The sequence below is a fragment of the Marmota flaviventris genome, chromosome 4, assembly GCF_047511675.1.
Source record: "Marmota flaviventris isolate mMarFla1 chromosome 4, mMarFla1.hap1, whole genome shotgun sequence".
NCBI classification, from domain to species: domain Eukaryota; kingdom Metazoa; phylum Chordata; class Mammalia; order Rodentia; family Sciuridae; genus Marmota; species Marmota flaviventris.
Window position 1 is genome coordinate 125,814,860 of NC_092501.1, and position 103,202 is coordinate 125,918,061.

The window sequence follows — 103,202 nt, forward strand, 5'->3', positions numbered from 1 at the left end:
TAAAGAGCATTCTTTTCATAGTACGGTTCTTTCCATTTTTCGGTCGGCTCGTAGATTTTTAAACTAAAAAACTGGGGTATAAAAATAAATGCAAATTTACTTCCTTCCAACAGTGGAGGTTCCCGCAGACCGGAAACTACCCCTGAGAAGGCTTCCTTTCCGCGGATCTAGCGGCTTCCCGGTTTCTCTTTCCCTGCGAAATCGAGATGTGAGAGTGAACGTGAGCTGTCCTCGCTTCTGGGGCAGCTTGCTGCGGAGCCGGCAGGGGGAGATCGGGGTGCAACTCGGCCCCGGCCCCGGCCCCGCCCCCGCCCCTCCACACCCGGCTCCCGGGCAGCCTGCGTCCTGGGCGGGGCTGGTGCCGGCAGCGACCAATGGGAGCCAGAGGCGGGGGCGTGGCCGGGGCGGGGCTGTGCGCTGGCTCCTAGACCAGCCCCAGGGCTCCGCAGCCTTTTCTTCACCTTCTGCGGCACCGCCCTATCTGGCCGCGTGCGAGCCTACGTTGGAGGTGGTGGGAGGCCTTGGTCCTCTGGTTAAGTTCTTGGGCAGCTTCTCTTCGCCCACGTCCTCTTTACAGCGTGGTGCCCAGGAACCGAGGACTGGAGGTATCCTTGGGGCCCTGATCTCCTGAGAGCTGACGCAGCTGGGCGTGCTCAGGTCTGCGGGTGTTCTAGGGTTCGCAGGCAGGATTGGGCTCCGTGGTGCGCGAGGTTCCGGGGACAGGATCCGCTGCCCGGCTACTGCTGCCGTGGATCGGGAGGGTTGTGTTGTTGGTGTGGAGTGATTCCTGTTCTCCAGTCATTGGGATGCAAGCGTGAAACCAATTCTGGCATTTCAGCGTTTGCGCCATTGGTGGAGCAGTTAGCTCCTCCTGCCGGTGCGTCTCTTCCCCTCTTGGACTCCTTTAGACTGTAGAGCCCCAGCCCGGCCGGCTTCGTGGGCTGAGAAAGAACACTCTACTCTTTGACTTGCTCCTGGAATCAGCCAGGTTGGTTCATACTTGCAAAAACCGGTCGAATGAATTTGATCAGAAAGTTAAGGTAGCTCTGGGTTTTAAAGTCTTTCCAGGTGTAATTTTATATAAAGCAATCGCAATGGTCAGTAGTATTGTTCTGCCCAAGAAGAGCAAAACAGTGTTGAAACTGTTCTGTGGATTCTACATTCGTCTCTACTTGTGCAGTAAGAAAGTTGACAGGCATGAATTTTAGTCCTGGCTTTGCTACTGCCAATCTTTGTGACCTTGGGCTTAGTTAATTCATGGGAAATGAGATGGAATTTCCAAGATTCCTTTTAACTCCACGTTTGGTAAACTGTGTTGAGCTTATTTTTCGTTTTGCACTTTTAAAAAGAATAGGAAAAGGGAAAAGTTCATGAAAAGGCAGTCCAGCAGGGAACAAAGATCTTTGAGAGCCCAAAAGTTTAGAAACTGATTACAGCTTAAAACTACAGATGGAAAAGGAAACACAAGTGAAATTGAAAGGATTTATCAAGAATTAATTAGAGAAACTTGAAAAGCATTTCAGAAGTACAGCTATATTTAATTACCACTCCTTACACCTATACAAATAAGGTCAGGGGAAAATAAATATTAAGTAGTCATGTAAGAGAAAATATCGTCAGAGAGGATGGATAACTTAGCATGTATCTTAAGTGTAGGAAGAATCTTTGGAATTTTTAAATTTGTATGGCCATTTCCATTCAGCAAACACTTTTTTAAAAAATCAGAGGTTTTCTATCTTCCGTGCAGAAAAATCCTACATTTATTCTGAATGTGTAGAATTCTCTCCCCTCCCACCAAGATGTATATAAACACACACACACACACACACACACACACACACACGGCAGTGTGTGTGTGTGTGTGTGTATTGGTGAGTGCTGGGGATTGAATCCCGGGTTTTGTACATACTAGGCAAGTGCTTTACGGCTGAGCCATACCCTCAGACCCCAGTATTTTAAAACAGCCTTTGGAAGTTAGTGTTTTGCTGCAAAGTAGTACATGGCAGAAAGATCACACTATCTTCAGAGGCACATATAGTTTGAATACCCTGTATCCCTGAGTGAGGAAAGTTACTTTTCTTTTCAGAGGTTGTGTTGCTTCAGTTGTGAAATGTGAATAATGATACCCCTGTTTCATGGGGTTGTGAGGATTCAGTTAAATCCTTTGTGTGAACAATGTGTAGCAATGCCTGACATCAAGTGTTTAATAATGACAGCTGTTGTTAGTATTGAGTTCATAATGCAACATAATGGGTTTTAGTCTGTCCTTGAGAGTATGACCCAAAGGGAGCATAATGGGAAGTGATCTACAAACACTGCCTAACCCTAGATTTCTGCAAAGTTGTAATCCCTTCCCAGGGTCTTGGGCTGAGATGCTGCTAAGGACACATCCATCTCTGACTGTTTTGACTGGATTCAAAGATCTGACTATCAGATGTTTTAGTAGATACAGTTGGAATTTTTTTCAAACTTATTGGAAGTTAAGGATCTCCAAAGAGTGCTCATGAACAAAGAAATGAGTTAGTTTACTGAACAGAGATCCAGCTCAAAATAACTGCTATGGCCAGTACAGGTTATCAGACACAGGTGACTAATTCTAACCTTAACGGGGACCTATTTTGTTTGGATGTTTGTCGACCTCCTGAGGCTTTCTGGTTCTTAAGCCAAATTATTCTTTCTTTTCAGCAAACATTAACTTGGGACGTCCCAGTGGTCTTAACTGCTTAGATTAAATCCTTTAATCTTAAGGATTTAATCTTCTTTTCCTTAGGAAAAAAAAAGAGCCACAAAGTTGTTTTTAACCTCTTACTAGATAGCTTTGAAACACAATGTAATTGAATAGAAAGAACTTTCTCATAATTTAACCAGGGATGCTGACACAGGAGTGGACACCCATTTTGGAAGATGTTTTATTTTGGCAGTACTTCTGAAAACTAATGAGATGTGATCCATCCCTAGTGATTCAAAATGGCAAAGAGGCAATTGCACAATGACTTTAGTTGAGTATTTGCATGAGTATTAACCCAGACCCTTTGGGTTATAATCTAACTAAAAACTTAATATCAAAACTGACAGAGGAGGGGCTGGGGCTATAGCTCAGTGGTAGAGCGCTTGCCTAGCACGAATGAGGCACTGGGTTCGATCCTCAGCACCACATAAAATAAAATAAAAGATGTCGTGTCCTCCGAAAAAAAATTTAAAAATTCTCTCTCTCTCTCTCTTTAAAAAAAAAAAGTAGTGGCAGAAATTAGAAATTAATTAGTGAGATGGTATGAAGTTATATGGTAAATTTTTTAAAGTTAAAGATCGGTTATAATCTCACTTCCCATAAATTTTTGGAGGATGTAGTGTGTGTGTGTGTGTGTGTGTGTGTATTCATGTGGAAAAAATTCATTTGTAAACAAGGTGAGTGAAAATGACAATCAGCTATAATGTCTTCATTGAAAAATTAATTCCTTAAAACAGGATTGCCATGTCCCATGGTATAATTGGCCACCATTTATTTAGTTTGCTGATTTTTCAGTAGCAACACAGATCCTTGGGCTGTGTTCCTGTGATCCTCATTCAGTAGGTGAGGCCTAGGTGGCTGTCCTATTAAGAAACTCTGCAGGCAGGTTCAGAACTACCAAGGAATCCCATGTTCCACAGAGGTGCTTGATGTGTATATGGTGTCTCATCCCCCGAAATACAAATCATTTAGGAGGGTAGGAGTAGAGGGGAAGGGGAGCAACTGCTTAATGGTTTCCTGGTGAGATGATGAAAACATTTTGGGACTAGATAGAGTGGTAGTTGCACAATCCTGAAGTGCCACTCAGTGTGAGTTCACCTCAAAGAGGTTTGTTCATGTTATATGAATTTCATCTCAGTAAAAAACTTGCTGAAAAAAATCACATGAATACCATCTTCGTATACTGTTTGTTGAAAAAAAAATAATTTCTTTTTAGAATGATTATCTTCTGAGTATTTTGATTTTTTTCTCCGAAATGAAGCACATTTTATTGTTTATAAGATATATCCTGTTTATACGATGTATTCTGCTTAGCGATATTTCTGCCCTCATTAAAATTAAGAGAATATCTTTACCCATCACAACCTTCTTATGGGTTCTTTATTTTTAAGATGTTCTCACTCCTTTATGACTGTAGAGCCTCAGGCTGTAGCAGAAAGAATGCTGCATCTGGAGTCTGGACACTGGGTTGTCAGGCCAATTCCGCCCCCACCTGCTGTGTGGATTAGGCTGAGAGCAACTTGGTCCAACTGGGTTTTATAGCCTGTGTGTTTTCCTACCCCAAGCTCTTTGGGGTGATTCACTGAAATCATTTACATAACCATTTTGTTAGTTATGGTATTTCACATGCCAGTGTTATGTAATCCATGTTTTGCTTTTTAACTTGGCAATTAGCAAAACCCAAAAATGGGTTGAAGATAAAAAATGAATCATTAGATTTATTATTAATGTGTTCTTAGAGTCTATAACTTATAATGTTAGTCATTATATTAGTGAAGCTAAGAATAAGTTAAGTGCAGGTATTAAGTGTTTTCAAGGATAATAGGGAGATTAGAGGAATTCGGTGGGGCAGAGCTCGCTCTTTAACATGAAAATACATAAAAGCATGATGACCTTCAGGTTCTATGCTTAGGAGCCTTCTACCTTACTCATTTGTAACTATGATTTTTTTAATATTCCTAAATGAGGAATTACTATTATTAGATTTACATAGGCTCCTCTTTGTAAATCAGGTGTGTGACCCTGATCTTGGCTCTGCTGAGAACTGACATTCTAGATAGTAGTGACTTGGGGTAGGCTTCTGGGACATGTGGATTTGGGAAATTCCTAAACACATGCAAAATAAAAACTTTGGACATATTACCACCAGTAATGACTGTAATAAATTAGAAATTTTACTTTAAACTGATAAAAGTTATAGTTGATATTACATGCACTCCTATGTATTAACTTGTGTTTCCTGTTAATGGGCACAAGGAGGCCTTTGTTTCCAACTCAGATCACATAACAACTGTTGAACATACCACAGATGTGCAGGAGCTGGGCTGTGGCATGTGAGTGTATACCACATTGAGTGGGGACATATAAAGGGAAGAAAGTTATTGAGTATCTTTCACATATATATAATATTTAATCTCAAAGTTGGCCTATAGCTGGTATATAATTCATCTTGGTGAATAAATGTATATGCTCTACTCTTAATTGTTGTTTTGGCTATTGTGATGGTGGTGGTTGCTAAAGAAAATACCTAGACTGAGAGGTTAACAGGAACTTCCCTACAAATAGGAATGTGGCCCTGACCCAGGTCTGCCTCTTTCCTTCATGCCAAGCTGCCTCCCAGCTAGTAACATCATGTGGCCAAGAGAACTGAGTTGGCATTTACTGAGTATACATTTGAAGTAGGTGGTGGTGGGCTGGGCTTGTGGCTCAGTGGTAGAGCACTTGCCTAGCATGTGTGAGGCATTGGGTTCAATTCTCAGCACCACATACAAATAAATGAATAAAATAAATGTCCATCATCAACCAAAAATATGTATATAATTTTCTTTTAAAAAAAGAAGTATATAGTGGTGATTTTTAAGTAATTATCATTTTACCATATGACACAGGTTTGCAACACTTTTCTGCTCCAGGGCACCTGAGGGTTGTGATGCCTCCCTTTAGGGACTGGCTAAGATAGTGGCAGGTGAATAGCAAATATTTATTGCATGAAGATAAAATAGACTACTCAGAAAACAGTCTCCCCTGCCTTGCACTGGATGTATAAGCACACATTGAGATATTAGCCTGGCAGATGACTTCTTGAGGCTGGAGTAATAATTAAGGCCACTTGGGCTGGGGATATAGCTCAATTGGTAGGCCCTGGATTCGATCCCCCCCAACCAAAAAAAAAAAAAAAAAATTAAGACCACTGATGAAGTGAGATTAGAAATTGCTGATTTGGGGCTTAGGACACAGGGTGCTTTGCTTTATTAAGGTGAGGCTCGCCCTGGGATTGTTGGGGGGGTGGGTAATAGCCCTGATAGTTCCAAATAAAACCCAGGAAAGAAAAGAAGTTGTCTGTGAGAGAAGTTACTACATTGCATCCTCTTTCTTTTGTGCCCAGGAAAAACCCAGTTTGTGTAAGTCAAAGGAGAAGGGACAGCAAGAATGTCAGCCCTTAACTGGAAGCCATTTGTCTACGGAGGTCTGGCCTCCATCACAGCTGAATGTGGTAAGGAGCGCAGGTCCCCAAGTCACCTTGCCTACTGTGTTGGGATAGAGTTTTAATTGCCATGTGTTGTTTGATGTGAATGTTGCTCAAGGGCAGAACGTGAACTTAGGAAACATTAATCCCAGAATTTAAAAATGCCTCCTTTTAATTAATTTTAAAGACAGATAAGTCATTTTGGCTACTTATTAGCAGTTTAGGGTTCAGAGTTCAGTGGGGACAAAGTTGAGCCTGCCAGCCAGACAGAAGTTTTACGAATCCTGTTTGGATTGCGTTTGTTTCTGTTTTCCTCGCCCTTTCCACTACTTTTTCAGTTAACCCATTTGGCAGAAAAGAGGTTTGGGAAGTTCAAGGGACTTCTCTGATCCTGAGGAGATTGATTTATTAGATGGACTTCATTCAGTCACTTCTTAGTTGTGTATTGTCTGTATCCTATCAATCAATGACTTCATCATTTGGGTTCCACATCTGATTCTGTTGTTTTTTTCTCTGGAATCAGTCATTCAGCACATGGATTGAGGCCTTTTGTGTGACTAGTGCTGGCCTGGACGCTTCATTTACTCAGTTGCCTTAGAAGACATGTTAACCCCCAACCCAGTTTCCTAGGTCTCTTTGCTGGGGGGCTTTCAATGAATTAATTGATGAATTTCAGTGAATGTTTCATTATACTGAATGAATTAATCTTGATTCAGTGAGTCAAAGTTACTGTTTGAAGAATGGGTTTTATATGTTTGGATTAGCTGTTAGATACTATGTGAAACATCTTTACCTGTGTTATTAGATTTAATTTTAGACTATAAAACACTGCTTCTTCCTAAGTAAAGATTCCTTTAGAAAATGAACTTTTTTTGAACCTCTTTTCAGTCACATTGTACCCAATTTTAGTTTTTTACATACATACAGAATAGTCACTTTGATTTTTTTTTTTAAAGAGAGAGTGAGAGAGAGAGAGAATTTTTTAATATTTATTTTTTAGTTTTCGGCGGACACAACATCTTTGTTTTTTGTATGTGATGCTGAGGATCGAACCCGGGCCGCACGCATGCCAGGCGAGTGCGCTACCGCTTGAGCCACATCCCCAGCCCAGTCACTTTGATTTTTAAGTGCATTTCTTGTTTGTAATAGTAATTCTATTTATCTACTTTCTATAGCAATGCAATCTCCTCAGACCCTTTGTAGAGTAAGATGAGGTGTGAATAAAAATGTGAAGAAAAAAAATACATTTGTGTATTTTTTGTGTAATTGTTTTCTTTTTTAGTTGTAAATGGACAAATACCTTTAATTTATTTATTTGTTTATTTTTTTATGTGATGCTGAGGATTGAACCCAGAGCCTCATAAGTGCAAGGCAAGTGCTCTGCCACTGAGCCACAACCCCAGCCCCATTTGTGTATTTTTTGGTTATGCTAATCTTTTGGTTTCTTATTTTTTTTTAAATAGAAGATTACACAATATCTCCCATTTCTTAATATTTCTGACTTCATATTATAGTCTGAATGCTTCCTTAGTAATATATCACCATGGATACTTTATTTAGTGGAATTTCTTTTTATTAAGTGAACTATTTCTTTAACATTTCAAGGCACATTCCCCATTGATTTAACCAAGACACGGCTTCAGATTCAAGGCCAGACAAATGACGCCAACTTTAAAGAAATTAGGTATCGAGGAATGTTGCATGCATTGGTGAGAATAGGCAGAGAAGAAGGGCTGAAGGCTCTGTATTCAGGGTGAGTGAATTTTTGAGTGTTTATTTTTCACTGTTGACCATTTCAAACAGATAGACCTAAGACTAGCGTTCATCAAGAAAAAGTAAAGATTCAAGGTATATTTGAAGATCAATTAGCATGGTAGACTTTTCAGTTTTAATTTCAATGGTGTTTTCTAAATACATATTTTATGTAGTATATGTTTTGGTGAAATTGTGTTTTTCCTGTATTCAATAGCCTCTTGGTATTCTTTTTCACACTTTGAAAGAACAGTCCTTTTCCTTAGCTATTCTGAATTATCTAGTTTTTTTTTTTTTTGCCATCATGAAAATGATACAGTATGGCTGAGTTGCATTGAACTAATTTTCACTATTTAAACACTGTTCAGTATTTAATAAACAGTGTTCTGTAAGGTGCTGGGTGAGAGAGTGAATGAGCCAAGGTCCTACTCAGTCAGTTCTTGCATGAAACAGAATTTACTTGGATAGTTTAAATGAAGAAAAAGGAAAGCCCTTGCATTTTCATACAAATGGGCAAATGATCTCCACTTACATTTTCATTGAGGTTAAATATGAGGGGCCAAGCTTCCACTTGATGAACTTACTGGTAATTGGCACAAATTTTACTGAGCCAACTTGTATTTTTGTTGGATCTTGACTTTTAAGAAATCCATTTTGGTGTAGTTTGAGTGTGTCTCTGCATGTTTCTCCCCGAGGATATCAAGTGACCCCTTGCCTGTTGGTTTGGCAGGATTGCCCCCGCCATGCTACGCCAGGCTTCCTATGGCACCATCAAGATAGGCACTTACCAGAGCTTGAAGAGATTGTTTGTTGAACGCCCAGAAGGTGAGTGGGGAATCTGTTTTCCACCTGGGGTCCACCAGCAGATGGGGTTTTTGATCTTTTTATTCAAGTGGTTTTGGAAAGAATTTTTCTTTGTGACTTTACTATGACTAAGGAGAAGTCTGAGTGTAAAGTCTAAAAGAATTGTGCTATGTCAAGTCAGGCACCAGCTGAATTGAGAGGAGCAATACTTACAAAGAACCATCTCTATAAACGTTTTAATTAGTTGTCCTCATTTCCAAAATGCCTAGACCTACGGTATGTTGTTACCATTTAATCTAGCTTAAAATTTTAAAAAACATATGAATTATCACCCATTTTTTCAGGACAGCATTGAATACAGTTCTTAGCATTAAGAGCTCTTGAGTTCCAATACTCCATGTCTGATTGGTTCCATGACTTTGTTTTAATCCACAGAATTCTCTCTTTTCTCTCTCTCTCTTCCCATCCCCCCCCCCCCCAATGGAATGAGCACCAGTCACTTGTATGAGAGTGGTGAAACACTTTGAAAATACTTTGGCATATTTCAAACTAAATACACATGATGTGCTTTTAAAACTGTCTGTGCCAAACAAAGCTCCATGTTACCTCATAGGAATGTGTCTTTTTTTTGTTCTTCTAACAGATACAGCTCATCTTAATTATGATGGTCTGACTTTACACACAAAATTGAATTGGTAGATGGTAGCTCACTTTGCATGATCATTCAAACTTATTTTTCAGATACTAAGAGTTAGCTAGCAGAATTCCTTTGAAAATGAGTTGATTCATAAAGGATAAATTTATCTTAAGGTGAATAAGTCACTTATTTGGGTTATGGACAGGAAGAATTCTGTATATATGGAAAGTCAAATACTATGTCTTTGTTTACAGATGAAACCCTACTGATCAATGTCATATGTGGAATTCTCTCTGGTGTCATATCCTCAGCCATTGCTAATCCAACGGATGTTTTGAAAGTAAGCAGTGCTAGTTACATCTGAGAGGAACTTTCTATATTTTCTTACTGAGAACAACAGATTTTTTTTTTTTTAATTTTTTATTGTTGGTTGTTCAAAACATTACATAGTTCTTGATATATCATATTTCACACTTTGATTCAAGTGGGTTATGAACTCCCATTTTTACCCCGTATACAGATTGCAGAATCACATCAGTTACACATCCATTGATTTACATATTGCCATATGAACAACAGATTTTAGATAATGAAAATCTGTCAATATAAAATTCTGTGTATATGCAAATCTATTTATACTGTAAAGGTTATAAAGACTAAATATCCACTAAGTGCATTTCCCACTGATAGAGATGTGCTCAAAAATAGAGCTCATTTTGGAGAAAAGGATCTTGGTGACTGAGCAAGAAAAAATTTTAAGCTTGAATAGATGCATTTGATTTCTTTTTTCATAGAAAAATCTTCATTGTCTTAATGGTTTATTAACAATAGATAGGCTAACCTGGTGTGGTGGCACAGGCCTGTAATCCCAGCGACTGGGGAGAGTGAGACAGGAGGATCACAAGTTCCAGGCCAGCCTCAGCAACTAAATGAGACCCTATCTCAAAATAAAAAAATAAAAAGGGCTTGGGACTTAGCTCAGTGGAGCATCCCTGGGTTCAATCCCCAGTACAAAAAAAAAAAAAAGGAAAGGGTTACAAATGCAAGCTGCTCATTAATAACTATTTCTAAATGCATTTTCTTACCTTTTAATTTGTTTTAAGAAATACAAGATATTTACTTATTGTAATTAGATGTAACGTATTAGATAACCTTATTGAGAAACTAGTATTTTAGTCAGTTTTTTTGTCAGTGTGACCCAAATACCTGACAAGAACAACATAGGAAAGTTAATTTGGGGTTCACAGATTCAGAGGTCTCAATCAGTAGACAGCTGACTCTGTAGCTCTGGGCTCAAACTGAGGCAGAAAATCATGGCAGAAGAGTATGGCAGAAGAAAGCAGCTCAGGACATGGCAACAGAAAGCAAAAAGAGTTCTGCTTATCAAGAACAAAATATAAGCCTCAAAGGCATTAGCTCCTCCTTCCCCCCCCCCCAGTGTCCCTCCTCTTCTAGCCACACCCTTCCTATCTACAGTTATCATCCAGTTAATCCATCACTTGGATTAATGCACTGATTAGGTCAAGACTTTCATAACCCAGTTATTTTACCTATGAACTTTCTTTCATTGTCTCACATGAGCTTTTGGGGAACACCTCATATCTAAACCATAACAACTAGAGACACAGCACCTGCCAGGTTTCTCTTCTTGCGACTAAAAGGCTCAGGGGTCGCTCCATTGAACTGGGCTAACTGGGCTGCGCAAAATAACCACACAAGAGACACAAATATCTTTTTCTTTGGGGCTGTAACGGCTCCTCTGACCTTAAGGGTCTGTAGGGAGAGAGAGAGAGCACACGTGCTGACCCCTTTTATTGAGGAGAAGCTATTCAAAAGAGGCAAGGGGTCAGGTTTCAGGGGGCTGAGTCTATCTTCATGATGTCCAGTGTCAGCAGGTTGACTGACACCTGGGTAGGCCAAACCCAATGGCACAGTAAGAGGAGGGGACACACACAAGGCACTTCCAAGGAACATTCTGTCCTAAACAGGGTAAGGAGTTATATTACAAAGGAACAGGTGAGCATAGCTCCACCCATGGGGCTGTAGGAAGACACAGTCACTCGAACCCTCGAAGAGCGGGGCAGTCTAGCAGCATGGGTGCCTGATGCCACATTGCCCAGCAGGGGAATTAACTCAGTCACGTGCGAGGTTGGTCTCCCACAAGCACCCTTAAATCCTTTTTGGAATAAGCAAGGGCATAAGTAATTAAATAAAAACCAGGGGGTCTGGGGCTGTAACTCAGTGGTAGAGTGCTTACCTTGCATGTGTGAGGAAAGGCAGTTCCAGGGTTTGATCCTCAGCACCACATAGAAAGAAAGAAAGGAAGGAAGGAAGGAAGGAAGGGAGGGAGGGAGGGAGGGAGGGAGGAAGGAAATTGTGTCCATCTGCAACTAAAAAAAATATTTTAAAAAGGGGGGGGGGCTGGGGTTGTGGCTCAATGGTAGAGCGTTCTAGCATGCATGAGGCACTGGGTTCAATCCTCAGCACCACATAAAATAAAATAAAGATATTGTGTCCACCTATAACTAAAAAATAAATATTAAAAAAAAAACAGGCATGCATCATTTTCTGAACCCCCTTGAGTTATTCTTTCTCCTATCCCCACATTTAATAAGTATTCTATTTAACAAAGACTACATGCTTAGCATCTCAAATGACTAAGAAAAGGTTCCTGCTCTCAGAGACTTCAATCTAATAGAAGATTCTAAGAAGCATCAAAGCTATATGCAGCTTGTTGAGCATACCACATGTTAGGTACATGTGCTATAGTGAAGGTATAGCATGTATGAAGAAAAAATACAAGGCTCTTTTACCTTCTGTTTGAGGTAAGAGAGCTAGAGCAGGATATCTTTATTTTTTAAACATACCCCAGGGCTTAGGAGAAAGGCAGTTCCTATATTTTGGTTTATTTTGCCATGTTAGTGTGGCAGTTAACCATTTCTTTTAGAAGCTGGTGGTAATGTGTTTGCTCCCTAAACAAATATGAGTAACCACTTTTTTAGTTGAAATCCTTTTCATTTTAAAGAAGGCAAAGAGCTACATCAAACATGATATTTTGGTGGAATCTTGGTCATGTGGATCACATGGCCTTTTGAAGTTCACTAGTAAGTTCAAGTGTAACAGAGTCTAACAGTATCATGTGGTCGTCATGTGGCCAGCTTGCCTGCATACCTTTTCATTCAGCGGGTTGGAAATAGTAGTGACTTGGAGCATTTTAAGACCCATGCTTGCCTGTGTTTCATGCAGCTAAGTGTACTGGATAACTCTTATTAATTATATTAGAATTGCCATCACTTTCTTTCCTGCTTAGTCACCTACAGGGAAATATGCTATTTTCTGTCCTTCCCAAAGACTTTTAAAAATTTAATTTATTGAGACTTAATGAAATACTGTATATAGGACCTCCTGGACTCTCCTTGGTGCCTTTTGGAGATTCCAGAGTTCCCAAGAACCAATCATTGTATGTTTTTAGTCTACTGAGAACTTTTAAGCAGCATTACAGTAATAATTTATATTACAGTTTTTTCTAAGGTTATCAAGTTGATTGATTTTCAGAGGCATACAAGGGTGGTGGTGGGGAGAATGTGCAATTTTCCTTCACTTATTGGTCTTTAAAATCATCTCTAGATACGAATGCAAGCACAAAACAGTAATATTCAAGGTGGAATGATAGGCAACTTCATTAACATTTACCAGCAGGAAGGGACGAGAGGACTGTGGAAGGTAAGCTTAAAGAACAGATCCAGCTGACTTAGTTCTTACCATTTTTCCTTTTTAAAATTTGTCCTATTTCCATCATTTTATTTTAACCCAAGTGGCATAAAGGAATAACGGAAGAGTGGTGTCTTCTGCCCTCGAAGATATGATCTTCCTTATTTATTTCCTTATCTGTAAAATGGAAATGTAAAGAATATATCATGATTTTAAAATACCTTTTGAATAATTCATGTGTAAGAAATTTTGTGAAAGTTGAGCATGTGTTTTCTTTTTGTTGTTTAAATCCTTATGGAGAAGGTATCTGGGTTTGAGTTCTACTGGCGCAACATAGTTTCAAGGCCCTGAAGTGAAATCTGGATATTAGGCAAGTGCTGGTGTGGAGTGCTATTTGCTAGAATTCTAATGACTTGTCTGTTCATAGAAGAGACCCTAAATATCATGTAGTATGATCTCTCAGTATGACAAGGAGACTTCAGGCTCTGAGAGGTGACTTGTCCTGGCCAAGGTCTGGCCCAAAATTGTGCAGATGGTGCCAGAGTCAGAATTAGACCTTAGAGCTTTGGAGTGCTTTCTCTGTGGTCTTTTCAGTCTGTCGGTCCACAGGAGGAACACATGAAAAGTGGTTATAGTGTGTGGAATAGAACTTTGCACGTTTGCATTCTATGGAGGGCTATCCAAATCATCTTATTATTATTTTTACACAGGGTGTGTCCCTTACGGCTCAAAGGGCTGCTATTGTTGTTGGTGTGGAGCTGCCAGTCTATGACATCACCAAGAAGCATCTGATTCTTTCAGGCCTGATGGGAGACACTGTGTATACCCACTTCCTGTATGTTTATGGGTTTTTTTAAAAATTAATATTTTAGGTATGCAATTTAGGGTGACAATTTAATATAAATTTATAGACACCTTAGAGAAAGTTTATTATAAAAGTATTATATTTTCACATTTGAAAATGTGTAGCACAGAAGTCAAACAGGACAGAGTATAAGTTCTTATCCCTATACATAGGCAGCTATTGTTAACAGTTTCATATGTACCTGTGTGTATATAAATGTGCATATAAATGTCTACAAAAGTATGTTACATGTACTTCATTACTGGGATCAAACCCAGGGCCTTGAGTGTGCCAGGCAAGTGCTCTACCACTGAACTTTACCTCCAGCCATTTGTATATGCTTTTTAAAACTTAACAATAAATTGCACACATCTTTCCATGTCAGTTCTTTCAGACTTAATTTATTTTTAATAGCTTCAGATTATCATGTTATATAAACATATTATAGATTATTTAATACTTAAAGTAGCAGGGGTGACTGCCCTGACAGGGACTTTTGGCAAAGCATGGAGACTGATCTGACTGTGACCACTAGGGAGAGCACTGCTGACCTCTGGTGGATAAGAGCTTCCCCAGGCAGCCAACTGACAGCCTCCATAACAAAGAATGACCTCATCCAAAGTGTGATTAGTGCTGAGGTTTAGAAACCTTCTGTGAGTAATTGATTCTCTTGAAAGAAACACCTCGGACAAGTAAACCTTTAGCATAGTTCTTGAGCAGGAAAAAGATTCATGAACCAGGTATCACACTCATGACCAAAAGTGGTTCAGAAAGCTCTGATTCACAAAGTGTGCAGGCAACATTTATAGTAAGAGAAATGGAAATGGGATACAAATGGTTTCATTTAGTCTTTTTCAACTTCACAATGGGAAGAAAGTGTTCCCATACATCCATTCTGTTTTTCACTTTGAGTACAGAATTCAGTAAATTATATGAGATATTCAACCCTTTATTATAGAGTAGGCTTTTAATTAGACAGTTTTTCCCAAGTGCAGGTTAATATAAGTATTCTGAACATGTTTAAAGTAGGCTAGGCTAAGTTATGATGTTCAGCAGGTTAGGTATATTAAATGCATTTTTTACTTATAATTTATATTTCCAATTAATGATGGGTTTATTGGAACACAACACCATCATAAATTGAGAAATGGCCTGATTGACTGCAGTTCTGCATTGACCCTATTTGGACATGTTTTGGCAGCTTTCAGCTTATGATTGACTGAATGTTTGGCTGAGACTTGGCTACTTGTTACTAGTAGACTGTCACATTAGTTTGCACGTTTGTTTGCAGGTAGATTTCAGTTAGTCATGTACAGATGATGCTTTAGGTTAAACACAGTTCAATCGAATAATACCTAATGTGGTCTGTGGTAGTCTTTTGAGAGTGGAAGTCTAGGAGAACCTAAGACCCCTGGTAGTTATTCCACTAGGGAGAGCTTGTTTTTTGATCTTCATGAATAATATGAATATAATATGGCTAGAATTACTCTGATGCCACTTACAGGTAAATAGATGAAATAGTTCATCCTTGGAGTATGTTCCTTCATGTTTCTATGATTCTTTGACTTTGCAGAACCTCAGAGTACTCTTAGCTGTGGCTGGAATTTAAAAGCCAATAAAATCATTGCTGGTATTTAAAGAAGTTTATCTAGCTTTCTAGATATGGACCTTTTATTTGATATATTTCATGTCATTACATGTCTCTTCACTTTTGGGAGGAGGTTGTTTCCTTCTTTGATGTGTGCTGAGTGGTGACTAACTTTTGGGGCCTTTTTTTTCCAATTAAATCTTCATAGCTCAAGCTTCACCTGTGGTCTGGTGGGGGCCCTGGCCTCAAACCCTGTTGATGTTGTAAGAACCCGTATGATGAATCAGAGAGTTATTAGAGATGGCGGATGCTCTGGCTACAGGGGTACCCTGGATTGCTTGTTACAGGTGAGAATGGATGAATGTCTGTGCAGGGTTGAGAATTTTTTTTGTGCTACATGGGGGTAAACTATTATAAATATAAAATCTAAACAGATATTGAAATGAAAAGCTCATTTTCTACATGCTTCCACTCTGATATTTGGGGCTCACAGTTTTAGAGGTTTTGATCCATTTAGTTATTTCATATATATATTTGTGTGTGTGTGTGTGTGTGTGTGTGTGTGTGTGTGTGTGTGTTGGATGGCTGCAAACACTATTAATGCATTTGACATAATTGGAAAGTTGGAAGTTAACTCCATTTTTCTTTTCTTTTGTTTTTAACAGACATGGAAGAATGAAGGTTTTTTTGCTCTATATAAAGGGTTTTGGCCAAATTGGTTGAGACTTGGTCCTTGGAATATCATTGTATCCTTTTATGTCATAATAGATCTGAAAAAAGATAGAGCCAAAGAATATTGCTTATGTAAACTGTCATTATCAATTATAATTTGGAAGTGGTTTCTTACCCTTTTTGAGTTCCTCTCATTGTAAGAAATAACTACTCAGTTTCTTTTTTAGAGTTAGTTTCTACTCAAGTCTCTGCTAGATACTATGATCTTAGTTTAATAATGGTGTTATTGAAAGGTAATTAGATTAGTGAAATTTCTCATCAGATTTTATGATTTCAGAGAGAGACAAGGATTGAGTTTATATCTAACTGCTCTGGAGAAGGATACGGTTGGCAACAGGGTCTAAAAATGCTTATTGCTGAGGCTACCTGGAGAAAACAGGAAATCAACTCTGGAATTGTTTGGCTGGTCTACACTATTCCTTTTTTCCAAAATAGGAGGCAGAAAAGAAGTGTGTTTTATTTGACTTTCTTATCACTATGACCAAAAGACCTGACAGGAACAACATAGTGGAAAGAAAGCTTATTTGGGGCTCACAGTTTTAGAGGTTTTGGTCCATAGATGGCTGACTCCATCGCTCTGGGCACAAGAGGAGGCAGAAGGCCATGGCGGAGTCAAGCAACTTAGGACGGGGCAACAAGGAAACAGCGAGAGAGCTCTACTTACCAGGGACAAAATATAAACCCCAAGGGCATGCCCCTATTGACCTATCTCCTCCAGCTACACCCTATCTGCCTACAGTTACTGCCCAGTTAATTTGTATCAGTGGATCAATCCATCAATTAGATTGCAACCCTCATAATCTAAACATTTCACCTCTGAGTTTTCTTCATTGTCTCACACATGAGATTATTGGGGATATCACTTGTCTAAACGTGAATATAGGTGAAAAGGCAGAATGAAGAAGCAGAAGGGTTGGATTTTGCCCTTCTCTTAATTCTCTTTATCTGCTCCTTCCTCACAAGAAAGGGTGCCTAGAAGAAACCCAGAGGAGAGCTTCCCAGGGATTGCTAACTGTCTCCATCTTTCACAAAGAAGTTTACTGTTCCAGAAAGCCTTCATACTAATCAAAATCACATTATCACATACAAAATGACAAAAGATAATCAGTGTGGGTGTCTTTCCAGAAGAGGCTGAGACCAGGGATTTGCAGATCTCAGTCCTCAGCAGTGACTTTCTGTTCCATGCTGACCTTCTGGGCAGGCTTTTGGGGAGATGGTTAAGGCTGTAGCTCCTCATATTTAATTGTGCCTGGGCATATTTATTAGCAGGTGTGCGAGTTGTAAGTCTGTTTATACTAATTGAAGTTGGTAAGATGACATTTTTTTGGCAGCCTTAACCCATCACTGCAGTTCTTTGTGACATATGAACAGCTGAAGAAATTGGACTTGTGACAAGTGAGGGCTACACAAGACATCTGTCTGAAAATGCTAACTTCTGCAATGGTAGAGCTTCCTGTGTTTCACTCTGCTTCTCACTGCTCAGCTCATCACAGATTCTGGGATGGCAGCAACAGATGAAGAAGGCTGGGGTGGTTCAGACTGCTGCTGTTGGCATCGGACGCTCTTCATCCGTGTTTAATGGCCTAAATTGTAACATCCAAACACTAGTCCTTACCATTGAAGTGCCCTTCAACTTCAAAGATAATACACAAAGAAATTTTGCAAGAAAATCAGGTACCATGTGCTGTTTTCTTCAGCTTATAGCTGCAGATGTCTGCTGCTTTAAAACAGCTCATGGAAATGATGCAGTGGAGCCTCCAAGACAGTGTTATTGTTCCTGAAGTGCTGGGATCTTTTGCTTCTTGGCAGCTGAAGACATTTCATGCATGGAGACCTGGACTTGTTAACCCCAGGAATAGACAGTGCAGGAAATAGATCCTTGGGATATTGCACTGCTCTATACTCTCCTATCTTTTCTGGATCTTTCACTTATAATAAGTGATTTTAAACCATTGAAGACTTGACCTTTGTGAGGAATTGTTACAGTGTATTAATACCAGTGCTGTGTTGGCTTCCAAGGTTACAAGGTCTGTGGGTGGGAGATGTTTTCAAGTGCTTGCCTCCTGTTTTAGGTAATGTGAGTAATTTGCTCTGTGATTTTGGGCAAAATTTATGACTTCCCAATCTAGAAAATGGGAATAATTATATCTAATGATGTTGGGGTCAAATGAAGAAAAAAGAGCAGGTGTTGCTATGTGGCCTGAAGTGAAGTATGTTTACATCATGTTGAAGCTCTAATCTCTAAACAGTCTGCGGATGCGAAGAAAGTCATATTACCATGGGCTTCTCACAGTAATAATGAGTGAAGCCCTTTGTTAAAAAAGAAGAACATATAAATGAAGGTTTATCTTAACAGAATGTTGCTAGTGAACTGAGTTGATTTTTCCAATTTCTAGCTTTTACTTTTAGTTCGTGTCATGTTTGTTAAAATGTTTCCTGCCTTAGACTTCCTAGTTAGTGTGGATGGAAAATACTTGCTTGAAATTTTTTAGATTTTTTTTTTTTTTTTTTTTTTGGTGATGCTGGGGATTGAACCCAGGACCTCAAAGACAGCTGAAGAAGACATTTCATGCATGGAGAATCCATATCCCCAGCCCAAAATAGTTTCTTTAGTGTACCTGTTTATCTCATTTCCAATAAAAGGTACATGACATTTTCCTTTTTTTAGTGCTATAGTAAATCATTCTCCTTCCTTCTCGTCTTCACTGTATTTTCAAAACAAAAGTGTCCCTCAGAGCCCCAAGAATTTTCTGTTTCTAGAAGATAGCCTAAGAAAGGGGGTTGGATCCTTTCTGGTTCAACCTTTAAGAACCATATTAAATACTAACTTGGGCTCCAGGGCAGGCCATTTCTACAGAATGTGCCAGAGAGATTTCCAGTTTGTCTAGCCCCATGACTCCTTCCTCCTTGGAAGAGAGGGAATATGAGTTTTCTTGAAGGATCAGGCAATTTTCCTCCAAGCCATTTTTACCTTGTCGTCTTTATTAGAAAACATTTTGGAAACAGAAATTGGAAAACATTTTGTGAAACAGAATTTTATCTTCAAAAATAAAAGTCATTAAAAAAAAAAAACACAAAAAACAAGGAAAGAAAAAAGGTCATTGATGGTTTGTAGGTATTGACTACCTAGACCAAGATGAAAGGCCACATGCCCCTGGCTTCACTAGATGGCAGCAGAGGACCCTGAACTGTCTGCAGGCACTGAATGTATCTTATAGGAGATTTTTTTCTCCTTAGCGGACATTCCATTAATGTGTGAGACTTCTGTAGAGAGACTTTCACCTTTGAGTTGAAAAGATTGCTTTTCTCAAACCACTCTTTGTTTAATGTTGAAAAAATTTTATTTTTTAAAGCACGTAAAATTTCTAAAATGGAAACAAGTTGTTTTGAAAACCATATAGAGTGAATGTCGGACAATCTGTCATTATTATACATTTATTCAAATTATATGTGTCCCTACCAGGTGAAAGGAAATCAAAACCTCATGTATAAGACACAAATGTAGCATAGGTTTATTAAGTGCCTTATAGAACAGGATCCTAACCTGCTTTTTTTTTTTCAGTCTTCTCTTTCTTAATTATGAAAGTTAATGCAATTGTGGAAGCGTCTAACCACGAAACAACTTAAGGAACTGGGAGGCTTGATCCCCTTATTTTCAGGGGATGATCACTAGTCCCCACCCCTTGGATGTTGCTTACGAATGGCAAAAGAATTTCTAGTTTTTATAACCAAGTTGAAGAAAATGTTTTTGTAAGCTTATGGATTTGTGTAATTTGATGCTAAATGTTGCTGATCTGTCATATAAAAAATGGCTCCTGTTCTTCATATTTATTCATGTGCTAGAAATAGTATTCATTATTCAAAGAGTATACACATCACAAGTATCTATATCTCAAGCTCTTTATTTAAATGTTGTTGGAATATGTAGTGTAAATCTTTTGTTTCATTTATTTAATAAATTAGAGTAATATATAATAACAAAACAGTTTGTGATTATTTCAGATAATTAGAAACATTTAAACAAAGGTAATACAGAGTCTAAAAGGCTGGGGAAGATACCGTGTCTAAGGACATTTCTCTCTGCTGGAGAAGTTGAGGGATCATCTTGCTTAATGCCTGGTACCTGCGTGGAACATCCCTGCCCCCACCATTGTATGAAATGTCCTGCAGCTCAGTAGAGGCCAGTGAACTTGATCCTGCGGCTGGTTTGGCAAGTCAGCAGCCTGGACATTTAAAACACTAATATGACTGAGGTCACCATTGTGAATTATCAAGTCCCCTCAACCTGTCTTCCAACATTGGGTGTTGCTAGAAGCAAGACTGGGCTCCTTGATCCACTGTGGACCAGGCAAGGATACCCAGTTGGCAGAAAATAACCAGTGAATGAATGTGAACTTGGTTCATTAATTTTTTTACTTAAAAATATTCTCTAGGTGCCTGTCTTAATATTTGGATTAAACAGTGGTTTATGGAAACACCAGAATGGGTAAAATGGGGAAATTTTTTTCTTATTAGACTTCATTTTTTAGATCCATAGCAAAACTGAGTAGAAGGTACAGAAATTCTCTTTTGTCCTCTGCATCCCCCATTATCAGCATCCCACACTAGAGGGGTATATTTGTCAGAACTGATGAACCTACATTGACACATCATTAGTACCTAAAGTCCATAGCTGACATTAGGGTTCACTCTTGGTTTTGTACATTCTGTGGGTTTGGACATAGGTATCCATCACTGTTATATTATCAGAATAGTCTCATTGCCCTAAAAAAGGGAGGTGTTTACAGTGCTGATAATCAAACCCTGGGCCTCGTGAATGCTAGGCAAGCACTCCGCCATTGAATCATATTTCCAGTTTAAAACCTTGTCCTTGTTCTATTTAAGCAATTGGATGATATAGCCTTACATGGTTGACTACATATGAAGGTCAGTGGGAACAGCTGGCTGCTGGTGTGTCTCAAATGCCTGTGGACAGAGGGACTCTCACTTGCATGATGGCACCTGTTGGACACATTTAGCTTTCAAGCCAGGGTATGAATTTTTAAAACTGGCAGCTGGGAAAATGTGACAGGGTAAATTTTTGGCACATTATAAGGAGATCCATTCTAGAGCAAAGCAGGGGAATGCAAGGCAAAGCTGGTGTAGTAATCTGTCTCACAAACTAGATGCAAATAATGGAATTGAGAACACCAAGAGCAAAAACTTGGAAACCAAAGCAGGAGTATGAAGTTTAAGTGATAGCACACTGCATGCTTTATGCTTAAGTTATATCGTAAAAAGGCGTTCCCAACTACATACATTGGTTAAAATACATAACAACAAAATCAAACAGATACAGGGAGATATTACCACCATCCCTTCATCAAAGTAGCTGGAAACCCTCATTGAAACACATTTTCAAGTTAAAAGATATGCCCAGGGCAGGAGATTTAACCAAAATTTTATTTATTTATTTACTTGACATTATGCATACAAGGAATATAACTTATTCTAATTAGGATCCCATTCTTATGGTTGAACATTATACGGAGTTTCACTGGTTGTGTATTCACATATGAACATAGTAAAGTTATGTCTTGATTTGTTCTACTGTCTTGCCTATTCGCATGCCCCCTCCCTTCCCTTCATTCCTCTTTGTCTAATCCAGTCAACTTCTATCTCCCCTCCCCCACATTGTGTGTTAGCATCCACATATCAGAGAACATTCAGCATATTATTTTTTGAGATTGGCTTATTTCGTTTAGCATGATAGTCTCTAGTTCCATTCATTTACTGGCAAATATTATAATTTCATCCTTTATTATGACTAATATTCCATTTATGTATATATATGTATACATACATATACATATTGGTATAGATGTGGATATATGTGTATATATATACATGTGATATATATGTGTGTGCATATATATATATATCAATTTTCTTTATTTTTTTAATTTTTATTTTTTTTTTAAAGAGAGAGAGAATTTTTGATATTTATTTTTTAGTTTTCGGTGGACACACCATCCCTGTGGTGCTGAGGATCGAACCCGGGCCGCATGCATGCCAGGCGAGCGTGCTACCACTTGAGCCACATCCCCAGCCCCAATATATCCATTTTCTTTATCCATTCATCTGTTGAAGGGCACCTAGGTTGGTTCCATAGCTTTTACTATTGTGAACTGAGCCACTATAAACATTGATGTGGCTGTGTCACCATAGTACGCTGATTTTAAGTCCTTTGGGTGTATGCCAAGGAGTGGGATAGCTGGGTCAAATGGTGGTTCCATTTCAAGTTTTCTGAGGAATCTCATACTGCTTTCCAGAGTGGTTGCACCAATTTGCAGTCCCATTAGCAATGTATGAGTGTACCTTTTCCCCAAAATGCTCACCAACATTTATTGTTTTTTGTATTCTTGATAATTACCATTTCAACTGGAGTGAGATGGAATCTCAAGTGTAGTTTTAATTTGCATTTCCCTAATTGCTAGTGATGTCGAACATTTTTTCAAATATTTGTTGACATTTTTTCATATATTTGTTCTTCAGTTCTTTTGCCCATTTATTGATTGGGTTATTTGTGATTTTTTTGGTGTTAAGTTTTTTGATTTCTTTGTATATTCTGGAGACTAATGCACCTGAGGTGAAGGTGGCAAAGATTTTCTCCCATTCTATAGGCTCTCTCTTCACATTCTTGATTGTTTCCTTTTCTGTGAAGAAGCTTTTTAGTTTGGTACCATCATATTTATTGATTCTTGATTTTAGTTCTTGCACTTTTGGATCTTATTGAGGAATTTGATTCCTAAGCTGACATGGAGATTTGGGCCTAGTTTTTCTTCTATTAGGTGCAGGGTCTCTGGTCTAATGTGATCCACCATGAGTTGAGTTTTGTGCAGAGTAAGAGATAGGAGTCAATCTCATTTTGTTACATATGGATTTCCAGTTTTATCAGCACCATTTGTTGAAGAGGCTATCTTTTCTCCAAAGTGAGTTTTTGGCAACTTTGTTTAGTATGAAATAACCGTATTTGTGTGGGTTTGGTCTCTGTGTCTTCTATTTTTTTAAAATTATTTTTTAGTTGTAGTTGGACACAATACCTTTATTTTATTTATTTATTTATTTTTATGTGGTGCTGAGGATCAAACTCAGGACCTCACACATGTGAGGCAAGTGCTCTACCACTGAGCCACATGTGTCTTCTATTTTATGCCATTGCTCTACAAGTCTGTTCTGATGCCAATACCATGCTGTTTTTGTTACTATAGCTCTATAGTATAATTTAAGGTCCGGTATTGTGATGCCTCCTGCTTCACTTTTCTCAGTGAGGATTGCTTTGGCTACTCTAGACCTCTTATTTTTCCAAATGAATTTCATGACTGCTTTTTCTATTTCTATGAAGAATGTCATTGGACTTTTAGTAGGAATTGCATTAAATCTATATAGCGCTTTTAGTAGTATGGCCATTTTGACAATATTAATTCTGCCTATCCAAGAACATGGGTGATCTTTCCATCTTGTAATGTCTTCTTTCTCTAGAGTTTTGTAGTTTTCATCATAGAGATCTCTCACCTTTTTTGTTAGATTGATTCCAAATATAAATATTTTTGAGACTATTGTGAATGGGATAGTTTTCCTAATTTCTCTTTCAGTTGATTCATCACTAACATATAGGAACACAATTGATTTATGGATGTTAATTTTATATGCTGTTATTTTGATGAATTCATTTATGAGTTCTAGAAGTTTTTTATTGGAGTTTTTTGGGTCTTCTAAATTTAAATATAGAATTATGTCATCAGCAAATAGGGATACTTTGAGTTTTGCTTTTCCTATTCAGATCCCTTTAATTTCTTTCTTCTGTCTAATTGCTCTGTCTAGAGTTTCTAGGACTATGTTGAATAGAAATGGTGAAAGAGGGCATCCCTGTCTTGTTCCAGTGTTTAAAGGGAATGCTTTCTATTTTTTTCCATTTAGAATGATGTTGATCTTGAGTTTAGCATATATAGCTTTTACAATGTTGAATATGTCCTACTATCCCTAGTTTTTCTACTGTTTTGAGTATGAATAGATGCTGAATTTTGTCAAATGCTTTTTCTGCATCTATTGAGATAATCATGTGATTATTATCTTTTAAGTCTATTGATGTGATGAATTTCATTTATTGATTTCCATGTTGAACCAACCTTGCACCCCTGAGATAAACCTCACTTGATTATAGTGCACTGTCTTATTAATTTTCATTGGCTTTAATTCACCAAAATACTCATGTGCAGGAAGCCATCCGTGATTTACATGAGGGTCTTCTCTGAGTATGGTAGCCAGGGAGACTTAGGTTTGGAATTGCAAACTATCTGTGGCTCTCCCCAGAACAGATTGCCCAGTGCACGTGACCTTATTCTCAGCTCTACTAGGAAGATTCCCTCATAGTAGATGGGCGTAATCCTTTGGGAACTAGACTGCCCACCTTTAACCTTTTTTGGTGAAGAACATGCTATGGAAGGCCTTTGATGTTTTCCAATATAAATAAAGCAGGTGCGGGCTCCATTTTGCCATAGTATAGAAGCTGGATCCGTATGGTGGACATGCCCATCCTGCCCCTGCTTTTGAAATATTATCTGTGACCTGTGGTTTTTTCGTTGTTCTGTTTTTCCTGGCTTTTATTTCTCAGCCAGCTCATTCCACTGAAGGGAACCCCATTTCCACCGCCTGTGCAGGACACGGACTGGACTCGTGGTTCACTTAGTGTCAAGACTAAAGCCATCCCGAGGTTTTTTTATTCCATTCCAAGCTTCTTTGCTAATATCCGTAAACACTCAAGTCACACATCTAACTTCACACAATGATTTGTGTCACAGAAAAGCTAAGAAAGTTAAGTTTTCAAAAGAAGTGAAAGCAAAGGCAGGGGACTGATCCAGATGCAAAGTCACTGCAGGTGGTCAGATAAAGTTAAGAAAACCAGACAGCTGGCCTAGGAGAACAGGACAGCAGGGCAAAGAACTTGTTCAAGTCAAAGATGTCGAACGCTGGCAATTTTGAAGTGGGCTACGTCAAGCAGGGAGATCAAGCTGAACTGAAGACCCCGGGGACAGTCAAAAGTTCGTCACTGAGGACCTCAGGACGTGTTCACTGAATGGTCTGATAAGATGATGGGTCAGTGTGTCGCCATGCCACTGTCTCAGGTAGCCCTTCCTTTTATGTGTTTGAGGGGACTGTATCATTTGGTGGTCTGGGTTCCTTGATTTGGGTTTCATACCCTCATACATCCATGTGATTCTGATTCAATTCGGTAAGTTTACACGTCATTTTTTATTAGCATGATTAACTTATCGGTTTGTGATTTTGCTGCGCAACTGGGGATTATTCTTTTCAATAAATTTTGTTGGGGCTGGGGATGTGGCTCAAGCGGTAGCGCGCTCGCCTGGCATGCGTGCGGCCCGGGTTTGATCCTCAGCACCACATACAAACAAAGATGTTGTGTCCGCCGAAAACTAAAAAATAAATATTAAAAAATTCTCTCTCTCTCAAAATAAATAAATAAATAAATAAATTTTGTTATGTCCAAAATCTGGTGTTTATCTGTTTGTTTGCCCAGATGAGTCACCACATCATTCTGCTTTAGAACTTGCACTCAAAATGGAGCAGCTCATGGCAAACTGCTCCTTTATAAAAATGAAGTAGTAACTCAGGCACTCCTTGTTCTTACACCATGGAGTAACTCAGGGTACAACCACTCTCCTCACCATCAGCTAGTGTTCAGCTTAGTCTGAGATGAAGTTTAACAATTTTTTTTTTTTGCTGAATTAGTAAACATTACCAACTAGCACAGTGGCACATGCCTGTAATCCCAGCAGCTCAGGAGGCTGAGGCAGAAGGATTGCAAGTTCAAAGCCAACCTCAGCAACTAAGCAAGACCCTATCTCAAATTTTTTTTTAAAAAAGGGCTGGGGTTGTATTTCAGTGGTTGAATGCCCCTGGGTTCAATCCCTGGTACCAAAAAAATAAAAATAAAAATAACCATTTTTAAGTTTGGTGTCATTAAGTACCTTCACATCGTCATGCAACTGTCACCACCACCCATCTTCAGAACTTTGAGATAAATGGTTTTGGGGGGATCTAGTTCCTCAATTCATCGAGCAGTGTGCATCCTTGTGATCTTGGTAGAGGCCCATGCTCAAACTTACATCTGAATACTTAAGAATTTTTCATACTTGTGAGAGGTTCCCACAATTCCCCAAACTGATCTAGAAAAAGAAACTACCATATGTCAGGCCAATGGTTTTCATTCACCCAGGCTCTTTCCTGTGCTTCTTAATTCTTACTATAAGGAATAAAGCCAAGTACTAGCAATTAGTGATTACCATTAGATCTTCCCTAAAGTGCTGCCCAAGTATTTCTATGTCTATCAAGAAGATTTCACTGAACATAAGACAGCGATTCAATTCATTGTTCCTTTTGAGTTTTCGAATATTGATGGCTGTAGCCAAGAACCTCAGGGAGTCTGCCCACCATGCTTCAGCTATAACTATCTTTGCTGAGCAGCAGGGAGAATTGGATGGGGGCACAAATCCCACAATTGGGGCAGGGACAATGGAGTGCTGGACCTGATTCACAGCATGTGTTGCTATGAGAGCTGATTGTCAAATTTCCAGGAATTTTGTGAACTGGTGGTGACAAACTATTAAAAATTAAGTTATGTAGACTTATAGTTAAATACATTATATGAAAAGCAAAGGTAATAAATGCTTGAAGTTTACCATTTCCTGATTTTCTGGTATCTGTGCCATTGAAATGATTCCCATCTATTGTGGCTGTACGGTAGAAATACCATCTCCTGACATGCTGTTGTGCATCTTCTTGCAACTCCATTTTGGGCGATGTCTTGTTGGTAGCTTGATATTGACCACAACAGGAGGACTTACACTGCAGATACTAATAATGCTGCAGATCAAGGCTTTGTCTTGTTTTTGCTGCTGTTAAACATTTACCATCACACCTCTTCACTACGGAGTAGGAGGGAAAACAGACCACCTAGAATACTCAGTCACCCATGCCTGGTAGAAGCATGCTTACACAGTCATTTTTATTGTGCACCCTATATTTACCTCCACACTAAGATTATCAAAATAATCCTTTCCCCGTGTCCTCCAAGAGGGCCCAGAGGATATTCCCTTCAATGAGTTAACTTTAATGTGCTGAGGGAAGCCCCATTTCCTTTAGACACTTTGTAGTAAGTGTCCTCTGCCTGATTGACTGATGATGAGAAATGCGGCCATTTCAAGGTGCTTTCTGATTTTAGAGACCAAGTCACACTAGCAGTCAGCATGGCCACATTGGTGAAGGGAATGCTTTGAATTGTGAAAGTCTTTGGTGGTGTCCCTAGGATGGATAGTCAGCCTACTAAAATATAATTTGTTCTGAATAATTGGGAATTCTCAGGTGGCCAGAGATCTAATTTGGGTCACCATAATAGAGTCCTGGTCACTCACCCAGTTCCAAGATCTGAGCAAGTTCACAGACCTGGAGCCCTTTGGCATTGCTGAAATATATATGAAAAATCTTTCCTCAAGCCCTTGGAGCTCCATGCCATGGGGAAAGAAAACACTTGGGACTATTTAGGAATTACTGAATGTTGGCTGATGCTAATCTCTGGGAACCTTATGTAGTTGTTAGGCCAAGTTTCTTCGGTAACAACCCAAATGGTGTACAATAATGAAAGTTAATTTCTTGCTCATACTATATGCCCGCTCACTGTAGTTTAATTGCAGCTGTTTTTCATGTTGTGTTCTAAGATCCTGGCTCGTGAGTAACCTCTATGTGGAACATTGCTAGTCTTATAGTACAGGGAAAATTCGTCACAGCAAAGAATACATCAGTCTTCAAAGCTTCTGGCCAGAAGTGACCCATGTCTCTTCTGTTCACATTTAATTTTCTCAAGCAAGTCACATGACAAGATCTAATGGGGTTTGGGAAGTATATGTTTCTTCCATATGGAGGAAATCAGACTATTTGGCATACAATGATACATTTTACCACACAGGTGATTTCTCTTCATTTAACTTGCTTATTTGGCCTGTGCAAGAGCAAATAGGTCTTAAAGAATGAGATCCATTTAGAGAGTATAGAAAATTTGATTGATTGCTGCTGCTCTTCTAAAAATATTATGCTTATCAGAGTAAATCAAGATGGTTCTTGGCATTTGTGATGCAGTTATTGATCTAGAAAAGGCTTTTCTCCTTTACAGTGGTTAGCAGGCCCCTCTGGAAACTGCTTTCATGGGTCAGGAATGGCTTAAGCCTATGACAAATCTCCTACTTTGTCATAACCAAGGTTTTGGTGGTCTTAATAATCACATATCCCACAAAACGTAGAACTGGTTTACTATGTAGATAACATGATGAGCATGTGACATTTGTAGGAGTCTGGTGGCCTGAGGCTGGTATCCCCTATCAAAGTAAAGCCAAGTTGCTGCACTACACACATCCTACACTTGAGTTAAAATGCTTGATGGTCATGTTTGGACATAACATACAGCACAGTTGAGCATGCTGCCTTCACCCATTCATGAAGCAGTTTGTACGCTTGCTGATTTTGAGTGGGTCCCAGAAAAAGAAAGAGAGAAAGAGAAAGGTTGCAGTAAGTCCAGGCTGTTGTACAAGATGATCTATCACATGATCACATGGGACATTTGCCTAAACTGGTTAACAGAGGTAGAAATGCTATCAGCAAGCCCTGGGGATAGGAGACTCACAGTGCAGACCTCCAGGGGTGTGGAACAAAACCATGTCTTCCTTTGCAAGTAACTTTTTCCTTTGAGAAACAGCTCTTGACTCATTACTGGGCCCTGGTAGAAACCAACATCTGATCACATGACCTGAGCTGTCTGCCATGAACTGGGTGCTATTGAATCCCCCAAGCCATGAAGTTGGGTGTGCACAACAGCACTTTGTCAGCAAATGGGGCCTTGAGAGCTTGTTTGGAGGTTCTAGCAGGGGAGTCCAGCTACTCGTATACCCTTGACAGAAGAAAGGTCCTCCTATATCAGGGAATGTCGTCCTCTTCCACCGAGCACACAGCTTCAGGAGGGAAGCACGCGGAGAGGTGAGGGAGGAAGCAGTCTCCTGCCTAGCCAGCCAGATCAGCCGAATCAACCCTGGCCATCAATGCGGTGACAGATGTCACAGGCAGATCACTCTTACATCCCTTTGTCAGCAAATGGAAGTTGTATGGTATACAAAGTAGTAAGATTGAGCACTCCCTGAGGCTTGAGTAGGTGGCTCAGACCTCACAGCACACAGTTCCGCTGATGGCTGTCTTTCTCTCAGATCACCCCTGTGGCATCACGGGGATTTCCCTATGGTCAGTTCACAGAGGAATTAAAAATGAAGGCCCAATTTATAGATGGTTCTGAACAATATACAAGATATAAATGGCCTCCTGTATTGTGACAGCCTCAATCAGATGTGTCACTGAAAAAATAGTTGGAAAGAAAATTCTTCCAAGTGTTCAGAACTTTAACAGCACACGAGTACTTCCAGGACTGGAACTTTGAATCCATTATTAAGGACAAGGTGATTGATCTCTATTTTCACTCAGATCCAGATCCAGTACATCTCTGCTCGGTGCTTTTGGATGCTGATTCCTGGGTGTAGACTGTATCACTCGGTCTCCCTTACTCTCTAGCTTCTGGTTAAGTTTAGCTGATGAAAAATTACCAGTAGGAAATTTGAGGGGGAGGGAAAAGAGGGCATTTTGTTTTCATTTTCTTCCATCTTCATTGCTGAGTCCCTGGCAATAGATGTGTTCCTCCACTGCCTCCCTGTCAGCAGCTGTAACTTTCACAGGGCTCTGGTAACACTATTTTCTCTTCAGCCCTACAGGTAGTAATTTTTCCCACTGTTGCTCTTCGCTAACATTCATTACTCTGAGTCTCTTTAACTCTGTGATTACTTCTTTCATTAAAGTCTCTATTGGAATCATCTCAGGTAAATTCTGTTTCTTGATGGGGTCCTGGTTAAATGTAACCTTTCCATTCTTTCCTCCAGAGGATTCAACCTCTCATATTTTCTATCCTCTTGTCTTGTCTTGTGTTTGGGGAAATTTCTCTACATCTGTCTTTCAGTTTACTAATTCTCTCTTTGACTGCTTCCCCATTTATTTTAATTCCAATTATCTGTTTCAGTTTTAAGGTTGTTTTAAACATATTCTAGTTTTTTGGCTTGGGGCTTTAACTCAGTGGTACAGCACTTGCCTAGCACATACAAGGCCCAGGTTTTGCTCTTTAGTGCCACCAACAAAAAACTATGTATGTATATATAATACATATAATGTATATTACATTTATTTCTAAACCTATGATTTTATTATACTTTTATAGGATTATTTCATAATCTGCTTGGTTATTTTTGATAGTCTTCTCTCCCTATTTGGTTTACTCTTTCCATTCTATATGCATATGACAGCCATGCTTCTATATTTTTCCTAGAAACTATTCTATAAGAGGAGTAAGTATAGGTTTCCATAGGAGTGTATGATGAAGGCTGAACCTCACCCAAGGTGCAGAGAAGACCTCCCTGAAAAAGATATTAAATTTGAGAATAAAGGGACACCTAGCCATTTGTAGCTGCATCCAAACTGCTGGACCCTAGGCCTCTCTGGGCCCAAATATGACTTCATAGTCTCTTTTATCATCCTTGGAAATAGAGCAAATCTGATTGTTGCCTGTACCATTCTGGAATCTCTGTGAGGGTCTCTGTGAAGCTGCCTCCAGAATTTCTCAGGCATGTGTACCCCACCACTCACACTCTACACTAGGAGTTAGGGGTACCTTAGAATTTTGCTGTTCTCTACCACTATATTTAGGAAGAGATATATTGTCTCCAGTCTTAGAACTTTCATGAACCACCCTTGTCCCCATCACTCAGAGAGGAAGACCCCTTCTCAAAAGCACTTGCAGCAAGAAACTGTCCTGATCCCTTCTGTTGACTCCCATTCTTCTCTAAACAACTTCTTTTCCTGAGGTAGGACAAAAATGGATGATATGTTTTTCCAATGTCTGTTTTATGTGTGACTGATTTTGAAGCTCAAAAGTGGTTAATTTGACATGGTTGTTTGTTGATTCTTCCCTCAGGTAGGGGAAGATACTTGGTCTAGCTCCTTAGGATGGACAAGGAGATACGTGTGAGTGGACAAATAGTCCCTTGGCATACTTTATGTCAAAACTGGACTTGTCACTCTCTGCCAAGCCATCTTCTGTGTGCCCCTGAGTATTGAATACACAGGTGAGCATGCAACCTGGCACACAGTAGGCACAAAATAAATGTTAAGTAAATGGAATAGTGAGTGAATGAATGGGAAATTGATAATGTTATGAGATGCTATACAACATGTATATACATTCATGCATGAACACATGCAACCAATGTACATAGGGATGTGATGATATATGCACATCATTATAAATAATGCATACACATGTAAAATGTGAAAAATCCTAACAATACAAGTAAAATGTAAACATAATTTAAATGACTTCTAATATGCCACCAAACCAATAAATCTCAGGTACTATATATGTATGTATATATATGATTTTTACAGGACCAGGGATTGAACTCAGGGACAGTCTCCCACTGAGCTGCACCCACAGCTGTTTTTATTTTGAGACAGAGTCTCACTAAGTTGTCAGGGCTGGCCTCAAACTTGAGCTCATACTGTCTTAGCCTCCTGAGTCACTGGGATGTACCACTGCTGCCAGTCTCAGTACTATCTCAATAAATGATCAAATTTATCATAGTTCTATATTTAAATTATTTCCAAGTGTTGAACATCTTTGTACGTAAAGCTTTTTATTTATTTGTTTGTTTGTTTGTTTGTTCTGGGGATTGAAGCCTGTGGCCTCATAAATGCTAGGCAAGCACTCTACCACCGACTTCAGCTTCAGTCCTTTTTTTAAATTTTATTTTGAGACAGGGTCCTGCCCAGTTGTCCAGGCTGGCCTCTGTCGGAGACCAGCTCCAACAGGGGGTCTCAGGAGATGAACGGATGGTGAGGAGTCGGCGAAAGGGAGGTGGAGAAACAACACAGACACCAAAGTGAAGGTGTTGATCTCAATCTTTACTTGTGAAGTTGATCATATATACTTTTCATTTTGGCAGGCTCACAGTACTTTGTGGTTACAAAACAGGAATCATTATTCAAAGAAACAAAATATTACGTAGCTACAATTAGAATAGAAGAATGTATCTTGGCTTATGCATAAGCAAGCATTTTTCCTTTCAGTTTGCATTTTGCTTTGAGCTGTTTCTGTTTAGTTAACTTTTAATAATAGTTAGAAATGTCCCAACTATTGGCCTATACCTTGACTATTCTTTCTTGACTTACTGACTGGAACCGGTGCCATGGTTACGGCAAGTGGTTGACTTGTTATTAATTTTAATCAAACAAGAGTAAGAGCACAAACCATTGTGCACAGGAACAAGAACAAGTTGCCCAGTACTGAGCACTAATCTGTCTTCTTAACATTAATTCTTCTTCTCTAGATTTTAATTTAATTTCTCAAAAACTTCCTTGACAGGAATACAGGGAGTTTTTCATTAGACATTAACAATTTATGCTCCACAGCTGAATCATTGCATTTAGAGCAAACAGATCTATTCTTAGAAGTAGTTGCATTAATTGGGAAAGTCATGTTTTTTCCTTCATACTTAATGGTCATATGAGAAGTCGCAACTATACTTATTAAAGGAATACAAAAACAAACCAGCCCATTCCCAGAAACATACTGCGCTCCTCCAGAGGATGGACGCCTTGTGCCATCCACCTCAGTAGGGCCTTGCCATTGCCTGAGTCAGGGGAGGGGCGCAGCAGGCCTCAAAGTTTTGATCCTTTTGCTTCAGCCTCCCAAGTAGCTGGGATGTACATAAAGCTTTTTTAAAATATGTTTGAGATTATCAATTTATGAAAAATACCCAGAAGAGGAAATTTTTTTAAAGTGAGCATTTTAAAGCTACTGATAGACATTTCAAAGATGTTTTACAGTGTTTATTCTTATCAGCAGTATGTGATTTTTATTGCATTTGTTTTCATTTTATTACTAGCAAAGGTACAGCTCAGAGCTTTTTGAGGTTGAAATTCTTGGAAGTCAATTATATCTTTCTTCAAAATATGCCTTGATGCTAAATTTTGATTCGTGGTTTTGATCCAGGTTTAAGATGATGTATACAGTCCACTGATGTGTGAATGAGGACTTGATAAAGCAAGGAAACAATCTGAAAAGGGAAATAGATCTTCAAACACTTGATGAAGCCATAAAGAGCAACACCAAGAGAAATGCTTCTAATAGTAGTCGGGAGAATTGTACATAAAGAAACTCATCAATTTCAAATGAATATGCTTTAAAATCCAGGAAGCCATTGCAAACACACAGTTATGTATAAGGATAATTTCTTTTTATTCCATTTTGTGATTTCACTGCTTTACAAGCAATGAAATAAAATGGGGCGTGATGTAGAGGCCAGCGTGCTGTAATGTTCCTCCCTGTTGGTGCCGTGATTAGTGCTTTATAGCACAAGCGGGGGCTCAGAGGCATTTCTGGGAGCCTGCAATTCTGACCCTCAGGCCTCATGCCCCATTACAAACAGGTTCTAACAAGGTCAAATGTCCATGTCACATGGTACACATGCATCCATAATGGTGTAGAGGGGGAAAAAGTCTTGTCCAGCAACTTGGTTCTAATGACAGGTCTGCCTTTTCCAATGGTCATCCTGAGCAAGTTGCAAACACTCTTGGGGGTTGGTTTTTCCATTCATTAGATGGAGATAATAACAGCCACCCACCTCCCCCTGAATTTAAGTGAGGGGCAGAGTGAGAGGCACTTTGGAAGCAATAATGTAAGCTATTCTGGCAGCACTCCATGGGTAACAGGGTCCTTCAGAGTGTCCAGCACCGCATAAAAATAAATAAATAAAATAAAGGTATTATGTCCAACTACTTCTAAAAAATAAATGTTTTAAAAAATGCTATTTAAAAAAATTAGTAAAATAAGGTACTTTTTGAAGTAGTATTTCAAGCTGGAAGAGAATTTAAAGATCATGATATCCAATCTCCTTATTCTACAGATGAGCAAATTGAGACCTATGGAGGAGAGATGATCAACTCAGCCTCCTTCAGGTCAATGTCAAGACCACGACTGGAACTTAGATATCCCGGCTGTGGCAGATGTTCTTTGTACTACAGTGAAGTTTCTCCAAGTGATGTATAAAGCCCTTTAGAAAAAACTGCAGATCTCCAATGTTGAGGTACATAATTGTATTATGGTGCCTAAGTATGAGCAATAATAAAACTTGGCATAAGCTTTGCATGTTTATACCGCAATAGAATTACAAGTTCTATGCCAACAGAAGCATAATATACAACAATGTGTAGCCAAAAACATTCAAACTAGCCCCATTACTGAGGCAGCAGGTATTGTTTTTCTGGAAATTAGACCACTGCTGGCACCATGAAGACAGTGTGGATACGGCCACACAGCTGCTGCTTTGGGGTTCACTCTGCTTAGGTTACTCCAGCAACATGCTCAGCACCCCAGTCACATGAATTACCTGGAAGCCTTCACTCAAAGTAGATCATCATTTTGCCTTTTACTGACTTGTACATACCCTGTACTTATTAAAACAACCCTGCTCTTTTTTAGTAGCTTAATTAAAATAATCTGTGTGCACAGACAGGCGGGTAAAAGCTGAAGTCATGGAGTAATCCTCACCTATAAAAAAGTCATGTTAATAATCCAGAATATGCATGATTATAATTTTAAGAGTATAATGAAATCAAAATACACATTTTAAAAAGTTGTCTACAGGCTCTTGTTTGAGAATATTGCACCATATCCTATTACTAGTCTTCTGAAGGCACATACAGTGGTGAAACTTCCCTACTATCTGCTACAAATGTCTGAAATTTGAATAAAGGAAATATGGTATATACACACAATGAAATATTACTCAGCCAGAAGTATGAAATTATGGCATTTGCTGGTAAATGGGGGGAACTAGACAATATTATGTTAACTGAAATAAGCCAGTCCCCCCCAAGAAAACAAAAACTGAGTGTTCTGATATGTGAATGCTAACCCACAAAAGGGAGGGTGGGAGGGGAAGAATAGGAGTTCACTGGATTAGACAAAGGGAAGTGAAGGTAAGGGGCAGAGGATGGAATAGGAAAGACAGTAGAATGAACTGGACATAACTTTCTGATGCTCATATATGAATGCATGACCAGTACAATTCCACATCATGTACAACCACAAGAACGGGATTCCAATTGGAATGGGTTGCACTCCATGTATGTATAATATGTCAAAATACACTCTACTGTCATGTATATTTAAAAACAACAAATTGAAAAATGTCTGAAAGTCCACATTCTGGAGCCTTGACTTTCCTTGGTAATGTCTTAGAATAGGCCCCAGAAATGGAAAAATGCCTCAGGGACAGGGGGCAGGGGTATTCCAAGTCAGAAGAGGGCAGAAAGGAAAAAAGAGGAGGGATCCATCCTTACAGTGGGTGCTTCAGAGACTTGCCTGGCAGCCCTCCTCAGTGCTGAGATCAAACCCAGTGTCTCACGTGTGCTAGGCAGGTGCTCCACCACTGAGCTACAACCCCAGCTCCCTAAGTACCATCCATAAAAGATCAGAACCATCAACTGGGAACGTGCCAGGCACTGGTTGGTGCCTTTTATACTCTGAAAATAAAGCCTGAAATCACTTTTGCCTGATGACTCTTGAGAAGCTAGGAAGGTGCTTGTAGGTGCCCTGACCCTCTAGAGGGGAGCAGGAAGAGGTTTCCCTACTGTTGCTGGAGGGGTCGGCTGCCTGGTGTCCAGAACACAGGCCCCTGGCAAACCACAATGACCACAGACCCCTGCTGCTACTGGGGCTGAATGCCTGCAGGGTACAACATGGGAAATGGGGGGAAAGCAGTTGGGGATGTTGTCTTTGGAGATTGCTCAGTGCACCTGGGAAGATGCCCACAGGCAGCCAGCGGCATCGTGGGGACCAACTCCTAGGAGCTTTGGAAGAAGGCCTGGAGAATTCCAGTGGGGTTAAAATCCAGACAACGTGAAGATCTCTCCTTCTTGCCTCTTTCCTTCCTGCTGCCTCCCTCTCCCCTCCTTCTCCTCCTTCTCCTTCCTTTCCCTCTCCTTCTCTCTTCTTCAGTAGCTGAGATCTAGGGTCGAAGGCCCTCACACATTTCACCTTGTTTTATTCTTACCACATCCTGAGGCAGGTCCTTCGTTTTATTTCGTGCACATTTTTACATCAGGCTCCCAAGGCACAAAGATTCAAGTTGCCCACGTCAGCACATGGAGGGGGGCCAGGGAGCACTCTTGGTGGTGAGTTCTGTGACTTTTACAGACTCCCAGGTGCTTCACAAGTCCAAAGGTGTGGCTCAAAAGAGCCCCTGGGACAGTGCTGACTGCCCTTTGGTGTTGTCCTTTCCCCAAGCTGGGCTGGGGCTGGGCGGAGGCTGTCTTAAGCTGCAGGGGCTGCAGAGGCCTTGCAAGTGGTGCTACCCAGGCACTGCGCTCCTTTCCTGCAGCTGGACAGGGTCGCACTGGGCCCCAGTCACAGCTCCCATCCGGATTGGTGGCCGCCACCCATGAGCGTCCTCACCTGCCACCTCACCTGCCACCATCTCTGGGCGCTGAGTGACAAGCTAGCTGTAAGAGCTCAAAGTTGAGACTTGGGAGAGGTGAGGTAGGGAGCCGGGAACCTCCATCTCGTCCTCGGATTCTAGCCACGTGTGGTGACATTTGCATATGAAAATTTAAAAGCACGATGTAAGGATGCTCAGATTATTCTGGGAAACTGCCTGCTAGTCTACGACAAAATAATGAGCGTTTCTTAGCTTGGAAAAAGAAATGATTTGTTTTGTCTTCTTGTTTTGTTTTCACTCACAAAAAAATTCACAGGGCAGGCTGTTAGTTCTGCAGCAGAAGGCCAGGAGCATCCTGGGAAGATTGCCAACACCTCCCGGGAGGACCTGCTTTTAGTGCGTTGGGTCGCTTTCAGTCCTCGAGTTATCTCAGGTTTACCACTAGTGAATATGCATGAGTTTCGCGTGTTTATAGGCATAACTTTTTGCTCCTTTGCATTGGGGCTGCAAGCTGAGGCGCGCATGGGCAATTGGTACCAGCCCAGTCCCTTTGTCCTGGATTCCTAGCCCCTGCTCAACTCCCTGAAGTCCAGCTTTGCTTTCTTCTCTCATAGTTTATGCAGTTCAGCTCAGTAACAGGCTATGGAAACCACAATGTCTATCAGCATCCAATCCCCAATAGGTGGGGTGAATCCTAGGAACACCCTACCCCTGAGCTTTATCCCCAGCCCTTTTTAAAAATTGGGAATGGAACCACCATTTGACCCAGCTATCCCTCTCCTCGCTCTAAACCCAAAGGACTTAAAAACAGCACACTACAGGGACACAGCCACACCAATGTTTATAGCAGCACAATTCACAATAGCTAAACTGTGGAGCCAACCTAGATGCCCTTCAGCAGATGAATGGATTAAAAAAAGTGGCGTATATACACAATGGAATATTACTCAGCAATAAAAGAGAATAAATCATGGCATTTGCAGGTAAATGGATGGAGTTAGAGAAGATAATGCTAAGTGAAGTTAGCCAATCCCCCCAAAACAAATGCCAAATGTTTTCTCTGATATAACAAGGCTGATTCATAGTGGGATAGAGAGAGGGAGCATGGGAGGAATGGAGGAACTCTAGATAGGGCAGAGGGGTTGGAGGGGAAGGAAGGGGGAATGGGATTGGAAATGATGGTGGAATGTGATGGGTATGTGATGGGTATCATTACCCTAAGTACATGTATGAAGACACAAATTGGTGTGAATATACTTTGTATACAACCAGAGATATGAAAATTGTGCTCTGTATGTGTAATAAGAATTGTAATGCATTCCATTGTCATATAAATAAAAATGAATAAATTAAAAAAAAGAAAAAAAATTAATTTTAAGACAGAGTTTCGATAAGTTATTCAGGTTGGCCTGAAACTTGTGATCCTCTTGCTTCAACCTTCCCAGTAGCAAGAATTACAGGCATGGATGCTGTTGTTGTTTTTTTATTTTTTATTTGTTCTTTTTAGTTATACATGACAGTAGAGTGTATTTTGACACATCATACATACATAGAGTATAACTTCTCATTCTTGTGGTTGTACACGATGTGGAGTTACACTGGTCGTGTATTCATATATTCATATATGAAAGTTATGTCTGGTTCATTCTACTGTCTATTCCCATTCCCCCTCCCTTCCCTTTATTCCCCTTTGTCTAATACAATGAACTTCTGTTCTCCACCCCCATCTCCTTATTGTGTGTTAGCATCCACATATCAGAGATAATGTTTGGCCTTTGTTTTTTTGGGGACTGGCTTGTTTCACTTAGCTTGATAGTCTCCAACTCCATCCACTCACAGGCAAATGCCATAATTTCATTCTTCTTTATGGCTGAGTAATATTCCACTGTGTATATACACCACATTTTCATTATCCATTCATCTGTTGGAGGACACCTAGGTTGATTCCATAGCTTAGCTGTGAATTGAGTTGCTATAAACATTGAAGTGGCCATGTCACTGTAGTATGTTGATTTCAAGTCCTTTGGGTATATGCTAAGGAGTGGGATAACTGTGTCGAATGGTGGTTCCTTTCCAAGTGTTCAGAGGAATCCCCATAATGCTGTCCAGAGTGGTTCCACCAATTTGCAGTCCCACCAACAATGTATGAGTGTATCTTTTCCCCCATAATGAATGCCTATTTTTAATGTCAGAATTAAAAAAAATCTCTAACCATCTCTAACCTGTCTTTATGACAGGTCTTTCAACAATAGTTGCACACATTTTGTAGAACATTGTGGGTTAAAATAATCCCCAGAATGCAAGTTCGGTGGCTGAAGGGAGGCCCATATTGCCTTACCGGCTCTACTTGGGCTGGGGCAGCAGAGGGCTCCCCTACTGTAGGTGACTGTTTGTGCCCTCTGGCCTTGCAGACGGTGGCTTGCTGCCTAGGTCTCAGCCAGCAGGGACTCAGTGAACAGAGGGTGTATTGTATTAGTTTCGATGTTGCTATAAATAAGTACGTTTTGTTTTAGGAAATAAATTTACAAGTTAGTGGGAGAACTGGAAATAAAATTCACATTGCCTGATTCCAATCCACTATTCATTTTTTTTAAAAAACAATCCTTTTCCTTTTTCTAAAAAATATTTTTAATTATAGATGGACACAATACCTTTATTTATTTATTTATTTTTTAAATGTGGTGCTAGGGTTTGAACCCAGGGCCTTAAGCATGCTAGGCAAGTGTTCTACCACTGAGCCCCAGCCCCAGCCCATAGTAACAATCCTTTTCCAATACACAATCTCAAAATAATGACATTGTCCCACCTTCTTCTACTTGCTCTACCAATTCTCTCCTAGAGGAAAACTACTCAAAAAATTTGCTGTGAATCTTTTTAGACTTTTTTTTTGTGTGTGTGTGGAAGGGTATGTTTTGAACCAAAAATGAGATTACATTCACATTGTTCAAGCCCTTTCTTAATTCCACAATATATAGTGAACTTTCTTCCATGTCAGTATTTACAGATCTTCATTCTCCCCTCCCTTTCAGTTTTATCGAGATGTAATCGAAGTACACTGTACATGTGTATATTGGACTTTATCCATATTTAAAGTGTACACTTGGATCAAGCTTTGGAATATGTGTACCCTTGTAACACCCTCACCACATCAAGCTCACATTTCCATTACTTCTGACAATTTCCTCATGTCCCTAGTTAATTTGCAGATTAATAGAAGCAGAACCCACATCATACTTTTCTCCTCCTCCTCCTCCTCCTCCTCCTCCATAGTTCTGGGGATGGAGCTCAGAGCTTTGCACATCTTCTTGCATCTTTGTTCCCTTTAATGATTACAAAGTATGGGATCTGTGCAGATTAAAAGAACTGTAAGTTCTTGGCTGCTCTTCTCATTGAGAGGTGGAGTGAATTTCCCTCCCTTGAATCTGGGCCACCTTAGTGACTTACTTGACAATGAGCATAAGTCACCTCCTGTCAATGTCAAAAGAAGCCTCTGGGATCTCTTTGAACTCTGAGCCATTTAAGTCCAAATACCTTGAGGTCTTCATGCTGGAGGGAGCAAGTGGAGAGAGGCCCAGAGACCACTTGAAGATGTGGAGACTGGCGGTCACTCCCCAATGGTTAGGTCTTCTAGCCACTTTAGTCACGCAAGCTATGGCTCTGGACACTGTGAGCACAGACAGGTCTTTCTCAATGTGCCCTTTGGAGATTCCTGACCCACAAAATCATGAAGGGTAATCGTAAAATGGTGTCTGTTTTAGACGTGATTTTTTTTTTTCCTGGTGGTACTGGGGATTGAACTCAGGAGTATTCTACCAACGAGAAACATCCCCAGCCCTTTTAATTTTGTCTTAAACAGGTTCTTGCTGAGTTGCCCAGGCTGGCCTTGAACTTGAAATTTGAACTCCTGTCTTAGCCTCTAGAATAGCTAGGATTACAGGTGTCTGCTACCATGCTTGGTTTGAGTTTGTTTTTATGTAGCAATTGAAAATAGAAAAAAAAATAAAACCTCTTTCCCTGTTGATAAATATTTAGGTTATGTCCAATTTTTCCCAATAACAAAGTATCCTGTGTGTATACTTTCTCCTCCTCCTCCTCCTCCTTCTCCTCCTCCTCCTCCTCCTTCTCCTCCTCCTCCTCCTCCTCTTCTTCTTTTTAAAAAAATACATGAGATTTCTCTAAGATACATTCTCAGAGATAGAATTGCAGAATCAAATGGCTCTGCCCTTTTACTCCCTCTCTCTGTCCATTTCTCCAGTCTCTGATTTGATAGATGTTGGCAAATTTCCTTTTTCAAAGGGCATTTCAATACCCACATAAAATAAAATAGGATTCTTTCCCCTTTACCCTCCCCTAACTCTTCAATAATTCCCTTAATCTCCGTTTTTAATTTGCTTATCTCTAAATGGAAGATGGCAACCCCTACCCTGCCTACTTATAGTTATGATCAAGAGACCAAAAATGAAATCTGGGAACCAGGTGCCATGGTGCACACCTGTAATCTCGGCTACTAGAGAGGCTGAGGCAGGGAGGATTACCAGTTGCAGGCCAGCCTGGGCAACTTAGCAAGACTCCATCTCAAAATAAAAAGGGCTGGAGATATAGTTTAGTGGTAAAGAGCCCCCAGGCTCAATATCCCAGTATCAAAACAACAACAACAAAAATATGAATAAGATCTTAGAAACAAGAAGTTGTCCACAATAATGGGGGGTCACTTTTTTGTTTGTTTTTACATTTTTTAGTCAGTTCTCCTTTTCTTTGTTGTTTTCTCTCCCCCTCTCCTTTTCCTCTTCTTCTTCCTGCTGATAGGGGGACCTCCATCACTTGGGGACGAGAGTGCTCCGACTTCATTTTGTCCTCTCCTGAAGATGGCCATGCAATGTTTTCTTCTCATTCTCTCTCTCTCACACACATCATGAATATATATGTGTACCTCGTACTTATGGACATAGGCAATAGAAGTGTTTATTGTATCAATTCCAATGATTTATGAAACAATTACCAACACTTGAATAAAGATACTATGAGAATTGTAGTAGGAAATTAACACTGTAATTGTATCTGTTATAGTGTCCAGTGATTCAGGGAAAAGCTCATCACCACCTACAAAAATGACATAATAATAAGAAACTTGATTTGTACAACTCACTTGCTAGATGTTGACAAATTTCCTTCTTGAAAGGACATTTCAACATCCACATAAAGTAAAATAAAATACAAGAGGACTCTTTCCCCTTCACTTCCCTGGTATAACTGTGAATCCATTATAGGCAATTTTTATTTTGGGGGTGGGAGAGACTAGACAATGTTTATCCATACAGAAAAGACACTAGAGTCTGGCAGAGGGTGAACCACCGTATGTGGTAAGCCACATTTTCCACTACATTTTGAGCAACACCATATTGTTTAAATGTCTGTACTTCTATGCTAATGTTCTACAGAATAAAAATACCCCATAAAACCTGATGTCTCTGTTTCATTGTCTCCCCTTCTCCTCTCTGCAGAGCCAGCAGGTGACTGGTGGATCCTCCAGGCCCTGCTGCCCTCCCACAAATAGACCAGGCATCACTGTGCTCCTGTCTGCCTTCCTCTCCCCTCAAGTGACTTCACAGCAGCTGAGTAGAACTCTATCTAGCCTTGGCCCAAGTCTTTTCCTAGGTATCATCATCTGCACTGTCCACTGTTAGCCTTATGAAACACCAGTTGAAAAAAATTTTTTTATAGAACTAAAAATGATCTTTAGATCAAAATACAGTGATCATGGATTTAGGAAAATCTGCAGTAGAAACACATCGTGAGACTCCAGCACAGTGGTATATGCCTGTAATTCCAGCAACTCAGGAGGCTGAGTCAGGAGGATCATAAGTTCGAGGCCAGCCTTGGCAATTTAGGGGACCCTCTGCAACTTAGTGAGATTCTGTCTCAAAATAAAAAAGACAGGGGATGGTGCTCAGTTATTAAGCACTCCTGGATTCAATCCCCAGTACCAAAACAAACAAACAAACAAAACAAACCTCCCCAAACCCAAACCAAAATCACATTGTAAAAATGCTTACATTTGGCACTTGAAGGATAACATCTGGGGCATTATCTTCACAGAATTCAATCTTATATCTGTGATTGTAGAGATTAGTCTACCTGGAAGAAAAGAGAGTGAGTTTTAGGCATTTAGACAAATAGCGCCACATCTGTAAATATCTATAAGATGACTTTCTTTAGGAAGTGGTGGTGGATTAATGTGCTAGAGAAATAGTGTTTTGAAGCTGGGTTGAATAATTTAAAAGGTAACTCAGTGGCAAGTACCTGTAGTTCCAGCTACCTGGAAGTTTGAGGCAGGAAGACTGAAACATCCTCAAAACAAATAAAACAAAAACTAACAATTTATCTTAAATGTCCTCCCAGAAGGCTCATGTTTTGAAGCCTTGTTCCCCATAGACCATGTGCTGACGGCTTGGTCACCAGTCTGTGGTGCCATTTGGAGGTAGAGCCTTGTGAAAGGAAGTGTGGTCACTGGGGCATGCCCTTCAAGGAGACAGTTGGACCAACGCACTTTGATCTCTTTCTCTCCCTCCTTCCTTTCTGCCAAGTACTTCTGCTGAGATGTGCCTGCCACCTTGCAATAGGCCCAAGGCCAATATGGGCCGAGAAATCATGGATTGAAATCTCAGAAACATGACCCATAATAAATTGTTTCTCCTTTTAAGTTGCTTATCTCAGATATTTTGTCACAGCAACGGCAATCTGACTAAGGAGTTTCTGCAAACTTTTAAGAGTTTGGGCATAGTGGGAGGTCTTTAGGTCACTGGGGTATGACCTTGAAGGGGACAGTAGGATCCTGGCCTCCTCTTCTTCCTTCTTTGGCTTCCTAGCCATGAAGCGAGTAGTTTTTCTTTGTCACGTGCTCCCTCCATGATGTGTTTCTTCACTAAATCAGCCAAGCCAAGTGATCATGGACTGAAACCTCTGAAACTGTGAGTCAGAATAAAACTTTTCTCTCTATAAGTTAATTATCTCTGGAATTTATTATAGTAATGGAAATTTGATTAACATACTTATTCTCGAGTGTAAAAGTCAATGTGTGTGCATGCACACACACACACACACACACAAGAAACAAAGAAAAAAGAACGATCTGTTAATGCTTTGGGAGTGTTCACTTTGGTTAATAGGACCACACACTATTTCATTTGTCTTAATTATAACCCAGTCATTTTTCTCCAAGAAGATAAACATTTTCTACAACATGAAATTTTTGAAGAGAATTTTAGACTTTAGAGAAGTTGCAAAAATTGTACAGGGAGTTCAGGTATGCCCTTCGCACAGCTTCCGCTAACGTAATCATCTTACCTAACCATGGGTATAATTAAAGACATGAAATTAACACTGGGACAATACTATTACCTAACTACAGACTTTATTTGAATTTCTGTATTTTGTAATTTATTTTCACCACAATTTTCCTTTTTCTGCCCCAGGATCCAATCCAGGATTCCGCATTGTATTGGGATGCTTCCCCAGTCACCTCCAATATGTAACAACATTCCCTTCGTCTTTCCTGGTCTTTCATGACCTTTGGAAGAATACTGATCCATATTTTGTAGGATGTCCTTCAATTTGAATTCATCTGATGTTTTTCATGATTAAAATAAGTTTTTCCCATTTTTGGTAGGAATGCCACAGAAGGTATACCATGCTTTCAAATTGTTATGTCAAGGAGTTTTATGAAGATGTTGACTTAGATTACATGGTTAAGGTGGTTTACCAGGTTTCTTCCCTCTGAAGTTACTGTTCCCCTTGCTATTAATATATACCTTGGCAATATCATTTGGCTGTTTGCAAATTTCCATTTCTCCTTAAACTTTTGCTGACTCATTTTAATATACATTCATCTATCTTGCCTGCTACAATTATTATTTTGATGTCCTATTGATGATTTTCTATTTCTCTAATTTTTTTGTTTATTGATTTGAAATTCTTCTCTAAGTTAGAAGATTGTCTCTTCCCTGTTTTTATATCAGTATAGACAAAAGGGTATTTATTTTATCATATAGGTTACAATCCGATACTATCATCATTTATTTTGTGGCTCAAATCTCTGCATTGACATAGTGGCAGAATAATATACCCTTTACATGTCTTTCCATCACTATCATAAATTCCTGAGATAACCAGCTTATACAGAGAAAAGGTTTTACACACACACACAACACATACAATTTTTTTAATGTGTTTCCATAAATTGGTTTTGTAACAGAGATATTATCGGATGTTGGAAAAGTTGCTGTTATAGGTTTTGATCTAAGTGGCGGAAAAACCAACATGAAAATCACACTATGCTCCCAGACTACTCAGCTGTGAGAAGAAAGGCACTAGATGCCGGAGTTCACCAAGACTCCGGCGGGCGAGGTGACTTAGGGCAGTTGTCAATAATTATAACAATACGTAACAATAAAGTTACTGATGTTAAAGAAAAGACTTCCGGTAGGGGCATTTCTATTTCCGTCAGAACCTTTCTCCTTCACTCTCTTCTGCTTCCAAGCCGGAAATATTTGTACCCCCTTTTAAAGCCACGTCGTTCCTGGTTTCCGTCCCACCCACACTCTATGGAAGAACTTCCGGGGTCAGGGCATTCCGTCCCGCCCCGCCCCGCCACCGCTGTGGTGCTGGAAGCCCGGGTTCTCCCGGAAGTTGTCCTGGCCTCTCTTTGGGGGTCCCCTCCACGCCACTGCTGCTGAGGGCCGCCGGGGCCGCGGAGATGGCGGAGGCGGCGCTGCTGCTGTCGGAGACGGCAGCTGAGCGGGACGCTCGGGAGAAGCTGGCTCTGTGGGATCGGAGACCCGACACGACGGCGCCGCTGACCGACCGGCAGACGGACTCGGTGTTGGAGTTGAAGGCAGCGACGGAGAACCTGCCGGTGCCGGCCGAGGTGAGGTGACGGGCGAAACGGGCTGTGGCAAAGGGACACCTCGGGCGCCCCGGCGCCACCCCAGCCTCGCCAGCGTTTTTCCCGGGTGTCTGTCCACTCCTCCCGGGCCACGGTGGCGGATCCGGTGGGAGGGGCCTCGCAGGTCCCCCGGTTGTCAGCCTAGCACTTCCGACGACCCCGACTCTGCTTCTACGGGGGTTGGGCTGCGAGAGTGTCTGGGCGCTGGTGCCGGGCAGCACCCAGCCCGCTCCCAGAGGCGTGGGACGGTTGGCCCGGAGCCTTGCCCCTGGCCTCTTGCTCTAGGTGTCTCTGGTGTGAGTCCACTGTCTCCCAGGACGTGCACTGATCCTGAGGTGCTTTGCTGCTGCACTTTCTCCAGCTGATGCTCGTTTACCACTTTAATGAGTAATCCAGCTTTCTTTTTCCTTGGGAAGACTCGGATAGACCAAAACTTGGTCTTGAGTGGCAGTTTTCATTCATCGCACATTGATCAGTGAGCTCTCTATTAAGTGCAGATTATGGGAGATTTATTTGGCCCATAGCAAAGCAATGCAAGTGAATTTTCTTTTAAAATCTGAGGCAGTACATTACTAAATAATGTTACTCTTTGGTTTTAGTGTCAAAGTTTTTAATCCAATTAATTTGGGGTATTGTGCATGTTACTGCATGTGGGATTCTGTCCAACTGTTTATAAGGGCAGGAAGTACATTTTACAAATTGTTATATTTGATCAACTTTTTCTAGTTTTGAGGGACAGATTTAGGATTATCTTATAAGAAGTCGTGATTACTTCTGATGTTGAAAGCATTCTTTTTATACAATTTGTGTCCAAGTGCAGATTGACTTCAGTGTCCTCAACTTTTTCTGCTCTCAGACTTTAGAGGTTTGATTTGAAAGGTTCTCTTCATATTTCCTATTGTGTGCTCTGCCATAAAATAAGTTTTCTTTCTTGGGTTCTCTAGGATGTTGTGCAAGAAGTGGATCTGAAATAAATAAGGAAGCCAGTGGAATTTTCTTTGACTTGGCCATCAGTCTTTTATGTTCTGGATAATTCAAGTTGTTTGCTCTGTAAATTTTCCTGTCTGTTTATAATTGATTAGACTTTGTCACCGAAGCAGGATGCTTGTACTTCATAGTGCCAGAGGAGCGTGGAGGGCATGTTCTACAGGAAAATTTGTTGTAAGCGGTTATAAACTATTTAGTTTTTTAATGGTATTGAGCATGGGGTAGGTTTGGAGTGAAGTAAGTGGAATCTTGTCATTTCCACCTCACTCTTCCACATTATGCAGTGATACTTATTATTAGCTGCATGTAGTAATCATTTAACCTAAATTATATGCTGAACTAGGAATTGGGGATAGGAAGATAAATAAGAAAGTTCACATAGTTTTGGGGATCATGAGCTCACGTAGTTTTGCAGATCATGAGCATGTAATAAGAAGAACAAGAAGGTGAGTTCAGACAGTGATCCATGACATAAGAAAAATAAATCAAATATGATAGTGTGACCAAAAGGAATGAGATGTGCCCTTTTAGACAATGAGGAAGGCCTTTTGGAGAAATTGACAGTCTAAGGTGAGAATTGACTATGGAAAATAAGAAGCCAGCCTTGGGGGGGGGGGGGAAAGTAGTACTAAGTTATGGTTAGGTATGTGCTTTATAAATTCAGAAATTCAGTGAGTTTCCCTGGTAAATGCAGTCTTGGAATTGACTTCCTGGGAGAAGGAAGCAGCCTGTTATTTACCCATCCTGGAATCTTTAAGGGGGAGATAGATAGTCTATTGCTTCTAAGTTCTCTGCAGCCCTCATTTCCTTTACTAAAGTGTTTGTCTGATGGGAAGTAATTAATTTTTTAAGTCTTTACATCCTTTTAACATTGGTGTTGGAAAAAAAAAAAAGCCTCAATTTTCATTTTGTATATCCTAAAGAATTTTCTGTAGTGTTTCACAATTTTCACGAGATAAATTACTTCCTGAACAATTGGAGCTGGGCAGGTTAGTAGAATAGCAAGAGGCCAGCTAACTCTCAGTAAATATCATAAAGCCATTAAATTCTTTAGAAGTTTGGTTCCTTTCCTTTGGAAAGGAGTTTTTTATTTTTCATTTTAAATTTTTTTAAAGGAGTTATATATTCGTTTCCCCATAGATTAAAAAAAAAAAAAAATTGCAGTAGACTAGTTTCTTATATCCAGGGGAAAGTTTTTAGTAGTTAGGGCCTTTTTATTTCTGCTGAATTTAGTAATTCTTGGTAAATGCTAAAATAATTTACCCTGAAATTTACCTGTAAGTTACTGTTATAGCTGTTGTTTTCTTATAGACAGTGTGGCTTAGACACACAGCCTCTATTTTCTTTATAAAATGGAAACTTATGGAGAATTATGAGAATATCAGTGCAGTCAGGTATGTGAAGTACACATGGAAAGCTTCTTGTTAATATATTATTTATGTGCTTTCTTTCAAATGATTTGTGACTTATTAAGAGAATAGATTTGAAGCCTGAGATTGAGCAGATATAAGTGTCACTCAGACCAAAGGTAAGAAGAGGAAGGCTCTGAGATTTCATCTGTAGCTCTTCAGTGATTTGCTCCAAAGAGAAAAAATAATATCAGGCTTCATTTATGGAGTCAACTGATCCAATTGATTATAAAAGTGATTTTTCTCTAACTCAGAGTTACAAAAGAAGTAAAGCTTGTTATTATTTTATTTCCTTGCCCCCTGGATTTATGGAGCTGGTCAAGCAAAGCTTGATAGTTTTTTGTCATTATTTAATATGTTAGCGTCTCCATTTGCATAAGCTATACTGTAGCTCTCCAGCCATACTAAGATCTATGCTCTTCTCTCTCTTGTGGTAGCTGTCCCATCTAGAAGCCAGGGCAATGTGAGAGAGCCAGAGGCGGTGAGTTACCTCCTCCTCAGAACCAATGAGAGGTCAGAACAGACAGGTTTGAGACATCACCACATGACACCACCACACCCCTCCTCGACTAGTCACTCTATCCCAGCTATTTTGAGAAAAGTAGTTGGCTGGGCAAATGTATCTAATGGGGGAATTTTCTCTAATGTTGTTAATAAACAACTTGTTTTGCTACTTTAAAAAAATGATTTATTTGAGGTAGTTATATTGTGGTTTCTCTCGTGCTTGGTTGGAGAGAAAATGGTTTTATATTAGAGAGAATAAGGGAATAGGAAGCTGCCTTCTGTTTCTGATATTTAAAGTCCTTGTGATTGAAAAGTAGTATTTATGCTTGAAGTAATCAGATGTTGTTTACTTAACAACATCTAGATACAGAATATGTCTGAAATATCTGTGACAGCTTCTCAGGTATCTAGAGTTTTCATGATTTTATTTTCTAAAGTAAATTAGAAGATAAACTTTTTAAAATTCAAAATAACACTGAGCACACGTATATGGCACCCCTGGGTCCTTTTGAAATGACAGTAAAAGTGTGTGGCACACCAAAACCAAAGACGCTCTCAGTGAACCTACAATTCTGGCAGATTATAGAAGGCAAGAAGCATATAGTATAACATATATAAGCATATAGTATAAAAATTAGTCCAAAGACTTAATCACAGAATAAGGAGTAATTATAAATTTTGACAGTAAAAGAGAGGTGGTATAGTTGATATATCTGAAAAGTAAATATAGAAGAAAATATAGGGGTACTAATTTCCTTATCTTACATAGGGAGGAGTCAATGGATAGAACCTATTTGATGAATTTATACATGAAGCTGTAAATTTGTTTTTTAGATTTATAGAATATCAAAAATATTGAAAATGGTTAAAATGAAGGTGGGGAGAATGTTATTTTTCATTTTAACTCTGCTGTTGATTTGGATTTTAAAAGATTATGTTTTTTCAATAATATTTATGAAAGAAAGATTGATAAAAGTTAGAAATTATCTCTGGTTTTCTTTTACTTTTAGAGTCTTTATCCTGCCCTCAAATTTTGTAGTTCTCAAATTTATAAGCATTGGTATTGCCTCAGAAGAGAGAAATTGGAAGGATAGGGAAGAGGGGAAGAATGGAGATCTCTACTTTTTACTTAAACATTCTGTACTCTTAGACTTTTAAAAGAATGAGCTTTTTATAGTTTAGTGACAGAACTATGAATTTAAAGTAAAAGTAATTCCATCTTTCCCTTATTGTTTATTAAAGAGACAATTGAAAATGCTTCATATTAGATGAAAAAGGCAGGATATGTATAGTGAACTGTTATTTGGGTTAAAAAAAAGTACTTTTTTTTTTTTTTAAAGAAAAGGAAAGATACATAATAAACTAGTAGCATTGATATCCTGCCTCAAAGTTTGGAAGTGAATGGCTGGGAAATGTGTCCAAGGAAAGAAAACTCTTTACTGATTTTCCTTTAATTTTATGCTATGAGAATTTATTACCTATTCAGATAAACACATTTAAAAGCACTTTTCTTTATAGTCCAAATGATTCTGGAACAAGAAGAATTTTACTTTTTGTCTGGAATTTTGAATTCATAAGAATGTGATTATTACATTACTTTCTCAATTGAAGAAATTGAAACAGTTGTAAATTCTACGTAAAGAAATTCCCCCTGTACACGTTAGCCAGTTTCTTTTTTTATAACATTTTGCAAAACTGTAGTATGTGGTATCACAACCAGGAATTTGATTTTGTCATTGATTTATATATTCTTTAAAGATAGTTTTAGAATCTTTTCTCAGAGAGATTGAATTCAAGGCCTGGGTGGTATTGTAGAACTGAAGGTTTGCAATACACCACTTTAATTAGTCATAGTCTACCTTTAGATATTATATTAACTCATGTATAGTGTAAGAACCTTATAATGCTTTCATTTCTTCCTTTCCCTTTTTTATGCTATTGTTGCCAGACATTTTATTTTTACATATGTTATGAACCAACAATACATTGCCACTAGTATTCCTTTTGACATTTTTTTTTCTGAATTATGAAAAAGTAAATACTGTCATATTTACCTTCATTTCGGTTTCTGCCTAGTATTATTTCATATGCCTGAAGAACTTCCTCTAACTTTTCTTCTAGTATAGGTCTTCTGGTCATACATTTTCTCAGCTTTTGTTCGTTTGAACTGTCTTTATTTTCCCTTCATGTTAAAAAGATATTCTTGGGTTGGGGGCATAGGTCAGTGGGAGAGTGCTTGCCTAGTATGTGTAAGGCCCTGGGTTCAATTTTTCTATGCCCAAAACAAAAATAAGAAGGTCTTCTCACTAGGTGTAGAATTTTGAGGTGACAGGTTTTTCTTTTGGCACTTTATTTTTTAAAATTTTTTAATTCTTTTTAGTTATACATGACAATAGAATGTATTTTGACATATTACACATACATAGAGTATAATTTTCTATTCTTGTGGTTGTACATGATCTAGAGTTACACTGGTTGTGTATTCATATATGTCTTTTGACACTTTAAAGATGGCACTCTCTTGTAACTTACATAATTTCTGGTAAGTCTGCTGTTATTCATGTCTTTGTTCTCTATATAATAATGTACATTATTATATAGAGAATATATATATGTATGCCTTTAACATTTTTATTTTTAGTTTTCAGGAGTTTCAGTATAATATATCTAGAAAATGTATGTGTGTGCGTGCATGGTATGTGTATATGCATGTTGTATTCTATTTGGGATTCTCTGAGCTTCTTGGAGCTGTGATTTCATGACTTTCATTGGTTTTGGAAAACTCTCAACTCTTATATCTTCAAATATTTCTATTGTCTTTTCTCTTTCTTGCTATTGCTTTCTCTTTTCTTCTTTTGGAATTCCAATTACCCACATACCTGATCATTTAATACCACTTTGTAGTTCTTAAATGTTGTATTCTGTTTTTCCTTTATGTTTCACTTTGGGTGGTTTTTTTAAATTTATTTTTTCTGTGATTATTTTTTAATTATTATTCTTTTTATTTGTTCTACTTAGTTTTACATGATAGCAGAATGCATTTCAATTCATTGTATACAAATGGAGTGCAATGTTTCAATTCTCTGGTTGTACATGGTGTAGAGACGCACCATTCGTCCAATCATACATGTACTTGGGTGGTTTTATTGACCTACATTCAAGTTTACTGATTCTTTTATGTGCCCATTTCCACAGTAGCAGTTGTTTACTTTTTCCTTTTTTCACTGTAATGATGCTCTACAGTTGACAGAATTTGCTGCCCTGTCATCCCTATTCCCAGTGGCCTGAGGCTTTTGTTCCTCTGGAGAGAAAGGTTCAGGTGGGGCTTTGTGTTCTGCTTGCCCACACAGCAGCAGTGCTCTCTTGCAGGCCTGTACCATTGTGTTTACATTGTCACTCACAAACTGGGCAGTGGAAGTCTGTAGAGGAGACCACGTTAGTGGTTGTGAACACCCGTTTTGTCAGTGAAAAAATTTGTGAAAAAAATTTAGTTGAATTCTGTTACCTGATTGGGTGGTGCTTGTCATCCATTTTTCCTGTGATCTCCTACAAGTGAGCCAAAACTCCACGTTTCCTGGAAATGCCTCTTTCCCCAGATTTTAAGCTATGTAGTTTACTCTGTAACCTCAGCCCTGATGGATTTAAGAATGCTTAGGATTTTCTAGATTATTTGACTTTTTCCTGTTGTTAGGTTGCAAGCAACATTCTTTTTATCTTTCTTCATTCTAGCCTATTCTCCATGTGTTTTCTGGTGTACTTTTCAAATCTAGTCCTCATCCATGATTCCTTCAATCTGTTTAGATATTCTCTAAACTGTGCTGATTGAATTATATGATTGAATTGTGTTATGGTCTGCTTGTATACACCTAAAATTTACTACTAATATAATATTGTAAAGATAGCTTAGTGACTGTTCTGTTCCCAAGAAGCAGTATAGATTCAGATTTATGAATTTACTCTATTGCTGCTGCTAATAAGAAGAGTAAAAAAAATACTAATCATAGCAGTAGATCCAATTTATTGAATATTTACTATGTGGCAATCTTTCACTAAGTGCTTTACGTGCAGCATTGTCTCTGGGGATTATGACCCCTTCCTCAGGAAATTGCTCCTTGGTAATTGGGGTGGTTCCACAGAGCAGGAGTGCATGCCATTAACTCAGCACAGTTCCCTCTATCCTACAGAATCCCTAGTGGTAGCACACAGTTGCTGGCGACATATTAGACTCCAGGTATATTCTTACTGCTGTGGAGAAACTTAATTCTTGCTGAGCCCCAGTCCTGTGGTTCAGGGATTCTTTTGCCATTTAGGAAGAGTTTACATAAACAAATGATCCCCTAGTAAGACGTATTACCTACACCTAGGATCCTCCTGGCTCTTGAGTCAGACTCATTCATGGGGAAAAAGTGGATCAAGGACTTTCCTGATCACTTCCTGTCGGTAGCTTCCTAGCACTCCCAAGAAGCCAGTTTTCCCACATCTGTGCTATCTTCTTTGCTCTTCATGATAGTTAGATAATACAAATACTGTATCTGTGTCAGATAAGAGAAGAAATTGAGGAAAAGAAGCAGCAAGTATTTTGCCCAGTATCACACAGTTTATAAGTGAACAAGAGTACCATGCCATTAAGAAGTATAGCACCATTTGAACCCATCTACAACAAAACTCCATGTTAAAGGATTATGTTTCTAAATTAGAGGTGGTATATTTTGCATCTAGCTTATTTTTACTTGAAAGAGAAAATACTGTTTAGATAAAATGTCTGTGTTTAGAAAAATGGACAAAGTAATTTTCTAAGACCTTGGATCATGCCTTTCATACCTTAAATGCCATGAACTAGGGGCTGAAAACTAGAAGGAACCTAAACAGTTGGCCCTTTTGCTTTCCCCAGCATCTGCTACCCCTTTCTTTTAGGTCTAAAAACAGCTTTTCTGTACAGCTACAGGTAAATTAATACCTGGGCTATCTTTAGTAGTGGAGAACTAGGACAGTACTAGGTCTACTGGTGTCAAGGTGAGGTCTTATCTGTGAGGCTATTATGAAATTATGGGAAATTTAAAATTTCTTCCTATTCCATTGTAATTTCAAAACTTGTCAACAGGAAAGGTAGGTGATGTGTGCCAGTAGAAGGAAGTGATAGGAAGAGGTAGAGTTTGTTGGTTAGTTCTTGGGTGTGATTTATTAATTCTGTTGGTTGATCAGTTTTCTATGTTAGAGCCTGGGAGAGCAGTCTACTTGTAGCAGCCCATGGCTTTCCCTTTTGTCTGGTGGTACACAAGAAATTCAAGTGACAAAAAAGTGTGTGGATTAGCAGACACTTATGTCCATTGTTAGAAAGCTAACTGAAAAATCATACCTTACTAATGTTGGGAAATTGATGTCATGTTTACATTTTGAGAATAAAATTTAACAAAACTTAGTGAAAAGTGTTGTATTGTATAGCATTTATTCAGCCTCATATGATTTAATGGAGATTTTTTTTTTCTCTTTGAAAACAACTAAAATGGAAGCCCAACCTTGAGTTAAATTTGGAGAATTTTTTAGTTAAATATTTTGTGGCTCTCTTTTTCAAGCTCCCAATTGAAGACTTGTGCAGCATAACATCCCATTCCCTGCCTGTTGAGCTGATTTCAGTAGTGCCTGAATCTACAGAAGACATTCTCTTGAAGGGCTTTACCTCTTTAGGAATGGAAGAAGAAAGAATTGAAACTGCACAGCAGGTGAATGGCATTACTTTTTCTAAGGGTGTTTAATTTTTTTAGACGTCTCAAAATAGGCTAATGAAAAAGGTTCTGATTAAAGGGTCTGAATATTTGATACTTGTTGACATCAAATCTTTCTAGACCATTCATGATTTTCTGTTAGTTATGGCTGTTTCTTAAGTGTTTTAAATGAATTGATGACCAAATTATATTGGAAATATAGCTAAAAATAGAATATTCCAAGTTTGAATATTGATACATGATTATATTAAGGTTTTAATATTTCATGAACTATGAATTTGATTTCCCTCAATGCATATATTATAAATGTTAACCTGTCCTTCCAGCACATGCATATTTACACACACACACACACACACACACACACACCCACCCCTTGGCTTATTGGCTTTTTTTTTTTTTTTTTTTTACAAAAACCTAAATACATGCCTTGGCTGCCACTTACTGAACATTTATTTTGACCAAGGTTTATAGTTATTTTTCAGTAATATAGCATGAGTAATCTTTTCTTTGTTTCTGCTTTTTGCTGATTTTCAGACATAAATGCATAGGCTTTCCTTGTTTTCTCTTTCCGTCTTTTTAAGAATTAAAGGTAAGGCATTTTCCACATAAGATATAAAGCAGATGTACTGAATTGTGTCTAGAGTAAGTCAAGAAAGGCAGTGATGTATAGCAATTGGGAGCTCTGGCTCTTGAGTTATTCTGACTTGCATGTGAAAGCCACTTAACCATCTTTATGAGCTTAGGCAAATCACTTAAAAAACCTTTTAGGGTTTTTAGTTTCCTAACTAATCTGTAAAACAAGGATGTTTCTATACCTGTCTTATAGGATTTTTGTGAGAATTAATAATTACATGCATTACATGCATGTAAATGCAATGTGTGGCAGGCACACAATAAACGTTAACTAAGTGACAGCCAAGGTACACGGCCAAACTACATGCCCTTGACATTGAATCCCCCCTGAGCATTGTAGAAGGCAGTCTTGCACCATGTCTGCAAACTTTGGACTATTTGAAAGCAAAATCATTTATATTAAATTTGTACCTGCATATCTCTCTTTAAAAATAGAAAAGAATCTTAATATGTTATCATTTACATATAATAAAATGTACTTATTTTAAATGTAGTGATTTAAATGATTGTATAACTATTATTACTTTCAAGGCCTAAAATATTCATATCACCCCAGAAAGTTCCTTCATGCTTGTTTAAGATGAACCCCCACCTCCATATACCTGTTTTTAAATAGATATTTTCTTTAAGATTGGTAGCAGATTCAAACTAAGGTTTGGATGATGCCAAAATCTGTGTTCTTAAACCACTCTAATATTTTTGAGTTTAAATTTTTACAGTTCTGATTAGGTAACATTAATATTGATATTTACCCAAACCCTATGCTATCTATTTAAATTTGGAAAATAGTAGGCATTACCTTCTTAGGAAGAAATTTATTTTGTACATATTATATTTTTAATACTTTCTCTTATTTTACTCTGGAAATGGCCAATGTTTTTAGTATTCCTTGCTTTTCCTAGCATATAGATATTACATATGTAATACTTATCTTCTCTTGTCTTAAAGTTAATGGTAAATGACTGAGTCCTCAACAGTAAGAGTGTCTGCCTTTTTAACTTGCTGTTTAGTATCTAGTCACTTTTCATTTTATCTTTTTTACTTTGGTTCACAGTCTAATACTCTTTATTTTTCTAGTTTTTTTCATGGTTTGCAAAACTGCAAACTCAGATGGATCAGGATGAAGGAACTAAATATAGGTATGTGTGGCTTTTGTATTTGTTGGATATACTAATTTTTAGTCCATAGTCATCTCAAGCATTCCATATTCTGTCTTTAAATACATTAAGGTGCAAAGAAAACCCAAGCAACCACATTTTCTTTAAGAATAGCTGGAGAGGCTTTGGGTCATTACAGCTGGCATTAGAAGTTGTATGATTAAAAAATAATAACAACTCCAGAGAAGACTGGGTAGTAGGAATTTTACAGGATTTTTACAAGGTGTTTGTTGCTTTTCTGTAAAAGGAGAAACCTCTACAGGAAGCTTTAAGGATGGCCATCTAGATCCAGTGTAGCTATGTATTTCTGTTTATGTATATGGGAAAAAAGGACAGTGTACAATTTTCTAGCTGACTTTGGAACTGTAGGTTGAACACTCACATTCAGTTAACGTTTTATTATTTTATTTTATTTTTTGAGGTATAGGCAATTTAACTTGGTGTGCTCTACCATTAAGGTATAACCTAGGTCCTTTTTTATTTATATTTTGAGACAAGTTCTCACTAAGTTGCTGAGGCTGGTCTGGACCTTGCAGTCCTCCTGCCTCAGCCTCCCAAGTCACTGGGATTACAGGCGTGAGCCACTGCACCTGGCTATCAGTTAACATTTATTGATGGCTGTTTTGCTAGACAGTATATTAAGCTGTGTGATGTATGATTCCTTTTAATTTTCATAGTAGCTGTGTGAGGAAAGACAATACTATTCTTATTTTGTAAATGAGCAAACGGAGACCTGAGAATATTAAGCAACTTGCTCAATGTCATGTAGATTGAAGCAGACTGGAACTTGGACCCAGATCTTGTAATTCCAAATCCAGAGTTCTTTTTACAACATCACATCATCTTTCAAAGGTGGCAGTGATCTGAAGAATCAACCCTACTTGCTTCCTAAGGATGGCTTAGTGTCCCAGCTTTTGAAAGTTGTCAGTTTTTATTGCCTTGTGTGTAAAAAGTCAGGTTATGGCTTCAAGGCTGATTTCTTTCATTGCTTGTAGTATCAGTGATTTGCCTTATAGATTATGACATAGCTTTTGCTACATTTTTTAATATAATCTTTTGTTAGTAGGTTATACTTTCCTCCTAAAGTTCAAGCATTTTGGGAAATTGTTATTTATTGACTATGTTTATTGGGGGAAAATATTATTGCCAATCCCCTTTTGGTTCTGTTTTCTAGACAGATGAGGGATTACTTGTCTGGGTTTCAGGAGCAGTGTGATGCTATATTGAATGATGTAAACAGTGCCCTTCAGCATCTGGAGTCATTGCAGAAACAGTATCTTTTTGTGTCCAATAAGACAGGAACCCTACATGAAGCCTGTGAACAGCTCCTAAAAGAACAGGTAATTTGGAATAGGAGAGAGGGTCAGTAATTATAGTAAATACTTTATTTTTAAGTAAATTAAATTATATTAAATTATTGTATTATAAATGTAATAAAATTACAGTTTCCTTAATTTCTTGGAGTAGATGTTGAACCCTGCTCTGTATGAGGCCTTGTGACAAATATGCAGGTCCTTATGAAAACAACCTACTTTTTTCCAAATAAGCTTGTGAATAGGGGCAAAGACAAGCTTTCCCAGGTTTTGAGTTTGTAGCTTTCAGTATAATGTCAGAGCTTAATGGATTTTAGTAAACCCACTACTAGTTTGTTCTGTCTGCTCTTTAGTAGTAACATTTTTTCAAACAGAGTGATTGTATTAATGCTGGAGTTTTTTTTTTTTTTTTTAAGAGAGAGAAAGAATTTTTTAATATTTTTTTTTTTTTAGTTTTTGGTGGACACAACATCTTTATTTTATTTTTATGTGGTGCTGACGATCGAACCCAGCACCCCGCGCATGCCAGGCGAGCGTGCTACTGCTTGAGCCACATCCCCAGCCCAATGCTGGAAATTTTGAAAAGATCAGTTGATCAAGGTTTCACTTAAACTTGTAACTTTGAACACTGACGTTAGTATATCTCAAACTTTTCTCTCCATGTGTTTTGTGGGTTTTTTTTTTTTTTTGGTATTGAAGATTGAACCCAGAGGCACTTTACCACTGAGCTACATCACTACCCCTTTGAGATAGGATCTCACTAAGTTGCTTAGGGCCTCACTGAGTTGCTGAGACTGCTTGGAACTTGGCATCCTCCTGACTCATCCTCTTGAGTTGTTGGAATTAAAAGCATGTGCCACTGTGCTCAGCTTATGTGTTTTTAAAAACAATTATTATTTTATAATATGAAATTGGTAGTAATTCTTGTCCTGACTGCAGAAATATTTGAGCATTATTCTGAAATCTTATATCTGATATAAACCTAAATGTCTAATATAAATTTGTTGAAAGTAACTTTATGACTGGAGAGTTGTCATATAATAATTGATTTTTCTCTTTTAAAAAATGCAAGTCGGAACTTGTCAGTCTGGCTGAAAACATTCAACAAAAGCTTTCTTATTTTAATGAATTGGAAACTATTAACACAGTAAGTTTTTTTTTTTTTACTTTTTAATAAAGTTAATGATTTTTATTTCATCTTTTCCTTTTTTAGTATAAACTTATAAATTGGCTTTTCAAACTTATATATTGGCTTGAGTGATATTTTAAGGTAATAGCTTACTGATAGATATTCCTTTCTGTAGCCCATGGAGATACCTTTACTAATTCAGAATTTTTTAAACATGATTTAAGCAGTATTTCTTAAATTGTGTTATTGTTATTAAAATCTTATTTGTTCTTCTTATAACATCTTATTTGTAAACTGTGAGGATTATAATAAGAAATATTCAATTTTAAATCTTGCTGTGATTGTATTACTGTAAAATGGTAGTCAAAGTTTTAGAAACTGTTTCTCATGTTTGGTTTGAAGAAATGTATAGTTCTCATAATATATGCTATATCTCAAATAATAGACTCAATAAAGACTGCTGTGTAAATTATGTTTCTTAACCACAAGTTAATCATAATAATTATGTAAAAATAGTGTTGAGTTACTAAAATAATCATAATTATTATAGTTTAATAAAGACACTGAAATAAAACTAATAGTTAACAATGAAATGCAATGGGAAACAGTTTATTGCCATGCTGTTTGAATTCAAGATAAGACATAATTGCCTGATAATATTTTACTTTCATAATATGATTGCTGAATTTAGTGTGACTGCTAGTTAAACCTTTATAAGAAAATTATCAGTCTTCAAAAGTAGAAATATACACATTGTATATACATTGTCAAGTGCTAGAAAGTGGGAAATTTGGATACTCGATGTGTTATTTCAATATAACATTGTGCAGTGTTTAATAAAAATATTTTCTAATTTTGCAGAGCTTATTAGGAATAATCAGAATCAATATTTTTTTTGTTTGTTTCTTCTTTATTCTTTTTTTTTTTTTTCTTCTTTATTCTTATGCATGGAAAATATTTAAGGATATTTTGATGACTTTTAAAATGTAAAGACACTATCAAATCCTAAAGGAATATATATATATATAAACTCTAATTTGTAATTTTTAACTTTTCCGTATGTGACTTTTTTTTTTTTGGTCAATTGATTATTTGTTTTTGTTGTTGTTTTTCTCCTCGAAGAAATTGAATTCCCCTACATTGTCTGTGAATAGTGAAGGATTTATACCTATGCTGGCCAAGTTAGATGATTGTATAACATATATCTCATCTCATGTAAGTCATGGTATTTTATATCTTTTTAAAGAAATCTTAACATTCCTGTTGTTATTTCTTGTGTTGTAAAATATTTATTTCTCCTGAAGGGAAAAATATATTCAGCTCTGTGTATCCAGGGTTCTGCTCCTGTGGATTCAATCAACTGAGAATTGAAAAGACTCAGAAAAAAAAAAAAATGTCTCTATATTGAGCACACACAAACTTTTTCTTGCCATTAGGTCTTAAACAATATAGTATAACAACTATTTATGTAGGAATCATATTGTATTAGGTATTATAAGTAATACAGAAATGATTTAAAGTTTACAGGAGGTTGTATGAAGGTGATATATGTAAAGTCTATACCATTTTATATAAAGGAGTTGAACATCCATGGATTTAATATTCTTGGGGATCCTGTAACAAGTCCTCCTTGGATACTGAGGGATGGCTGTATGTGTTGTAGCATGTTGAATAAAAACTAGTAAATTTATTGGTATCAGTAGTGATATAAAAAATAATTTTAGCTCCCAAGGTGACTCCTGGAATGGAAAGGGTCCTGGCTCACTCAACTTTATCCTGTCTAAAAGGATGAGCCATTTTTAAGTTATTAATATCCTGATGTGTGAGATTTTTCTTTGGAAACAGGAAATGTTACTTGGGGGAAATAAAGACAAAACTCTCTGATAACCTATCCCCCAAGGAGTTACTGCTGTATTCATGTTTCCTAAGTCCTTTTTCTATACGGACTTTACATATTCCAAGTTTGGGGTGATAAAAATATATTTTGCTCACAAATGCAAATATTGATTGAACCTCTTTTCTGTGCCAGATGTAGGGTATTTGGCTGAGACCAAGTCAGTCAGATTGATTGTCTTTGTGAAGCTTATGATCTACATGAAACCTACTTTTGAGTTTTATATATTACTTAAAAGACACATTGATTTTCATTAAAAGTTTGCTTTCTGTTAGCATTTGTTTCCTCTTTGTAAATCTTTCCCTTTCTTTTACAGCCTAATTTTAAAGATTACCCTGTATATTTACTGAAGTTTAAACAATGTCTTTCTAAAGCTTTGCACCTCATGAAGACATATACTGTGAATACACTACAGACCCTTACAAATCAGTTACTAAGAAGGGTGAGTTAACTGATCCCAATGTCAGCTTGTTTTTTTATTATTGATACATTTATCTTCCATAAACTTTGTTTGAAATTAGTGCTTTATTCAAAATTTTTTTTACCTTTTATTAAATAAGAATCTGTACTGCAGTTTTATTTATAACAGGGAAAATGGTTATTTTATAAGTATCCATTGTAGTCTTATTTTCAAATAATATTTAACAGTGTGATAAGCATATACTATTACATAATAAATAACAAAATGAGAAAAATATTAAAACATTTCTTTCTCATGAAAATTTTGGAAAATATATCAAAATAGTAAAAGTGGCTTAGTCTGTGTGATGAATAATTTTAATTTTAATTTTGTTGTTGTTGTGCCGAGGGTTGAACCCAGTATCTAATGCATGCTAGGCAAGTGCTGTACTACTTAGCCCTTTCTCCAGCCCCAAATCGTTTTCTTTACCTTATTATCTGTTTTTTGATAGTCTTTATATTTTTTTAAATTTACCAAACATTTTTATTGAGTATGTTCTAATGCTTGGTAGTATTAAGAGGTGTATAGTATCAAAAGGAACTCATATTCAGGAGAATAGTAGCAAAAGGGACTCATTTAGGAGAATTAATCAGTAAAAGAAGGAAACAGGTTACAGGTTGCAGTTATTAGTTACAGTGGGAAATTAGCAGGGTGTTAGATTAGAAAACAAGAATGGAATTAGCTAGGACCATGGTCATTGAGCATATTTCTTTCCTAAGAAAATAAAACCTAAAGTTTATGTTTTATTTTTTAAGGTTATTTTCTGAAGAACATGGAGTGTCTTTAACTTTGAATTCAAAGCCAGTGATTTGGGTTGTTTTACTGTTCACATTGCTTTTAGATGAGTTGAAACAGCCAGACTGTAGTTTTCTATTTAGTGGAATTTTCAGTGAGTTTAGGAAGTACTAGTACCTACTACACTAGTGCTTTACTGTTGAACTGCAGAAAACCTCTGTAAGTATGTATTGTGGAAATTTTATGAATGCACTGAATCAAAATGAGGTTAAATAATTTGGCCACTGTCATATGCTGAATTTAGGTCTGTTTACTGCTAATATTCGAATAATAAGGCAAATTTTAATGACAATAAGGGAGGAGAGGTGACATTTCCACTTACTTGTTTCTCATAGCAATAATAATATGTAATCTTTGAGATTTTTCTAAGCTTTTGATTGTTCTAGAGGCCAATCAAGACTCTTGTGAAATGGTTAATGTTACATTTTCTGAATAATTATTTGTTTGCTAATTATCTTTCTTCCCTATCTTCCCTCATGTTTCTTTAGGATCCTTCATCTGTACCTAATGCAGACAATGCCTTCACATTATTTTATGTAAAATTTCGAACTGCTGCCCCCAAAGTCCGCGTAAGTCTATTATCATAAGTAGCATATTTTGCTATGACATTTATTTAGCCAGCCCTTTGCTTATCCTGGGAAAATGAACATGAATGAAATATAGGCATTGTCTTTTCACATTTTAGCACTGTGTCTTAGGTGCTTGGTGTTGGGTGTTCCGAAGTCCAAAGAGCAGGAAACACCTAGCTCTTCTATGATGCTTGGGGAAGCTTTCTAGATGAAGGTGATAATTGAGCTTAAAAAGTTCAGATATTTAGTGGACCTAAGAGGGTTGATAAAAGAATTTTTTTTTTTTAAATAATATATAGAGAGAATGGCTTTATAGAGAAGGTTGTTAGAGACAAAAGATTTGTATTTTGGGAGGACTCCATGTAATTTCTTATTGTCCATTTCTCATTGAAACACAGGACTTTAGTGGTGTGTGATGGGAAAGATGACAATAAAGATAACAAAGACCATCTCACAAGGGACATTAAATGTCAGGCTAATTAAGGAAAATTAGAGAACAGTGAGATGTCTTTTTTTTTTTTTTGAAGAGAGAGAGAATTTTTTAATATTAATTTTTAGTTTTCGGTGGACACAACATCTTTATTTTATTTTTATGTGGTGCTAAGGATCGAATCCAGCACCCCGTGCATGCCAGGCGAGCACGTTACCACTTGAGCCACATCCCCAGCCCCCAGTGAGATGTCTTAATCTGGAGAGTGATTTGTTCAAATTTGCCAATTCATAAGATTAAGGATGCAGTATAAAAATGAATTATGTTGAAGAGAGATTTGAGATAGGGAGGCATGATTAACAAGGAAGATTTTTGCAGTCATTCAGTGAAAAGTAGATGTTGTATTGGCAGTATATTTCATGAGGTTGGGAATGTGCTTCCTTAAAAGGAATTCACTTTATATTTATCTTGATAAAGCAATTGGAAATGGGGGGAGCAAAAGTCTGTCTACCTATCTAGAGAGAGTTTGTGTGTGTGTGTGCGTGTGCATGTGTGTTATTTATATGACACATCTGAGATACAGTTAATTTTACTCATTGTGAAGTTATTACAAAGAATAATTTACTTTTGCTGACTCTTGACTTCACTCTCTTTCTTGTTTCTTTCTTAAAAGTCAGCCAATTAAAGGGAATTTTTTTAACTTAGTTTTTTTTTTTTTAAATAAAAGATATAAAGAGTGGTTAATTGGTAGTATGAGATATAGATTGTACCTGATTGATTGCTTGTTTATTAGCCAAATACCAATGACAAAATGTGATTAGGAAAGAAATGGTATGTATAACACAGCTTAGTGTGGTGGGTGATTACAAAATGCTTTCCTATGTACTATTAGAAATCAATTAGTGTGTGTCATGGGGTCCCATTTATTTTAGTGACAGCATAACATTCACCTAGCAATACATTTAGTGACAGCATAACATTCACCTAGCAGTAACCTTAACGGAATTACAGAGATGAAGACAATGATAAAATTAGACTGAAAATCATGAAAGACTGAATGAAGGGTAAGACTATTTTGTTTCTGGTTGGGGAGACTGTTTTTTAATATCAGTTCTTTCCATGGTAGCTTATTGGTTGGAGGGTACTCCTAGTAAAAATTCCAATGGAATTTCTTCTATATGTTCCCAAACATCCCAAATCAAAAAGGACTGGAGTTTTCTACATGGCACATTGGGAAAATTTGCTAAGTATTTGAGGGAAAAAAAAAAAGTAAGCTCTTCACATTATAATAAGTGAACCCATAAATTAAAGAAAAAAAGTAATAAGCAGACTGCCCCCCCCAAAAAAAAAAAACCAGAAAAAAATTATTGGAAAAAATTAGGAAAAGATTAAGGATATAAAATTTAAATTTTCTGAATTTTAAATAGCAGAAGCAAAGGCAGACACTAGAATGTTTGCAACAGGTAAGAAGGTCAATATTTTTAAATATTCTATGTGCTTATTAATCAGTATAAGAAAGATGAAGATCTATTATAAAAAGACCAGAGTACTCACAGAAAATATGAAAAATTAAGTTATGGTTTGGCTTTTTTTTGTTTGTTTTTGGTTTGTCAGAAATTGGCACATTAAGGTATAATAGTGCTTTTGAGGATTTGGTGAGACAGACAGGACTGCTGGTAGGCATGTATGTGGATTCCTTTCTAAAAATTTTTTAGGAGAAAAGACCAAAAGCCTAATATACATCTCTCTCTTGATCCATTTTGTTGGGGTCCCCACCTGAGAAGTAGGTGCTTTTATGATACTTGTTTTATTTGGTAGGGAGTGGAGTCTCAGAATGTGAGACTTGCTTGGGCTCATACAGCTATGTGGAGCAGACACTCAAACCCCCAAAGTTTCACTTCAGGCTCTTGACCAGTAGATTGTGATTCTTTGGAAACAACTGAAATGTTGAACAGTGGAATAATTGACTCAGAATATATCTACTCAATAGGGTGGTATAGAATATTGTGTAATAATTTGTATAATGTTTATTTATAATGATGATTCATTCATTCAGGTATCAGGTACCATGCTAAGACTTTCTATACATTTTCATCTAATACCAGATTTACTTGATAGGAAAATACTTTTGAAATAGTGTTAATTAAAAAACAAACTATAAAACCGAATATATGGTATAATTCCAGTTACATTTAAAGAAAAATATAGTAACAGTGGGTACAAAGAACTGAGACTATATACTGAAATATTAAGTCTATTTACTTTTTAGTACTATCCAGGAGTTTTTTATTATTTTGACTTGTATGTAAAAAGTTTTTTGAGTGTGTGATACTGTTATAATCAGAAAGTAATTGAAAGTACAATTAAAAAGATGCTTTTCAATGTATTTTTCTTTATTCTGCAGACTCTTATTGAACAAATAGAACAGCGATCTGAAAAAATACCTGAGTGAGTACTCAGATGTTCTTTGATTTGATTATCTCCTCCTGTACTATTTTTCCCAGATCTAGTTGTGTCACTGATATCTTCTGAGCAGAAGCCTCCAATCTTGTTCTTGCAGTATATAACTTACTTGGGGGAGCAAGTTGGGGGAGCAAGTTCTTAGACCTGATTTGGAAAGTTTAAATGGCAGCAGATTTCCCCAAAGCAGTATTTCCTTTTCATTTGGGCAGACCTGATGTCTCTCTTCTTGGAAGCGAAATCCTTTAAAAGTTGAAGCTTACGGCATTACTTAATTATGGGTTTATTTTATATCTGTATTTCTAAGCGTTTGAGAGGCAACTGAGGTGACCATTATGCTTTTAGAGATTTAATAACCTATGCTGGGATTTAAGACCAGATTTAGTTTACATATTAGAAATTAAAGATTCAGATCCCAATCTTACTTGCTTTCCACCAGATACCAGCAACTGCTTAATGATATCCACCAGTGTTACCTTGATCAGCGGGAGCTCCTTCTGGGCCCTAGTATTGCCTATACTGTCACAGAGTTAACCAGCCAAAATAACAGAGATCATTGTGCCTTGGTAAGTTTCTCCTTGTTTTGGTTTAATGTTAATCCTTCCTCTGAGCTATTTTGATAACCCCCCTTATTTACTTGGGTAAATCAGTTTTGGTTCCCATGTCAGAAAACTAAAAATTTTTTTTCAGTTATTATAAATCTAGTTTAGTATTAGCCTTATTTAACTTTGCAAACTATTTTCATTTTAATTTATTTTTGAGGTATGAAGATTCATCAGTAAGTATTGTTCTGTGAAAGGTGAGGCTTCAAAGTGGATTTATTTTGACAGTTTAATTTTAGCTTCACTTGTGCTGCAGAAGTACTTTTTTGGCTAGTTGCAATTTTAATTCATACTATAGAAAAACATAAAGGTTCTTTTTAAAAACATTCTGTTTTTCAACTACAAATTTATGTTATTATCAGAAGTTGAGAAAATTAAGCATTAATAAAAAATTTAAATCACCTATAATCCCATTGGGCATTAATCCATGGAAGCGAATCATTTTTTTTTGTTCTTTGATAAGTTGTTTTATAAATGTATGCATACTCTTTTTTGCAGTAAAAGTGTTGGCTTTATATCACAAATGCTGGAATGTTATGTGTCTCTAACTGCAGGTGGTGTATGTGTTTACTGCAGGTTCGCGGTGGCTGTGCCTTTATGGTCCATGTATGCCAGGATGAGCACCAACTTTACAATGAATTTTTTACAAAACCGACATCAAAATTAGAGTAGGTAGTACATGGGATCTAACTCTTGTTGATAAGACTTAATTTGCTAATGGCCATGATGGAGTAGTGTATTATAGGAGTATTATATAATTAACTGCAGTGTTTTAACTTTTTTATGTTTGTGAACAGAATATTGATGGATGGGGTAGGTTATTTTCTTAAAATAAATATGTGGTTTAAAGGCTGACATAGTATAATTATGGAGACTTTTTTGGTACAACAGGAAGAATTCTATGCAAGGAATCTAGATCTCCTGTTTGCACTTAGTAAAATAATTCCTTCTAGTTAAAAAATTTCATGATTCTAATGTAAGGTACTTAAAATACAGATACTATTTAATAACTTTTTCTTTTTCTGAAAGTGTCTTTCATTTCTGTTAGTCCCTTTTGGTTTCTTCATGTTGGCTATTTTGACTCTTTAAAGATTTTTATTTATGACTTTAGTAATGAGGAAGAGAAAAAATGCATTTTATGGTTTTGGTTGAGGGATCACTTTTGATGAAATACTATATATAGAAATGTACTGTTGACTATATGAAGAATATAGACAACCTAATTTTTTTCTTTTCAAATGTTTAAAATTTCTCAAAATACTGGGTATGTGTCTATATTACTTTGAGTTTTATTTATCTAAACCTGTACATATTAAAAAGTTTTGAGGAGGAAACATACCATTTGATTTACAGTGAAGTGAAATATAAAAGGTAATCGAATTCTACTGAAATAGTTTTGTTTTTGAAAGGACATACAGAAAATTATTACTAAAATAAATAAAAGTTATAATAGGTTGACTTTTGGTTGTAGGAAGCTAAATTTGAACTGTCTTCTGTGGATTGCTTATTGATTCTGAGCTTTTAAAGAAAAAAGTTTCACAAAAATACTTTCAGCCTATCATTTCTCATTCTATAATGTTCCCAGATGCTGTTTTCCAGTAGATATTTATTATTTTTATTGGCTAGAAGTAATCAATGAAGCTTTTAAAGTATTAGAAAGTCCTGAAAAGATTACTGCTAATAATCATATTTTATTCTTTCATTTTAGTGAGCTTTTGGAGAAACTGTGTGTGTCATTATATGATGTCTTCAGGCCACTGATAATTCATGTTATTCACTTAGAAACTCTGTCGGAACTTTGTGGAATTCTTAAAAATGAAGTGCTTGAAGATCATGTACAGAACAATGGTAAATAAGTAGAAGTGAATATTTTAAAAGTCTTTTAATTATGTCTGTGATGTAGTGAATTTGAAAAAAAGTTAGATCTTTTTCCTCCCATAATCCCAATGCATAAATACTTATGCATTTTTTAATTTTTAAAAAAATATTTTTGAAGGTTTGGTTGATGCCTTGCCCCTTTTTGAATCAAGATGCAACATTCTGTGACTAAAGTTACAAATTAAATAGGAAAAGAATTTTAAAACCTGGGCAAAATTAGTAACAAAATAAAGAATCATGTTTATTATTTTTGTGGCGCTGGGCCTTGCACATGGCAGGCAAGCCATCCATTTCTGCATTGCAGCCCAATTAGTCACTTTTCATTCTGGCATCTGGAATCTAGAGAGAACTGACTTTTAGTTTTGGATTAGGCATTTCTACTACAGTGTTACCAGAATATAAAGCAATTGACTATATTATGTAATAATAATAATAATAGTAATAATTATTATTTGGTACCAGGGATTGAACTCAAGGGCACTCAACCACTGAGCACATCCCTAGCCCTATTTTGAATTTTATTTAGAGACAGGATCTCATTAAGTTGCTTAATGCTTTGTTGTTGCAAGGCTGGCTTTGAACTTAAGATTCTCCTGCCTCAGCCTCCTGAGCCATTGGGATTACGCGTGTGTGCCACCGTGCCTGGCTGTATCGCATACTTTTGATTAAAAATTGGAATTATTTTAGCAGACTTATACCTAGTAATTTTTGAAATAACAAAAACAATTTTCTAATGATTCATTATTTTTGAGATTACAAATAATCTCAAATAGTTACAAACAAAGGAAAGCAGTTCTCTGGAACATCTCTGCCCTATCCATCTGATTACTTTGTTGATATTTGGTTTGATTGTCATAGAAAACATGATTTTCTTAATCATATACTTAGATACCTTTATAAAAAATACCCTTCACGTACTGGCAGAATTTATTGTCTTCACCTTGGCTTTTGTTAGTAGACTCTATGAGTTTGTTATTCTTTTATAGTCATTCCTGTTGTATTTAGTTAGTCTAATATATACATTTTCTCCCTTATTAATGTTTCTGAACATAAGACAATTTTTTAATTAAAATGAATGTTTTATGTATGTTATTATATACTGTCTCCAACTGTCTATCCCTTGGAAAGATATTACTGAAATACTGGTTGTCTTAACATTGATGGCATCTTAGAAATGAAGAAGTCTTTATAAACTCATATGTCTTTTTATTTTTTACTTTTTGTTTTTGTGAAAATGTTAAGTCAGTATATGTGGGACTCAATTTATTTATAAGATGTAGACTATAACCCAATTAATAAGCTGCCAGGTCTATCTCTTAGGATTAGTCTGAAGCTATATAAAATAATTTTTTTTTCTTTGTTTTCTGGTACTGGGATTTAACTTAGGGCAGTTTACCACTGATCTACATCCTCTGCTTTCCACTACCCCTTCCCCTTTTTTTGAGAGAGGGTCTTACTAAGGTGCTTAGCCTGAAACTTGTGATCCTCCTGTCTAAGTCTCCAAATTACTGGGATAATAGCATATACCACTGCGCCTGGCTAAAAGAATTTTGAAGAGTCCAAAGCACTCTTAGAATTCATATTTATTATTCATATTAATAATAAAAATAATTTTGCAGAGTCCCAGGAAGGAGATACAAGGTCCAATTTTAAAATTGAAGAAATTGAAAAAAAAAAAAAAAAAAACAACAACAACAAAAAAAGAAATTGAAAACATTTATTAAACTTATTTTAGGTCATTTGAGTTATTCTGAAATAGAATCAACCACAGTCTCTGGAGCAAAAATGGTTCATACTGTTTCTGCTTGATGAGAAGAAAATAGTTTCCTTAGTCTAAAGGAGTAGATGATGTGTTTCTTTTTTTTATTAGCTGAACAACTGGGGGCATTTGCAGCTGGAGTAAAGCAGATGTTGGAAGATGTACAAGAGCGACTTGTGTACCGAACTCACATCTACATTCAGACAGACATCACAGGCTATAAACCAGCTCCTGGAGACCTGGCATATCCTGATAAATTAGTCATGATGGAGGTAGGGGCTCCACACCTTATCTCCTTCCTGCCCCCACACAGCTTTTGAATGTTTCATGCTAGTTAAAATAGGATTTTTCTTTTTAATTCTCACTCAAAATGTAAAATCAAGTTAAACTTGCTGTGAAAATCATAGGAAATAATAATTTTAAAACCTTGAAGAATTAAACACTAAGTTCTGTTTTTTAAACATTCTATTCAGGTTTCTCCCCCTTTGCCAGAACATATGCATTCTTAATTTTTAAATTGTCAATTAGTGCTTTCTGTGATTTTTCTGTTTTCTTTATAAGTGTCATAGAAGAGAGTCGATAATAGGAGCCATTGTAGTTGGCTGACATTGTAGAACTGTCATATTCTCGTAAATCATGGAGTCATCTCAGAATTAGAAAATGTCTAGTTCTTATATATGGTTTGAAGGCCTAGGTTTATCTTCTGGTCTTTCTGTTCCATATTGTACCTTCATTTTCTTTTAATTTTGGACAGAGTTTAAAGAATGCTTAGTATATTATTATAATTAGAACCTAGAACTTTTTTAATGGAAAATTTTAAATACAAGCAAAAGTATAGATAATACTGTTATGAGTTCTTACATACCATTACCCAACCCTCAACATGGCCAGTCTCATTTTTTTTGTACCTCCTTACTTCTTCTTGCTCGCATTAATTATTTTAGAACAAGTTTCAAACATTATTTCAATATGTAAATACTTCAGTAGGTGACTCTAAAAGGCATTTTAATTAAAAAAAATGTTTAATAGTTGTAGATGGACAGCATGCCTTTAATTAATTAATTAATTAATTTTTTATGTGGTGCTAAAGATCGAACCTAGTGCCTCTCACATGCTAGGCAAGTGCTCTGCCACTGAGCTACAGCCCCAGCCCAGCCCTTTGATTTATAACACAACCATAATACCATTTTCACACCTAAAATGAGTTTACATTTTAGTTCCTTGCTATCATCAAATATCCAGTCAAATCTGTAATTTTTTCAAGATTCACTAGTTGTTAATGTTTATCACATTTGTTTTGTCTTTGAATGTATGCTTTGTTGCCCAGTCATTTGAAAATAAGTTGATGACATCTTGATAATTCATCCTAAATACTTTTTCTAAGAATAGAATTGTTGCCACATAGCCACAATACCATTTTGCACACTTAAAAGAAATTTAACATTAATTCAGCAGTGTTATTTACATATAGTTCATATTAAAATTTCTTCATTTGTCCTTCAAATGTCTTTTATAACTGGACCAAAAGCTTTCTGAAATGGGATCCATCAAGTTTACTGTGTTGCATTTGGTTTTTATGTCTCTTTAATCTCTTTTGAACAAATTAAGACTCCTTTCCTTCCCCACCTCCTTTGTTTTTTTGTTTTTATAGAATGACTTTTTTTAGAGAGACCAGACCAGCTTTGTTGTAGAATATGCCACATTATATAGATTTATCTGATGGTTTCCTCTTGCTTAAATTCAGGTTATTTATTTATTTTTTGTAAGAATGCCAAATAGCTTATGTGTACTTTTTACTTCCGTACATCCAAGGCACGTAATGACAGGTTGTTCCATGAATGATTAGGTGATGATTATAAAAGTATACTTCCCCCTTTATAATTAGGAAGTACTTATAGGATGATGTTTTGATTTTATGTGAGTTCCCCAACATCTTTTCAGCCAGTTCATATTGCCACACACTCCTCAAAACAAGACTATAATGATCTTTCTGATCTCTCTATGCAGCAAATTGCTCAGAGTTTAAAAGATGAGCAGAAGAAGTTACCTTCAGAAGCTTCATTTTCAGATGTTCGGCTAGAAGAAACAGAGTCTAACAGTCTCACAAAATCTGGTATGTAATCATGTCTTAACTTCCAGCATTTATTCATTCAGCTTAGAAACCTCTACTGAGTACTCGTTGTGTCCCAGGCATGAAACAGTTTATATCTTTGAGGAACCTACACTTTATGGGGGGAGATCTATAATTGACATAATTCATTGCTGAGTGAGATGCTCAGAGGATGCACAGGGATCTTTTGGATCATGGATAATCTTTGGGGCAAAGGAAATTACAAAGGGAATGCACTGTGAATTCAAGGGGGTGGAGTCGGGGTGAGGTGTGGCGTCTGAAAGCTTTGGTTTTTATGAAGAATGTGAGAGTCAGGTGACTTCAGGTTGTCTAAGATACACAGAGCAGCATGTGGAAAGGCATGCTAGAATGGAAGACTAGGGCTGCTGTGGAAAAGTGCAGTGGCTTAGTGTGTTTGGACGCAGGTTGTCTGTGGGGAAGAAGCAGGTAAGGCAAGCCAGACTGTAGTAAGTGTTGTGGGATAGTCCCATGGCTTTTATACTTCTAGCTATTAGTATAGTGTATGAGGGTTATTGTACTATCAGATTTGCATTTTGTGTATTGTGTGGCTGGGATTGGGGTTAAATGTTTGGGATAGCTTGGAGTAGAATGTGTGTTATGCAAGGAGGAAAATTGTTGAAGAAGCACTCAGGAGTGACCTAGATAACAAGGTGCATAGGAAGTAAGACACCCCCTCCCCAGCTGTAAGGGTGACACTCAAACTCAGCTTACCGTGGGACTGGTTAGGAGAGGAGGAACAATAACTCCATGGGCTTTAAAAAGCCTCAATCTCCCCCCAAGATCCCTAGTTTTAGAGCATTATCAGGTATTTTGAGTCAGCTCTAGAGATGGTTAAGATCCCAAATCCATATTGCCAGGCAACCTGGGCATTCCCTATCTGATAAAGACATTTTATCACACTTCCCACATAGAAGGGGAGACTTACTATGGGGGAAATTTCCTCCTGTGAGTAGAACCATGTCACATTGTAGTGTCCCTTTTGTCCACTATACCTTGGTTCTAGTAAACCTCTAAGAGTTATTGGAGAAAATAGTATATCCCTGTCTTGCCAACCCTGGCTTTGTATGTTTTCTCTTCCCAGTAAAGCCTGTTCTTTAATGCATGCCTGGCATTACAATGAAGCTATGTTGACAGAACTGTAAAGGCTGGTTTGGAGGCTGTTGTGTTTTGCCATTTGAAAGACACATGTGATTTGAATCAGGGTGTTGATGAGCCAGTGAAGATAAGTGTGAAGTAGAGGGATACAGTTAGAAGTCTTGAGTCCAAAGAATTTCATGCACACTAGAAGTGAGGGCTAAGAGAAGAGTTGAGGAAGTTCATGTGGAATCACTGAGAAGATCTGTTTATATGGATCTAGAGCTGTGCTGGCCAATACAGTAATCACCTGCCATTGAGTATGTAGAATATGACTAGTTCGTTCTAATGTGCTGTGTGGAAGATGTGCTATAAGTGTGTTAAAAATACACCAGATTTCAAAGACTTAATATGAAATAAAGGATAGAAAATGTCTTTTTAGTAACTTATATTGATTGCATGTTAAAATGGTATTTTGGGTATATTAAAGAAAATATATTGAAATTAATTTCACTTGTTTTTTCTTTTTTTGGTGGTGCTGAAAATTGAGCCTAGGGCAATACTCATGCTCTGCTACTGAGCTACATCCCCAACCCCCTTTTCCTTTTTTTAATGTGGCATTTTACTCTGTCACATTCATGACTCATGTTATATTTCTATTGGGCAGCACTGCTCTAGAGTTATAAGTAGAACCAGCATAGAGATAAAAATGGAGAAGCAGTTGATGCTTTGGACTTTTATATGATCACCCCACTCTATAGAGTTGAGCGATTGATTGTAGCCGAGGTCTGGGGAGAGACTTAGCCAGTGCCAACATTAAGGAGCAAATTGGGGCAGAGGAGTGAACTGAGCTGAAAAAGAACAGCCAATGAGATCAGAGACAGGCAGGTGAGAGGGTTATGACTGAAACCAGGGAGGAGGGCTTGGCAGAGCCATTTGAGGAAACAAATGAGAAAGATGAAATTACAAGGACATTTTGGATAGAGAAGGCTTCACATAATATGAGTTAGAATAATTTGGAGTAAGAATAAAGTCTGTTTAAAGTATTGAGAATGTAATTCTGAAAGTAATAAGAAAACTTGTCTCTGAGTAGCGGGTATCATGGGAGTAAAAATCTTTGGAGTTAAAATGGTCAAGGTCATATGGTCATATGTTCATCCATATGCTTATTGGTGTTACCAGAATGGTGATAGAATTTGAGGTGGAAAGCAAGACTCTGAATTAGGTGGCATGCAGAGCCCAAACCAAAAGCAACTCTGAAATACATAACAACCACTTTTTCTGGTTTCTAGGTATGTCAGAAATGAGAGAATAATATCATGAGGGTTTCAAAATGAGGGCTTTTAGTGATTTGGTTCTTGGGGTGGAATGAGGTGACATAGCACATTGATGGAGAGACCATTCTTTAAAGAGAATAATTATTTGTCTCTTCAAAAAGCTGGCTTTCTTTTATGTGTAGAAAAGTGAAGGGGGACGAGGGCACAAAGGGTGATAGACGAGGACCTGTGCTCTTGAGAAGAGGCAACCAGGAGACCCTTGTCTTTCGATGGCTTGCTGTGCAAGTAAACCAACCCCCACTGCTTGTCAACAGCTGTTAAAACAGGACAATGAAAAAAAAATGAACACAAAAGTTGACTTCCAGCTTTATTTCACTAAACTTATATTTGGGTTACTTTTTTGGCTCTTTATTTTTAAAAAAATATTTTTTAATTGTAGTTGGACACAATACCTTTATTTTGTTTATTTATTTATATGCGGTGCTGAGGATCGAACCCAGGGCCTTGCACGTGCTAGATGAGTGCTCTACTGCAAAGCCACAGCCCCAGCCCTTCGGCTCTTTATTTGAAGGAGAGGTCCTACAGATAGCAAAATCCTTAGCAAAACTGTAGATGCTTAATATTCTTTTATATCTGTTTTAGTATTGTTTTTCTTTAAGAAATTTTATAAAGGAGATCTTATTTTAAATTTTGAGGCCTATGGAAGAGATTTAAAATTATACAGATAGTGCTTACTTAATAATAAAAAAACTTAAAAATTATGAAGTAGGAAGTTGAAAGCACTAACCCACAACACTGCTGACATTTCTCCCTGTCAGATCTGTATCACATACAGATCTAGATCTCGATCTTGTTTTAAAATAGGAATTGTGTTTATTCCATAAGCAATTTGAGTTGGGCATATATATGAAACTGGAATATATGTATATACTCTTGTGTTCTCATTGACTGTGTTAAACCTCACTTAGATTTCTTAGGGCATTCTTGATTAAAGGCTAGAAAAAAATTGACACCATTCCAGTTATTGTTAGCTAACAAGAAGGAGTAGTTTATAGTTTCCACGTAAGTTATTGTAAGACAGACATCCACGTACATGAAATGTGTTTTCTTTTCCATTTGGGTTTTAGGTTCAACAGAATCCCTCAATCCTAGACCACATACCACGATTTCTCCAGCAGATCTTCATGGAATGTGGTATCCTACAGTTCGAAGAACTCTTGTCTGTCTCTCCAAATTATACAGATGCATAGATGTATGTGTGTAAATTCTTTTATCTTTACTGTGAATTTATTTACTCTTTCACTTTGAATATTTTAAAATTTTTATTTTAAGATCTTGATGTATTTTATTTGTTATTCTTAGAATTATAATTTTTAGATATGGAGATTACTTGAAGGTCAATCTAGAGATTCCTAATATGAGTATTCTGTAGGCCCTTAGGATCCACTAAAGGACTTTTATGAAGCCTTGTAAATATGGTTAAATTTTGTATATATGTATTTGTGACTTTTTAAGTAGAAGAACTTCAGCTTTCATTGATTCTTAAAGGTGTCTGAGATCACCAGTAAGTTTAAAAACACTGTTCATTTTGTTCATCTTAGTTTGTAAATGATGAAAAAGAGGTGCAGAAAGTGATATATTCAATATCATGTAGTTATAATCTACATTTAGTATTAAATGCAGTTACTATAATTTAGTTTTGCACTCAATTTGAATTGATATCCTTAACAAATAATTAAGATCACATGTGGTTTTAGCCATAAACTTAGTTATTGCTAAAGTTGGCAGTACTTTTTTTTTAAAGCACCAGTTTAGATTGTGCATTGATTTCCTAGAAGAGAGTTATTTTAATCATACACAGTTGTCATTCCCTGTAACAGCCGATTTGTCTGTATTTGCTATCAGTGGTTTGTTTCTAAGCCAAAATAGTTCATAAAATTTGACCATTTGAAATTCACTTTTTCATTGCTTAATTTGATTGCTGTAAGTCCAACTGCATAAAAAGAGAGAAGTGACTACATACAGTAGTCATGTAGTGAATTGTCCAGGTACCACTGTTTCTTTAGGATGTCTTTCAGAAGGAGTATGCATATGCCCTCATGTGCCAAAGGTATTCTGTACTGCAGAATACTAGGACTGAACAAGGTTGCACAGTATTACATGGGGCATTTGAATCCTACTGCTCTACTTAAACTATATAGTTTGTCAGATCTCTTTTAGAGGGAACTGTGGACATTTGGCATCTCTTCTTTCCCAAACTCCACATTAGGTATATCGAATAATGGCATTAGACTGGAATTTTTAAACTTCCTACAGTTGGAGCCAAGATCCCAAGAGAAATGTGCAGGAGGCTATTCCACACAGAATCTTTTGTTATCACAGACCCCAATGAATGAAGTCTCTGAGCTGCTTAATAGGGTCTGTAGCCCAATAAGAAGTAGGCCTAAGGAAGTTACTCTGCCTGATTTTGTTTTATGCCTTAGGCTTACCTACTTATTTTTTCACTCAGCTCACATCCAAGTCTTAAACTTTCAGTCTTACTGAAAGTGAGGAAAGACATATCCAACACAAACCATATTAAGACTGAGCAGGAGAGGGAGAGGATATTTTCCTAAGCTGCCCATCTTTTAAGTTTCTGGGCAGGTCAGTGACACAGTAGGGGACAGCTCTAATCCTTCCTTCCCATAGTAGCCTCTGTACAGGTTGAAGCAATACAGAGAGAATAACATCAAGTAGGGGGCCAGGACCAGGACTGTGGCTCATAATAAATGTCTTGTACATAACCAACCACAACCATGTCATGTCTTCGGTAGAAAGGAGGCAGGGAGGGCAGCAAGGGAACTGATGGGAATCCTTGTCTGACCAACATGCCACTGCCATTTAATTTAATCCTAATTAGGATTCATACTTCATATTCCATTTTGTAACCTGTTTTTCCCCCCATTTAATTATATTTCCCCCACTTAATTATATGTAACCTGTTTTCCCCCCACTTAATTATAAGAATTTTACCACTTCAGCATTCTTTTTATTTATGCACAGTAGTTTGTAACTTAATTTACTGGTATTTTATTTGTCAATCTCCCATCATTGATCATTGAACATTTCCATTATGTTTATTTATTTGCTGTTTTAAATAATACCATATAATGAATGAATATGAATCTTATTTTATATATATATATATATATATATATATATATATATATATATATATATAATAATGAATGTGTATGAATCTTAAAATGCAGTGCTGACTAATTGCCTGGGATTTGTTTTTAGAAGTAGATGCACTGAAGGTTTGTTTTACAGTTAGTTTCTGAGCTTTTAAAAAGAGACCACTGGTAGCCATGGTGATACACACCTTTAATCTCAGCCACTCTGGAGGCTGAGGCAGGAGGATTTCCCTTGGCAATTTAGCGGGATCCTGTTTCAAAAAGGACTGGGGATGTAGCTCAGTAGTAGAGTGCCCCTGATTTCCATCTCCAGTACAGACAAAACAAACAAACAAAACCACCCCAAATCAAAAAATTAATAATAATAATAATAAAACACTTTATAACATGAGATCATGTTGGAATGAGATCAGTACCCTGCCTGCCTCTTGATCCATGACTTCCCAGCATCTAGCATGGCATTCAAGAAGTGGTAGAACATTTTTATTAAAGATCACATGAGTGCTTCCAGACGTGAGTGCACATTTCAAAACTATATGTTGGTCTAGAAAGGTTGCATGGGAATAGAAAGCTCCAAGAGGAATGGTATCAGTAATAAACAGTAGTGAAGGCAAGCATGCATTTGGTTTGCTGCCCTCAGGACCTAGGATTTTCCTTTTATATGTTTTGTCAAGTGTCACAGGCTGATGTTCTCTTTTATTCCACCAGAGGGCGGTGTTCCAGGGATTATCACAGGAAGCATTGTCTGCCTGCATTCAGTCCTTACTGGGAGCATCAGAGTCTATCAGCAAAAACAAGGTTTGACGAAGTGTTAGGTGAAATTATATTACCTATAATATTTTGCAATATAACATTTATTTATAGGCACAGAAATTTAAAGCTGTTTTGACAATAAGATTTGTTTAATATGATTGAATTTTGAGGCCCTTTGAGAGAAGCTAGTATTTCATTATAGTGCTCAGTAAAGACTGCCCTAAGAGAGTCTAGCTTTGCTAAACCAAAATTGGTACTTAGTTTATCAGTTCTATAGGATAAAGGTTTCTTGCTGATTCCCTGAAATAGCAAGAAACTGTTTTTAAGGATATTAGCAATTTAACTATCACAATGGTGATTTAAATAGTTGAATAGTCTTACCAGGAGGAAGTTAGCCTGTCAATTTTGAGGAAAGGCAATTGTCAACCTTGGGTTGTATGAATAGAAGGAGTTGCCATGACTATGTGGCTTAAGATTTTCAATCAGGATGGGATCTGATGTTGAAAACTGCTGGCTGTGCTTCTTCCATGGCACTGAGATTTTTTTTTTTTTTTTTTTTCCAAGAAGTAGAGCATGTTCAACAGCACTGCTCAGTTTAACTCTTCACTTAAAATACCTGTCACCTTTAGGGAGGGAGCTGTGGGGACTGTTTCCACCCAGAATTTCATTACTGCTTGGAGGGTTTGAACTCTCTGACTTCCAGATTCTACCTTTGTTTGTAATCATTATATTCTAGTCAGAAATGGAGAGTTGAAATTCAAATTTGACAAAGGGACTAGAAGAGGATGGAGAATAAGAATATAGATAGGAAGATTTAAGTTTTAAATAGCACTTGCAAGTCTGACTTCTCACATTTTTTGTAGATGAAATTAAGGAATATATCTAATATTAGGGAAATGGTAAAGTAAATTGGGGCATATTCTATATGGTGGAAATTTATACAGCCATTAAATTTTTAAAAAATGAGACAAGATTTACCTTAAGTATGTTCAGGCAAAAAGAAAGGATACAAATTAGATATATAGTCTAATTAGATAATGAAAAATGTATTAAAATAAATATGTGATAGTAAAAACATTTGTGTGACTATGGGTGCTTTTTGCCCCTATTTCCTACACATTTCTTTAGGAGCATATGTGTGTTAGATCACCAGAAGGAAAAGAATGGTCTAATTAAGAAAAAGTTTATGTGCTGATATCTCTTGTATCATTGTCTTCTCTATTAAGCTTTTGATCATTCATCCTTCTGTCTTCATTATCTGTAGGCCATGCTCTTTTATTTAATTCTGTTTCCTACATATTATAAGAGGTTTAGGTATGTGTGAGGAAGCCCTAAATTTGGTAAGCATTAGCTTACTTATTTTCATTGCTGAGTTTGTGTACTATTGCCTTTTAGTTTTTGGTTAAAAAAAAAAAAAATGAAATGGCTTGATGTGCTAGAAAGATTTTCTTTTTTTTTTAAATGTTTATTTTTTAGTTTTAGGTAGACACAATATCTTTATTTTATTTTTATGTGGTGCTGAGGATCAAACCCAGTGCCTCACGCATGCCAGGTGAGCGTTGCTACCACTTGAGCCACATCTGGAGCCCCCTAGAAAGATTTTCTAGTTTTTTTTTTTTTTCTTTTCATTAGTTGCTGAAAACATTACAATGATCTTGACATATCATATATCATACATTTGATTCAAATGGGGTATGAATTCTTATTTTTCTCACATGTACAGATTGTAGGATCACATTGGTTATACAGCCACGTTTATACATACTGCCATACTAGTGTCTGTTGTATTCTGCTGCCCTTCCTGTCCCCTTCGTATGCCCCCCTCCCTTCCCCTCCCATCACCTCTCTCTACCGCATCTACTGTAACACATTTCTCTTTTTTTTTCTTCCCCCTTACACCATCTTATATGTAATTTTGTATAACAACGAGGGTCTTAGATTTTCTAGTTTTTAAGGCAGGAAATAATTATTACATTCTTAAGTTGATCACCTAGTCTGTTAGTAAATTCACATGATACTATTTATTAGGTTACAATAACTTTAGTAAAACAGAGATTTATTTGATACTATTTTTGCTCTCAAGTCTTAGTTCTTTTAAAAGTATCTTAAAGTGTAACATTTATACTTATTTGATGCCCTGTGTTCAGAATGCAAAGTGAGTTTTCATTGCATAAGTCAAACTTAGAAGCTTATTAGAAGTAGGGAGGGAGATATTAATGGGGTGTCACTTTATTTAATAATCCCTTTGAATTTATAATGCTTTACTGAAGGATAACTTTTTCTAATGTAAAATATTTCATTTGAAGTATTTTTGAGATAAGATTTTGCCTTGAAAGGCAGCAAGAAAGTGCACATTTGGTCTTGCTTTTATTAAGATACAGACTCTTGAAAATAAGAGCTGTGGTTATTTATTTTTTAGAATTGGGTGAACTTTGAGAACTCAGTTGCAACACAGGGTTCTTAGAGATAGGTTCTGACAGGGTGAAAGGGCATATGGAACTCCCAAGGGTGTAGGTAGTTAGTACTCTCTTGGTGGCAGGATAATCCAAAATGGTGACCCCCAAGCCATCTTACATTTAGAGATTCCTTTTGTACTTTTGTAAAAAAGTATCGAGTATGTCTGATGTTCTGGATATTGAAATTGCTTTGATCAAACAATGAAAGCTATCTTCCTGAAGAGAAAGAACTAGAAGACCAAGAGAGGGCAGAATCATGCTCATACTTAGAATTCCTATGTACCTCCTGCTCTGTGCTAGTGTTGGATAGCATCATCTTTTCTACCTCTGCACCATATGAAAATAGATTTGACTTCTCTTTCTACATTTGGTGTTTATTGTCTTTTGTCTAATTTACTTTCTTGGATTTCCTAAGTAGAGCAAGTGGTATTAAGAGTTTGAAGCAAGGGCTGGGGTTGTAGCTCCGTGGTAGAGTGCTTGCCTAGCATGTGTGAGACACTGGGTTCAATTCTCAGCACCACATATAAATAAGTAAAATAAAGATCCATTGACAACTGAACAACATTTTTTTAAAAAAAGAGTTTGAAGCAAGATTTTTCTATGTAATTCTAACATGGGTAACATGGGAAGAGCTCATTGCACACTAGAAGCATATTAGTGCCATAAGGCTATAAAATTAGGTAGATTAGTATTGATTAATAACATGTGTCTTATATGCTCCTATTTTGATTTAATCTGTGATAATATTAATTTTTCTGTTTTACAATTTAGACTCAGATTGATGGACAGCTTTTCTTAATTAAGCACCTTTTGATTCTTCGAGAACAAATTGCTCCATTTCACACTGAATTCACCATTAAGGAAATTTCCCTGGACCTCAAGAAAACTAGAGGTACTTTGTTGTCCTGGCTGGCACACCTGGGTGTGTTTGAACCTGTCCAGATGTGTCAGCACAGGTTATAGGTTTATTTTATGTTCATCTGCAATGTTTTTGCATGCTTTGCTTGCTAAGTGTGTATCTTGTTTTCACTAAGCTGAGCTATCAATATCCTAATTACTCTAACTTGCTGTATTTTCTTTAAGAGAGTTTTATATGAGCATTTCAATTTGTGATGTACTATTACCGTCTTAGACTCTGCCACATATTACTTACAACCAGTTACAAAATGAAAAATCAGTATAATAGCTACTTAGTAAATAGTACCTGATAGCTAATTGGTATGTTTTAAACCTGGAGTTGAGTTTGTCAGTTTGTGAAAATTCAGGAAATCAGAGTAAAAATGGGAGGAGTACTTGTTTAAGAGTCTGAGAGTTGATTTTCTTTTTTTCCTGTTCATCATTTCCTAGCTCTTGTGTGATCTTGGATGGGTGTTTTGTCTTCCCTGCCCGACCTTCCTTCTAGGTAAAACGAGCGTAATGAACTCGTTATGATTCTCTAACTGGGTTGTCAAGATCATTAAGAATGAAAATATGTTAAGGTGTTTTCTATGTTTTGGGTACTAAAGTGAGCTTATGTAGTATTTTTAAATCTGCTGGTTGATAAGTAATCATGTAGATATGAGGTCTTGGAATTGGTAAAAAATATTGACTCATCGTGGGAAAGATGATTCATCCATCCTGATGATTTGTCTATGAATTAATGAGAGATGACTTTTAAAAGATTAGCTACTTTCCAAGCTGTTGGTCTTCAGCAATTAAGGATATACCATAAACATCACTCATTTCTTTTAATTACTTACAAATTTTTTGTAAACTTTATCTTTTCTTAATCTTTTCTAAAAGGTTTATGCTTTTATGCCTTAAGCAGTCTGCTTATATAATGAATTAACTGTCTTTCTAATGTATGGGGGCAATTGAGAAAGTAGTCACTGAAGTTATTTTCTGTGTTCTGTGATTCAGAGCAACCCCAAATACAGAAATTCCAAATATAGCAGGATTTTAGTTCCTTAATTACTGTGCTTGTCTGGTTTAACTCAGCTGAGATCCACTGTGGCTCCTGCAGAGTCATATTAAAACATTTGCTTCTTTTCCCCTAATTTCTCACCTGTCCACCACAGAGAATACTTTTTTGGTTTATAAAGCTTGTGTGTATCATTTTTTTTTTTTTTTTTTAGGAACCAGATTTTCTGGCTTTTGCCTTTACATAATGCATAATTTTCAAATGGCATTTTCTTTGAGGCTCTTACCTCCCAATTCTCCAGGTGATTTCCTTCTTTTCTTTCAGTGTGAGGTATGGGAATGGTGCTCTTGTCTTGAAGAATTCCTGGCTGCTGATGTCTGTAATGAGATAGACAAGAGGTTAATTTACTTTATTTTTATTTTTTTCTAATTCTTCTTCTTATTATTTTTTTAGTTTTTGTTGATAGTCTAGTTTCACTGAGGTGTGAGAAGATGAAACATCCTAAGATTTTGACAAAATTTGGTTTAAAGAATGTTTTTCCCCATGTATTGTGAAGCTTATGTAACCCTACCAGATGGTGATTTGATTCTATTTATTGCAAACAGAATCTTTCAGGTATCCTACAAAAAGATAGCAGACACAAAGAGTCACTCACGTTTTTCTGTGAAGCCTGAATCTGATAGAGAGAGGTTCTTTTTCATTAAGACCAGGGTCAAGGCAGTATTTATTGTGGCATGTGCTTGCAAAACCAGGGTTGGAAGCATTTCATGCTTTGCTTTCTCTAGTCGGGCAAAGCAAAGAAATGGCCTTTTTTTTTCTGTCACTTAATTTAATTGCTATCTTTACTTTTAAGCCTCTAACCTCTCACAACTAATGTTATATCTTATTGCATTTGAACATCAATGAGACCTCAGTTGGTACTTTGTGTAGAGTCTAGTTAGTCTGGAGGTTAAGGGGTAAATATGTCCTCTTGGTGTTTTCTTTCTGGCTGACACATTGTTTTATTCACACTCCTTCAAGTGAATAAATTTCTGTGCCAGTCAGGATCTTAACAAATCTGGGTAAGTATGTGAATGTTTTTTAAAAACCATTTAACATCCCAAAAATAAAGAAGTGAAATTTTATGATATCAAGTATAATTTATCATTTTTCTTTTTTTCTGTAAATGGCAAATTAAAATTAATAGTCATTTTGCAATTCAACTTCTAGAAAATAACTGTGTGGGTACTGTGGCCATATTTGACGTTCATCTCACCCTTAGTCATTTGTGGAGGTGGGTTGGTGAAGATGAATGCCTTGTGGCTTCATGGTAGTAAAGAACTGATGTTACACAGAGCTTCTCTGTTGAAACTGACATGTTTACTGGATGAGAAATTTTGTTTCACAGATGCAGCATTTAAAATCCTGAACCCTATGACTGTTCCAAGATTTTTTAGGCTGAATAGCAACAATGCCTTGATAGAGTTCTTATTGGAGGTGAGAAGAGTCTGTTTCATTGGTGGTGGGATAAATGACATTCTTTATGTGTCTGGTAATTTCGGCACATAAAAACAGGAGGAAATTGTCATCTTCTTTTTAAGGGTACTCCTGAGATAAGAGAACATTATCTTGACTCTAAAAAAGATGTAGACCGGCATCTGAAATCGGCCTGTGAGCAGTTTATTCAGCAGCAGACCAAGCTGTTTGTAGAGCAGCTGGAGGAGTTCATGACAAAGGTAGAGACGGGGTGCCTGCTTGGTAAAGTCATTTTGCATTCTTCCCTGGCTTTGCTTTTGAATTACCCTCTTGTGAAAACTCTTGCAGAAGGAGATGATAGTCTAAGTCTCAGTAATTAGGAAATCATTCTGTTTCCTATTACAAGAGCTTTGCTATGTGGACTTTTAGATATGCTTGAGAGTTTTTGTTTTGAAGAGGAAGATAGCAAATGCTGCATAGCTGTTGTTGCATTGAGTGATCTGCATGTGGGCCACCGCTCGCAGTCTCCTGGATGCTCACTTCTTCCTACACCTGCATGGCAACAACTGCAGATCTTCTATTACTTAAAATGGAGGGTTTATTTTTCTTCTTGCTTTGCCTTGTTATTTGCCCCTTTCATTTTTGCATGCATAATTGAGAATTGAAGATTTTCTATCACTACATTGTAAACTGTCATATAAGTGGATTTAATATACATATATATGACAGGCTGACTCTTTCTCTGTCTCCTAAGCGAAAATCTGTCGATTGGCAAAGAGCAGAGCAGATCATGGTCATTCTAACATTTTTGTTCAACCTAATTATTTTTTAAAAAGTGTCATCACTGAGGTCTTAAAGATGTTAAAAAAGTCTTAAAATTAACCTTTGTTTATTAAATCTCTAGTGTCTACCCCAGACTTGTATTAAAGGACTTCATAAAAAGAATAAAAACATGGTGGCATTTTCTTCAAGTTGAGGTAGTCTTAACTGGTTAGGCAAGATGTATCTATAAAATAATCAATAAATAGCTATGCATATTGTTGTTTAGTAACTTGTTGGTGGGTTATCAACTCTAATATGCCTGAGGCCTAGATAGACAGAAGATATAAATTAAGCCTGGCATGGTGGTGCATGTTTGTAATCCCAACGACTTGGGAGGCTAAGGCAGGAGGATTTTAGGTTCAAAGCCAGCCTCAGCATCTTAGTGAGGCCCTAAGCAACTGACCTGCCACTGCTGTGGCTCAGGCTCAGGATGTAAGGTTAGGGGGCTCCTGCAGTTGAAAAAAGATGAGAAGGTACTATTGGGATGATTGGGATGGTTGACTTTCTTTATTTAGAGACAGCAACAGAACCCAACCAGTCCCATTTAACCCTCAGCCAGTTCATTTAGCCCCCAGCCACTTCTATAAGCCTTTTTTTTTTTATATGCAGGCCAGACAAAGAAGTCACATTACTAACAGGTTACATAAGTGGGCGCATGCTCACAAGCAAATGCTTCTGACCTTGAGTAAGTGTGCTGAATCTGGGTGTTTCTGACCTTGGCTTCATACTAAAATCATAGCCCCAATCCCATCCCCAAGCCTCAGCAAGAGAGCCTAACTACAGCCATTTTGGGCCTGCCCTACAGTAATTTATTGAGACCCTGTTTCAAAAAGGGCTGAGGGAATGGCTCAGTGGTTAAGCAACTCTGGCTTCAATCCCTAGTACCAAAAAAAAAAAAAAAAAAAAGAAGATTTAAGTTAAAAATAATAAAAAGAACAAAAAGCAAATGCAGAAATGATAAAATAATCACTTTTTAAATACTTATTGTATTAATGGATTTTAGTCATTAATATGAAGTATTTAGAATATTTGTGTATTTTTTTCCTACCACAAAACAAAGAAGGGTGGTAGAAATATTCTGTACCAAATTTTGATTTTAAAAAAGGGAGATTGTACAAGAGTTGACAGTTTATAGTTTACAGAAAAGTTATCATTTTTACTGAAATTATTCTCAAGGAAAATTGGCTTATAAACTGTAATGTGTATTTCTGAGAGTACATTCACATTAGTACTGATAGGAAATATTGTAGACAAACATTATACAATAATAGCAGTCAAATGAATCTTCTGAAATCTGTGAGTTGATTATAATGAAATCTAGGATTAAATGCTTGTTCTAGATTAGTTTTTCTAGAAAGCAAGAGAGTCAAAATTTATTAATAAAGTTGTCCAAGTTGGCTTTAGTACAAGCTTGATAAATCTGGTCTAACAGGACAGTTGTATATTTTGGAAGACTCTGGACTAAGAGCATTTAAAAAGGAAATGGAGAGGTTTTTTTTTTCTTTGCTTTTTTTTTTTTAAATTTTTTTAGTTGTAGACGGACACAATACCTTTATTTTATTTGTTTATTTTTATGTGGTGCGGGGGATCGAACCCAGTGCCTCACGCATGCTAGGCAAGTGCTCTACTACTAAGCCACAGCCCTGGCCCTGAAATGGATGTCGTTATAGAAAAAAAATCTTCCAAGTCTGAATTATATAATAGTTTACCATGGACATGTTGTATATACATAAAGGCAATTCCCTGGACAGCTAACTGTTCATATACCTCCTCCCCAACTCCCTTTCTTTCTCTAGTGTTGGGATGCTCTACCACTGAATTACACCCTGAGTCCTTTTTATTTTTTATTTTGAGACGGTCTCACCATGTTTCCTGGCTTCGAACTTGCTATCTTTCTGCCTCAGCCTCTGGCTTATGGACCTCTTTTTATATCCCCTTCGCTATGGGGAAAGAAGGGAAAGGCTTGTGTCTTATCATCACGGAGAGCCCAATGTCACATCATGTGTCAGTTGACTGTGCCATTGCTCAGATCAGACACAGTTGCCTCTGTCCTTTGCTGCTGCTTGTTGAGTTTCTAGACCTAGTATTTAGTAGACACCACAGCCTGGTAGAGGACTGAGCATCCTTTTTCTATTGTCTTATTCCAAATTCAGGTTCCTTCCAGTCCTGCTGGCATAGAGTCAGTCAGAGACAGGGAGATACGCAGGCAGGCAGGCAGGCAGACACAAACACTGGAGTTCACACTGACATATGTGATCATTTAAGACATTATGTTTTAGAATTTGTTGACCCAGCATTTTTATTTTTTTATCTGGTGACTGTTTCTAGCATTCTGAGTAGTAGAGGAGAAAAAAGATTTTAGAACTTCAAAATGCTTTTCTCTAAAGGTATGCCTCAGCATTATCACCTGCAGGTTCAGAACCTCAGGCTTTTTTATTTAGTTAGTATTTTATAAGGCAACCGTGCTTGTACCTTGATAAATGATTATAATATCCATAGGTATAGAAAAGAGACAGGACTTCATTTTTCATTTAAATGTAAATTTGTAGGTCTCAGTACTTACCATTTTAGATGTAAGCCTTATCAACAAAGGTCCTCAGCTTGTTTATATATATATGGGTTGGCACAATGAAACTGTGTTTGTGTGTAGAGAACATTCTTTGTATGTCAAAGACTTTTTAACCTAAAAACTCAATGTATGATTCTGATGCCCTTTTATCTGCTGTAGATTGGCCTTTTTGTTTTTATATGGCTCTCTCTAGGCTCTCCTGTTGAGATGCTTCATTTTCCTTAGTTCTACCCACAAACCCTGGCTTCCCAAGGGAAGCCATCTTCATTTCATAGACTAAGAAACTGATGTCTCACAGAGTGGCTGAGTGTTCATGAGATAACTTTTCTATGTCTTTTTCATCTGCTGCTTTCCTGATTTTTGGTGTAATTATTGTTTTTCTTGAGAAAAATAAAATGAGTACAAGAAGAACATACACGTGCTCATTTCTTATTTCCTGTCCTTGGAAAAATAGCCTTTTCTCTAAGTATTTGAATGGCCTAAAAAAAAAAAAAAAAAAAAAAAAAAAATATATATATATATATATATATATTTTCTGAGTGTTGGGGATAGAGGTACATGTGAAAATATTTAAGTCAGATTATTATTTTTTTCAAATTTTAAAAACTGTTGATGCATTTTTACTATTTAGAATTCTATGGTACTGGATATTGCTTGAAACTCTTAAATGGGACTTGGGATGGTGGTAGGTGTAGCGAAAAGAGCTAAAAACTTGAAGTTGAGAAGGTGGGGTCCCAGGCCCTCTTCTCTACTTGCTGAATGAAACTGTTAGTAGGTTTGTTCCTCTGAGACTTAGTTTTCTAACCTCTATCAGGATGACTGTAGAATCCGTCCTATTGTCTTACAATTACTGCAAGGACCAAATAATATCATGTGTAAAGGCACTTTGTAATTGTAAAGTGCTGTGGAAATGTTATTTTAAAGTAAAGTAGACAAAGTTGAGGTAAAGATTTTACATTAGCCAAAAGTCTAAATTAAGGCATTTTAAAGGAAGTATAATTTTAGGTTTATAGCTAAGCTATAAGTATTTCTGGTGGGACCAGTTTATGCTAAAAACCCAGGCTTGTATGTAAAAAATACCACTTTTTCCCAAGCAGTTTAATAAGCAAGTTTATTCTTAATATTCCTTTTGAAGTGTTATTAATTTCCTCTGTAACCCTATAAATTTTTCTTGATGTAGTGCATGTAATAGAATTTGATCTATAAATTTAATTCCTGCTCTCAAGGAGTTATAACCTAGTGGGAAATCAAGATAGGAAGATATCTGAACATTAAAATGTATATGGCAATGTCAGCATGAGACAGTGGGTCTTTGTTCATCTCTGGGGTTTTAAAAAAGATGAGAATTATTGGGGAGAACATTTTTTATTCCCCTGAGTACCAGACATTTTTTTCCTTTTCCTGTTCCTTCTCTGGGTTTCTTTCTCAGGAGACATGAACTCTACATACCCAGGAAAACTTTTGAAGGGAATACTCCTTGAGGTGTGATTTAAAGATAAGTAAATTATCTGGATAGTAAACACAAAATGAATGTACAAATCTGTATTTGTTTTTAAAACAAACTTCCTAAATATATATCATCTTGAAATTGGTTAAATTTTGGGACAATCAGTGGAATAGTAGGCAGCCATTACAATTAAAACTGTCAGACCCAGAAAAATGTCCAGAATATAGATTTAAGTGGGAAAAAAATACATTCTAATTTTTATAAATGTATAAACATGAATATATACTTTTAAATTGGAATGTATTCCCAAAATAATGTACATTGAAGTGTGGATTTTGTTTCTTTTAGCATTGTCTAAGTAAACTGTAATCTTCTGTGAAATGTGTCTTTTAAAAACAAATCGCACAATGAAAAAATAAAGACATGGAGAAGAATTGAGAGGAGGAAAGAGCGAGTTCACGCACATGGGCAGCACAGAAACCAGCAGTGAAGAAGGCTGGAGAGATCAGCTTTAACCTTATGCCTGTCTCTTCCCTCCTATTTGTTTGCCCCTTTTCAAGAGAAGCTAGAGTCTGTGCTAAGGTTTTTCTAATGAGACTTTCCAGTGGGGCCAAGGCTTTGGCAGTACATGACTGTCCATTAAAACAAACAAACAAACAAAAAATGTTTTATGCAATTTCTGTCTCTCATCCTGTGTAGCCACCCATTTTCCCATCACAGTGTGTGATGACTCTTGACACAACAGTCTTGTCCAAGCAGCTAAATACACTTTTTTACATTCACTTTTCTATATTGTTGCTACGAAATGGAAAGAGATGACTAGAAGATGGGCTCCCAAGTCTGTATTTTTAGCTTTTATAGTCAAGTGTGCCTTTTGATGGTATTGAAAAATCCTATTTTTTTAAATGACATTCTCTCTGCCTATGATATAGTAAGAAATAGATCCTCTTGGTATATAAAGGAGATTTTTGTCCAGCTGGGATGACATTTCTAATAAAATACAATAATAATTTAATATTAACAGTCCATTTTAGAGAGATCTGTTTTGTGTTTACATTTCTCTAGGGTTTCAATTTTATCTTCCTATCCTGAAATGTCTTAGGCAGAATGCCATATATGATTTTGGTGTTTTTTTTTTTTTGCAAGCTAACATATGCCTTGAAATAAAAAAAAAGTTTTGCTGAAAAATTGTATAAGCTCTAAAGGAATATGAGATGTGGTGCAATTTTGTTGCAGTTGCACATTTGATTATCAGTATGCTTTAGTAGGTTTAAATGGTGTTTTGTATCCTTTGAGAGTGGCACCAGTTTAATTTGTCACCTGTGAAATGAAGCTTTTCTTCTTGTCTCCTCCACTAGGTTTCAGCATTAAAAACAATGGCCAGTCAGGGAGGTCCCAAGTATACCCTCTCACAGCAGCCTTGGGCACAACCAGGTAATCAGATTTTACTATTTTGGATTTCTTTTTTAAGATATTATTAATTTGCATTTATGTAGTCCTTGCAGGGACAGCTTGGATTTGTTTCTTATTCACTTTGGGGTTCTACATCTGAGTTAATCTAGATTCAGTTTGGAGCAAACAGATCTTAATTGGCCAGCACTGTTGGTATTTCAATAAGCATTCCAAGGAAGGAAGAATTAAAAATAAACTTACCTAGTTAAAAGTAAAATCTGGTATGGATGGAAACATTTTGAGTCTGCTGATTTCTGTACTCTTGCCATTCATTTGTTTATAGCTTTCTGAAAATACTGTATTTGACACAGTCAAATTGTGGAGAGAAAAACACCCGTTTTCAAGTATATGAAGAAATATTGGGCCACTATTTTGTTACACATTTTCTCTAAGTTCTATTCTTTGTTGATATTTTGGAGTGTTTGTAAAAAGAATCATAAAAATTGAGGTATCAGTGGGAGTTGGCAGGCAATATCATTGCCTGATTCATAGATATATTTGAGATGTTTCCAATTTTACACTTCCCTGAATGTAAATTTTTGTGTGTATGTGTGTGCTAGAGGTTTTGTTTTGGGAGAGACTTTTTTTGTTTATTATGATTAACTTTTATTAATTGTACATATCAATAAGTTTCACTGTGACATTTCCATACATGCATATATCATGCTTTGATTATATCTATCCTCCCGGCTCCTCTCTCCCCTCTCTCTTCTACTTGCCCTGTCCCCTTCCCTTTGCTTTTTTTTTTTTAATTTCCCCCTTTGGTACCAGGGATTGAACTCAGGGGTACTCAACTACCAGGCCACATCCCCAGCCCTATTTTGTATTTTATAGAGACAGAGTCTCACTGAATTGCTAAGCACCTCGCCATTGCTTAGGTTGGCTTTGAACTCTCAATCCTTCTGTCTCAGCTCTCCGAGCTGCTGGGATTACAGGTGTGCACCACCGTGCCCAGCTTCCCAGTGTACCATTAAGCTATACCCAGAGTCTAATGGGAGGGTTCTTTACTTTTATATGTTAGACATTTAAAACTGAGCCTAAATTTGTGGATTGTTCTGGTACATTTTGTGACATTTTAAGTTGCTATTAAACCAGAATAAATAATTTTGTTAAGCATATTTCTGGCTCCCCTGACCCATATTTTGAAAATGAAAAGAACAAAATGGTGAAAGAACAGTTTTAATTATGTGTAAGCAGTGCCCAAGTTGGAAAGTAGCTCTTTGCTTGTAGTGAGAGTTCCAAAAAGTAGTTCCAAAGAGTAGGCTTTGCACCCATAAAAATTAGCTGTCTGCAGGTACCTAATCTGGAATCAACTTTTTAATATGATTGCTTTTCCTATTGAAAGGATGTTGTGTTGACAGGTATTCATTTCCTTTGAGAAAAAGGATTGAAACTCTTGTAAGCCTACAGATTTTTCAGTTATTATGAACCCCTCAGGTTAATCTGAAGTTGGGCCAAGAAATTAAGAATAGCTATGTATTTCTTATGAAGATGTGTAAATATTATCTTTGAAAGGATGACAGAATTGTATTTCAAATGTTCCTCATGTACATTTTGAGGATGTCAATACAGGTTTGCAATGATTTGTTTTATTGCAAATACCTTTTTGTATATTTTAATGGAAACTGTGAATATTCTGTCTTCATTATTTTAAACATTTGGATTGTGCATGAGAGTGAAATCTTAAACATCTTTTAAAAGCAGAGCACACTTGTTGGAGTAGTACACTTTGTCAAAAGAAAATCAGATTTTTTTTTTTACCAATAGTGTTGGGAATTCTGATCATAGGCTGCCTTTTTGTCAACCACCTATTCCTCATAGTCAGGAAGCAGACTTCCTAGTTCCCAACTCAAGGCAACTCTCATGATCTCTGGATGAATTGGAGCCTTTGGCTTAAGGTTTCAGCCACTCATAGGGCTTATTTAGAAATAGGAGTTGATTTGTATTTTGAATGTTTATGTAAATGAAACCTCTTGGATGTAATAAATTTTTCTTAAAATAGATAAAAACAGCAAATAGGCACAGACATATTTAGTACACTAAGCCCAGGGATTTGATGTTTAATTAACATATTATTCTTTCCCTTTTGGAAAGATCCTTTCTCTCAAAATAGTGGTTGTCATTTTCTCAAGCAGAATTCTAATAGAATTCAGTGTTAGATGTAATGGACCCTTAAGCATTACTAGAATTATCAGTAAGCAGCAGTTTCCCCGATAAAAGGAAAAGGACAGATTGAAATGGGTTTGCTGTTTTGTCACATAACTCATTTGGTTTCTTTCTTAGTGAGGAGATCTTAGTGTATATAGAGATGACAGTTCAGTTTGTCTTGTGTATCTTCTGCCCATTTAGCCACAGTGGAGGGTGGAGTTGGATTTTCATGATCTGTAATGCATGACATCCACACTTCAGTGTCAAAGAGATTTATGGGCCTGTTGGGGTGGGAGCATCAAGAACAGTCCAGGAGCAATCTCTTCTGCCCCAGAAACCCAGGGTGACTGGTTTATGTAGACTGTCAGGTTCTTGGATCAAGTCGTAATGAAGGAACTCATAGGAGAGAATGCTGTTTTGTTAATTGATTCTAGACAATTAAAGGATACTATATTCACTAGTCTGCACAGCTACTTTATGCTTATCAAGGGCTCTGAAAACTCATTTAGTGATCTCTGAAGTGTGTTTGTTAACACACAGAGCCAGAACCCACGAAGGAAGTGTCTTGAAGAGCTTTCAATGAAAAAATAAACAATTCTGGACTCTTTCTTCTTAAGAGCCAATGCACTTTCTTACCTTGTCTTATCACAACCCTCCTCAATTTAAAAAAGTGTTTTCGGATGGTCTAAAAATTTTCAAGGTGTATAAAATAAAAAATAACTCTCTTTTCCACTTGCATACTAGTGCTGCTCTCAAAGGTAGTTTCTTTCCCAGCATTGTGTATACTAGCACATATGGACTTAGAAAATGTTATCCAAATGAGATTGTACTATACCTCTTACTTTTTCACTTACTGTGTGTCTTATAGCCCTTCCTGTACCAGCATATCCTTCTGTGTCCACTGTATTTAATGGATACACGGAATGCATCAGTATAGCATGATAGCTTTAGAAATTTATTAATTGATATTTAATTATTTTCAGTTTTTCTATATATTATTTGACAAATATCCCTATACACACATCTTTTTATTTTGTGAGTATGTAAATAGTATAAATTTTTAGCAGTGAAAATCAGTGAAAGAGTATGTGTATTTTCAGTTTTGCTAGAAATTGCCTAGTGTCCCTCCAGAGAGATTGGACACTCATCAGCAACTGATGAAGATACAGATGTCCTTCCATATTGATTGGGGATTGGTTCCAGGATTCCCCCACCACAGATTTCAGAATCCAAGATGTTTAAGTCTGTCACATAAAATGGGTTATTTGCAAAAACCCTGTGACTGTCCTTCTGTATACTTTAAGTCATCTCTAAATTACTTATAGTGCCTAATACAACATGAATGCTATATAAATCGTTGTTATATGATGTTGTTTAGGGAATAATGAAAAATATCTGTACATATGCAGTTTTTTTCTGAATACTTTTGATCTGTAGTTGGTTGAATCCATGAATGTAGAACTTGCAGATATGGAGGGCCAACTACCTCTTTCCCCACATCATTGTCAATTTGTAAATATCTCACTGCTTTCATTTGCATTTCTTTAATTTTGAGTGATGTTGAACATGTGTGGAACCATCTTTTCCTCTGTAGCTATCTAGGTAGTTTCCTCACAGATGACTACTCTTCCTTTCCAGGTAGCTCTTTCAGGTTAAATAGTTATTTTAGTTAAAAACTTATAGAATTCTGTTTGCTGTCTGATAATGTGGTATAAGAATACAACAAATGGATATTTAGTTTTCCTTAGATATGTGTGGATATCTTCTCAGTGTCCTGAGTGAGACTGTTAGACAGCACCTCTGACTGTGAGTCAGTTCTGTAGATAGATAAGCTCATTTAGTATGGTTTCTCACAAGTATCTAAGAATGACTTCTTTAAAAAACAAACTCACTTATCTCTCATCTAAATTCCAAACGCATATATTACAGCCCCTACAGATGTCTTAAAGCATGCTGGGAGAGTTCTTTACTGCCTTAGTGGTTGAGATTAGAGTTTTGTGTATAGCAGATGCTTAATGTTTGTAGAGCTAATTGTTAAACTTGATAAACAAGGAAAATGAGACACATTCTTTGGGGAAATGAGACTTTTGCTATTTTTTTCTTTCTTCCCTTCTGAATTTGTGACCCTAACCAGGTTAATTGCTTTGCAGCAAAGGTCAGTGACCTTCTGGTGACTGCCTTTAAGACAATAAAAGCAAAGCTGCCTTTGACGTTGAGAAGTATGTCGTTATACCTGTCCAATAAAGACACCGAGTTCATCTTGTTTAAACCTGTTAGGGTGAGTAGTACTATAATTTATCTGAAAGTTGGCTAGACTTCTAGTGTTCTTTTTCTTTTCCTGTAGATGTTTAAAACTGTTGATATACTATTCTAGTGAAGTTGATTAATAATTGCTGTGATTCTTGAAAGACATTCAGAGCCAGCTTCTGATTATGTCTTTTTTTCCCCCAACTTTCACTTTGTCTTCTGTTTTTAATGTTAACTTTGTATGTTTTGTTTTTTTGTCTTTTTTGTGGTACTAGGGATTGAACCCAGTGGTACTTAGCCACTAAGCCATATCCCCAACCCATTTTATTTTTTTATTTTGAGACAGAGTCTTGCTGAGTTGCTGAGGCTGACTTTTAATGTTAATTTTGAAAGTATAATTAAATAGATAAAAAAGTCAGACCCTCACATTTTGCTTGTGGCCCAGCACTGGTGAAGGCAGTATTCCAGGAACCCTGTTTTTCTAATGAGTGGTGGAAATAAATGGTGTGCGGCAGCCACCGAGGAATAAATGTCAGAGAAAATTTCATAACTTATAGTTCTTTGTTGAGCTTACATCTTTACCCAGGGCGTTGGTTGATTTTTAAAGTACATTTTGTATGTCTTAGAACTTTATCTTTTATGTAAGAAATAGCTGACGACTCTTATTCTCTGGGGGGACAGGGCTTGCTAGAGTTTAGTTTTTCTAGGAAATGTTATCTGATAAGTCTTCATCAGGTTGTGCTGACATGTGAAATATTAAGTGCAATCTTAAATATTAAGTGGCAATCTTATGAAAGATTTCTTCCATTCATTTTGGCAAACATTATGACGATTTAGCTTTCATAGTACTTCATGTGTAAGATGTGCATGTTTTCTGACTTATCTGATGTAATATCCTCTTCTAAGAATAACATTCAGCAAGTCTTCCAGAAGTTTCATGCTCTTTTAAAGGAAGAGTTCAGTCCTGAAGACATCCAGATCATTGCTTGTCCTTCCATGGAACAGGTAAAGCACAGACTGAAAACCGTTAGTAGTTTTATGCCCCTTGTTTTTTTCACTACAGTAGGTAATATATTTGAGCAAACATGTTTTTAGTTTTAATTTTAAAAACTGCACACTGTTTTATTCTCATAAACAAGAATTCAAACTTTGAATTACTCTAACTTTTGGGGATGATTTTAGAGTTTTCAGTTGCATTTTAGTCCTTTCCAGTGGTGAAAATTGCTGTTCAAGACAAATGACCTTCTTGTGGAGGACTCAAATACTGGCATTTAATGTACTGAATCATTTTGTTCAGAATATTCATAATGTGAAAATTTCAGATAAAAATGAAAGTTATTTGAGAGATAAGAATAGATGCTTGAAGTATTTGTTTTTTCTTCTCTTCCTAAATTTATAAAAAATTGAATATAAAGTCCAGTTTGGGTTAGTTATCATTCATTTATTCAATTCAGCCAGCAGTTTTTTTTACCGAGTACCTGTTATGTATTAGGAGTGGCCTAGTGCTTGGGAGAATATTTATTTATGGTCTTAAGTTTAGTGTAATTTGGAAATTTAGTATATAGTAAGAACGAGAATGTTGAATAGAGGTAAAGCTGGGAGAGCTGGTGGAAGTGAGTAGAGACTGGGGAGAATGGGAACTTTTAAGGAGTTGAATAGGAGGAGAAAGCTGGAGGGTAGAGGAAAAGGTGCCGTTGGTGACACAAATCCATTTCTGTCATTTGTTAGTGTTGGTGTTCTGTTTTGCCATCATTGTCCCTGGACTTTAAGTGACTCAGGGGCCTGGATTTCATGATGGTGGTAGCTCCCCACACTTCCTCCAGAAGCTCAGGGCCCAGTAGCTATAAAAATCTTGGGCTTTTCTCCTCATTTTGTTTTTGAGGCTCTAGAGGACTTCTCTCAAGGGTGGTCCCACAGCAGAACTAACAGCCCTTCACCTTGCTTTTCAGTTGAACCTCCTGCTTTCGGTTTCTAAATAGCAGACTGGTTGGGCTGTACGTATCAGCGGTCTGTCTGGTGGGAACGGGATGAGAAGTCTTGCAGCCTGCCAGGACACTGAGGATCCTACATGAAATGTCCCCAAGAACCTCAATGCGTGCTGCTCAGTGCTGACTACAGAAGGAAACAAAGTGTTTAGAGTTTGGTGTTTCCCTTTTAAAAACATCAAAATGCCAAAGATTAATTGGTGAGCAGTGATAGCTGCCTTATTTATGGTAACAAGAAATGTAAGTTTTTAAGACATAGCCATGGAGGGCTCACAGTGAAATGTTTCTTCACAAAAGTTGTGCAATAAAAATAGATTACAATAAGTAGTGCAAAGAACTTTACAGATATCCAGCTATCCAGAAAGCTGCTAAGGGTAAGGTTTGCTAATACGTGAAACACTGCAACACTTTTAACCACCCAGCATTCCACAGTGACTATTTTTTTACTTCCAGAAATCTTATTTCTATACTCTATTTAATGTAATATTTCTCCTGTCATTTTGAAGTTTAGTTGGGAGTATATTGGTTGCTTCTGAGAACGCATCTTGCTTTCCTGGGAATTCAGGGTGTTATCATTCTTCTTTTGATGTAAGGTGGTTAAAGATCAAGGATCTCGGGTAAGGCCTGCCATCTCTACTCCTTGAACTGCTTAGGTGCAGAGTGTTCAAAAGCAGGTAGCTGCAACCTCCTGGCGTAGATAGGTTTGGGATCTTTAATATGGGCTTCCCAGAGCCTCAGTGAGTATGAGGGAGCAGGAATTACCAGTGAGGTGTCTTAAATCTGGCACATAAAAATGAGAAGGGAAACTGGTGCATAGGATGAGTACCCTGTCTTAGGAGTGAAGCTTAGGGTTACAGCCTTCTGCACGCCACCTTCGATTCCAACCATTCTTTGAAATGTGAACACTTGTGTGTTTTCTATGCTATGCACCAGCCTTGAGGATCTCTAGCCCTGCTGCAGCGGGACATGTTATCAACACACACAAGGATACAAACACTGCCCACACTTTAGCACCACCATACCATATCAGGGATCACAAATTGTGCACATCTGTAAATGTTTCTACAAATTCCTTTTTGAATTTGGAGTTGGATTGGTTTTCTCTCTGCTGTTATAGGAAATGTAACCTGTTGTGGGGTTCAAAAAGAATTCTGAGTCATTTAAACTCTGGAGGTGGGACACTGCCGAGGATTCTGGAATGGGGCCAACGGCCTTGTGGTGCAGGTGGTGCGGCTGTAGCAGTGCTCCTTGTGCGCTTAAGGCAGGCTCTTGCACAGTGTGCGGGTGGTCTGCCTAAACTGATGTCTGTCGTTTGTAACAGGTCATCTGTTTTCAACCCTGTCAGAGGTAGAAATTGCTCGATAGAACTTACCACTCTTATGTTTTGGGAAGGTAGAAGGAAAAAGGGTCCATATTCTTTCTTTGCCGTGAAATGAATGAATTAGGAAGATTGCATTTACATCCACTTACTCTTTTAAATACATGTTTAATGAAACTGTAAAATATCCAGCTAGTGTATTATATGTACATTTGGTTTTTAAATAGCCTTTCCAAAGAAATGAGGGCATGATTATTGTACAGTACTATGACTGGTGTAGTTTGATGTACAGAGCAGATTTGTTCTTTGGGATAAAAATATTTAATGGCACTTTTTCTTGTGTTCTGATCTTTTGTTTCTGAAACACTCAAACACCTTACAAAGTGCTAAGTAGGTGATAGTGATCCAACTTGTTTGCTAAATGAATATTTGTTTAAATCTGTACAGTTTCAAGTGTTTACTTATACAAAGAGTGTACATACTTTCAAATAATTAATTTAAAATGCTTTATATTATTTGGCTAGAAATTGCTGTTTTTAATAAATGAATTTTTTTAAAAAATAAAGATTTTTGCTTCCTACTTTTGTGCTTGTGTGTTTGGTATATATGTGGATCTTTTAAAAATTTTTGAGATAACTTACAGATTCATAAACAGTTGTAAGAAATAATAGCAATCTGTGTACCTTTTATCCAATTCCTCCCAACATTTTGCAAACCATAGCATAGTATTACAGCCAGGATATTGGCATCAATACACTTTACCCATTTTACTCAGACTTCTCCAGTTTTATTTGTAGTATATGAATTTCTTTGACAAGATAAATCATTTTGAAAGGACATTTTTGAAGCATCTTAATACTTCCTTCGTTAAAAGATGTGCTAGTCAGCTTTGCATTACAGTTATCTGAGATAAAGCACTTATGAAGAGAAAAGGGTTATTTTTGGCTCACAGTTTTGGGGATCTCAGCCCATGATCAGTTGTCTCCATTGCTTTTGGCCTTTTGGTGAGGCAGCATGTCATGGAGGGAGAACAAAGATGCTCACCTCATGGTTAAGAAGCAAAAAAGAGGAGGAAAGGGCTGGGGCCCCCCTGTCCCCTTCAAGGGCTCACCCCGATGACCAGAAGACCTCTCATTAGTTCCCACCTATTAAAGGTTCCATTACCTCTCAGTAGCGCCATGGGCTGGTTCCAAGCCTTGGGGGTCACTGTGGATTCAAACTAGCAAAAAAATTTTTTTTGTTTGTTTGCAAAGTGCCAATTTCCTGAGCACAGCCAGCAGAGATAATTGTATTAAAATTCAGTAGTGTTATAACTATATAATAAAAACAGGTTTGTGTTTTTTCTCTGGCTTAACAACCCCATATCTTTAAGTTCTCTTCTGTTGACTATCTTATAAGAAAGACTGAAGAGTCAACCTCGTTGACTTAAACCCTTAAAAAGAAGCTGTAGTAAAGGAACTGAAGATAATGAGAGATCCTTTTCAGAAAAGAGGGACTTTATTGCTTCCTCTCTGGGGCACTTTGCTGTGTGGTTCTTTAGCTAACTTGTCTATACTGTGTTCTTGGGCATGAACCCCCGGAGAAAGGAAGCTGCTACTGAACGTGGGACAGTGGCATCCTGTTAAATAGTCATTTGTTAAATGTCCGTTTTTCCTTTTAGAATAAATGTGTTTGTTTTTTTTTTAAATAATAAGTGTGTTTTTAAAAACACATTTTGCAATTATACATATATGCTCACGAATGTTTGAATTTTATTGTAAAACATGCAAGTCTTTCATAAATTAGCCCTCAGAAGTAAACCATTGTTAGATGCAGCTTCCAGGTTTTTTCTATGCGTGTTTTAAAATAATTTTTCTTACACGATTGGGCTCTTGAATACATTTTAATGAATTAAAGTAAGCTTTGTCAGTGTTACAGACACACACACTGTCTATTGCTGAACTATTTGAAAGTGAATTTTAGTCTTCATTAACAGTTTGTTCCTAAATATTTCAGTATCTACCTCCAAACAAGAATATTCTTTTACATAATCAAAATAGCATTTTCACATCTTAAAAAAATTCAGGGGCTGGGGATGTAGCTCAGTGGTAGAGTACTTTCCTAATGTGAATAACGCCCTGGGTTCAATCCCCAGTGCTGCAAAAAATGAATAAGCGAAAAAATTGAGTATCTAGATTTCCGTTTTCCCAGTTACCCCCCACCACCACCCAAATCTCTTACGGCATTTTTAAAAGTCCAGGTTTACACATTTTTATTTGGTTTTCACTCTCTAGTCCCTTCTAATTTGTTTTTTGCTTGCTTGATTTCATGGCATTGACTTTTTGTTGTTTTTAAAGAGCTTGTTCTTTTCATTTTCTTCAAGAGACCAGTTACCTTATACAGTGAACCATACCTGGATATTACTGAGTTTCCTCTTTAGTAAATTCAAAATACCTTAAAATTGCAGGATAAATATTTTTTTCAAATACATGGAACTTTAGCCAAAGTAGATATGTGTTGGGCTAAAAAGGAGGGAAAAAAGAAAAAAACCCTCAAATGGTCTATTGTAGTGGTCTCAGCACCAGGGGACATGTGGCAATGTCTGAAGACATTCATTTTGTCTTGATGGTGGGGGAGTGGTTATTTCTGGCTTCTTGTGGTTAGAGACCAGAGCTGCTAACCATCTCACGATGCCAGGACAGCTCCCAACAGGAAGAATTATCCAGCCCACAATGTTAGTAGTGCAGGGGTTGCAACACCCTGCTCCATGTGATGGCATCCCTCAAACCCCAGCATCTATGCTCCCCACACCTGGCCTGGTTACCCTTATACCTGACACACAATTCAATTTGCTTGAGGGGGTTTTTGTTTTGTTTTTTTGCTAGCCCTTCTGCCATCAACCCAGTTTAGAAGCTCCATGGATACCCAGCACCTAGACCAGTGCCTGCGATAGGTACCTAATAAGCATCTGTTGAAGGAGCTAGTGCCCAAGTCACTCAGCATTCCCCACCCAGCCCATTCCTTCCAAGTCCTGCCTGTTCTCCACCCACCCCCCCCCATAGTTCTTTCCCTCCTTCCTTCTGTAGTTTCAGAGCAGTTGCCCTGGGCCAACTCTCATTTTCGTATTTCTGGCTTGGAATATTGTAACATTCTTACTACAAGAGCCCAGTCCCCAGCGTGAGAGATGGCTACCTCCCATCCCCCTTGCTCCTGGAATAGAAAGCCTTGAACTCTGCCTGGTGCACAGGTTCAGCCGACCCTGTCTGCTGCCCCTCCTGAATCAGGATGAGAAGCAACAGAAGACGTCACTGTCTAACTTGAGCAGGAAAGGACTACCTTGGAAGGATGAAAAGGAGATGTTGTCCCTCGTAATGCAGACCAGAGGCTGGAGAACCAGAGTGAGCACAGCATTGTTGGTTTTTTGTTGTTTTGTTTTTTGTTTTTTTGAGTAAAAGAGTTGGATTTCTTTCTTTTTTTTTCTTCCCACTGCTGTGGCAGGGCCTGGACTGGGCATTGCTGCCTCTGCTTTCATGTTGGCCAAGTTAACTCCCTGTGGTGTGTGGATCTTTCTGTCAGTCTGGTTTTCTATGCCTCCCCTGAGTACAGAAGCAGAGAACAGAGGGTCTTTTCTGTGCCAGAAAAGCAGAAGAAAAAGAAGGGGAGAGGGGGAGAGGGAACGGTGCTGTTTGCTGCTCTTTTATTTCTTGTGAATTTTCTCTTATTAACCAGGTAATAATGCACATTACATTTTCCCTGTTTTGATTATTGGTGTGGTTTCCACCTGGATCCTGAACCTTTTTGCTTTCCGAAATTGGAGGCAGGTGACTGCTGCCTATTAATTCTCACAAGGGAGAAACCCACCCCAAGAAGAGGAACAGGGTCAGGACAGGAAGGAAAAAATAAAACTTGTCCTAAATACCTTCAATGCCGTACCCTTGCCTGTCTGGCTCTCGGTGTCTCTGCACATGCCATTGCCTCTCCCTGGAACTCCTAGCATGCCCTGCTGGCCCCAACCCCATGTGCCTTCCACTCTTGGCAGATATCATGGGATCTCCATGTGTGGTTGGTGATGGGGCAGAGGAGGGTGGGGTGGTAAGGTTGCACTGGGGCTGAGTCTGAGATGGCTGGAGGCTTAGAACAATGTCCTGAGGCCCACTCAGGACCTTTAGTCTTTGATGGGTGATAAGTGCGTCAGTCAGCTTTCCATGGCTGTGACAACACACCAACTTATGAAGACAAACTTATTTTGGCTCATGGTTTCAGAGTCTTAATTTATGGTCACCTTGGACCTGTTTTTTGTACCAGTGGCAAGGTGAAAGAACATCACGGCACGAACCTGTGGTGGAGCAGAGCTGCTCACCTTGTGTGACAGTGCAAGAAAGGTGAAACGATTGGGTTATGAGAGCCATAACCTAATCCGTGTGTTAATCCCCCGATAAGGATTAACTGGTGACTATAGGCAGGTAGGGTGTGGTTGGACGAGGTGGGTGCCTGGGGACGTGCTTTTGGGGTTTATAGCTTGTCCTTATTGGTCAGAGCTCTCTGTGATCCTCATGTTCTGAGCTGCTCTCCTCCACCACACACTTCCACCATGAAGTTCTGCCTCATCAGGCACTGAGGAATGCAGTTGGCTCTCTATGGACTGAGTCCTCTGAAACTGAGCCTCAAAATAAAAATTTCCTCTTCTTATTTTTCTTGTCAGTTCTTTTGGTCACAGTTGTGAAAAAGCTGACTCGGAAGTCCATGGCTGTGGTACTTGGGTATCACTCTTCACAGTAGGGAGTGGCTAATTGTCAGACTGTACTGGGAATAGGGTTTTCCTATACTGACTTGGTTGAGGCTAGAGTTAAGGTCATCCTGGGAGTTGAGTATCCCAGGGATGTATAAAAGGCACCCTGGGGTGGGTTGGGGTTGCTCCTAGCTCAAGTTCACCTTTTCTCGACATGACCCATGCCCAGGCCTCATCTGGAGCTGTGGTTGCAAGATATAATCCCATATCCCTTACCACACTGGAGTGGAAAAAGGATGCCCAAGACCACTAGGGACTTTTGAGAATAATCGGCAGACAAACGTGTGAACTGAGGTCTGTTGGATGAGCCAGGTATCGAAAGATAGTATGCTCTCCTGTTCCCTGCAGGCCTCCTGGGCTCCAATCCCTCCTGAGACCCATTGCATCTTCTATTTGGATCACTGTTCTACCAGGTTCACATTTCCCTTTTTGTTTTAGCTACTGAGTTGATGACTATTAAATGACCAAAAGGGTCCTAGGTATTGGAGTTGACATGTGGGTCCTTTTGAGTACCAAGTTGACTCCTAGTTTGGGGAACCAGGTGCAGGCTGGCTTTGGTTTTCCATGTGGGTTTCCTCTCCTGTGATGGGGTGGGTGGTCAAGGGTGTGTGTGTGAGGAGGTCAGAGCCTCCAGGCTCAGTGCAAAAGCATGGGGACCAGGAGCTGAGCCACCTCCATCC

General features: G+C 37.5%; 2 protein-coding genes across 5 annotated transcripts; both read left to right on the plus strand.

The window, feature by feature from the left end:
• Positions 1-482: 482 nt before the first annotated feature.
• Positions 483-20,221, plus strand: Slc25a30 (solute carrier family 25 member 30). 3 transcript variants are annotated; one of them, XM_027928988.2, is made up of 10 exons: positions 483-605; positions 6,114-6,221; positions 7,800-7,947; positions 8,677-8,771; positions 9,642-9,727; positions 13,015-13,110; positions 13,809-13,933; positions 15,739-15,877; positions 16,196-16,276; positions 17,613-20,221. In XM_027928988.2, exons 2-10 carry the CDS (start codon positions 6,158-6,160, stop codon positions 17,652-17,654), a joined length of 876 nt encoding a protein of 291 aa, XP_027784789.1. In that variant the 5' UTR covers positions 483-605; positions 6,114-6,157; the 3' UTR covers positions 17,655-20,221. The 3 variants fall into 3 exon arrangements, with proteins under 3 accessions (XP_027784789.1, XP_071467590.1, XP_071467591.1); XM_071611489.1 differs by lacking the exon at positions 483-605 and adding an exon at positions 691-988; XM_071611490.1 differs by lacking the exons at positions 483-605; positions 7,800-7,947 and having other exon boundaries at positions 6,145-6,221; positions 17,613-20,220.
• A 25,308-nt stretch (positions 20,222-45,529) lies between these two features.
• Positions 45,530-98,334, plus strand: Cog3 (component of oligomeric golgi complex 3). 2 transcript variants are annotated; one of them, XM_027928925.3, is made up of 23 exons: positions 45,530-45,821; positions 54,313-54,459; positions 56,176-56,237; positions 57,430-57,595; positions 58,641-58,715; positions 59,820-59,912; positions 60,908-61,033; positions 62,335-62,415; positions 65,250-65,293; positions 65,745-65,871; positions 66,484-66,575; positions 67,616-67,755; positions 69,656-69,816; positions 71,552-71,657; positions 75,154-75,278; positions 77,911-78,000; positions 81,183-81,303; positions 83,699-83,787; positions 83,892-84,026; positions 89,963-90,038; positions 94,355-94,482; positions 95,358-95,456; positions 96,401-98,334. In XM_027928925.3, the coding sequence occupies exons 1-23, from the start codon at positions 45,651-45,653 to the stop codon at positions 96,428-96,430; spliced, it is 2,484 nt and encodes an 827-aa protein (XP_027784726.2). In that variant the 5' UTR covers positions 45,530-45,650; the 3' UTR covers positions 96,431-98,334. The 2 variants fall into 2 exon arrangements, with proteins under 2 accessions (XP_027784726.2, XP_071467592.1); XM_071611491.1 differs by lacking the exons at positions 89,963-90,038; positions 94,355-94,482; positions 95,358-95,456; positions 96,401-98,334 and adding an exon at positions 88,587-89,952.
• Positions 98,335-103,202: the final 4,868 nt, after the last annotated feature.

Excerpts from the sequence above, each read along its gene's own strand:
- Slc25a30 (XM_027928988.2), top strand. The coding sequence starts at position 6,158 with ATGTCAGCCCTTAACTGGAAGCCATTTGTCTACGGAGGTCTGGCCTCC. Across the intron at positions 6,222-7,799 it reads CTCCATCACAGCTGAATGTG|GCACATTCCCCATTGATTTA; the intron begins GTAAGGAGCGCA and ends TAACATTTCAAG. Across the intron at positions 8,772-9,641 it reads GTTTGTTGAACGCCCAGAAG|ATGAAACCCTACTGATCAAT; the intron begins GTGAGTGGGGAA and ends CTTTGTTTACAG.
- Cog3 (XM_027928925.3), top strand. The coding sequence starts at position 45,651 with ATGGCGGAGGCGGCGCTGCTGCTGTCGGAGACGGCAGCTGAGCGGGAC. Across the intron at positions 62,416-65,249 it reads CTGCTGCCCCCAAAGTCCGC|ACTCTTATTGAACAAATAGA; the intron begins GTAAGTCTATTA and ends TTTATTCTGCAG. Across the intron at positions 83,788-83,891 it reads TGATAGAGTTCTTATTGGAG|GGTACTCCTGAGATAAGAGA; the intron begins GTGAGAAGAGTC and ends CTTCTTTTTAAG.